Raw genomic sequence first — 144,179 nt, forward strand, 5'->3', positions numbered from 1 at the left:
AAGCTCAAAGCAGCTATCCACCCCTAGAGTGTGCAAAATTGTGCACATTCTAGGGCCAAAGCAAACACTCTCACGATATCTTCGATGTATGACCAAAATCTATCATAAGCCTTGTCAAGGTCAAGTTGAAGGAGAATGAAATCTTGTTTGGAGAAATTTGTATACTCGATGCTGATCATTGCTACTAGAATTTTGTCACAAATTGATCTTCATTTGATGAATCCATGTTGATAAGGTGTGCTCATTTTTGCTAGGATTGGAGAAAGACTTAAGGCTATAACCTTGGCAATAATCTTGTAAGAAACAATCATCATTGAATTAGGAAGTCGGTGCTCTAAGAGAGAGCAATAGACTAATTTGGGAATAGGCTTGATTAGCCAATTTTTTAAAAGTTGGCAACCATCTATCCCTCTAGCAATGCCTTGTTTTCCATATTAGTAATCAAGAATATAAGATTCTCCCAAAACTCTTTGAAAAATCTAGTTGTCAATCCATCCCACCTTGACTACTTTTCCTACCCCATTGCCTTTAAGGGAGCTTGACATGGATCATATGAAATGGGTCCAAGGCTTCCGTGCTAAGCAACAATGACCTCACATCCTTGACCTCTTGCAAGTGGACTTCTAGTTGACCTGTCATTTGGCTAAGGTGGTTAAGCATCAGTCTATTCATATCAGTATGGCCTTGGACTATGCTCCCCCTCTCATCTGTGATTGCCGCTATTGAGTCCCTAATATTTTCGACCTTTAAAGCTCTGAAAGAGAGCTTTATTGTTGACTCAGGTTTGAGGGCAAGCACCTTGGCCAATAGCCCGGTCTTTTTTATTTCTTTGACTTGCAAATCAGTAAGCACAGCCTTGGCCCACCTCCTATGCTCCTTCTCTAAAGTGTTGCATTCTAACATTTTTTTTGAGCTCTTCCACTTCATTATTTTGTTATTAATATCTTGATAGTTATTCACCCTAAGTCCCACTCTTTTTATTTTAGTTTTGATGATATACACTAGCGTGAGCTAACAGGCTTAAGGGACCTGAAGAGTGGGTCCCTTGATTACATGCTCCCCCAAGACAAGGTTTTTCTTCCTCCCTTCTAGATAGCAATCTTGCTCCTTGGACCATCCCTTGCAATTTCACCTTTAGGGAGAAATGTTCTTACATAGTCTGGCCATTATCTCCATTGAGCTCCACAGATGGTGGAAGCTTTTCATGTTGGTGCAAGAAGTAGAACCTATGTAGTTGGGAGGCTATGTTGGCATACTAAAGGCTAGTGTAACTGAGTTAAGCCAAATGAGTTGCTCCATGGGCGAATAGTCCATAAGTTTGTCAATGCCCATTTCTCATAGAGAGTTCTGCATTTCGTTTTTCCCAAAAGTGCCAATAGGCTAGAAGAGTCCGTCTTGTCCTTTTTGGCCTCTACCATTGGAAGGAGGCTATGATGCCCATCTTACTACTACCCCCATATTCACCTTATCTTATTGAAAGGAAGAACCAAAAAATATGTGCATTTTGTGTCTAGTAAAATGAGTGTAAAAATCATTGACTCTTTTTGACAGGTTGAACATATTGGTTTTACCAAGAATTCCTTATTAAGCATTTTTTCATACCTTAATATACTTGATTTTCCATGCAACATAGTGAGTATAACTTAACATCTTATTCCAAAATACTCATAAGGACTAGGTCATGAACTTTGCTACCAATGCTTTGGCAGAGGAACTAAAGCCTTGATCTGTAAAAATGAATTAGTTTGTCTCTCAGATTCTCAAGGAATCTTTCAATTCCAAAGTGAACAAACTGTCGTTGTCGCCATCTAAGCCTTTGCGACGTGGCCCCTCACCATCGCTCCGAATTGATCACCTTAGGTCCTGCCCTGTTCTACACTCCTCTCCTCTCTTCCCTGTGGATGCAATCTCCTCTTTGCATGCATCATCTACCTCAGCCGCCTCTGCGGCCCCCCAATCGCAGTATCTTTTTTCTCACCCATGTGTGCACCTCCAGAGTTGAAAGATGGCAAGCTGAAGCCCACACCCATAGACCCTCCAAGACAACACTCGCCATCAAATCAACCAACTCTCCATCATGATGCACATGCCAGCTCCTCTGGTGGCACAACACACTCCTCTCCCCCCTACATGCGTCTTGCAATGCTCGCAGCCTTTTCCTTCCCTCCCTCGGCCTCGCATGTGCAAGGCGGCGTGCCATCATCCCTCCCTCGCCATCGCTTCTCTGATTTGGAGACTAACGCAAAAAGCAAGCGGATGCCTTGAATTTCCTCGGATGCAGGCCCCCCACCTCGGCCGCACACAACAAACCTACAGCTCCTGCCCTCGCTCCTCTCCCGATCATCTCCATCAACCTACACTCACAGAGCTTGCATATAACCGATTCCATCACTCGGAGCATTCATTGCAGGCCAGTGGAAGATAAAGAAAGAGACAAGCAAGGTCGACTCCTGAGTGTAGACGGGGAAAAAATATACATATATCTCTCTCTCTCTCTCTCCCCCTCCCTCTCCTCCCTCTTCATGCTGATCAGACAGGGTGGCTCTCTCTCCACCGCTCTCTCTGCTCCACGACCTTGCCACGTTTCCTTACTTCCGACCTGCACTCTCTCTCTCTCTCTCTCTCTCTCTCTCTCTCTCTCTCTCTCTCTCTCTCTGATCTCATCAACCGGATGTTGGCCACCTGATCCTGCACTATCGCTACCCATTGGGCCCCTCGCCTCACTCCTCATCAATACCCCCTCCCCTCTTGCCTCATAATGTTGATGCCAGGCATCAAAGGCGATCTACACATTCCCACCATCACCCTATCAGCATTTGACAACACTGTCTCAGGATCTAATCCACCCTCCATGCATCTGTAGCTGCAGAGAAATGCCTCCACATCATCACCTTCGTTGCATCTATGGAGACTTGATGTATCCTTTTTGCATCTCTTCCTTACCAACAAGATCTCTCTCTCTCTCTCTCTCTCTCTCTCTCTCTCTATCTAGCTCACAAGGAGCTTTTGACATGTTACCATATAGAAAAAAATATAAATTTGCTAGATGATTCACTAGTTTGAATACACACAACTAGTAAAAGTGCAAACTAGCAACTGTGAGACACTTTCTAGTTGGTCAATCTAGTAAGTTTATTACTATATGGCAAATGGTACTACCATATAGTAACTAAGTTGCTAGATCTAACTAGAAACTCTTCACACTTGCTAGTTTGACCTTAGTGTGTCAAACTAGTTAATCATCTAGCAAATCCAAATTAATAAGTCACCTAGTAAATCTAAACTAGTTAATGACCTAGAAAATTTAAACTAGGTAGGCATATAGAAAATCTAAACTAGTAGAATGTATGCTAAGTCAAATCTTTAAGTGATTCAGGAAGTGATTTAATCAACTTAACAAGAGAGGTACATGTAACCAAATATGAAAGTTCAATAAGATAATGTCACTTTCAAACACATAGAAGTTTCAAAGATACAAATCTCAATCTTCATTTGCCAACTCCACATCTTTTAGTGACAAAGCTCCTACCTTATCAAAATTGATACAAACTATGCTCTTCACTAAGAGCCAAGTCACTAAATCCTCACACATGGTAAAAGAATTGGTGCCACCCGCCTTCCTCTTGAAGAAGGAATGTGTTTTTTTGAGAGCAGCATAAGTAGGTTTTACAAGATGGTAAATGTCTTCAACCTTCTTAGTACCAAGCCATTTCATTAGAATGGCTTCTTTATCACTTACACATAACTCTCGTGCCTACAAAAAAATAACAAAGAGTATCAGTCATCATCTAGTTAAACTCTATGTGTATTAGTCAAAGTATAGTGCAAGTAGTACACCTAACAAAATACACACCTTTTTTTCTAAAACAAAGCTTTCATCAATAATACTCTCTTCTCTGGATCCACTTGATAGTTCCTAAACATGAAAACAATATAGTTTTAATTCTAGTTACCAAGATTTCATTTATATAGCTTAACTTAACCAATTTACCTTTTTCTTTTTGTTATTGGAAACCTTTGAAGCTTTCTCCTTTTTTTTAAAGAAGCTCTTGAAGCTTACTCGTAGCCTAAAAACACGACACACAACAACTTATAAAAGAAAGTAAAATCCAATACCGATCAAGCTACTCAACACAAATATATTATTAGCATACCTTTCTTTTTCGCACACTTTTTCTAGAGATCAAATCTACGTTTGAATCGCAATATTCACTTGAAGTGTTATCTTTAATTTTCTAAATACCAAACAATCACAATAATCAAGCAATACAAAAAATGTATTTTATGCATCAAACAACATAACTTCAAACTCAAACCTTGTTCTCTACATGGTTATGATCAACACCATGTGAACTCTCATAAGATTTTTTTTCTTCCAAAGCAACCCCAAAGCTCCCATCTGATATAAATCTTTGATACTCCTAAATAAAAAATAATCATAATTTAAGTGAAATATAAATAAATAAATAAATAAATAAATAAATAAATAAATAAATAAATAAATAAATAAATAAATAAATAAATATAGATAGATAGATAGAGAGAGAGAGAGAGAGAGAGAGAGAGAGAGAGAGAGAGTACTTTTGAACATACCTCATAAGCATCATTTTCTTCATCATTATTTTGCCAAGGAATTTCTGGAATATATACTTCTACATCTTCCTAAGTTTTCATAAATAAACCATAAACAAATTTAACTTTAAGAACACACATTTAGAAGCTCAAGATGAATAGTGTGTAGTAACCAATGACTCACATTAGCTGGTGCCTCCTTTTCCATCTTGTTTTCAGTTACCACAATAGTATCCATGTCAGTAAGCTTTGCCAAAGCATTGTCATCGTGAGCATTCTCTACCTATTAAAAATAAAATGTAGATGAAACAAAGCATCAAATAAGCCACTAAGTATTCATGCTAACTATCTTACCATTTTGTTAGGAGAATCATCTTTATCCAAGTCATTGGATTCTCCATGTTGCATCCCAACATCCTTATCATGTAAATCATTATTTATGGCCTATATTTGCATTAAAAATATCTTGTAAGTATAAAACACACAAAAAAAAAAACTTTATTAATGCATTAAATAACCATATCGTAGATCCACTCGAGGAAGACGTTGATTGGTGGGCCTTTCGTTTGGTATACTTGCACTTAGCGGCAAGAGACTTGATACACCATAAATAAATATCCTCCTCCTTCCAAGGATAAGAAGATCCATCTATGACAATGTCTTTGAGTTTGCCTATGTTGTCTCCAATGATGCTCATAACTTGACTCTTTCGTTCAAGATTGTTTCGAAGGTCACCAATAGAGTCAACTTTTGCAAACCATTTTCCCACCTCCCCGTAGTTAGAGTATAACACTCTATATTGATCCGGATGATACTTCAAAAGAAAATTTCTACCATAAAGCTTCCCTGCATCTCTATGTGTGGGAGGTGGAGGTCTAAACACCTGGTCATATATCTCTGGATCATATTTAGCTGCACAAGGTGGATCCCCATGTGTAGTAATGCTAGTAGGATTTCCTAAAATTCTTTTGTTCCCAGCATAATTGGCTCTCCATACAGTCAATTCTTTGAGAGCTTCATCATGAGGTTTCGAAAGCAATGCAGCTAAAAGAGATTGCGGACAACTCATATTTACCCTAACAAAGTCAAACAAGCACACACATACAAAAATAATTAACAATCACCAATAAAAACAAGTTAAATCACTTTAAAAAAAAGAGACTTAAGTCAGTATAGACATATCTAAGTAGTGGGTTACAAAATTAAATATAGACTTGACACATTGTATACATGCTCAAATAGTGGGGTACAAAATTAAATGTAAACTTGACACATTTTAGACATGTTCAAATAGTGAATTACAAAATATAATCATTCATTGGAGCGCCATATAATAGGTACCCAACGATCAAGCTCCCCTAGCTTAGTGATCTTCTTCTTCTTCACTACAACCCAACCTTCGAGCAGAAACACACTTGACACATTGTATACATGCTCAAATACAGGAGTACAAAATTAAATGTAAACTTGACACATTTTAGACATGTTCAAATAGTGAATTACAAAATATAATCATTCATTGGAGCGCCATATAATAGGTACCCAACGATCAAGCTCCCCTAGCTTAGTGATCTTCTTCTTCTTCACTACAACCCAACCTTCGAGCAGAAACAGACAACTATCCCAACTTCTCCATTCATTCTCCTCTATTTGAACTTTCCAAATATTACTTTGATGCATAGGAGGCTTTAGTATAGCAAGCTTTGCCATTTTTTCCTCACAGTTTATTTCCCTAACCACGGCATGCTTCAATTGTTCCACACCTCCATTTTCGATGCATACTTTTACTATATCATGCTCTTGGAGCCATAAAGGAACATTTCCACATTGTCCTTCCTCTAGCAATCTATCCCTTCTCTTTAAGTCTGTCACTTCATAAGCTATGAACTTATGTCCTCGCGATAATGGCATTGGAATAAACTTATGTAGCAAAGATGAGATTGGGCGAGTACAATCCCAAGTGAAGGGCAACGGTATCTTTTAAAGGACACTCATTCCTGTAACTGTATCAATAAGTAATCGTTCTGAATGAGTATCACCTACAATGCATTGCTTATAGTATCTCCCTGCAAAGAAAAGCATGGACTTTTCTTGATGCTGCATAGAGAAAAAAGAAGTTATAGAAGCTTTCCAATGGCCCCTTTCCTCTACTTGTTGATTTATATCATCAACCTTCACCACCACATCAGAGCCAACTTTGTATATTTCCCCTCTGAAGAGAACCTTGTCATACGCCTTTACTTCTGCAATAGGAATGCTTGCTTCAATGTTCCAAAAGCTCCTTAAAAAGGTAGACTCCTCTCTTGTTGGATTCCAATAAACACATCGCTTCTTTGAAATTGCAATGCCCTTGGAAGAAGGCTATCTATACATGACGATCTTTGACCATGTTTCAACATGGTATTCCACAAAGATTTCGCTGCACCAATAGACGAAACAATTGCTAAACCATCCATATGTTGCAGTGAACACTCCTTTGAGTAGTCTTCTATAGCGGAGTTACTGAAAGTTCTGTTGGAATTAGGGCTGCAGAGAAACACACACAGCTTGGAGAAGACGAAGGAAGCTCAAGGCACACAATAGAGAGTATGTTACTTAGTGTGCAATGGAAAGATAGATCGCCCTAGAGTGATGGGCGTATATACAATGCAGGGGGAAAAAAACCTCCTAAAGAGGGAAAAAATGCCCCGGCAGTCCTAGTGTGTTCACACACATCAATACCACATGTATATGGTAACAAATCCCCCCTGGAGTGATGCGATGAACGAGAGCTGGCACATGAGTAAAGGGAAGTGCCATGCCCTGAGGACAGGATCACTCCACAAAGGGGAGTAAGCCCAAAGCTTTGCGGAAAGCTTCAAGCTTCTCACGAGACAATGCCTTTGTGAAAAGATCTGCAAGGTTTTCCTGTGTTGGCACATAAGCCAAGCTGATCTCTCCTGCTGAGAGCCTCTCCCTGACATAGTGGTAATGCACCTCAATGTGCTTTCTGCGAGCATGAAAAAGTGCATTCCTCGCAACTGCCAATGCGCTCTGACTGTCAGTGTAGATAGTGTTGGCAGTGTCCTCTCCAACACCCAAATCATCCATAAGGCGTCTGAGCCATACACACTCAACAGTAGCTGTGAAGACTGCCCTGTACTCAGCCTCACAACTCTAAGTGGCCACAGTAGGTTGCTTCTTGCTCAACCATGATATACATGAACTGCCAAGCATGAAACAAAAACCACTTGTGGACACTCGCGTTTCCAAACAACCAGCCCAATCTGAGTCCGAAAAAGCATGTAAATCTGGCGGCAATGATCCCCCCTTGGGATAAAACAAGCCAAGATGTAAAGTGCCACTAAGGTAGCGGAAAATCCTCTTGATAGCCTGCCAATGCTTAGACCCTGGGCTATGCATAAATCTGCCGACCTGTGAGACTGCAAACTGAATATCCGGCCTCGTGTTGCACACATAAATGAGGCAGCCAACATCATTTTGGTAAAGAGTGACATCAGCAGGATCTCCAGCATAATGTAGACTCAACTTAAAACCTGTTTCCATGGGAGTGGCAATAGCTTTGCAATCCTCAAGTCCAAACTTACATAGAAATGTCTCTATGTAACTTTTCTGACACAGGGCAAAACCACCATCACACTGCTTAAATTGTATAACCAAGTAATGATGCAACAGCCCCAAATATTTCATCTTGAAAGTAGCATTCAAATCAGCCTTAAATTCAGCACTATGTCTCTCATTTGGTCCAGTGATCAACAAATCATCCACATAAAGAACCATGATGAGAAATACATCACCCTCACGATTTACATACAATGTGCTTTCTGTTGGACTGTTACGAAAGCCTCGTTTGACCAAATGAGTCTCAGCTTTCTCATACCAAGCACGAGGAGATTGCTTCAACCCATACAAAGCCTTCTTACATTTGCACACTTTGTCCCCTTGTCCTTTTATGACAAAACCGCTAGGCTAGGTTATATAAACTTCCTCAAATATGTCACCATTCAAGAAAGCAGTAACAATGTCTGATTGATGTACATCCCAACCAAAATGAGCTACCAATGCACATAGAAAACGCACAGTAGTCATACGACAAGTGGGAGCAAAAGTCTCTTCATAATCTATGCCTTTTTGCTTTGCATAACCCTTTGCAACAAGTCGAGCCTTATGGCGATCGATCTCACCATCCGGCTTGCGTTTCAACTTGTAAACCCACTTCGTACCAATGGCCTTTTTGCCAGGAGGCAAATCACATAAAGTCCATGTGTCATTTTCTATAAGTGCATCATATTCTGATTGCATGGCAGCCATCCAATTTTCTGAATTTTGTGCTTCATCAAAAGTCAGAGGCTCCTCAACATCATGTAAGCTAGACACAGCCAAAGCATAACAATCTGATGCATAAGATGCATGGCGAGAGCCTAAACGAGTACGACTAGACAAAGGTGCATCCAATTTACTGTCACGCAAAGTGTGCACCACCCATTTTGGCATACCTCTAGCCTGTTCATTTTCAGCCCTTTCCTCATCAAGTACATCATGTACATCTGCATCAGTAATAGGCTGATCTACGACATTTTCAGAAACCCCCATAGGCTGTACATTTGCCTCATTGGAACTTACATTCGTATTTCCACCACTGAAAAGATGCAACAAAGTGTCATAAATCTCTTGTGAGCTTACCTATTGTCTCTAGTACATAACAGCAAGGGCTGAACAAAATCTTCCACAAACACTACATCCCGTGAAACCAGAATACATTTTGTTTGCGGATGATACAACCTGTAACCTTTGCTTTCAGCACTGTAACCAACAAAAATACATTTGATAGCCTTATCATCCAATTTTTTGCGCTGCACTTGTGGCACCAAAGCATATGCCAAACAGCCAAAAACACGCATGTGCTCAATAGAAGGCTTTCTATCTTGCCATGCTTCATATGGAGTAATAGACTGCAAAGCTTTCGTAGGACACCTGTTAAGTACATAAGTGGCACACATGATGGCCTCAAGCCAAAAAGAATGCGGTAAAGCTTGACTTTTGACCATACATCGTTCATTTTCCGTAAGTGACCTGTTTTTCCTCTCAGCAACACCATTTTGCTAAGGCGTATAAGGCATTGTACATTGGTGTTTTATCCCACGTCTAGCCATAAATGCATTAAATTCATGAGACATATACACCCCCCCTCGATCAAAACGGAGGGTGCCCATAGTCCATTTCGAGACATTTTGAGCCATAGCCAGAAATTGTTTGAAGCACATAAAAACTTCGGACTTCGCTTTAAACGGAAATACCCATGCATGCCTGGAGTAATCATCAATGAAAGTCACGAAGTATAGGTAATTGCCCAAGGACGGAGTTTGCATGGGCCCACAAACATCACTATGCACAAGCTGCAACCTGTATGTGGCCCGAACTGAACTATCCTTTGGAAATTTAGAACGTTGCATCTTACCCAAAATACAGCCTTCACAAACATGTTTGACAGGTGCTTCAAGAGGTGGCAAAGAAGCAACCATATCAGATTTTTGCAAACGCAGCAAACTGGAAAAATTCAGATGACCAAAACGTGCATGCCAAAGTTTTGCATCTGAAATAGCCCTTGAATCTGCAACAGCATTTGTAAAATTTTGTCCACACTTTTCATACAAAGTGAGCTTATACAGCCCACGGCACAAAAGACCAGATGCAATAATTTCATTACCAAAACTGAGATCATGAACTGTACATCTGTCATCCACAAATTTGACTACAAGTCCAAGTCTAGCAAGTGAGGATACAGACAAGAGATTCTTCTTGATCCCAGGTACAGAAAGTGCATCAACAAGTGTGAAGGAACTGCCATTAGCAGCAGCGAGCACAATCTTTCCAACTCCCTGAACTGGATAAGAGGCGTTGTTGGCACAAGTGACTGAATTCCCATGAGGGACAGACTCGAGAGAGGTAAACAATTCACGATGTGAGGTAATGTGCTTTGTAGCACCACTGTCGAAATACCACACATGTGAATCTGCAGCAACTGACAAGCATGCATCATGGACAGCAGGATTGTAAGTGCACTCTGCGCTAAAAACCCATTCTGCATCAGCATCAGCAACACAGTCTCCTTTCACAGAAGACTCAACAATGGCTGCATTTGTAGTGGAACCAGCATTTGGAGTGGAACCACCCTCTTTCTTCTTAGCCTCTTTGGTCTTCAACTTAGGACACGACTTGATCAAGTGATCATTGGCTTTACAATAATGGCAACGCATCTTCTTTTTGCCCTTATCACCAGAATTTTCAGACGAAGTGCTGCCAGTAGAAGCATTAGGAAGATAAGTTTTGCTACTCGCAGCAGAACCATAAGAACTGGCTGCATTACTGTTACCACCCTTTCTTTGAGAAGCAATAAAAGCCCGTTCAAGTGCACACTGCCTAGTCCTGTTTTTTTTGGAAAGTGACTCTTGCAACAACAATATGCATAATGCATCAAACTTGACAACTTCAGGATTTCCTTGGGTCATCAGTCTCCAAGTACTAGCAAATGTCTGGTAGGAATCTGGTAAGGCATCAAGAACAATCTGCACAAGGGAACTGTCTGAAATGACTTCACCTGCAGAAATAAGCTGCTCATTGATATCCTTGACACTAGCAAGGAAAGTGTCCATATCATCTTCCTCATGCATAATCTTCGACTCCAGCTCTTTACGCAGCAAAGCAATTTTAGCCTCATTGCGGCTTGCATAAAGACCTGCTAAAATATCCCAAGCCTGTTTTGCAGATTTTGCTGAACGGATGTGAGGAACAATGGTGCGCTTCACAGACAACGCAATCAATGCATGAGCGTGCACATCCTTAACATCCCAACGAGCTTGTTCTACCGTAGGCAAAACAACTCTAACAGCTACAATCCTTGCAGCAAGTCCTGCAACATCCTCAACATCGCCTACATCCTCAGAACAAGGACGTACATTCATGCCCTGCACAATGTTCCAAACACCCTTTGACACAAGAACATGTTGCATCATATAAGCCCACATAGGGTAGTTGTCCCCACCCAACCTGTCCTCAACAACAAACATCTTGAACAGATCTGTGTTGTTGTTGTCAGCCATGGTAAATGCTGACATGATGTGAAAACTGTCCGAAAATAGGAGAAATGGAGCGGGAGCAACCTGTGCTATATAGCACAAACCGTAGAAGACTATAAGGCACCTGTTAGGCAGAAAACAGCACTGACAGAAATTCTGCACAAAATGACGAAATAGCCTGTGCAGTACTGCCTGTAGTGGAAACGGAGGCCGAAATGAGCCCAAATCAAAATTCTGAGCAAACCAAGCTCTTTGAGCTTTCCCAAAATTTTTGTCGACCTGCGAACGCTAGTCAAAGCTCACTGAAATCGGAGAAAGTGAGCAGGCGTGTGCTGGAGCAACTGGCGAGACTAAGCCCGGGAGGACGTGACCTGCTCTGATACCAATTGTTGGAATTAGGGTTGCAGAGAAACACACACAGCTTGGAGAAGATGAAGGAAGCTCAAGGCACACAATAGAGAGTATGTTACTTAGTGTGCAATGGAAAGATAGATAGCCCTAGAGTGATGGGCGTATTTACAATGCATGGGGGAAAAAAACCTCCTAAAGAGGGAAAAAATGCCCCTGGCGGTCCTAGTGTGTTCACACACATCACTACCACATGTGTATGGTAACAAGTTCCACCCATAGAGGCATGCAAAGATCTTACGAATCTTTGTTTCGGAAGAAGCTCATCACTGTCTGATTGCACAATCTGAAGAACTCTAGTAAAGAACTTTCTCTATAATATTGGACAAATGATGCTTCATCCTGCATATTATTCGTCTTGATGGTGCTATATATCTTTACAAGACGCTCAAAGATATAACACCAGTAACGATCATGTAGACCATGACGCATCACATCATCAAGAAGATCAGCACTTCCAGCAACATGTTCCAAGGGAGAAGAATTTGCTCCAAAGTATTCTTCCGTTCGAATTCTCCAAGATTGTAGAAGTGATTTTACCACTTGAATATCACCAATGGACCATCCATGATCTCTAGAGTAATTGTAGAAACTATGAGCTATATCAATCAATAAATAGCCCAGAACTTGCATCTGTTCATCTATCCCATTGACTGTCCTTAAAATATAAGGAAGACACCACTGAATAAATTTTTGATTCTCCTCAGCCTTAAAAGAGTCATAGTAGACACTTGGAGCATTTGGCCACCTACCATATCGAATTGAGCTAGGCATCACCTTGGTGAGATCTCTCACAGCTGCATCTATCTCCTTCTTTTGAGAAGCATCGGCCTTCTGAATTAGATGTGAAATATACTTAAATATATTTAATGAAATTGTGTGCATCACATCGTACACGCAGTCAAGGGATACATCAAAACCATATAAGTCAGTAAGTCTCCACAGGATGGAGACCCCTGAGAGACCTGCTTTTTTCAAGGCTGCTTCCTTTTCAACTTGTGTACAACATCGCCTGGCTTCCTCCAAAGCAGCTTTCATCTCACCAAATGTTCTATGTGGTGGTGGAAATCTACTTTGATAGTGATTTTCATTATAAACATATCGACCATTCAGTTTTGTACCATCTTTCACTAGAGTTGCTTGTGCCTTGTTACGCCTGCAAAAGTCAGTTCCTCCATTTTTAAACATGCCTATCTTGCACTGTGCATGGTGGTCTCCAGTAACCATCATCACCATGGCGCGTATCGTGCACAACTTTGTATAACCTTTAGGATCCTCAAAAACTTTTTCTACTGGATACTCATATATCACATCCACTCCATGAAGATATAATTTCTCTAGCTCGTCCACTAAAGGAGTTAAGCATGTTGCAAAAACATCGCCGGAGCTCTTTATACTCTTTTTACAACTTTGCGGGATAAACAAGACTGGCAAGACCTCTATGGAGGAGTTGGGACCTGCATGAAGCAACAAAATCTGCACAACACCACAGCTTTTTTGAGTCGTCCGGGACGTCTGAAAACCGTCCCAATGAAGCAACAATGCTACATTGCGGGGATCACCCTGACCACACCACCACACACCTTAGCATTAAAGATGAGTGAAATAATGTCACAAAAATTATACATGTATAACTAACCCTTTGAAATTTCTTGTTGCATTGAATATCTTCCAAGCATTCGAGACAGGTGAATTGATAAGCTCCTTTATCTGCATCCCATCCTCTTCGCAAGGCTTCATGTCGCTTAGAGCTTGGAAAAGTGGTGTAGATCTTTTTGCACACTAGATTAGAGCAAACCACTTGTAGCTCATATAAAACCATTGGATCCCAAAAATCTTTTACTTCTTGGAACTTCGTTCCATTCCAGAAATCAACGATCCTTCTTTGAGCATCGTTTACAATTTCAAGAAGCCATTCTTGCTTATGGCGCCATACATTCAACATCTCATGACAAAATGTATTGCATTTAGTCAAAAGCTTTAATTGAGGTCCAATTGGTATATAGTCGAAAGATAGCATACACTTCCTTGGCTTTTCACAAACGGGGCATTTTTCACAACACTCAAGACAATCTCGCTTTAGCTTTTTAGAGCGAGGTTCTCTAGAGCATAAAGACTTTGGCATTTCTCCAATAAAATTATCTTGCGAACTTGGTTGAAGGAGTTGTGGCGGATGCCGTGCCCCTTGATATCCTGTGCAGACACGATAACATTGGGCAGAAATCATTCCGAGCCCTTTCAGCATTGTCTGTAGTTGGTCCCAACATGCAGGGACTCTAATACCACCAAGGTCTCCTTCCCATGTAGATGGGAGCTGAATTAGCAGTCTCGCTAAACTTTGCTTGGCGCTTGGACAACTGACCCTTGATCCCCCAAAATCACCGAACATCAAGCGAAGCATTTTATCTTGTACACCTATTGGTAATCGATGTTCATCCCATAGAGATTGTAGTTCCACTACTCTCTCAATGAGCTCCATGTACAAAATAGAGAAATCATCTTCTAGAACATCATTGGTGTCCATGGGAGCCTCATTTTGTCTTTGATCATCCACTACTGCCTCATTTTGTCTTTGATCATCCACTACTGCCTCAAATGACATGTGTTCACGGTCACTTGAGTCTTGCACATGATCGTAGGCGACGTTCTCGCTTGATAGCCCATGTTCAGCTAAGACAAACTTATTTTTTAAGCTATCATATTTTTTTAAGAGATCTTGATGATGATAATAGGTTGAAGCATGAACTAGTCGACCGCCTCCGCAATACAGTGAGCAATGGCAAATAGTGTGTCTTTCACCCTTACTAACCCTTTCCACTCTATTAATTGGACCAATAGAGGGAGAAACTTGGGGTTCAAGAAGAGTTGACATAGTCGGAGGTGTAGATAGAGGTGTAACCAGAGCTGACGTGGAAGGGCAGTCTGACTCTAGTTGCACCCTTCTCCTTTTACTTATTGAGGGGTGGACTTTTCCGAGTGCATCTTGTTGACGGTGATGATAAAAAGTCCTCTTTGTTACAGAAGCACACCCATTTGATAAGTGTTTGCAAAGGTAATCGCACGAGCACTTCCAAGATAGACTTTGACTCATGACTAATAAAGAAAATACATTTCAGAAAGAATTCTTAGGTCAATACAGATTTGAGATCATCACTAGGAAGAAAACAAAGCAAGAATAGAAGTTTTGATCCTTTTTTAATGAAAGAAGATGACAATCTTTAATTAAGAACTTTCTTAATCACAAATTATAATCATAGCCTGGAGCATCTTCTACAACCAATGGAGGAAGAACACAACTCCAAATTTTCTTGTTTGGTATAAGGCTGAGTAAAAGCTTTGGCCTAGAGTGATTTTGTAACCAGATACAAGCCCAAGACATGCTTTCAATGATAGCACACCCAATTTTACATGCCACCCTGTAGAATCATCTATAAAGATGGTTACTACACATGTGGGAGGCCCATCTTTGCCAAATAAATAATAGAAGGTCTCTGGCCACTGATCTATGTTGACTCTGTTTTCCATCAAGCCATCAACAACGTTTTTCACGAGGTCGAAGTGAACCTTATAAGCTCTTGCTTTCATAACATTCCAAGGCAATTCTTGATCTTTTGCCATAACGACAATGTGATTACAAATACCTAATAAGTTTGAAGTGGTAATTATTGGAAAATCTCTCTCTCTCTCTCTCTCTCTCTAGATACACATCAAGTCTACACACCCAATAATTAGATCTCTTTTTTATCCTAATTATTCAACAAATATAAGACATTTTAGCGTAGTTACCGACAAAGGCTTCAAATTTAACTTAGAAACGGGAGTACGTGTTTCCCTTATTTTCTATGGCTAAGAAAAATGTTTTGGCAAGCCTACTCTCTCTCTCTCTCTCTCTCTCTCTCTCAATGCATATCATAAAATATATTTCAATAAATCTAGTTTTTCGAGCTTTTCTCAATAAACAATATCACCATGTTTAGGAAAAATGCGTCTCAACTTAATATCGTGCCATTTCTAGTTTCAAATTTAACCTAGAAACGGGAGTCTTGTGCTTATTTTATATGGTTAAAAAAAATGTTTTGGCAAGCCTACTCCCCCCCCCCCCCCCCCCCCCCCCTCTCTCTCTCTCTCTCAATGCATATCATAAAATAGATTTCAATAAATCTAGTTTTTCCGAGCTTTGCTCAATAAACAATATCACCATGTTTTCAATGTGTTGAAGCAGTGTTTAGGAAAAATGTGTCTCAAACTAATGTCGTGCCATTTCTAGTTTCAAAAATGCCAGTTGAGGGCAAGAGGAAAAGGAGAAATTCCACCCCAAAATAGAAAAAAATAGTGTAAAAACCCGAAAAATATCCTAATTTTTAAAAATTTCCTACTCAAGGAAAGGAGTTTTGTATGTTTCGAAAAGTGATTTTTCCTGAACATTGCTGAATGTTCAAAAAGGTGAGTGTTGCAATGAGATCAGCTGAAAATTAAAGGCTACTGTACTTTAATTTAGTTATCAAATAGTTGTGTTAAATTAATTAAAGCTTTAATTTAATTATGAAAGCTTACTTGGGCCTGAGTTGTCGGACTCTCTAGCTGCTGTAGAATGTAGGAGACGCGAATTCGAAAAGAAGCCAGGAATATCCAGCACGCGCGCACCAGCCGTCTGTATAACGCTGAGGCTTACAATGTGTGTAGACACTAATTAAACCCTTGAGCTCATGATGAGACTCTGCATTGGGGCGGCTAATGTAAAGAGCAGCACGCAGCACCGAATCTTGCAGTACTTAAAAGCGCGCGTCTGTAGAGGAAGAGCAACACCTAATTCTGCACGCAGTACTTATACGTGCGCGTCTGTAGAGGAAGAGCAGCACCGCGCGAGCAGAGCTGGAAACATAGCTCCTGCGTGTATGTAGACGAGCAGCGTATCACAGCGGCAACAACATAATGGACGAGCTTGATAGCGCCATGTACCCTTAAGCTATGCAGAGCTTGCGAGGCGGTGCGCGCGATGGCTTAGCTTTCTTGTTTTGGCATTGCGCTGAGCTGGGTTCCTGCCCATAGGGTGGAGATAGAAGCAGGTACACCTTTCATTTTAGTGGGCCCAAATCAATCAATACCAAGGCTAGAAAAATACATTTTTCCTAACCGATTAAAATAAGGGGAAACTTGAAATTCTTTCGGTTTTTTGGTCAAAATTTGAAGCTTTTGCCGGTAATTACACTAAAACTTGAGTAATTTTGCCGGTTTTCTTAAAGCAAAGCTCAAAATCTAATCGGGGTTTTATAATTTCAGTCGGTAAAAATACACTAGACCCTTGTTTTTTTCTAACACTGATCAATACCTTAAACTGTCCAATTGGATTGCTTATGGTTTTTAAGTAAAAAATTGAACCTTTTGTCGGTAATTTAATTTTTGTAAATTTCCACCCCTAGCATTGGGTCTTGCCTTGTTTTTCGAAGTTAGGGAACGCCACCAGATGGTGGTTTTGTCGTAGAAGACTAATAGGAGTATACGACGCGAGTAGCGACAGATGGCATGCCGTGCATGAGGAGATCCCAACAAAGAAAAGCACCCTCTAATAAGTTAAAAACTGAAATTCTCAACAACTATTTCGAGGATTGTCCATGCCATAAGGAAAATAAAGTTGTTTGGCGACATGAAAGCCATTGTAATCATCCATATGACAAAAAACTAATAGCTCCATTGACTATCATGTCAAGCTTCCTTCATAGAGGGAGCGCCACCCCTAGCATTGGATCTTGTAAATTTTCACCCCTAGCATTGGATCTTGCCTTGTTGTTCAAAGACAAATAGAGACCGCCACCAGATGGTGGTTTTGTCGTAGAAGACTAATAGGAGGATGTGTATTTTATAAATGTGTAGATGCGTATTTTATAAATGTGAGTATGAGGGCATTACCTGACATACAAGACTTTGGCATGTTGATCGAGTTGTTTACCTTGCTTGTACTCAAAATTGGAAGCACCCAAATGAGCTTGGGAAGCAAGTGGAGGCCGCATCAGTATTAGACAGTGCAAGACTAATGGCTTTGCCAACAACTCCCAGCCAATCCATGCGTACTTTAGAGGTCAATCAGGCAAAAGCAACATACGATATGTAATTGCAACATGAAGGCCATTCGTTACGGTAATCCTATTCCAATCCGTTTGGCAAACCCTGCTTTGATTCTCTGTTTCTTGGTAGATTGCACAGCCTTAGATATTTCTAGCCGCAGAGATTCTTGCAGTTCTACACAGACATACCATTTACCTACAAAGCTTAAAATTTGAGATACAAATTTAGAGAAATATAGTCTAAAAGCAAGATCTCCAAAAAGATCTTGAGCACAAGGCTAAATTGAAAGAAGAGGAGCAACACATAAGCAGCAGTGACGATACACATTGTTAGAGAAGTGAATACCGCAGTCGAGATACAACAAAAGTCAATGAAGTGATGATGATGGAGATTGTAGTAGACATGATTACAATAGTCATGAATTGTAGTGAAAGAACTCACGATGATATTGTCAGCCTGACTGTTGAAAAACAACATTACCCTTAGCACTACCTTGGTCGATATGTATGACAAATGTGGTAGGGCCAAGAAGCTTTGAGTTGTTTTCAAAAGGTGCAAAGTGAGCGCATCTCTCCACATGCAATCACCACCTATGCTTGCATCTTGAAGACATGTGGCAATGGAAGATGTTGAGATGAGCAAAAGAACTTACAATGATATAGTTTGTCAAGGAGATCCTAGCTCTTCAAAAGGGCATCAATCTAGGGGAACTTGAGCTATAGAATTTCATCATGAGTGATGGATCTTTGCACAATATAATCTCTCATGGTTACGTGATTGAACCACGCTCCTCATGAAGTTGTGTCACACTACAGGCAGACTCATTACGCCATGATAGTATTATAGACATCTCCGTAATCTTTCGTGATGTTTCAATTCCATGATATCATTATCATGCAGAGCTCTCGGTACTGCAAAACTCCTCGCTTATCTTCGTGAGGCTCTGATACCATGTTGAACCACCACGCACAAGAGAGAGGAGAGAGGGATGACACCACATTTGCAAACCGTAAAGGTGTGTTAAGTGGTCACACGAGATGAGTTTATATAGAGGGGAGCAGGGGGCTATATATAGAGATACGATATATAGCACAACATGCACTCCAACCCTTACTCCCTGCTTGAAACATCTTCCAAAACATTAAAGGCGCCCTCTTTGAGTCACTTTATCCCAATCCACTCGTGATAAGTCCTCCTATTGTACACTCTACACTGTCTTATGACCAAACTCCAAAATAAACTAAGTAAAAAATGCACCAAACTTTAGAGGAAGCTTAGCCACCCTTTGTACTCTAACCAAGCCACCATTTCCGTTCTTGAGAAATTCTAAACTAACCTCATGAGACTCTTCATGTGGAACCACATTGGATATACTCGATACATGCTCTCTCTTGACCACCTATTTGCCTACACAAACGATTTTCCATATACTCTCTTTTCTTTGACCGACTTTGAATCCCCACCCTTTCCAATTAATGGCATGCCTTCAATTCTTGTTTTTCTCTTGCTTATCACAATATCCTATTGCCTCCCTCTACTACATAGCCCACCATCCTTGTGAGCGGAAGGTGTTTAGTATCATTGCTTCAATCTACAATATAGAGAGCAAGGGTACAAATATTTGGTCGGCATAGAAATAGATGAAGAGATGTAGACCGAAGCAGTAGGACTTTTCAAGGGTACCTATGGCCTCTCTCTATCTCTATCTCTCTCCAAATATATCTCTACCCTTCTCTCTCTCTCTCTCTCTCCCCCTCTCTCTCTCTAGAGTTTCAAGGAATTTCTAAAGCTATTTTATCATGCATACTCCATATCTCTCTCTCTCTCTCTCTCTCTCTCTCTCTCTCTCTCGGGTTGCAAGGAACTTCTAAAGCTATTCCATCATGCATATTGTTTGATTTTTTCCCTTGAAAATGGGTCTCTCCATTTATCACTTTGCATGTGCATTACTTCCATCCTTCCTCTAATCTCTTTCAATGTATCTAAGTTTTTGATTTGGTGCTCTAATCATTTAGCTATGGCCTGTTTTTGAAAATTTTCCATGTTTGAGCTAGTGTATTTTATTTTAGATTTCATCATGAAGTCCAAAGTGTCAATTTGTTCCCCTCATCTTAATTTCAATCTTTTTTTGTGTGTATTATATGCCACACACACACACACACACACAAAATATAAGGTATTTCTAATAGATTTTTTTTAAAAATTCACTACCTACATATTGCAAGTACATAGTGCAAAGACACTTTAAGGAAAAGAAAATGCTAATTAAGGAAAAAGTAAAGGAGAAGATAAACACAAATGTACAATGTAAAGTAGACCACCACTTTATATGGGCAAAAAAAAGACTTTTGACTCTCCACCTTCGTGTGTTTTTTCATTTCCTAAACTTACCCTTCACTTAGGCACTTAAAATGTTTTGAAAGGCTTTATTATTTTTCTAGATTGGAGAGACCTAATGCCAAAATTAGCACAATATCTCAAAACTTCAACAAGCATCAAGTAGAGATGGAATTTATAAGCCTTAATATGGTTATTTGACATTTAGAGTTTTCAATCTATTGCCTCTTGTAGTAGGGAATACATTCTTCCGTTGAACTAGATATATATGCAATGAGTTTCAAGGAGTGTAGCACCATTTGCAGTACTTGTATCACCTCTAAGCTACACTAATAAGTATTTTCATAATCACACCATAAAAAAGTAAGAGATGGCACCACAATCTCTCCTTTGAAAGTAGACACAGCAAATAGGTCTCGCACAACTTTTCTTGAGAAAATCTCACCATACAATATACCTTCTAAAAAGACAAAAAAACTCTAAGATATGAGAAATGATATAGACAAGTGCCCAAACTTAGGTATTGATTTTTTCAAGGTCATGGAATATGAGAGTTATAATGCAGTTTGATCCTTCTTTGCAATAATGAATTACGAGAAAAAATAAAAACATCACAAAATAGCTTAATAAAACATAGTATACGTACCATAGTACATACATATATTAAAAGAATACGTAATATGATTAGTACTTAGTATAAAGTAATCACTATATTGCGATGTGGAAAGGCATGCTTAGTAAGTGGGTTGGACCTAGAATTTGTTACTTGTAACTAGTGACTACATAATTACTATATAGTAATCGCATTGAATTTAGGATTTGCTACTTCTAACTAGCAAGTAAACATAGTTACTATATAGTAATTGTGTGGAATTGGGTTTTACTACTTCTAACTAGCAAGTCAACATAGTTGCTATATAGTAATTGCATTAGACCAAGGATTTACTACTTCTATGTAGCAACTCCACTTAGTACTATATAGGAAATCTAGAGGTACTTGAAAGTTGCTAGTTCCATCCAGCAATTATAGACCTATCATATAGTAACTTATGAATTTCTAGTTCAATCTAGCAAAAAGCTCCTTACTTCCTACTTAGATTTAGGAAGTACGTGGAACCCAAAACGAATTTCTATATGGTAACATGTCAAAAACTCTCTCTCTCTCTCTCTCTCTCTCTCTCTCTCTGTGTGTGTGTGTGTGTGTGTGTGCGCATCAAGGCACCCGAAGCTTTCCATTTCCCTAGCTCGTACTCTTACCTTCTCGTGTTCCTAACCTACTGAACAATATAATAACGTAGCCCCTAAACACAAAAATATAACACGCATTGGAAACAACAAAAAGACCAGCGACTGTGAGCATCGCCCTCCCTCTCTCATCATGGGTATGTGCCCTCCTTCATTGCGTCGCCATCAGTGTTGCGAACAGGCCTGCGCCCCCCTCCCACCATTGCATGGTTCAGCCCGACGTACACAGTGCACACACAATACACTCTTTCCTCCACTACGATACAAGAAAAAATATGCTGTCCAACACATGGCATCCCATCTCTCGCTAGCTCTCTCTCTCTCTCTCCTCCACTTGTCGTCCCCCTCCCTTTTCCTCCTCAAACCATACAAAGCATCAAGCAAGATTCCATCTAATGAGCCTCATTTGGAAAATTGAGCGGGCCTACTAGGAGTAATTTCTTTTTCCTTAAAACCTAAAACGACAAGTAAGCTACTAAGAGTATGGTCACGCGAGGTTTAGTTATATGTAAGCCTTGACAATTCTGAGTATAAAAGGTACGATAGTTTAGAATGTCATCAGGAGCAGCAGATAGTGAGAGGGAGAGCGAGGCGCAGACCAGAGAGAGACAAAGAGAGAAGGGCTGACCGACAAGAAACCTGCATAGTTTGAAAACTATGCTTTTTTAGGCATAGTAATAACACTAAGCCGATGGAAAGTTGTACACTGTCAGTCTTGGTCGGCTCTTGTAACGAGCAACTAAGCCTCGTGTGACCATAGCCTAATGCCAAAACATGCATTGAGTTGCATTGGCCACTCTAGTGGTAAAACTTAGTAGCTCTTTTTTGGTCTTTTTCTGTGTATTTGTAGAAGCAATAACCCCCTCAAGGCACATGTAGTGCTTGAGGTTGATTGAATATTCTTTTGTGAATCAATATAACATCTGCACTCACAATTGTGAGTATGGAAAAAAAGGGGGGGGGGGGGGGGGGAACTAAAAGGACAATTTTCTGTCATGTAGAGTTACAACTTGGTGTTAAGGAGTTAAGCCTCTTTAAATAATTGTTTTTGTCCTGATTATGTTTGATAAAAAAACCTACTGCTTTGTCCTTTCCGTTTTTTATGATTACAAATTTTTTATATAAAATTTGCTTGAATGATTAAAACTGCATTGTACTTACGAGAAAAAACTTTGAGATAATTAAAAGCTTTGGCAACTTTGCTAAGCATTTCTTTTATTGAAGCGGCTTTGGAAAAGGCACAAAAATAGATGACGAAGAGTTGTCAAGAGTATACAAGACTAGAACGGTCGGCCGCCTTCGGCGGCCTCCCTCTCTGTCTTTCTCTCTCCCTTTTTATCGTGCACAGAGAATTTTTGGACTATAGCCTTGATTTTGTAGTTCTCGACATGTGTAAAGTGCACTCTCTCTTCTGTTATAGAATACATATACATATAGATTGCTTTTGAGAAGTTTTGGTAGGAAAAAGGCTTACATGCACAAAGTTAAAATCATATGTCTCACTAGGGAAGGAACTTTTGGGAGAGATAATGGTGGAGATGATAGTGATCTTTGATTTTGAACGAAAATGGATGGCATGTGATGCTGTTGAAGAATTGTGAGCCTAAAAGGAGTTGTCATGATGGAGAAGAACAGCATCACAATATGATCATACTATATAAGAATTTGACTACTTTGTAAATGCCTTAGGCAATGGTCACGCGAGGCTTAGTTATCAGTTATTTGAATAGATAACTAAGACTCATTCTTGGTCACACGCAAAAAGAAGCATTAAACGACTTACTAAGCTTACCCTTTGTAACTATGCCGAATTTGGCATAGTTGTGAAGTTGAAGGCATAGTTGGGAGGATAAATGAATAACTAAGCATCGCGTGACCATGCAAAAGGCTTAATTTTTCATTAAATGCTTTGTGTGTGCATAGTTGGCATAGTTATCAATAACTGATAACTAAGCCTCGCGTGACCATGCCCTTAGCTACAATGCACTAAAACAGGTGAAATTCTAGATTCATATGGCTAAGAATTGCAAAAAATTTGGCAGAAGAAAATTCTCTCCCTAGTGTTGAATTTGAATATGAACTTGATTGAATAGTAGATATCATAGTGGCCCACCTAGACTTTCAGTGTTTGTCGGTAGCATCGACATGGAAGCAAAAACTAGTGTCAAGGAGCTTTCTCCACGTAAAGCTAAAGTGCTCTAGAAACATATAGAGGGAAAGGATCATGGTTGCTTTCTAACGAGCACCATTGACCTTCAATTTTCACAGATTTTAACCTTTTCATGGTGATGTAGTGTATTTTTTGCAAGGTGGATCACATCCTTACCCTCAGAAAAACAAGAAATGAGACAAGGGATATATAGTTAGGTTCAACTAGGTGACTCATCCCTCACAAGTAGGTTTATAACCATGTAATTACACTATCTCATTCCACTTACATTGGTGTAGCAAAGTATAAGCCGTGTATTACCATGGAACCACCATGTATTACCATGGAACCACCATGTATGGTAGATACTGGAGCAAGATCTTACCCTGCAATCAATATTTGATTACCAGTGACTTCAAGCCAAACGTGAGAGCATCGCCTGCACTAGCCAAACATGACCAAAGTACACTGATTTATTGTGAGTTATATTTGTATTGGTGCTTCCATATCCCACTAATGCCATTTGCAATTATTTTCAAGCAAGTTGCATCTCTTTTTTCAAAAGAAATCAAATGGTTTGCATCAGGTAGTTTGACAGAATTGTGCCCACACCCACATGTCATAGGGGTTGAACCAAAGTAGATGCGCTTAAACCCAGTAGCCTTGATCACTAGGCCATCTCCCCTTGACAAGTTGCGTCACTTTTAGATGCACTTGGAAAATAGTATACGCTCTTAAAAAAGAATGTAGTGATTCTATCAATGTGTCATGTTATTAGAAGGAGATATTACAAGGTAATTTGGATCAAGCTATTAGAAAAATGTTGCTTCATTGTGGGCAATAGACGATCAAGGCTCCCTTGCAATAACCACACACTCACAACTTAGAATGATGGAGCTCAAAGGGTCTTCATGCACTCTTGCAAAGGAACTTGATTTAGTGTAATCCCACCTACAAATTTTGCAATTTAGCTCTAGATTTTAAGTTAGAGGTTAAGAAAACTCTGCAAAATTTGAAGAAAATTAGCGCAAAACCTTCATATAAAGTCAATTTATCTCTTAAATTTTTTCATGTCTAGGTTTTCAAAGCGTTTGGTGAAAAGTTTTGCTCAAGCAACGACAATGAGTGTGATAGTTTCATTGAGTAAGGATGTGGTCACACGGAGCACAATTATTAGTATGATGTTACTGAGGCGACTATGCAAGAATTGACATAATTACAAAATGTCTTGCAACTTGCATATAAGACAAAGACGTGGTGCATGTGTAACAATGTAGAAGGCACAATTATTTTAGAAAGTAACTGATAACTATGCATCGTGTGACCACTTCCTAAGAGAAGGGATTTTTGTGATACCCTAGAGGAGCACAAGCAAAAAGCGTGAGGTTGAATGAGTGGAATTGTAAGATTTTATTGTGGGAGTGGGATGTGGACTTGTGTGTGTAGGATGGGGAGCTTTTTGGGGGGATCATTATTGGTGAGTTGTCAAGAGACCGCTTTGCTTTGTTGCTCTTTCACTGAAAAATGCTTTTTGAGAGCATCATAGGCTAAGGAAGGAACAATGCTTTTTTGTGAGCACGTTGGTGATGGCAACCTTCACATTGGTATTGATGGGTTTTCTTCACTCCCATCAAGCCCATGCCCCAAGACAACTAACATTCTTGTACAAATGGGAATGTTTGGAGCATACTCTCTTCCATAAGGAGGTAGTACTAGCACCTATTTTTTGAGTGCTTTCTTAGACATTTTGAAATAATCCTCTCTCTCTCTCTCTCTCTCTCTCTCTCTCTCTCTCTCGCGCGCGTGGCACGGCCCCATGCCCACCCAAAGGTTGAATTTTTTGATGGGCATTTACCATTTTAGTGGATTTTTTTTTTACCGTTTTTAACAAGCAAATACATGAGCTACATACAAAAATTGCATTGAATTAGACAAAAATATATGAACCTTTGAAATTTGAAGGGCAAGGGTTCTATAAAAAAATCACTCCACCCCTTTTTCCACCCTTCTAAATTGAGGTAAATGGGTTATCTTGGTTCCCTCTTGAATACCAATTCTTGAGTTCAAGGCTTATCGATAGGTAGTTTTTTCAAGTCACTCTAGATTGTTCCAATGGCTTCAAAACTTCTCTTCGCCTCCCCCCCCCCCCCCCCCCCCCCCCCCCCCCCCCCCCCCCCCTCTCCCTCTCTCTCTTTCACTCTCTCTCTCTCTCTCTCTCTCTCACACACACACACACACACACACACACACACACACACATTTTTCTAGCCCTTTTTGTTTACAGGTTTACAAACATTTTTTTCAAATTGATAAATCACCCCGAATTAACTGATCTATCCGAATTTCTCTCAAGTACCAATGGGTGCCCAAACAATTGCAACCCAAGGGCCAACCACTCAAGTAGTGCTTAAAGTCCAACAAAAATTGTTAGGTTGCTCTTCAAAACACGGGTAAGCATAACCATTCAAAGTCTGGTTACTTGCCCCAAAATGAGGGCAAGATTTAAAAATCCCACTAGTATCCATCTGCAAATACCCATCATAATTTCGCATGTAATATACATTTGGTTTGATAAGTGCAAGTGCTAGTATAATCACTCATGAGGGATGGTGAACATAAGAGTCAAAAATGTGCTACCCAAGGGGCCTAGCATAGTTGGAAGAGGGTTGAACTTGCATCACCAAGTTGGTGGATTCAACCCCCACTAAGCGCCCTTGGAGGTATTTCAAGGCAAAGAATGGTCTCGAGTGCCCAGCCTGATGCACGATGTTGGTGGAATAAAAAAGCTAACTTGTCTGCATTTAAAAATAAGAGTCTAAAATGTGCACAAGATTGACGATAGGATAGCTTCCTTACCTCCAAGAGTGTAAAGGCCCTCCCTCTCCACTGCATTTTATTCCGCCAATCATATGGAGACTTACCACACACAAGACACAAGACCTACATTAGGTACTCGTTATTCTTCTTGCTTATGCACACTAGCACTCACATGTACCTATAGACGTTGTCGATACTACATCTGGTCAGTGGTCACAATAGAGGCCCAAGGGATTCACTCAAAATATGTAAGTGTAATATGTGAGCTCACTTGGAGGGGTTTTCATAATTCAAAGAGTTATAGAATTACATGTAAAAGAGGGGTTAAAAAATTAAAGTTTTAGAAAAGGTTATAGGTTTATAAAATAAAAGGTGTCTTTTAATTCATGGTAAAAAGTAAGTGTGTGTGTGTGTGTGTGTGTGTGTAAAGGGGTTTTATGAATACCTCTTGAATGCACGTACTATAGAGGTATTTTTGAAAGGAACTGTTAGGAATAGGGGAGAACTCGGCAATCTAGCAAATAGTAGATGTGTGGCATAAAAGGAAAAATTTGGGACAAGGTTATGTGGATGGCGGAGCCCAAATATGCGTCATAACACACTCATGCGTTGAGAAGATGGGTCTCACAGTGGCTGGGGTGTCAGGTTTTCGGATCAGATTGGCAAACCATCAAAAAGTAAAATGCTTAGGTGTTGTAAAGAGCTTAGAAGTGGAGGCATATGATGCAAAGGCAGTGGTTGATTTTCATGTGATGCCAGCAGGGTTGGGAGCATATCCTATTATACTGGGCAGACCATGGTTACGTGCAGTGGGAGCTGTTCAAGATTGGCGACATGGTACGATTAGCCTCTATGGAAAGACGGGAACCAAGAAGCTTTATAATATGGACACAAGGAAACGATTAGAGGAGCTTTATGAAGATGAGGATGAGTCTAGTGATGAAGACTCTTCCACGGTGACAGATGAGGACAGTGATAGCACTACCAGAAATGATGAGGATGCTGATGTTGCATTTCTTTTGATGGACAAAGAAATCCAGGAGATTGGTTTAGTTGCATTTGCGAATGAGGTTGAAGATGAAAGTGAAGGGCCTTATGAAGTGATTGAAGGGCTGATGCAAACCAAGGTTGAGTTGTCAAAGAAGCAAGAATTGATGACACAAATGATCAGTGGAGACCTCTCAGCTATGAAGAAGGATATATATTTGCACATGCTGGCTAGTTTTCCTGATTTGTTCATTACTTCATATGAAGAGATCAGAGGGTTCAAGGGCAAAGAGATGCATATAGAGCTGAAAGAAGGTGCTAAGCAAGTGCGGCAAAGGCTAAGAAGGATGGGTCAAGAGCAAATGGAAGCCTTGCGGGTAGAGGTGGACAAGTTATTGAAGGCAGGGTTCATAGTTCCAGTGGAGACCACAGAATGGGTGAGTCCAATTGTAGTCAGTCCAAAGAAGGATGGGAAGTGGAGAATTTGTGTCGATTTTAAACCCTTAAACGCAGCCACTAAGAAGAACTCATATCCTCTTCCATTCATCGATCAGATCTTGGATTCAGTGGCAGGTTATGAGAGGTACATTGTGTGTGATGGTTTTTCAGGCTATTTTCAATTGAAGATTTCTCTTAAAGACCGCACAAAGACCACTTTTATTACGCCATGGGGCTGCTATTGCTACACAGTATTGCCATTTGGGTTGTCAAATGGACCTTCCTTCTATCAAGAGAGAGCAAATTGGGTGTTGGAACCATTCATTGGTAGTTGTGTTAAAGCTTTTATGGATGACTTCTGTGTCTATAGCAGTAGGGTTGAACACCATGAGAAGCTGCAGATGGTATTGGCTCGATATGATGAATGTGGAGGACAACTAAATCCAAAGAAATGTCATCTAGCACAGCCAAGGGTGAAGTTATTGGGCCATATGGTGTCAGAAAATGGCATTGAGGCTGATCCAGATAAGGTTAAGTCTATTATTCTTCTTCCATCACCTACGAGTACGAAGCAATTGGCAACTTTTATACACAAAGTGAAGTACATGGCACGGTTTATTCCATTGTCTTCGCAGCTTCTTTATCCATTACAGCAAGTGGCAAAGCATGATCCATTGCAATGGGATGACAAGTGTGAAGAAGTGTTTCAAGAGGTGAAAGAGGTGTTAGGGGGGTTGTCAGCCATGCAGGCTCCTGATTGGGAGAAAGTTTTTTATGTAAATCCATCAGTAGGGGATGATGCCATTGGAGCCATGCTATTGCAAAAGGGGAAGGGCAGCCATTATATGAGGCCAGTGTATTGTGCAAGCCGAGTGAAGTTGGTAGCGGAGAGAAAGTTATCGGAAGTAGAGCTAGTGATGGCCAGTGTAATATTTGCTTGTCGACGATTTCGTCATTACTTGCTACCACGGCCTTTTGTTTTCTTGACGAGTTATGCCTTTTTGCCACAGTTAATTAATGGTACTAACATGTCAAATGTGGTGAAGAAATGGGTAATTGAGCTGCAAGAGTTTGAGTTCTCTTTTCTAGTGGAAGATAGTACAAGGGCTACCCTAGCTGATTTGTTGACCTACAAGGAGAATCCCCTTATTGTTAAGGAAGAGGTGGTGAGAAAGGTAGTTGAAGAAGTGCCACAGATCAGCAATGCACATGTGTTGTTCTTTGATGGTTCATACAGAAAGAGCCACGATGCAACTTCAGGGGGTATAGCACTTTATGATCCAGAGGGGAAGCTAGTATGCAAGAGAGGGTTCAAATTGGATGCGCATAGTAACAATGAGGCTGAATATGTTACATTGGAAGCTGGATTACACATTTGTTTGAAGCATGGGGTTCGAATGTTGAGCATAAAAGGTGATGCCTTGTTAGTGGTGAAGCAAGTGCTGGGTGTGTGGAAGAGCAAGAACACCTCATTGAAGGAAATGTGCTTCAGAATTAAAGGCCTGTTAAAAAAGTTCGAAGCATGGAGCATCAGACACATTGAACGTGCTCTAAATGGAGAGGCACATGAAGCAGCTCAAGGCATGATTGGGGAGCTATTCGTGTTGAGGACCAATTTACCTCTTTATCATGGCCGGGAAAGTTTGGCTCAAGAAGAGGAGTTTTTGCTAACAGGAATCATTCCAAAGGAGATTCAGAAGTCTAAGAAGTATGGCTTTGTGCGTAGAGCATACAGGTACAAATTGATTGGTGATGTCTTATACATGAAAGGGGCTGATCTCGTGTTGAGACGTGTACCTTGGTGGGAGGAGCTTTACAGAGTGTTGGAAGAGAATCATGAAGGCGCATGTGGTGGCCATTTTGCTCTAAAGATCACCTTGCATAAGATTTTGCAAGAGGGGTATGTATGGCCTAGTTTGCACAAGGATGTTCACCATTGGTGTAGGTCTTGCAATAGATGTCAAGCATTTGGGAAGAGAGTGTTGGAGCTAGAGCTACGAAAAACTATTATGGCGTTTGATGTGTTTGAAAAGTGGGGGATTGATCCAATAGGCCCGTTACCTATCACAAGCAGCGGCAAAAGCTATATCTTGACGGCAGTGGACTATCTTTCTAGATGGGCAGAGGCTATAGCAGTAAAACAGATCACTGCAAAGGATGTGGCAAAATTTTTGTATGATGAAATATGTTGCAAGTTTGGGGTGCCATTAGAGCCACTTTCAGATAAGGGGCCAGGACTTAGAGCTAAACTGCTAGACTTCTTATGCACAAAGATGAAGATTAGGCACCAGCATACCACTCCTTATTACCCGCAATGTAATGGCTTAAATGAAAGATTCAATGGTGAGTTGGTACAAATTCTTTCTAAAGTGACAGAGCACCAAGGAAAGAATTGGGATTTGGAATTGCCTAGTGCATTATGGGCTTACCGTACTTTGGTGAAGACAGGTACAGGGTTTACTCCATTTCATTTGGTGTATGGAAAGGAAGCACTATTGCCTGTGGAGGTAGAGTTGCCTGCGGTCATGATGTTAGAGAAGTTGCTTGGGTCGCCTAGTGATGCATTCAAAGAGAGGCTCTTGCAGTTACAAGAGGTCCAGTTGGATAGGATGAGCGCATTGGAGCATTATGGGCAGATGCAGGATAAGGCTTTGGCAAAGATAAATGAAAAGGTTAAAAGTAAGGGTATCAAGAAACATGACTTGGTTTTGCGCTCCAATAGTAAGCTGGAAAACACCTTCCAAAAGAAGTTTCAAATTAAGTGGGAAGGCCCTTTCAAGGTAGTGGAGTGTTTTCCAAATGGCACATATCAGCTGGCTAACCTGGATGGTGTTCTACATAAGTCAAGGGTAAATGGGTTGCGTCTTAAATTGTATCATGCTAGATTGATGATGGTGGAGCAAGATGAGCTGTCTGTGGATCAAGCAGTGTTGGTGAGGGATGAGGAGACCTGTGATGCGGCGAGTCTCATATCTCTCTTTGCTGCTGCTGATCATGAATGATCTAGCAGGCTAGGGGATGGGAAAATTATGTCAGGAGTTTTTTGGAGCAAGGGATTGCGCATATGTACATATACATGCATGGTGCATCAAATAAAGGATTGCCCATTTTCCTTAGCCAGGTGGTTATGTGGGGCCCACATGTGTACAGGTAGGACAATGTGTACATAGTGCATCGATTTTCACTATCACTAGTACCAGTATGTTTTTTCTACAATAAGGAGGAGTTGGTAGCGCGTAAAACTTCTCGAGGAAGCTATCCGTGGGCCGACGACGTGAGGTCAGCAGGTGCGTCAGATGGCATCTAGTGGCGTCAAGAGGGCGAACGAGGTCAATATTTGCACGCGGATGAGGACGGACACAACGTGGGTGTTTTCTGGTGAGAGTTATGCAGAAAGGTCATCATTAGGACCACTTTTTGGGGCCACTTCACGTGGTGGCGAGATGCATTATTGGAAAAAAGCTGAGTGCCAGGTGTGCGAATGATGCAAAAAGGTGACAACTATGCACTGCGAGGTTAGTTTTTGGCCTGTTCGGGGTCCGTTTGAGGTCATCTAAAAGGCCAAGGGTGCCCAACTAATAAAGCTAAGTGTGGGAACTGAAAAACAAGAGAGAAGACCAGAAAAAATGTGGAGAAGAGAGGAGGAACAGCCGCAGGTGTGTTTTTGCTCATTTTGGAGCCTATTTCGGCCGTAAACTGCTCATCCGAGGTCGGATTTGAGCACTTTGACATTGTAGACTCGGGTTTTGGGCCGTTCCGGACGCGATGGCGCTGTCCATTTTGCCAAATTCCTCACTCTTTTCCTGCTGTTTTTCTGTGTAAGTTTCTCCTATGAGCGAAGTTTCTGCTCTAGTTTGTGATTGTATCTGGCTTATTTTACCCATATTGTGTGAGCTATTTGCCCCGTTGGTGTTGGCCCAAGCTCAATTGTATCTAAACATCAGAAATTCTCCTCTTTTGAGCTGAGTTTTTTGGGTGTGTGTGTGTGTGTGTCTGTGTGGAGTGGGCAAGTGGATAGTCTCTCTCCTCTCACTCCAGAGGTGTGTTCCCTGTCTCGGCCAGGTGTGTTGTCTAAGCCGAGTGGTGCCCCATAGTGTGTGTGTGTATCTTCCCAAGAGTGTGTGTCGGGTCGTTATAGAGGCGCTGTGTGTGTTTTCATCCCGCTCACATTCTTTTGGCGCCCCCACGGAGGATCGTCTTCGAGTACCTTCTGCTTCGAGCTTCGAGCTTCGAGCTTCGGGATTACAGGTTGCAGGTTGCAGATTACAGGTTATAGGTTACAGGTACAGGTGATTCACACAGGTACAGGTAGCTGGAGTACAGTGATATACTAGTAGTGATGTCACTTGCAGTTGTTGTGGGTATGCATCACTTGGCGCCTATTTGAGCGCATTGTCTGCTGGATTGTACGTTACTTGTGGAAACTGCCATTGTACGCATTTGTGGAGCCATACTTGGTTGTATTTGGCAGTCCCAGCCATTTCTGAGACTTGGTCTAGAAGATAGTCATTTCTGAGACTTGACTATATGCGCTTTGCATTAGCCTTCGTGTGAGGGTCGATAGCGTGAGGTTTTTATTGAGATGGGGGATTCTCAAATGTGGAGATCCTTTCGGTGATACAGGTAGCTGGAGCACCCTTTTTGTGACCTCGCCATAGGCTATGTACTAGTGAGTCCTACGTGATGCTCGGGTTCTATTGTTGACAGTTTATGCATACATAGACAATCTATATTTTGGGTTCCTACTGCTCTACCTCTGGGGAAACTCTGTCGAAATTTTCCCAAGTTATGATGGCTGGTTTTTTGGTATTTTGAGCCATTTATGCTGTTATGCTGCTAAAATTTTGGCAAAATCAGAGGTTGAGTCAGGTGTGCCTTCTTGGGAGCTTCATGGTTGGCTTTAATGGATGATCAAAATGGCCCTCAGTTCACTCCTTTTCATTTAACTCAAAGAATTCAGATTAATGTTCATGTGTCCAGGAAGATTTTTTTCCAGCAGCGCATAGTCTTTATGTTTGGGCCAAGAAGATTGAGAGAAATCCTGGAATGTCCTTTGCCTGTTGTCATTCCGATGATTAACTATGAAAACTCATTTGATGTGCATGTGTTTGTCCTTATCTAAAGCTGAGCTCCATTGAAGTTTCTGGGGATTGGGTAGTGAAAAGTTTTGGGTTCTTGAACGTGTGTTCGAAGGGGTTCTCAAAGCATCATAATTTGGGTAGCCATGGCTTTCTCTTATCCGGAGTTTCATGGAAGAAGTGATGAAGATGTGGAGGACTTTCTGGAAAAGATGGAGGTTGCCTGCATTAGCAACCAGATTCATGACCCTGCGCAGATGTTACGCCTTCTCCAAATTTTTTTGAAGAGTGATGCACGAGTTTGGTCTAAAGCATTTGAAGAGGAGTTGCGTGTGGATGATCCACCTGTAAGGTTGAGTTGGGACAATCTACGACATGGGTTGGAAGTGGAGTTTGTGAAGATAGAAGATCCTGACAAAGTGTGGCACGAAGTACAGGCTTTGGTGCAAAAGGAAGGTGAGCCAGTAGATGCATACATACGTAAGTTTTCATTGGCATGGGAGCGAATGTGCAAGGATTTAGCACCACAGGTACCCCCGCCTGACATGATGAAGAAGGACAGGTTCTTGGCTGGTCTTTGGGAGAATATACGTTGGAGAGTGGAGCTAAAGAAGCCTAGGACATATGAGGATGCACTAGAGGTAGCAAGGAACATAGAGTGGAAGCTGAGGAAAATGAGCCAGTTAGGGGTGGAGTCTTTGCCAATGAGGTCTGAATTTCAGCCTATAGAGTCTTTACAAGGGCGCATGTCAGGGGTTTATCATGAACCAGTAGTTCCTGTTACTACTCAGGTTATGCCAGCAGTGGTCACTACAGCAGTGCAAGATGATGGGCTAAGGCAAGACATGAGGCAAATGGTAGATTTTATGAAGAATCTCAGCCTAAACATGCTAGGTCAAGTGGGAAATAATCGAGGTCGAGGGAGGTTTGCAAATCAGCCAAGAGGTGAAGAAAGGCCTAGGAATGGTGTTGGACAAAGCAATGGTAGGTTTTGGAGGCAGACGCCCATATGTTATAATTGTGGAGAGTTGGGTCACATCAGCCCGCAATGTGATAAGCCACCAAGGATGGGGGGAGACATGTATCCATTGCCAAGACAGGTGCTAACTAGGTCAAATGATTATGGCATCGAAATTAAGGGAGACGAAGGGACCAGTGGACTGACCCAGGAGGAAAAGGGAAAGACAAAAGTGCTAAGTGTAGTCACCTTGGAGAAGGCATCAAAGCTAGAGGATACATTAGTGATGCCTATTGGGAAGAGGACCACAGAGGATAGGGAAGGAAGAAGTGCCCCAGGTCCTAGTAAGAAGAAAGGAAAGAGCCATGAAGGGGAGGATGTCAAGGCCAAGAGGAAAAGGAGAGCTCGTCGAAAGTTTCATGTTTCAGATTTTCCACTAGGGGATGGGCAATTAAGCTATGACTTGAGGGAGGATCTGACAAGCAGGAAGGCAGATGTTACTTTTGGGCAGCTTATAGAGATGGTGCCTAAGCTAAAGCGAGAGTGGAAGAGGATGGTTAACCCAATGGAGAAAGAGCTAGAGAGAGGTTCAGTAAAGGTGTTGGCAATGGATGAGCTACCAGACATTTGTCCAATAGTAGATGTGTGGCATAAAAGGAAAAATTTGGGACAAGGTTATGTGGATGGCGGAGCCCAAATATGCGTCATAACACACTCATGCGTTGAGAAGATGGGTCTCACAGTGGCTGGGGTGTCAGGTTTTCGGATCAGATTGGCAAACCATCAAAAAGTAAAATGCTTAGGTGTTGTAAAGAGCTTAGAAGTGGAGGCATATGATGCAAAGGCAGTGGTTGATTTTCATGTGATGCCAGCAGGGTTGGGAGCATATCCTATTATACTGGGCAGACCATGGTTACGTGCAGTGGGAGCTGTTCAAGATTGGCGACATGGTACGATTAGCCTCTATGGAAAGACAGGAACGAAGAAGCTTTATAATATGGACACAAGGAAACGATTAGAGGAGCTTTATGAAGATGAGGATGAGTCTAGTGATGAAGACTCTTCCACGGTGACAGATGAGGACAGTGATAGCACTACCAGCAATGATGAGGATGCTGATGTTGCATTTCTTTTGATGGACAAAGAAATCCAGGAGATTGGTTTAGTTGCATTTGCGAATGAGGTTGAAGATGAAAGTGAAGGGCCTTATGAAGTGATTGAAGGGCTGATGCAAACCAAGGTTGAGTTGTCAAAGAAGCAAGAATTGATGACACAAATGATCAGTGGAGACCTCTCAGCTATGAAGAAGGATATATATTTGCACATGCTGGCTAGTTTTCCTGATTTGTTCATTACTTCATATGAAGAGATCAGAGGGTTCAAGGGCAAAGAGATGCATATAGAGCTGAAAGAAGGTGCTAAGCAAGTGCGGCAAAGGCTAAGAAGGATGGGTCAAGAGCAAATGGAAGCCTTGCGGGTAGAGGTGGACAAGTTATTGAAGGCAGGGTTCATAGTTCCAGTGGAGACCACAGAATGGGTGAGTCCAATTGTAGTCAGTCCAAAGAAGGATGGGAAGTGGAGAATTTGTGTCGATTTTAAACCCTTAAACGCAGCCACTAAGAAGAACTCATATCCTCTTCCATTCATCGATCAGATCTTGGATTCAGTGGCAGGTTATGAGAGGTACATTGTGTGTGATGGTTTTTCAGGCTATTTTCAATTGAAGATTTCTCTTAAAGACCGCACAAAGACCACTTTTATTACGCCATAGGGCTGCTATTGCTACACAGTATTGCCATTTGGGTTGTCAAATGGACCTTCCTTCTATCAAGAGAGAGCAAATTGGGTGTTGGAACCATTCATTGGTAGTTGTGTTAAAGCTTTTATGGATGACTTCTGTGTCTATAGCAGTAGGGTTGAACACCATGAGAAGCTGCAGATGGTATTGGCTCGATATGATGAATGTGGAGGACAACTAAATCCAAAGAAATGTCATCTAGCACAGCCAAGGGTGAAGTTATTGGGCCATATGGTGTCAGAAAATGGCATTGAGGCTGATCCAGATAAGGTTAAGTCTATTATTCTTCTTCCATCACCTACGAGTACGAAGCAATTGGCAACTTTTATACACAAAGTGAAGTACATGGCACGGTTTATTCCATTGTCTTCGCAGCTTCTTTATCCATTACAGCAAGTGGCAAAGCATGATCCATTGCAATGGGATGACAAGTGTGAAGAAGTGTTTCAAGAGGTGAAAGAGGTGTTAGGGGGGTTGTCAGCCATGCAGGCTCCTGATTGGGAGAAAGTTTTTTATGTAAATCCATCAGTAGGGGATGATGCCATTGGAGCCATGCTATTGCAAAAGGGGAAGGGCAGCCATTATATGAGGCCAGTGTATTGTGCAAGCCGAGTGAAGTTGGTAGCGGAGAGAAAGTTATCGGAAGTAGAGCTAGTGATGGCCAGTGTAATATTTGCTTGTCGACGATTTCGTCATTACTTGCTACCACGGCCTTTTGTTTTCTTGACGAGTTATGCCTTTTTGCCACAGTTAATTAATGGTACTAACATGTCAAATGTGGTGAAGAAATGGGTAATTGAGCTGCAAGAGTTTGAGTTCTCTTTTCTAGTGGAAGATAGTACAAGGGCTACCCTAGCTGATTTGTTGACCTACAAGGAGAATCCCCTTATTGTTAAGGAAGAGGTGGTGAGAAAGGTAGTTGAAGAAGTGCCACAGATCAGCAATGCACATGTGTTGTTCTTTGATGGTTCATACAGAAAGAGCCACGATGCAACTTCAGGGGGTATAGCACTTTATGATCCAGAGGGGAAGCTAGTATGCAAGAGAGGGTTCAAATTGGATGCGCATAGTAACAATGAGGCTGAATATGTTACATTGGAAGCTGGATTACACATTTGTTTGAAGCATGGGGTTCGAATGTTGAGCATAAAAGGTGATGCCTTGTTAGTGGTGAAGCAAGTGCTGGGTGTGTGGAAGAGCAAGAACACCTCATTGAAGGAAATGTGCTTCAGAATTAAAGGCCTGTTAAAAAAGTTCGAAGCATGGAGCATCAGACACATTGAACGTGCTCTAAATGGAGAGGCACATGAAGCAGCTCAAGGCATGATTGGGGAGCTATTCGTGTTGAGGACCAATTTACCTCTTTATCATGGCCGGGAAAGTTTGGCTCAAGAAGAGGAGTTTTTGCTAACAGGAATCATTCCAAAGGAGATTCAGAAGTCTAAGAAGTATGGCTTTGTGCGTAGAGCATACAGGTACAAATTGATTGGTGATGTCTTATACATGAAAGGGGCTGATCTCGTGTTGAGACGTGTACCTTGGTGGGAGGAGCTTTACAGAGTGTTGGAAGAGAATCATGAAGGCGCATGTGGTGGCCATTTTGCTCCAAATATCACCTTGCATAAGAAACTCAAAAATTGTTGAAGCCAAAATTCCGTGGAGACTACATCAAAGCCAGGCTGCTATGGATGGTGGCTAAAGGAGAGTCGATGCCGCTCTCACTCGTCTATCTCTTGATGTGTCGAGGTTGGGAAAGCCAAGGGTGTCGGGGAATGCCCATTGGAGCAAATTCGTTTTGGAATGGGCATGGGAGGGAAGTGATTGGCAAAGCTACACCATAGGAGAGCCCAAGTGCTCTCTCTCTCTCTCTCTCTCTCTCTCTCTCTCTCTCTCTCTCTCTCTCTCTCTCTCTCTCTCTCTCTCTCTCTCTCTCTCTCTCTCTCTCTATGTCGAAGTTGAGAAAAGAAGGTCGATGTTGCCTTCTATCACTAGACAAAAGCGCTTGCCAATGTCGTAGCTGCCACGAATCCCCAAGAAGAACACAAAAATTGAGTGTCGTTGTCGTCGAAGGGTTTTTGGCTGATGTCGAGGAAAACCCAAGCTTACTCACCCATACTTATATACGCTTGTGTGTGTGCTCACACGCTTTTTGAGAACACACACAATGTTTTTCTCTTCTCCCCAACCAAGATAGCTTTCAAGTTTTCTCTCTTATCGCTTTTGGCCATCAATGCCGGTTGTTCACTCACTTTCTTGCTCTGTCTCTCTCTCTCTCTCTCTCTCTCTCGCTAACAAGTGTGTATAGGCACTCCAAGGGAGAAATTTTAAAAGAAGTCATTTCTTCTTTGTACTCTATCAATTGAATGTGTGTGTGTGTGTGTGTGTGTAGATCAAACACCTTTTCTCCTGCTCTGCTCTTCATTAGCTTCTCCTTGTCTTGCCCTACTCTGCTCACGATGTTGCCAACAGTGCAGTACGCTACCTGCTCATTTTCTGCGAGCGCTACAACAATGCCGGATGTGATTCCCTACAGCGCTATCAAGTGCCTTCAATTTTTGCCAATGGCAGTGTTCTACTACCTATCTTGGCTTCGGCTCCTACTGTGTGTGCACATGCGTGCGTGCATGTGTGTGTGCGTGTGTATGCACGTGTGTGTGCGTGTGTATGCACGTGCAACACACCACACCACGCAATAGCGCTAGCTTCCCGATTTCTACTACTAAATCTTCCTCAAAGTCTACTGCCCACTGACTCCAACCTTGCTCTTTACTAGCTATAGTTGTCAAAATTCCACTTGATTTGCTGCACTCCTGAGCTCCATGCTTGGTGGCCTTGCTCACAATCCTTGTTCTGCTCAGCGCCTTGACGCAATCCTCCTCCTCATGCTTTGCACAATTCTCCTTTTGCAATTGATTCCCCCTTTCAATCTTAATCTGATGAGCCCCCTTGCAGCCGCTATGCAGACTGTGCAGGTTCGACTTTGAATTTGCCTAAAAGCTTCTCCTACATTCAACCTACTCTAAAGATCACTGCTCGATTCTCCAAGCTTCTCAAGATTCCCTCTTGAGAACAAGATGAGCTACGCACGTTGAGGCTCCGATCTTGCCAATCCACACCGATCCGCACCAATCAAGCTCCATATCTACTCAAGGAAGCTCCATCAAGCTTCCATAGCCGCCAAGCTTGTGCCTCCATAGCTGAGCTACACGCTTCCACTTCTCCTTGGGAAGCCATCGCACGCATGCATCGCCGATCCGTGGCTTTGCTACCATATGAAGAGTGCATGTGCACGGATGTGTGTGTGCGCGGTGCAAATGTATGTGGGCAATAAGGGGAGAAGCAGAGAGTAGACCGTTGTGAGGGTGGAGTAGGGCTCAAAATGAGCTACTCGTTATTTTTATATATATGTACACACAATATAGTGAGTAGTGGGAAAGCACCCATAGCCTAGTGATCGGGCAAGGCACATACGCCTTTACCCCAACAATTTTTGAGGGAAAAGAGTGCAAAAATCTAGGGGAAGAAATGTAATTGCTTGTCAAAAATGCAACCCCTTAGACACCATACTCCCTAGAGGAACCAACCTAAACTCTAAAGGTAGAAAAAGAAGATGGATCTATGCTAGAAACCTAAACACAAAGTGGCAGCATAGCTTTAAAAAAAAAAAAAAAACCTAAAGCTAAAGATTCTGGTTATGGAAGTAGCCTTGGCAAGAAGGACAAAGAGGAAGCATCACAAACTAACTAGGCAACCATCTAAGAGGACATTTGCCAAACAAAATCTATCGTTAAATCCATAAGTGATGAGCTTCAGCGCGCTGAAGGAGTTAGAATCAAAAAGAGATCATTAGGTCAAATATGCAGAGGAGCTACATAAAAATATCAAAGTTGATATGCTTAAATGAAGCTATAGACACTTGGTCTCTACTAGCAAATTCTCCTTATCGAAGGTCAACCTGATCAAGAGCTTGATTATCTAGAAGATAATCAACAACCATAAAAGTTTGTACGGACTGCCTTCAAATCTCTCTCAATAGTTCAAAAAGGACAGGTGGTAGAAGTGGCAAAGCTTGTGGATAATATGAAAGCTCTACACCTTCACCAGGTACTCAAGATGAAAAACAACAAAGAATGGAAGATTTGGAAAATGGAACATACCACACCTAATGAAGGTGGCTATGAATCCCAGATGACGTGGCCAAGATGTTCACAAAAGCATTCAAAGAGGGTTCACGTGGGTATAAAATAGAGTGGTTTCGCCACTTTTCTAAACTCCACAAGAGTAAAAAGGCTAGTCACATCAAGCTTGTGAGCTTTGAAAGTACCAAGGGTCTCCATAACATCCATATCCACTACAAGGAGCTACTCTATTCTATACTTTTACTCCTACATTATCCCTTATACATAATGATTGAGTATTTTGAATAGAATTGATGTTAATGTCTCTCTTTGCTTAGTGCATGTGTGTTGAAGTTGCTAATCAAGATTGATTTTGTATTTGAGTGCATAATCCTTGTGGTGCTGCCATTTGGTCTAGGATGTGCATTAAAGTAGGAATAGAGTGGATAGCACTATTGTTTGATCACCTGAGCACACACATTGCCTCCTTGATACATGCAAGGACTAACTACATCATTGCTTGTTGCAATGACTATAGCTCTATGATTTTTTTGAGCATTTGAGCATTTCACAAGTAGGAAAGGATCAACATCAAGCTCCAGTTGAGTAGGTCTAATGGTAGGAGTGTAGAGCTTACAATGATTTACCTTGTATCTCTCAAGACCACCAATATAGTGGTGTGTGTAGATAGCTTCTTTGCACTACATTAGGATTGACTTCTTTATTTGCTAGATTGAAATATTTAGTTGGTTGGGGTGATGGTATAGTATTATGGACACTGACTTCTTATGGCTCCAAAACAATCTGAGACGCAAAAAACAAAACAAAGAGGACTAATCCCATGTTGGGGGTTTAAGGGAAACATTCCAAACCATTTGTAAACTGGTCAGTTGGTGGAGGAGAAGAAGGAGAAGGAACTATGCTTTTGTACCTTGTTCTTGTACCTTGGTCACTCTTATCCTCTATCAAGTGATTCTGTGCATTCTCAGTACGAGAGGGAACAAGGGCAGATAAAAGTTTTGATATCTTACATAGGTACCCCAATGTGTGGGTGGTAGAAATCATATCAGCTTCATCCATGATCTATGTTTGGTTGTATATGTGCTTGGGGCCTTAGCCTCACACCAATGTGGCTTGGAGAGAGTGGCGTAGCCCTCCATAAAATTTCCAGAGTCAATTTTAGTACCAAAATTCTAGCGAGATTTTTCAAACTTATTCCACAAATTACCAATGCACTAACAATAGGAGGTCAAAATGGTAAGCACCAAATGCCAAGAAAGTGGTGGAGCTACCTATGGTGGTAGAGTACCAACTACAAGTGCTCCTGGAAGGCCAAAGTCGAAAGGGTAATTCTTGACATTGTAAGGAGAAGAGGTCCGATCAACCACAGAGACCTACAAGCTCTATAATGAGCTTTATGCCACCAAATGCTAGATTGATGAAGAGAAATATAAATGACACGATGCAAAAATCCTTCAAGGTTGTTTTAAGATTCCATCAGGAAAAGAAGTCATCACACAAATGGGTTGGAGGTGCAAAACAAACAGTAGCTTCAGCACCTATGAGAACGACATTCAAGGAAGGATTTGGAAAGTTGTTTGCTAAAGAGAATGACCAAGAACCTTCTAGTCCCTCTCGCATCGAGGAGTCGCAACAATCACCACATTCAAAGAAACATAAAGAAGAAGTCAACAGATCAAGGACTAACATTGACAAGGTGGGAGTGTCCCAAGAACAACTAGAAAAGTTAAGAACTATAGAGGATCTTGAGAAGAAAGCACCGTAGCTGATCATCTTGAGGAGTCCCATAGTTCCAGAAAATATTTACAAGCAAGCTCAAAACTAAGCAAACTTTTAGCTAACATTATGGGGAAATATCTGTCAGGACACCGGCAAGGCTGGACTAGACAAGGGCAAGGCCGGGCTAGGCAGTGTGGAAAGGGAGTCCAACTAGGGCAAAGGGCCAGGGGCCATGCTATATAGTGGGTGGTTGGGTGGTGGAATCCTAGGTTCTAGTTCCCCTTGTCTAACATTGGTATCAAGAGCTTGGTTCTTTTTTGGGAAAGGCACAGCCGTGGAGGAGGGGAGCCACACAAACTTGCATGAGCAAGTTGCATGTCGGGGTCAAGGAACCGTGCAGCACCTCTCCTGTGAGGAGGACGACGAGCAGGAAATCCGTGGGCAACCCCCCTTGCAAGGAGGAGCCGCCGAGGCGGGACCTGCACCCGGGCCTGCACCAAACCTAACCCTTGCAGGCTTTACAGCATCGCGCCGGGCGGAGGAGTGTTTCTGGACCCAGGGCCGAAGCCCCTTGCGCAACACAGTGACCGCCATAGCCTCTTCTCCTCCCTCGCATGCTAATGTAAGTGGCCATAGCCGCTGAGTGTTTGTCTTTACACATTGCAAGGGTGCCCAACCCCTTGGGGGTTAGTGGAAAAACCTTTTTTTCAATTACAAGGGGCGGTACCCACAGTGGGGTACTCCCCCTTCCCTCGTGTGGGGATTCGGCAAGGCTCGGCAAGGCACGGCATCTTGACACGACCGGCAAAAAATTCGACACACCAATTCTTTGTGTATTACCGGGCAAAAACTCGGAAATTTAATCAAAGCATTCCGACGGGAGTTCAAAGTACCATTTTCTTTCAAAATCAATTAACGGTTGCAAGCATAATTGATTCGGCTACCAAGGAATTAAGGAATTTCCTATACAGCGGACAATTCGGATCGATTTCCACCGGGGTACTATTGATTTTGACGAAATTAGCAAGGCGAATTACACTTTGCAAGTGCTCTCAATCTCAGGTATTTTTCTGACTATTCCTTGCACCGCACTGTGTCGCCATGGATTCAGATATCAATATGACTTTTGATTTTGAGCAAAGTACTCCTGATCCTGCCCATGATGGCCCACGGTCGGATCCTCTCAAGGAGAGTACCCGCGACGCTACGGCAGGTGATGACACTTACGAATTGCTCGATATTCAAGAATTTCGTGCACTTCAGATACGCATGTCAGTCATGGATGAAAATTTTATAGCTTTAAATGCAAATGTTACTAAACTATCCACATTAGTGATTCAATTAATGCAACAGTAGTCCAAGGGTCCTGCTGACACGCACATGCATGAGCACGTTGCTACACAAGGGCAAGGCCCTTCTACTCTAGGGCAAGGCCCAACTGCTGATACTTTGCACACTCTCACTACTAAAGAAGTGGACGAGTTGTTAAAAAACACCAAACCACCGATTTTTAAGGGAGAAGACCGAGACTGCAATAATGCAGTAAATATCTTTCTCAGCAAGTGGGATGGAATTCACGCCTTACGACGTACTCCGGACGAAGTCAGAGATTTGCAAACGAGATTAACTCTGGAAGGCAAGGCCTACAAATGGTGGATGTCTCTCAAGGAGAAGAATATCATACCACAGAGTTGGGAAACTTTTGAAGCTATGTTTAGTAAAGAATTTTTGCCTACAAATGAGGCAGATCGGAATTGGATGGCTTGGGACACGTGTTCCATGTACCAATACCCATCATTGCTTGAATATATATCTCACTATCAGGATGTTATCCTCAAGTTGGAAGGCTTAGATAACTTTCAACAGGTACGGGGGTTTATACGAGGTCTGACACCAGAGCTTAAGAAGTACGTCAAGACCTAGGACCCTAAAACACTTGAGGAAGCCATAGTGAGAGCACATATTCATGATGATCGAGATGAAAAGAAAGCACATAATATTCATGTGCCTACTAATACACATGGTAATATACGCACTCAGTATGGGCAGAATAAAAGGAAATTTATAGCTGCCAATTCAGATGCATCTAAAAAACCCAAGGGGTCCAGGGGTCCTCTCTCTCCTGAGGACTTTGATAAAGCTAAGAAAGAGAAATTATGTTTTCAATGTTTAGGAAGCGGTCATGGCAAAAAGGATTGTCCCAAGGGGAAATCTACTGCTCATGGCAAGGAGAAAGCAGTGCACACGGTGCAACTGCTACCTCTTGAGTCTTCCTCACGATTCTCGACAGTGGAAGTAACACACACAAAGGTGGTACATGAGTGCTGTCTCACAGCTTCCATGTGGCAACAAACCTTTGGACCACATGAGTTAGTACGTATGCACGGATCTCTGCAAGGCCATAAGGTGCACATCTTGGTAGATGACGGTGCTACTCACAATTTCATCAATTATGGATTGGTGAAAAAACTCAAATTGCCTCAAACTCCGAGTACCCATCGCTACAAGGTAGCAATGATGAATGGACATGATACAGAAATCTGGGATACTCAATGTCGAGCTGTTCCGTTGGAAGTACAAGGTTACTCCACATGCTTGGATTTTCACGTTATGAACATGGAAAGGGCAGACATGGTTCTTGGTAGGGAGTGGTTGCATAGCCTAGGACCATCATTGAAGCGTAGCTATGAGCACAACAGCTTGATGTTTGAATCCCATGGCGCACATGTGTTGTTGTTAGGAGAGAAGGATGTACCTTCATCACCATTGATTTGTACCGCTGAGCTTATGCACCTCGTTTTTGAAAATGAAATAGATCAAGTTTTCTTGTGTTACTCACTGTCTCATTTTCTTTCTAACATTGAATCTGTTGAACATTTCTCAACGCCGCATGCTTCTCTCTCATCTCTTCCACCAATGGCTAATTCTAAACAAGCAAACGTTGCTAGTGAGTTACTGAAATTATTAAAGGAACTTAAAGATGTTTTTCCTAATGATTTGCCACCAGGATTATTGTTGATACGATTGGTGCAACATAGCATTGAGGTGGTTGCAGGCTGTAAACCTGTCAGTAAATTGCCCTACCGTATGAGTTATTCTGAAGCTGCTGAGGTGGAACGTCAGCTTGCTGACTACCTTAGCAGAGGGTATATACAACCCAATTCTTCACCATGGGCCTCTCCTATCCTATTAGTGAATTAAAAAAATGGCAGTATGCGCATGTGCGTAGACTACCGTGGCTTAAATGCGGTTAAGAACAAATACCCATTGCCGCGAGTAGATGAGTTGTTTGATAAACTCACTCATGCTCGCATTTTTACGAAAATAGACTTGCGGTCAGGATATCACCAAGTCCGCATTCGACTTGCTGATATACCCAAAACTGCATTCCGAACACGGTTTGGACACTACGAGTTCTTGGTGATGCCCTTTGGGTTAACCAATGCGTCCACAACATTCGTGATAGTTATGGATTGTGTGTTGAAGCCGTACTTGGGCCCATTTGTCATCGTTTTCCTCGATGACATTCTAGTCTACAGTGCTTCTGAAGAAGAATACTTACAACATCTCACGCAGGTGTTCGAGTTGTTACGAACAAACAAATTATATGCCAAGGAATCTAAGTGTGATTTTCTGAAAGAAGAAATTCACTATCTAGGGCATGTTATTTCAGCTAATGGGTTATATATGGATCAATCCAAAGTGGATACCATCCGGAAATGGCCTTCTCCTAAAAATCTGAAAGAGTTACAGATTTTTTTGGGATTTGCAGGTTTTTACCGAAGGTTCGTTAAAAACTATGCTAATATTGTTGTTCCCATGACGGATCAACTAAAAGGCAATGGCCAGGCTTTTCAGGGGGAATCCGCTCAATAGCACAGTTTCGATACGCTCAAGGATGCATTAGCTACAGCTCCCATACTAGCTATTGTAGATCCTTTGAAACCATTCGTTTTGCAAACGGATACCAGTGATCATGCTATTGGAGCAATCCTGTTACAAGACGGACGGCCAATTGCATTTCAAAGCAAGAAGCTTGATGCAGCTCAGTATTAAAAACATGGCGGCATTATCTGTATGGTGCTCAGTTTGAAATTGTGTTTGACCATGAAAGCATCAAATGGTTTACACAACAAACAGATTTGAAGGGTCGAAAAGCAAGGTGGGCCGAGATTCTTCAGGAATATGATGCCAAGCTCAGGTATCGTAAAGGTCGATACAATGTGGTGGCTGATGCTCTAAGTCGTATGCTGGAGATCAATTCTCTCTTGTTCACGGAACTTCGTAGTGAATTTTTGGATTCTCTCAAAGGCAAATATGAGCATGAAAACGCATTTTCCAAAGTGTGGAGCCATGTACAAATAAGGGATCCCTCTCACTCCAATGAATCATGATGGTAGTGTAACATTAACCTCCACACCTAGTTCTCCTCTATCGAGTGATGAACTACAGCGATGGAAGCATTTCACCATCGACAATGGGTACCTACTCCATAAGGGGAGAGTTTGTGTACCGACGGACACAGACATTCGGCGCTAAATTCTTTATGAATGTCATGATAGTCCAAGTGTAGGGAATTTGGGTATTAGAAAAACTTATGCTCTCGTACGATGACAGTTTTGCTGGCCTTGTATACATGGCTTTGTTCAAGATTATGTCTTGCATTGCCAAACATATCAAGTTAACAAAGTAGAGCGCCTGAAAGCAGGAGGACTCTTACATCCTTTGGAGATTCCCAATGGAAAATGGGAAAGCATCTCTATGGACTTTATTGTGGGTTTACCAACCATTGTACGAGGTCATGACTCGGTATGGGTGGTTGTAGACCAGTTGACTAAACTATGTAAGTTTATTCCAACTAAATCAATAGTTAGACACCAGAACTAGCCAAGTTATTTGTGGACAACCTATACAAATTATATGGTTTGCTAAGTAACATTGTTAGTGACAGTGATCCCAAATTTAACAGTCACTTCTGGAGGGCTGTGTTTAAATGATTGGGTACACAACTGAACCTCAGTACAACCGATCATCCAGAAACACATGGTCAGACTGAACGGGTTAACCAGGTGCTAGAGGATATGCTAAGAGCATACATCATCAAAAAATAGTCAGATTGGGAAGAATACTTACTTATGCTCGAGTTTGCTAACAACAGTGCTAAGCATGTCACAATTGGATTTAGTCCTTTTATGCTCATGTATGGGTTTCAACCTAGGTCACCTGTTACGGTGGGGTTGGCAACCGAAAAGCTCCAACAGGTTAAGGATTTTCTCCAAGACCACATGGATATGCTGAAACTCGCTCGTCAGAATGTCCGACAAGTAGAAGATCGGTATAATAAGTATGCTGATGAGAAACGTCGGCAAGTTACCTTCGAGGAAGGGGAGGAAGTATTTTTACGTGTGCCAGAACATTCAGAAAGTCTGAAAACTGGGCCAACACCTAAATTATCTCCCCGATATTGTGGGCCTTTCAAATACTCAAGTGAGTAGGTGATCGTGCCTACAAATTATTGCTACATGCACATTCTCGTATTCATCCGGTGTTTCATGTAGGCGGTTACATGGGGACAACAATGTAATTGACCAACAGATTTTGCTTGATTTCATTGAGCTTCGTACCTTACCGCATGAACCTGAACGTGTTCTCGATTATCATGAGTTGCGTACACGTCATCATGTACGTTAACAAACCTTAATCAAGTGGAAACACCGACTTGAGGAAAGTGCCACTTGGGAAAACATTAGTGTTCTTAAGAAGAAGTTTCTCACTTTTGTTTTCGAGGACAAAAACTCTTCTTAAGGGGGGAGTAATGTCAGGACACTGGCAAGGCCGAACTAAACAAGGGCAAGGCCGGGAAAGGGAGTCCAACTAGGGCAAAGGGCCAGGGGCCATGCTATATAGTGGGTGGTTGGGTGGTGGACTCCTAGGTTCTAGTTCCCCTTGTCTAACAATATCACCTGCTTGAACATGAGTGCATCACTACATGTACTTTGTACCACAAGTGAATTTGAAGAGTCTTTGAAATTTTGTTTGTTTTTATGAATGACATCCTCTCTCTCTCTCTCTCTAAGTTTACACTATTGTTGTAAAGAGAAAACAAAGGCCCCAACATGGCAAACAAAAAAACAAGGCCTATTGTTTCAAAGTACAAATCAAGTATAAAAGGCTTAGCATGCATAGTAAAAAACAATGAGCATTCCAACCATAGTTTAACTTTGAACACATTGTGGATCCCCTTCTATGATCAAGGCATTTGGATTTAGAATAATGGCTTTTTGGGGTTGTTTAGAATGTTATATGTGCCATGTGGTTACCCTAAGTCTATGGAGACACACATACTTATATGCCACAATTTGGTTCACATCCATTGAGCCACAAATGTTTAGGCCCTGCCTCATGGCTATCATCAACCTTGGAGGAAAGCAATTGTATCTACAAAAATCTTGTTCACTTTCTCTCAATCACACATTCTCACTTTCTTATGCCTTGCTACATTGCAACTCACAAATGGATGTAGAATTGATAGATGCAACAGCCAAGCACAAGGTTTAAAAAAAAATGAAGACAAGGGATTTGCAGAGCTCAAGACCAAGCACTAGAAGCAAAGTAGCCACAAATGAGTAATCTCTCTCTCTCTCTCTCTCTCTCTCTCTCTCCCCTTGGTAATAGACTTTTGATGCAACTCACTCTATAAACTCTTAAGGGCTAGTACAGTAAGCTTGAGGCCAAGTCCAATTGTAATTCTAAGATTGTAACTTTCCACCACATCATGAGCTTCCATAAGGAAGGGATAACATACCTAGCTAGGTGTAGTTGCTGAGAAGGGCTTGTCAAGAGGTCAAAAGGGCTTGGAAATACCTTGCACGAGAGGGCAATTCCCACCCCCGACCACAATCGCTAAATAGTATTTGGTGCCACTTCGCAGAAACATGTTCACAGGGCAAAAAGTTGTATTATCTCAAAGTTCTTATGATACTCTCTCTCTTCTCTCTCTCTCTCTCACTCACACTCACACACACACACACACACACACACACACACACAGAGTAATGTAAGTGTTTTCTATGTGAACAAAGTAATTCAAGAACAAAGTAATGTATGCATTGTGTTAAGGCTACTATGTTCTCAGAGTATTTCGAAGTGTGAAGCTCTCAGTCTCATCTCATATATACTAATGGGTAAGGTAAAAAACGTGAAAATCTTTTTCTTTTTCAAACTCACAATAGCGAGTGGCTGTATTGTATTCCCATAATAAATGTACAACGTATTAATTGAGAAGGTAAAAGACCTAGAGATCTAATGGATAAGGTCAATATTTAAGAAGCGAGTATTAGAAAGATGCTACCAATTAGACAGTGGTCACGTGAGACATAGTTTTTTGTAACACATAACTATGCCAACTATTCCTCGACATGCTTAGAAGCAGGCTGCATGGTAGATCCAGTCACTAGCACACGGAGGTTGTTTTAGAGCAGATAACCAATGTGCAATTGAGGAAAGCAATGGATATGTGGGGGGGGGGGGGAGAGAGAGAGAGAGAGAGAGAGAGAGAGAGAGAGAGAGAGAGAGAGAGAGAGATTGATTGATTGATTGATCATATAAGATAAATGGACTCTGTTGGAGTTCGGAGTGCTATCTAGTTGGATAGAAATCTGTGTGCCATGTGGCAGGGGGTAACCCATTAAGTTACTAGTACAAGTTTTGCTCATAGTACATTGTTAATAATTTGTTTTAAAAGGATCTACCATCAATTGTTAAAGAAACCACTCTTTTGTCTCAGAATGACCAACTATAAATTGATTAAGTAGATGCAGGTCATTGAATACATGCAATCATGGTGCTAGGCCACTAACTAAGCTTTGTAGAATCTCAAAGGACTGAAAGGTGTCATAATTAAAGTACTCAAGTTAAGAGTTGAGTCTCACTACATTGTAGTAGGGGAAGCAAGCACACAATTGTACTCTATAGAATCTTCTAAAGAGTAAGAAATTTAATTAAAACATCCATATTAAGTACCGGTCGATAAGAGTCTTAACATGTTTGATCTAAGCTAGATTATTTAGGTTGCCTTTCAACCATTTAAACCTCCTCTAATTGAAATAAAGTTCTACAAGTCTTGAAACTCAGATGTCACATCTCACTACTATAAGTGGTAGTCATACAGCTTGAACAACATGCTAGACACAATTGATGTCATAGAAGTGACAAAATTTGATTATAGGAATTTTTATAATACTATCTATACATTCACAAGATCTACAGTTATTTTCACAAGATCTAAGATACAGTTATTTTCACAAGATCTAAGATACAAGGTGGACAAGACAATTCCCACATTTAATTATTGCCACAAGATTTATATAAAGAAAATTGCCACATTTAATTATTACATCTTCTTCTTGCTAAGAGTGTAAAATTAAGAGTCATTATGTGCTCCCTTTAAGATGTAAATTTCTTTGAAGAGACCTTTTGCAAGACTCTCTGTGAAGGTTGATGAAGGGTGTTAAGTCCTTAAAGGGACTAGCCTTTTGCCAAAATGCACCTACACTCTTTTTCTAGAGCATTCAAAGTAGGTCTTTAAGTTACAATAATTGGCTTGTATACCTTAGCCAAGGTGTAAAAGGGGATTCCTCGCTAATTGGGGCTCGATATAAGGTTAAGAGATTGCATAGAATTAAAAATATGGAAGCCATTGGCACCTTTAGATTCACTGGTACTCAATAACAGAACAAATGGCTTTGTACTTGCAAGATTTTCATCTTAGTTAGCTCAATAAAAGAATAATCACTACCTCTAGATCACTCATTACGAAGATGGCCCTAATTAGTACTCATATTGTCACTGACTTGACTCACGATTAATTCATTCTTTATATGTTTTTGGACGTTTATGTGAAGTTTCATGCTCCTAAGCAATTCAAAAAAGTTTCATCATTTTCATGCCATCTAACATTGTACAATAACTTATCTACTAACATAATATGGCGGAAAGGGGGAGCCCTTTACAGGTGTCACAATCTGCGACCTAAAGGCTAAAGTCCAAAACAAAAACAAGCCCCTTTGCACGCGATAAAGAGGGAGAGAGGGGGAGAGAGAGAGGCCGCCGAAGGCAGCCGGCCATACTAGTGTGGATGTGTTTGTTTGTTTGCTCAGAATAGTCATTCGCTCAAAAATAGTCACTTGCATTATGGTAAGACTCATCATCTTGAAGTAGATGGGGCTTCAATAAATGGGCTATATCAATTACAACATATAGTGGCTTTTCAAAAATTGGTGGCCATCCTTGGACCTTGATTGTCCCTTTTAGTTGGTTCTCTCCTTCTTTAATTTCTAGTTGTTTCTTTCCACCCATGGCATACATTTATTGGATGTGTGACCTGCAGGCACCTAAATCCCTCTTACTGAGTTGAATTTCTATCATTCTCACATGCCATTAATCCTTTTAAGGAGAAGGCAATGGCATAGCCCTTTACATCAATGTGCTTATCTATGTGTAGTGTACGACACATATGTAGGCTCTAGCTCAGTCTGTGGTAATTAGAATGCATTGGAGTTTGTGGCTATTTTAGTGGAGATAGTGGTGGGCACGCTTGGTTCCTCTATTGTTACACTTGTTGAAGTATCGCAGATATGGTAGTTATCTTTGGAGGTGTCTTTGTAGGTTAAGCAAGTTGTGTCATGTGAGCTTCTCTTCTTACAACAACCCTTCGTACTTGTTGTTGAGATTTGTACCTAGGATTTTCTATGTTTCCCTACTCAAGTCTTTGCATTTGGATTTGTAGTTCTTGAGAATCTTAGTGGGGACCTGAGCAGTAAGTGCAATTTCTAATTAAAGTGTGGCCAGATCTTGATTCACCTCATCATATCATATTTAATGTTCATCATCCTTCTTTGATTTTGAGTAGGGTGGACTTTCTTCCAAGGCCTACCTTAGAGATTCATAACGTGCTGCATGTACTTGGAATTGCAGTTGAAAGAACCAAGGTTTTAAACCCCATCTTTTGGTATAGAAAGGCTGAGGAGTTGATCCAAAAGCTTGGTGAATTTTTGTGTAATGATGTAACATTCACAAAGCTCAAAACTAGGTGTGGGGAATATGATTAGCATTTTTTTGTGTGTCAAGTGTGAACTATAGATTTTAAGCCCATTATGTTAAACTTTAGGTCGTTTGGGGGTTCCAAAGTTAAGGATCTAGTAACATCAAGCTTGTGAGCTTTGAGAACAGCAAGGAGATCCATAGCTTTCTTAGCCACTCAAAGGAGATACTCTTATTCTTTTACTCCAACATGCTCCCTTACTATCTTTTTATGGTCGTTCATTTTACAAATTATTGCTCTTGCTAAGTGGCTATGAATGTAGATTTAATGATAAGCTAGTTATGATAGTTTGTCTGCCAATCGATATTGATGTAGTCTTTCAGCATCTTACCACTTGGTTTCATTCTCTTATGCACTTGTGAGTGAGATAATTGAAATTAGTGCTCTAAATTTCCAAGTATCATCTACTACAGAAAAGTCTAACTTGGAACTTTTGGCCTTAACACTTAGTGATTTTCAAGTAGCATAGCTAGCAACAAGACCACTCCCAAAATAAGAAAATAATTAAAGGACTTGATACTTAGCATTGTACCAACACAATGAGACGATGTGACTAGCCAAAGACTATCTCTAGCACACTACCGAGCACCCTGACCATTGTGTCACGAGACACCATGAGCTAAAAAGGTGGGATATGTTAGCTGCTAAGCTAGCACATGCCATTCAAAGCGGGACCACATGCAACCAGAATAGGATTCATAACTATGATTATTATTTTTATGTTTGTATATGTAAGATTTTATTGATTAGATTGGGGCCAATGGCTTGCAACTTGTAGCTTATTTAACCAAGGCACTTAGCTTACCAATTTTATGAGCCATATTGGCTATAGGATCCGATTTTGACTATTGGCAAAGTATAAAGGCCATTTCTTGTAATTTGAGTCCAATTTTCATGAGATAATGAATTGTGCTCATGTTGTGTTTTGTACTTTTGTCTACCTGTCAACTCTCTTTCCTTGTATCTCCCTCATGTGAAGTCTGTTTTCAAATCCAAGAACAACATCATGCTCCCAGGTGAAAGCTCTATGCATCAATGTAAGTCACTTGCCGTATTTCTATGTTTAACGTGTGGCCCTTTGCATGCTGTTTTTAGTCTTAAACTTTATTTCAAGTATTTGTTTGCAATTCTCAGAGTAGCTATGAATAGAGTTTGACATTACGCAATTATAGGGTGTATCCATTGCCAAAATAAACATGTTGAAACTAGCTCTACTTGTCCAAATTTATTTTGTATTTAACATCTATTTGATTGATTTAGGGCCCTAGATCATCCTAGATGGTTTTGTCTATCATCATGGCAAGTTTGATTGCAATCATACACCATTTGCTAGGTGAAATGCATGAGTTAGACTAGCAAGCTTTCAAAGATTTGGATTCTTTTGAGGTCGACATTGATTGTAGCATATTGTGATTGGGTTTTTGAGAGTATTGAAAATCTCTTGTAGCCTCCATGCATTATTCATGTTAGCTACGTCCCTTGGATTGACATTTATGTATGAGGTTCTCAATATTACTACAATATGGTTAGCGGAGTTGAGGAACCCCATCATAATGCAGTCATTTGCATCTCATTATGGCTTTAAAAGCCACATCTCTTATATGGTTTAGCTTCATTGAGTTAGTGACATTGTAATTTTTTATTAAATTGTGAGTTGATCTTTTTCGTTTCCAACATAACTCAAACTCCAACACCTATAGTATGAAATAATGACCTCAATTCATTTGAATGTTAACCCTACCAAGTGGGTCAGTCGATTTTGAGCCCATTTTTCACTAAAATTTTAACACCTAAATTCTCCTAGTTTTCAACCTTTTTTCCTTTTTTTTCCAAATCCACCAATGCTAAATTGTAGCCTCTATATTGCACTGTAGACAAATTATTTCTAATTTATAAGCATGAGGCTTCTAGGTTAAGGTGTATGACCATAGCCCATCAATTTCAGTAATTATGGAGATCAACTCTCAATTCCAATTGTTTCTCAACAACTTTCATATTTTCTAGTAACAAATAGCTTGTAGGTTCCTGCTTCCAACCTTCTCAGCATTAAAGTAAATACTCTAGGCCAAACATACTACTCTACTAGACCTATTACCCTCTTGAACCATTTTTCCATCAGATAAGCATACCAAGATTTATCATTTCAGCATTTTCCTCTCTTTCAAAAATAAGCAAAGGAGAGATAATTTAATGTTCAAAATTATTGAAACACACCATTAAATAACTTGGAGCATTTCTTATCAACCCACAAGTCTTAAGATGCTCCATGGTAGCATTACACTCTCATAGAGCAACCAGGATGTGAATATACACAAAAAAGGGAAAAATCAAGCAACTCCCTTGCTTCCATACATGGCCATTTTGGCAATGTGACTATGGTTATGTATATCCTCTCAAATATAGGCTATTTTATGCCATTTTTGGCCCAAAAATGACCCTTTCTAAAAAATCCCTATTTTTGTAGAAAAATACCTTAGAGCTAAAATTTTATACTAAACTTAATTTTTTCTTGTCACGATTGTTGGAGAAATTTGTGATGGCTATGCATGCTAGTTAGTATTTGGGAGGTTTTTGCCAGCATGGAACACATGTCTGTTACCATGAAACACTTGACATTTGTACATTCTCAAATCAAATAAGGCATTATCTAAAGTGATAAACCACGCTGCAACACCACATCTATCACCATGACTCCCTAGTAAAGGATGTATGAAATAGCAACCACCTTCACACATTGCACACTATGTACATTGTTGCATTTACTCCCATGCATTAAAAGGAATAAAATTTGAGATATATATTTTTATTTCACGTTGTGGCTGTGCCATGGTTTTGTGCCACTTTGTGTGCAAGGTTTAAAATTTGGAGTACATAATACTTTTTTTTTTGCTTGGGCTTTGGTCAGCATTAGGAATCAAGTCCCGGAATTGCCCCACAATGGGCCACAAATTATCAAAATTGGATTTGTTTTAACTGAGTTTAGAGGATTTGCACTACAAGAGGCTATTCATATTAGCGACACTCAAAAAAAATAATTCCCGGCGTCGCTATGAGCGTCGCAAATTTACAAGTAAATTTGCGACGCTCATAGCGACGTCGGCTGGGCTAAAAAAAAATAATAGAGAGCTCCCAAAAACTTAGATCTCAGATCTGAGTTTTTCGGCACCCTCAAGTAAGGAGCAGGTAACGCTCTCCCTCTCTCTCTCTCTCTCTCTTTCTTCTCCACACACACACACACACACACACACACACACACACACACACACACACACACACGAGGAGAGGAAGAAGAGCCAGGTATGCTCCTTCCCTCTCCTCACTCTCATGTTCCCTTCCCCTCTTTCTCTCTCCCTCTCTCTCTCTCTCTCTCTCACACACACACACACACACACACACACATAGTGTTTTTGAGAGAGAGAGAGAGAGAGAGAGAGAGAGAGAGAGAGAGAGAGAGAGAGAGAGAAAGAGTACAAACATAAACAAAAACGCACACACACATACATAAACAAAGAATGCACACACACATTGAGAGAGGAAAAGAGAGAGAGAGCATGCATAAACAAAAAACGCACATATTGAAAGAGGAAAAGACAGAGAGAGAACATGCATAAACAAAAAACGCACACATTGAGAGAGGAAAAGAGAGAGAAAACATGCATAAACAAAAAAACGCACACACATTGAGAGAGAAAGAGAGAGAAACTAATTTAACGTCGTAGGAAACTAATTGAAATTAAAAGACCGAAAGATCTAGCCGACGAGGAGTTGAACTCAAGACCTATTATTCAAGAGGGAAATGGCATAACCAATCTATCATACTTGGCGAAAAGTGATAGAAAGGTTATACCATTTATCTCTTTTTATTGGCACACACATCCACACACGCGCACACACACAAGAAGAAGAGAGTTATAATGTCGTAGGAAACTATCCTAAAAGACGTTAAAGATTATGTTAGATGTAGACTTACGTTAAATTAGATTTAGGTTTATTTAAGTTAAATTAGATTAGATTTAGGTTTATTTTTAGTTAGATTTATGTTTATTTACGCTAGATTTAGATTTACGTTATATTAGATTAGATTTAGGTCTCCATAAACTGCGATGCCTGCATTAAGTGGGTGAAGAAAGCCCTCAATGGAATATAGGGTATTGCTGCCTTCACTCATGGTGGGCTCCGTCGATCCAAAAGTACTGGTGAAATGTCTTCAGAAGATAGGGAAGAAGGTGGATCTTCTGGGCGGCAAGAGTCACTACATCCCCGACAATGACCATCTAGACAACCTCTAGTCATTCAACAACAACTTCAAAGTTAGTAACAAGAGTAAGAACGGTCCAAAGGGCCAATTGCTGTCGTCAGATGTGGATGGAGATGAGGCAGCGTCACCGCCGAAAGTTAACTCTTACATCTTTAGTGATGAGAATGCCAATTCTTGCCGAGTTATGTGAAAAATTATGTGTTAAATCAGTTTTAAGGTTCTTATAATCCCTGTTAGTTTAGTTCTTTGTTTTTAATATAACATAATTTACGTTAGATTTAGATTTATGTTATATTAGATTAGACTTAGGTTTATTTAGGTTTACCCACACACACACACACACACACACACACACACACACACACACACACACACACACACACACACACACAAAAGAAGAAGAGAGTTTTAACGTCGTAGGAAACTATCCCAAAAGACGTTAAAGATTAGGTTAGATGTAGACTTACGTTAAATTAGATTTAGGTTTATTTTTAGTTAGGTTTACGCTTATTTATGTTAGATCGAGTCTACGCAAGAATTACCTACGGTTTAGGGTTTAGAGTTAGATGAACAGTGAAAAGATCTACTGTGAAAAGATGTTAAGATGCTGTGAAGTGCTACAGCTAGAGAAGAGGCAAAGGGGTTTTGTCCACTACATGCAGTATCATGTAGACGTGGGTCTGTAGATTTCCTGTACCCACAAATATAGGTATTGACCAATAAAGACGAGATTATAACCCGGTGGTTTTGATCTCCGTGCACCTCTAGACCGAGGTGTGCGGGGATTGGACATGACTAGAGAATGTGAGGTAGAGAGAGAGAGAGAGAGAGAGAGAGAGAGAGAGAGAGATAAGACGAAGAATGCCAATAGAATATTAAATTTGTTGTCCAGGTTATAAGATTTTTATCCTCATTATGAGTAGTGACGAGGATGTGGGACCGTCCAACCGAAACACCTATCTCTCAACGAGGGTCTTATGTCCTTGTAATCAATGCAAGCATGCTGTGCGACGGACAAGACGTGTTTCTTTGCAGCACGTTCGCGAATTTGGCGAGTTCGATCCATCTATTATAGATCGAGTTGTTGCCAATTATAACTCATCGGACTCTGACGCTGGCCAACAAGCAGCAATCTTGCAACCCAATAGACGTGTTCGCAGGCGCTTTGGTCAAGCAGCATATGTGAGGCCACAAGATGTAGCCTCTGAAAGCTCGGGGGATGATCATGCAGAGCACATTCCCAACGAGGCAATTTTTGAGCCCGAGATTGATGAAATGATCGAGACGATCATGGATTCAGAAAGGCTTATCTATGATGATATGAAAAGTGAAGCCGATACGCCATTGTATAATGAAGCACGTATGTCTAGATTGAAAGCACTCCTGGTTCTTCTCAACATGCAGGCAAAGTTTGGATGGAGTGACACTAGCGTCACATCGCTTTTCAGGTGATCTATTACAATTAATTTACTTTAATAAAACTCTAAATGTATAATGATCTGATAGATTTTTACACGACTGTATCGTATTTTTATGTTGTGTAGATTGCTTAAAGAGCACATACTACCAGCTGACAATGTGATGCCAGATTCCCGAGATGAAGCAAGAAAGATTTTGCGAAACTTGGGGATGGATTACAATTCTATCCACGCTTGTCCTAATGATTGCATTCTTTTCAGAGGGAAATACATAGACATGGAGAAGTGTCCGAAATGTGATTCCGAAAGATATCGAGTAGATCTCCACGGGACAAAATTCCACAAAAGGTTTTGCGACATTTTCCTCTGCTTCCTCGCATCAAGCATTTCTTCTAATGTAAGTCCATGGCCGCCCTAGCATCATGGCATGAGGAGAATAAATCTTCAGATGGTGTGCTACGAATTCCTGCAGATTGCGCAGCCTGGAAACATATAGATGGAACATGGTCGGATTTTGCCAAGGAAGCTCTAAATTTGCGCTTAGGCCTAGCTATGGATGGCGTAAATCCATTTGGTCAAAGATAAACATCTTACAGTGTATGGCCCGTTGTCATCGTCAACTACAACATTCCCCCGTGGTTGACTACGAAGAAGGGGCACCTATGGCTAAGCTTGATTGTGCCAGGGCGATATAAAGTGGAGAATATGGATGTGTATCTTCGTTCACTATTGGAAGAGCTACAAAAATTGTGGATTGGCATAGAGGTGGTGGATATGAGCCGACACACAGGACGACGGAATGCTTTGATCAGAGGCATTCTAATGTGGACCATGCATGACTATCCCGGGCTAACAGAATGCTCAGGTGATCTATTGACACTCCTCACTCAGACACTGTAAATCTTGTTTTTTCCCATAGTTGATCTATTATCATGTGTATACATGCAGGGCTCTATATAGATATATAGATATAGGAAGTTATGTTGAGTTATGCGAGGATGAGAGAGAGATCTCTTAAAGCCACAAATATTGTATTTGAACAATTTTGCTCCGTGTTGTAAACGCTCTGGCTCTCTAAGTACCTTCCATGGTGTATAACGCTCTTTTCTACTCGTGCTCACATCTTTTGATTGAAAATTCTGAGTTTTCGACTTGCCTCTTCTATCACTCAATTCATTGCGTCATTGTATTTATATGCGTCATTACGTCATTGTATTTAATGGTCTTTGCGTCATTGTCTACTCTATTCATTCAATATTAAGTTTAAATATTCATGTGTTTAATGCATGTATGGATGATGAGGAGTTTCTTTCTTCTTTGTCACCGCAGCAGAGACAGTGGTACGTGGAGTGTCATCTCTCTGGCGCATCATCGCGCGTTCCTACTCCATCCGCATCTCCCTCTCTTTCGGAGCATTCGGCGGGCTCCGAAGCTTCGGTGTCGACGAGACGATCTTCACACTCGTCTAGACACCGGCGCTCTAGTGGTGGCTGTGGCGGTTGTTGTGGGGATTCCGTCGCCGATGCCTCCACACCGCCTCGTGTTCGACGAGGCTCTTTACCCTCCCCTTCTTTGCCCGCCCCCACACCAGCCACAGCATCGCCATCTACGCCAGGTTTTGCGCGGCTAACTGTTCCTAGCAGCTACACATCTCTACCTACTCCGCCAGGAGCCACCCCACTCGACACTCCTCGCTTCGGGGCCCAGACGCCGGTGGAGACACCTGACGTCAGTACCCCCATCGACACGCCGCTAGAGACCCCTGCCGGGACACCCAGGTTCACGCGTCACTGGCCAGAGGGCTTGCCTTACTCCGTCGACTTCAGTGGCGGCATCATCATGGATGATGACGGCAAGAAGGTGATCTCGCGTATGCGTGGTCTTTGCTCTCAGCTGTTTAGACACTACATACTAAACAAATGGAGTGAAGTACCAAGTGATTTAAAAGACAGAGTCATCAGCATACTTCATGATGACTTTCTCGTTCCAACACGGGATCAGCGCTTCAATGAAGACCTGATGAAGATTTGAATGCGCGAATACTGCAAACATAAGCGTTCCGAAGTGCAAAAAGCAATCAAGCATGGGTGGAACAGGCCAGATTGGCTAGCCAAAGAAGATTGGGAAAATGCGAAGAAAGCAGTGCGCGAGAATCCCGACAAGTGGAAGCAACAAAAGGATGCAGCCAGAGCGCGAGTAGAGGCAGGGAGCTCGCACCACTTGGGGAGCGGTGGATGGGCATCATTTGAGGCCGATTTTGTAAGTGTTTTCGCATTGCTCTTTATGTTCGATAGTTTAGGGTTTATGAGTTTTTTAATTCTAACATAATGAAATCTTTGTATGTTTTGACAGTGGTCGATGACAGGACGTGATCCCACACCGTACGAGCGCGAGTACGCAGGCAGGAAGGGCTTAAACGCCCTGATGGACATTCTCAGTTCTCGCGACGGCATGGTTAGTATTAGGGTTTACTCTTTTCTATTTTTTGTATTGTTTTATAAATGCCGTTATATGTTTATACTTACTGAAAGCTTTCTTATTGTCTTTTTTTGCAGAATCCGACAGATACGCCGCTTGGACGCGATGAGACGTCTGACTAGACGACGTTAGTTTAGCCATAGCTAGATAGCATTAGTTTAGGGTTTCTCATAGCTTATGTATCATGAGAGGGATTTTATACGTCTTTTTGAACCATGTATATTATTACATTTGTCACGCAGTTTATTTTGCCAATCAATTCTTTATGCCTATGATGTTGTACAATTGTCATTATTACGTTTGCCAATCAATTCGTTTTGCCTATGATGTGTACAATTGCCAATTTTACGCTTGTCAATTTTGCAAACAATGCGTCTTGTGGATGACTATTTTGGGTCTATTATCTACCCTTGCACTTTTTTTAAAAAGTGAATTAAGTACAATATGGTTGATGGGTGACAGGGCATTCAATGCCCTGTCACCAAAAAAAAATTCTCTCGGGCGTCGCTATAACCGTCGATATTTATGGCTCTGTAGCGTCGCTATGAGCGTCACTATAGACTTCTGTGTAAACGTCGTTATAACCGTCGCTATGAGCGTCTCTATATAGCGACGCTTATAGCGATGCATATAGCGACGCTCTTGTAGCGACGCCGGGGTTATAAAAACCCAGTGTATTTCCATCGCTAACAGCGTCACAAGAGCACACAACCTCTTGTAGTGTTGGGAAGGGGAACTGGGGAAGGTTTTGAAGTTTGGAAGCAACGGTATGGTGCATAGAAGTGATGACGTTGTTCTTACCATCAATGGCTTAAGCCCATCTTGTGCCGGTTTCCTAGTTTGTTGCTTTGGCTAGCCATCAATGTGCCCCCCCTCTAGAATCTAATAATAGAATGGTGTGGGGCCACATTTTTTTCCTCAAAGCATTATGCTAAGATAGACCCAACAATGCTATGGTAGCATACATGAGGCACTGTAGACCTTTGAGCACTATAGTATGGTTTGGATTGCTAGGTTAAGAGGCAAAAGTACAAATATTCTTTAACAATATTCTGACATATTGAAAAAATTAGTATTCTTAAATTTTTCTAAGTATTCTTGATGTTATTTGTATTTTCAATCTTCCTTTAAAATCTATTGAAGAAGCTTGGGGTGCCATTTTGCATTTGACTTTAATATCTAGACACAGCTCACACTATTTCTAAAGAACCTTGGAAGAGTAAAGTTTCTTGCTTTCTTAGCAAGCAAAGGTCCTTTAGGCTGAGACTAGTTTAGTGTCTATTTGTGCATGAACATAAAGATTCGGCCACATGAGTGAGAAAATGTTTAAAGGAGAGGAGCATCTAATGATCGATTTCAAAAGACCAAAAAGCCAAGAAGGTACATGCATTATGGGTACCAAAAAGAAAATAGGAGCTTGACTTGAAAATTTGAAATACTCCTAAAGTCAATAGAACTATGAGTGGCTAATTATTTTTACTATGTTCTTTTCATCAAAAATATGAATATAGGACCTATTGACCTTTTGAAAAAGGCCTAGTAATAAAACCAAGAAAAAGGAAAAAAGGTTGGATTTTGAAACTTTATAGACATTAGAATTGTGGACATGATTATAAACTCTTCATCTACAAGATCTACACAAGAACCTCTAGACATCTTTTACATGTTCCACTAAATAAGGGCCTTATTTGCGACCATTTCACTAAATAAAGGGACGAGCCAATGAAGGTTTTCTCAATGTATGTGAGAAAGGAAGCAATCCCTTTTTTTGTTAAAAGAAAAACCATAAGCGCGAGTGAATTATATTAGAGAAGTAAAGGGTTTGGGGGGGGGGGGGGGGGGGGGGGGGACAAAGGCCGCTGTATACAAAAGCCAGGCATACATAACCGGACATCATCATCATACATAATCTAATTAGCCAGCCAGAGTCATTACATAAATCAAAGCTATTTGTTGAAATTTATTACTAAAATGCTCGAGACAATGCCCAAGTTTGTGAAACTATAACCGGGACCTTCATTTTGAACCAAGATATTACCACTGCATTCCAAGTTATGTAGACATTGTGTTGCTAGTTGGCTTTTGTCTTTTGTGTGAAGATATGCATCTCAATTTTGCAAAGCATTTTCATCTACTACTTTTGTAAATTTAATAAAAAATATTTTTCTAAGGTGACTTTTACTTTTTGAACTTTAGGTGATAAAGCTTTTTGAAAATATGTACCAAAAGCCTAACCTTTTTTTCTTTTGCTTTGAACAAGCGCTTGCTTCAAATGAAGGCAACATCAATCATGGCATGCAAAACAATGCTTTAGTCTAAAGCTACTTGTATAATAGCCCATTTAGCTTTACAAATAGTCCATTTAGGTTTATGATTGGCAAAATTTTCGTATAAATTAACCTTCAAGATTCTTTGTTTCAAAAGGCTTATGTATCAATGAGTACTTTGTAAGTGGCAAATTTTTGGCTTTCAAAAAGAAGCCTTGGAGGAGAGTTGAATAACGTATACTTTCAATGTCTTCATTGATGATTGATACTTACCTTAAATGTTATTTCGATTTTAAAATTTAAAATGATTATTTTATTTTATTTTTTATTTCACATCGTGACATGTCTTGACTTTTCTTACATTCTATTATTTTAGAATGATAAAGGGAAGCTTCACCTTGCATAATTCTAATAAATTTTGTACATACATATTTATTTATTTATTTATATTTATATTTATATACACACATATATACACACACACATATATATGTATATATATATATATATTTATTTATTTATTAATGAGTTCTTTTTATTTCACCTTTCATTTCATAGCTTTACATGGCTGGACTTTTCTTGCATTCTATAGCTTACTAGTATGTGATCCGCACGTTGCTACGGTTAATTAGAAATGAAAGGGCGATGGTAATGCGTGTATTAGTCTCTATCCAACCGTGCTATCTTATATCCTCTCTCTAGCGTACACATTGTCCGACCGTACTGGTGGCCTTGCCCATAGGACCCATGTCCTTACATTACCCACCCCTTGGAGAATCGTTTTTGTCCTCGAAAACGAACGTAGGAAAACGTTTCTTAAGTGCGGAGACATTCTTCCATGTAGAACCTTCTTCAAGTCTATCTAGCCATTTTACCAACACTTGTCGTCTGACATGATGTCTGGTGCGAAGCTCATGAGAATCCAAAAATTTTCGGGCTCATGAGGAATGCTTGGCGGTGCGATAAGGTCAACCAGCACACCTGTGTCAATGACATTATCATTCTGTCCTAGCTGTTTTCATAAATGGCAAATATAAAAAATAGGATGAACTCGTGAGTTCTCTGGAAGAGCTAACTTATAGGCCACTTGACCTATACGTTTGAGAATAGTAAAGGGTCCACAATAGCGTGGTGAAATTTTAGCAACTTTTCTCATCTTCAAACTTTCTGAATGCTCCGGAACTTTGAGAAAAACCTTGTCTGCTTCTTCGAAAGTAGCAAGATGTCGATGCTCATCTGCATACTTCTTATATCAATCTTGAGCTTTCTTAACATTCTGTCGAGCAACTCGACGCATGTCAAAATGGTCTTGGAGAAAATCCTTCGCTTGTTGTATCTTCTCCTTAGCCAACCCCACCTTAACAGGTGATCTAGGTTGAAATCCATACAAAAGCATAAATGGACTAAACCCTGTAGTCATATGCTTTGAACTATTATAAGCAAATTCCAATATAGGTAAGTAGTCTTCCCAATCGGTTTGCTTCTTGCTAACGTACGCTCGTAGCATATCCTCTAGCACTTGATTAACTCTTTATGTTTTACCATCCGTTTCTGGATGATCAGCTGTACTTAGATTAAGTTTTGTTTCTAACTTTTTGAACACAACTCTCCAGAAGTGATTATCGAACTTTCAATCTCTGTCACTACTGATACTAGCTGGAAGACCATAGAGTTTATATATGTTCTCTACAAATAGTCGTGATAATTCCGATGTCTTAACCATAGTTTTAGTGGGAATGAATCAACCCATCTTTGTGAGACGGTCTACAATTACCCAAATGGCATCATGGCCACGATTTGCAGAAGGTAGTCCTACTACAAAATCCATAGAGATACTCTCCCACTTACCTTGTGGAATCTCTAAAGGATGTAAAAGACCACCTACCTTGAGGCGATCTGCCTTATTAACTTGGCACTATTGGCAGTTTAGTACGTACTCTTGAACATCATGATGTAAGCCCAACCAACAAAATTATCGTCGAACTAAGGCATACGTCTTACGGATACCTGGATGACCAGCACTTTGACTATCATGACACTCAAATAGGATTTGGCGCTTAGTGTTTGAGTCCTTTGGCACACATACTCTACCTTTGTGGAGTAAGTAGCCATCATCAATGGAAAAATTCTTCCATCGCTTAAGCTCTTCTTGAGTAGGGGTAGAGCTCTGTGTGTTGGAGTTTCTATTTGCGCGTGTAGAGACATGTTGATCTGGCTGTTCAGAGACATGTGAGTGTGAGGGATCCCTTTTTAAAACTTCACTCTACACTTTAGCATATGATTGATCTTGTGCACACTTGTCACGTAATGACTCCAAAAATCCACTCTTTAGTTTCGTGAAAGCAAGTGAATTAATCTGAGGCATCCGACTTAGTGCATCCGCTACTACATTATATTGCCCATCTTGATGCCAGAATAAGAGATCACATGACCGAGATAACGTATCTCTATTTTGAAGAAATCGCACTTGCTTTGCTTAGCATACATCACGTGAGCTTGTAGCTGTTCAAACACTAATCGTAAGTGTTCTATGTGTTCATCTTCAGTCTTACTGTAAATGAGAATGTCATCAAGGAAAACCACAACAAATTTTCCAAGATAGGGACATAAGACACTATCCATGAGTGTCATAAATGTAGCTGGAGCATTGGTTAGACCAAAAGGCATAACCAAAAATTCAAAATGCCCGAATCGTGTTCTAAAGGCAGTTTTGGAGATATCTTGCAGTAGGATACGTACCTGGTCGTATCCTGAACGAAGATCTATCTTTGTATAGTATCTTGCCCCGTGGAGTTGATCAAACAACTCATCCACTCGAGGTAGAGGATACTTCTTCTTGATGCTTATCGCATTTATGCGGGATAATCTATGTACATGCGCATAGTACCATCTTTCTTTTTTACCAATAGAATTGGTGATGCCCAAGGCGAAGTGCTAGGTCTTATGAAACCACGAGCGATATAGTCAGCCAACTGACTCTCAACCTCCTTGGCTTCTTTAGCACTCATACGATAAGGTGGTTTACTCATCGGTTTAGTGCCTGGCAAGACATCTATGCCATGGTGCACATCACGTATAGGGGGTAAACCCGGTGGTAAAACACTTGAGAACACATCACTATACTCCGTGAGTAAGTGAGTCAGATTTTTCCGTGCAAAATGAGAAAGCAAACTAGAGTTATGCTGTGATGGAGAATCTTGTAATTCCTATAATGTTTGTTTTACAATAGTTGCACGTTGCTCTATAGAATTAAAATTGAGAGCACTTTGCTCGTTAGATTTGTTAACACTTCATTTATCAGTAGAATTCATTGCACTTTGCATACCATTAGAATTCATTACACTTTGCATACCATTACTACAATTCATTGCATTTTGCATACCATTACTCGAATTCACCGCACTTTGCTCTTGAGAATTCACAAGACTTGGAGACAAGTAGTAACACAAAAAGACTTCATCTATTAAATTTTCTTTCTGCAAAATAGAAAGCTCGGTTGTACATATAAGAGGTGTAGATGGTATATTTTTCTCACCAAGCAAAAGCACATGTTTACCATTGGCCATAAAAGATAAGGAGTTGTGTTCATAAATAGTGTGCAATGTGTTTCCTAAACCATGCAGCCACTCCCATCCTAAAACTACATCAGCACGGTCCATGTTCATAACTTGGAAGTCAAGGGTCATCGTATGATCTTGAACAATAAGCTCAACCCCTTGAACTACCGTGTCCCATACTTCTTTATCATTCCCAGATATCTACTTCACCACATACTTGTGAGAGCAAGGAGTCTGTGTAAGCTTCAATTTCTTAACTAGCTTATAGTTCAAGAAGTTATGAGTTGCATCATCATCCACTAAAATACGAACACGTTGTCCGTTAAGAGTTCCATGCATGAGAATCAAACCATGGGGGCCAAACTTTGGGCTGCCACATTGAAGCAGGCACACAACACTTGTGCTTTTCTTCCATATGAAGAACCTCTACAAGACAATATTTAGGAGATGAATCTAATGTGAGGCGTTGCACTATGTGCATGGCCTTTTCTTTGCCTTGCAAAAGAGGACAATCTTTCTTGTTATGTTGGTCCAAAAGACATCTAAAACACAAATTGTGTTTCTTTGCACGCTCAAAATCAGCAGTGTTGAGAGACCCACGCGGAGTATCTCGTGATTGCTTAGGCTTCTTAGCCTCTTGTGGGCGTGGAGAGGTAGATTGTCTCTTATTCCTCTTGGAACGTGTGGGAGATCTACCTCGCCATTGGCTCTTAGCCACATTGCTCTTAGCAAAATTATTCTTAGAGTAGGGAACATTTCCTTTCCTCTCTTGGTCATCATCATATCTTTGCGCATGAATAATGGCTTCTTCCAAAGTTTTTGGATGTTGGGTCTTGACATGAAGACGATAGTATTTGTCAAGAACCCTATTAAAACCCCGTATCTTTTGGAATTCATCTAACCTTCTAGTTTTAATATGATTTCCTGATACTTCGAAAGGTACTGTGTGAGAGAGAGGCCAGACATGCGCATGCATCCCATGCTAACCAATTCTTATCTTCTTCATTGGAGTCCAAAAAATCTTTAGAGAAAGAAGCTTGAAACACAACCCAAGACCAAGGACGAGCATCTATTGGAAATGTCATCCACCTTATAGGCCTTGCCTTTAAGAGATAGATTTGTTTCCACAGCAGTCTTTATATCCGGGGTGTGTCTCAATCTATGAATATCACTTCATTTGTGTAAGAACGTATTGACTGCATCCTTGTTGCGATCACGCTCTTCCCCGTGAAACTTAGGAATGGTGATATTCTTAAGTAATGCATTGCTACCTTTTGCATCTTCTGCATCATTTGTCTCTTGGACTCCTTGAGTCATGCGAGCTTGGTTCCCTATTAGTGTCCGCAGCACCCGTGGTGCCCTGATTTTGATCTACGTGCTCAAAATCAAACGTGTGTGTAGGTGGGATATTCTCACTGGCCATGGTAAATACACACTAATGCAAAGAGAGAGAATAAAACGACAACTTGTACCTTGAGAAAGTGAAGTCTTTGTGTTTTTTATGCTCCGCGATTTGCGTTGCATGCGAACCTCGCCTTGCGCGATTTGAGCGCTTCACTTGTCGTTCGTTGTAAGAACAACTTTGATGATTCTTCACAAAAACCCGTCGTTTTTGTGAAGGCTTTTCTTCACTTTGAAGCTACCTCCTTGAGGAAAAAACGAATTTTTGGAGGAAAACTTGCCTTCCTCCAAGAAGTGAAAAGGAAGGGTGAAGCTACTTCCTTGAAGTTTGAAGCTTTCCCTTTCCTTCTAGTTTTCCTTTCAACACAAGTAGACTATCTTTCCTTATTATACACAACAAGGGCCAATAGCTTGATGGTAAAGTGTTGACCTCTTACCCTCATGGGGTGGGTTCAACCCTCCTTCATGCAAAGGTTAATCGGGCCTTCCTACGTGCGCAGCCAACGGTGCCAATGGAACCCTTCAAACCCTCAGTGATGTCGAGTTGTCGATTGAGTTTTCCTTGGTCGGCTCGCTGTCTGTCCTTGCACAGGAAACTATGCTTGCCTTCTTTTTGCTGCACAACGGAGACGTCGTTGTCTGCAGAACATGGGAGAGAAGCAGGGCGGCGCACGCACATGAAAACCGCTTTTAGCCTCCTCCCACAAAAAGCTCGGATACCAATGAAATGGCAGTGGTAATGCGTGTGATAGTCTGCACCCAATCGTGCTATCTTATAGCCTCCCCCTAATGTACACACTGTTCGGCCGTGCCGGTGGCCTTGCCCATAGGACCCATGCCCGTACAAGAAACCAAGATTAATTTTGTGACACTCTCCTCCCTCATCTTTCCCCAAGGTGACAGCATGTGCAAACGTTCTCTATGCATCAATAAGGTAGTGCCAAATATATTCTTGGATGCCCGGTGGCCTTGCCCATAGGACCCATGTCCTTACAAGAAACCAAGCTTAATTTTGTGACACTCTCCTGCCTCATCTTTTCCCAAGGTGGCAACATGTGCAAACATTCTCTATGCATCAATAAGGTAGTGCCAAATATATTCTTGGATGTTTCATTATTAACTAAGATCATCCTCCAAAGTTACGATAAGGCAGCTATAATAACTAACTATCAATAGTGACATCTCATATAGAAAAATGGAGGAGATGACATATAAACCCTTTGAGAAGACAATCCAATAAAAATCCACCCACATCAATGTGTTTATCATTATAACCTTTTTGAGATATAAAGTAATTTTTGGTGCTTTAAGTTGCTATATTGTTCCATTGACTTGGTTATTCCTTGATGTTCATTGGTTGGCAAATGACTTAGAGGTGATACATTTTTTTTCTTGTAGCATAGATTAATTGTTCTAGGATCTATAGATGGAATGTATAACCCTGGTGTACATGGTGTATAATTTATGAGGATTTGCAGACTTGCATATCACATAATATTCCAATCATAATTTCTAAGAGTTTGTTGTTCAAATAGCCAAGAAAGTTGATGCATGAGTTCATTTCTCTCTCTCTCTCTCTCTCTCTCTCTCTCTCAGTAAAAGGGGATCTTCACATACAACATTGTTCATTACAAAGGAATATGTGAACTATATAAAATGCCATTGAAATTTGTCTCCGATAATATTTTGAAGTAATTGGCTCTGCAAATGCCTGCTTACCTAATTCTCTATTCATCTATGTGTTGTGTTAAGTACTGGACATATTTGATGCACCATGTGTGTGTGCATTGTAGGGGGCTTTGTTAATGGCATGGATAGGCTCTCTAGCCTTATTTATCTACCTATATTCATTATTTGAAAAAAAAGGGACATTCTTTCTCTCTTAATCACTTTGTATTAATAAAAATATAAGAGTGTTTGAAAAAGAAAAGAGACATTCTATCTCTCTGAATTACTTTGTATTGATAAAAATAAAAGGATGTTTCCATTATTATTTCATAATTGAAGCTTTAACTTACTCTCAATGCAACCTCAAGCCATTCCTACACTCAAACTTTAGTTTTTCATATCAACATAGCCTACCAACATGCTCACAACTCTCCCCGTTGCTATGCTAGCCCACCCACACTTTCCAAGATTCATTATGATATCATCTAAATCCTTTCAAGATTCTATATCATTGAGAATCCAAAAACTGTGAGGTTAACCACATGCAAAAAATTACATGGAGCTTTGTCTACAAATGTAGCTAGGTGAATATGAGATTGAGAGTGAGATAAAGTAAACATCAATGAGTTTCAACCATTCAACATTCTCACTGACTCTCCACACTCTCTTTCCCTCTCTCTAAGTGTGTGTGTGTGAACTTGGTGATTGCTTCTTTGAGAGTATCCTCGCTGGTACACCATGGTGAATGGAGCCCCCCAATCCTTACCTTAATCGGCATTCTTGTAGGACCGCATGTATCTCGGTGTCAATCTTCTTATGTGTGGCCTCATTGGTTTCCTTATGAGCCGCCATGACGGTTTTGGTCAGAGAAGCTTCCACTTCATGTGCTCTTGATGGAAAGATAGGCACTTCCATCAAGAGAACACTCTACAATTTCTCTCTCTCTCTCTCTCTCTCTCTCTCTCTCTCTCTCCATTTAGCTTACCATGGGAAAAGTTTAATTCTTTAAGAGGAGTAGGGGTGTCAAGGGAGCTTTTTGAGGAATATTTTTATGGAAAATGGATCGGTTGGCAAATTTATTGAAAAAGCTCTCTCCATGAACTTTGTGTTGGATTCCCTAATCTTATGCAAAAAGCTCCCTCCGCCAATTGTGCCGCCACATCAACAGACACAGCTAGAGCATGGCTGTTAGGTGGTTGGACGTCTTATATGAAATTCTAAGAATGTCCTTGCACAGAAGCAACAATGCATATGAAGACAAGTGTATAAGTTTTACATGCAAGAGCATTAAATGACCCCTGATTCTACAAATAAAGTAATAGATTTTTTACCCTCTAATACAATAGAATAAAAATACAAAGATCAAAGTAATTGTTGCTGGATAGAACTTCTCTGATGCACCACTTAGTCCATTGTAGAGGTTAGCCAAAGACAATGCATGTGTGCATGATTCAATTATTAGAGAATGCAATCCAAGCGGAGAAGGGGGGGGAAGGGGGCAGGGATGTACTTAACAATTCGATAGAGAAAAACACACCTCAATTGGCATGTTTCTATAGGTGTGAGTGTTAATTAGACTATACATGATTCATCTGCATTTGTTTTTTTGGTAATTTCTCCAATATCAGTTCTCCACAATTACATGGAGCAAGGTCATGTAACTCTGCTTTATTGCTATTGTGCTAGAGAAACCTACTATTCCGTCATGTTTTACCTTCATCATTAAGGTTAATAGCAGGTCAAGTTAACAGTAGGTCAAACACATGAAAGAGAAGTGATCCAATGGTAGGCAACGTGCAAAGGAAGTTTGTTGCTGTTGTGTTCATGTAAATGAAAAGCAATGTGCTTCTTTTCATGGCATTTGGGAAAATGTGATGGCAGTACGTCACCCACAATTTAGATGTCACATCAGTAGACATTGCTATAGAGTGCCAGACAAATCACGATGTGAGTGTTGGGAACTTGCGAGCGACAAGCTTGACTACCAAGAAAGGACAACGACAGTGAGTGCAAGTTCATGAAAAGAGTATTAGGAAAAGGAACAATCCACTTAATCACAATATCGGTCAAAGCCCACATATCTTTTGCTTTCTCACAGTTCACAAATAGGGTTATAAGAAGAGAGAATAACCACTTATTTACAAGATCAGACTACTTAAGAATCGGCATATTTCTTTGTTCAAAAGAATGTTAAAAAATGATCGAGCGTTTGTAATGCTTTACAAAAAAGTTCAATGGTGACTTCGCAGAACGAGTGGCACAAAGCAAACCCTACATGGCGTGCATTCATATTTATTTCATCTTCCTTTACTAATTTGGCTTGGACCTAAACCACAATATGTTTATTTTGTACATCTCCCATTGCCCATATGTAGTTGTGTGTCACGAACTGTAATAGTTAAATTTATATTGTAATTCATTTTGTCAGAATTCATGATTTGAGAGGGTGGCTTGTGTCTTCTTGTCCTTCTCCTACGCTTTAAGCATATTTTTTTCCAATGCACATGTCACTTTAAATGTTCAAGTAGATTGTGAAATAACAAAAATAACTTCCTCCAAAACCTCTCTCCAACTAGGCACGAAAAGCTTTTTCCTTGCAAACACTATACCAATGAAATGCTTAGAAAAATCTCCCTCCAAAATCTCTTTCCATTCCCATCCCCTTTAAGAGAGGTTTTTCGTTTGGTTTTTGGTTTTTCCAATTTTCCCATGTGGCTAGTTGTACTCAGCTCTCACAGTTCCACATTGTTTCTTCAATGTCCTCAGAATCATCACCATTTGGACATTCTTAGAGTTGTTTTTAAGTAATATAAATTAGGCACTTCTCACTGAGAGAGAGAGAGAGAGAGAGAGAGAGAGAGAGAGAGAGAGAGATAGAGATTTATTGAAGGTAGAAATTATCTTCCTCTCTCTCTCTCTCTATGTATCTATCTATGTGTGCATGTAGTCGATCCATTGTTTCATCCCAAGGAAAATGTTTATCATCTTTTACCAAAAAATGAGGATATTTTAACGTCAGCAATTATGAGGATCAACCTCTCTCTAATCTCTTTGCCTCTCTGCCCTATCTTCCTTTCATTGATTAGCATCCTCTCTCTCTCTCTCTCTCTCTCTCTCGCCCCCCCCACACACACACATACATAGAACCTCTCTCTACTCTCTTCTTCTCGTTGATCAGTGCCCCTTTAATCTCTCTCTCTCTCTCTCTCTCCCCACAAACACACACATACACAGAACCTCTCTCTACTCTCTTCTTCTCATTGATCAGTGCCCCTTTAATCTCTCTCTCTCTCTCTCTCTCTCTCTCTCTCTCTCTCTCTCACTCACACACACACACACACACACATGCACGTACATGTGTTGAAATTGGCCTATCTACCATCCCAAAGGTGATTGACACAAGTAGATGTAGTCCTGCTAAATCTCATAGTGGACTATCCACAAAACTCCTCTCTCTCTCTCTCTCTCTCTCTCTCTCTCTCTCTCTCTCTCTCTCTCTCTCGCTCTCTCTTCCCTCCTCAATGACAATACTTCATGGATGGCCAAGTTTTGCCGCCGGTGGGATGGGGGAAATGGGAACACACCCGGTACACAAGCTAATTGCCTCTCTATAGCCCAGCAGGTACCCAACACCCCAAGCCACACAGAAACACGTACAGATGCACACTATCTGCCAACCTTCACACCATGGACTTGTCTACAAGAAATCACGACTACCCACATTCACACAGGGAGGTGACACACACCTCGACCACACCACAGGCTTCCCACACAATTTCTCTACCTCCCTCTTTGCTCACATACACACAATCCCGGAGCCACCGCTACCACGAGCATACGGCAAAAAACACGATGCAGATAATATTGGCGGCAAACTAAACAAAAAACCATAACCAATTATGTATCCCACAAACTCAGTCAAATACAATTATGGCGAATTCGATAGTCGCCGACTTCATAGCGTGATGCTCTGTGCTGCTAGATGCTCCTTGCAGTTGGTCCTCGACAATTTCTCTTGTTTGGCAAAATGTCAGTTTACTTGTCTGCTTTACCCTTCCCGGTCATATCAGCGCTTCGGCAAGGCCCTCCTCTGTTGCTTCTTTTGCAGATTTGCACCCAGCTTTGCCCTTTGAAACTCTTGGCCACCTGTCTCCTTGATGGCGCAACCCTACAGTCCGCCAATATCACACAGAGGCAGCCCCTCGTTTTTTCCTTGTCATTGGTGGACCTCCTCTGTTGCACCATACGGCCCCTCACTCTCTTGGCCAGCTTGCCTCCTTCCTGCAACTCATGCCCTTCTTGCTTCAACCTGGCTGCCCTTTGTGGCCGTCCTCCCAACTGCAGCACCTAGTCACCAAGTGGCGCAGCCCATGGCCGCCCTCAGCCTCTTCGCCTCTGGTCCCAGCGCTCTCACGATCCCTCCTCTGTACGGGCCTTCTCGTCACCTCATGGCGTCTCTCCTCTGTTGCACCTGGCGGCTCCTTTTTCCTCTGTCTTGCCACCCTCGGCAGCGCGCCCTCATACAGCCCTTGGCGGCCCTCTAGTGTCTGTAGCGTCCACCCCTTGGCTCTCCCTCATCTCAAGCCACCCGGGTTCCCCAAAACAATGCCACCTCTACTGCATGCACCAACAAGTGGCCTCGTTTCGAGTCTTGGTCCATGCACCACCACACAGATGGTGGCCATGCTTTTTCTGGCGCTCGTCATCTGCAGCCTTCTTTTTTTTTCCCCTTGAACTCAAGGCTTTTTTGACTTAGAGTGCACTCCCACGAACAAAGCAAGCGGCGACTGCATGAAGCTCCGCACATACTAAATCATAATCCGATACAAATTTCAATACCTGATGATTGGCAAGATATTTGCTTTACGCTCATAAAAACCTTTGAGATGGCTATCCTCGACCAATATGGTGGGAAGCCATCCTCTCTCTGCTAGAAGCCACATTTGGCACACATCTGGATAGTCGAGTGTCGTGCAGACTTCCCGCACAAAATTCCATATCACAAAACTGATGGTACCTGCATCCAGCACTCCTTGTCCCGCTCACAAGCTGATGATATCAACCTTTGCTCTTGCCGCCTGTGATAGTAGCAGGAAATCCTTGCAGTTTCCTCTAGCAAATGCTCGACCTCGATATACCTGTCCCCTAACACCATCAAAAACTTGCCCAATGTGTCTGCCACTTGCCTGCAAACTGCCATGCATGGACTTCATGCATCTCCATGGGTCGACAGTGTCGGGCTGCACCATCATTTCCCAACCCCTTGTTGAGCATTCATGCTCAACCATAGTATTATTTAGAGAATATATCAGCGCATAAGAAGAAAACTAATAAATATTATTTAGATAAACATTAGATAGATAGAGAGAGATATCATATCAGCTGCATAATCCCCCTGGATCAAATGGAAAGCCTCGAGCTTTCCTAAGTGTGATGCAAACTCCACCGGGATCAGATACATGGCATTGAGCATAGCCATCCATCTATAGTACATGCATAACCAACCATTTTTTTGCACATATATACCCAAAAACAAGCCTCTCGTGCAGCTTGGCATAACTTCGACCTTCAACCTGTATCCATACGCTGGCTTCATATATAAAACAAGCCTGTAAACCAACTTGTGAAGCATCTGCACCATACATCATTAGTCTCTCACCTACTAGAGAGCTCTCCATAGCATACCTCTCATCACGAGAGCTTTGCAAATCATGCAAAACTACCTGTAGTAAAGCAGCTTTTAAAAGCATGTCCATCAACATCATAACACCCACCTTTGGCAACCTATCTTCCACTACCGCTACTTCTTCCATAGCCCAACCTACCTGTGTGCCAAGCCTACCCTCTGTCGGAGATCCTTCAAACTGCATACATTCTATACCTGACTCATCATGCAAGTCTTTGTCTGCCATAGCCTTTGACACTTCGTCTTCAACCACATCATGTGAGAGCAAATCGGATTGCTCGACCACCTTTGCCTGCTCTTCAAGGACTTCGTCTACGATCACATCATCTGCTACGCAAAAGAGAAAGCCATGATCTATTACCTCGGTTTTTGGTAGGTCGACATCACCAAAACGTTCTGGAAGGCACTGCCACTCCTGAATACAATTGGTAGGGCAAGGTTGCCCAACCCCTTGGCTAGCTGCTTCCTGTACAACTTTGACCAATGCTTTGCCAACATCTTCAAACTTTTCTTGTGAGCTCCGATCCATAGCTTTCTTTGACTCTTCATGCATACACTCCTCGACCAATACCGCATCCTTGCTTGCCGGGCTAGCAGACTCTTGTACAGCATCACACCACATTGGAACAAATTGAAACGAATGACCAGAATGGGTTACCAATAGCAAAGCAGCTACCTTTGCGACGCTTGAACTCCCCTTTGGTTTCATGGCATGATCCAACTCCATTGCCGAGCCATATCCATAGTTTTCCGGCTTCGACAAACGCATCTCCAGCCTCTTCTTTGCTTTCTTGCTCTTTGCCTTTGCCAAGCAAACCATTTGTGCATAGTCCTCTGCACCACGCACTCAACCTTCTCTTTGATTTGCGGATGCAAGCATGCTAGAAACTGCTCTTGCTTGAAATGGTCTCCATTTCAAGCACATGTAGTAGCAGCTAGTCTCTCCCAAATAGACTCAAATTTACCCAAAAACAAAGAAAAATCTTCACTTACATCCTTCTTTAGCGTGCTCAATTGTTCACCCAAGTCTGATGGAGAAACCCGATTCTCAAAAGCTTCAACAAACTGTTTGCGAATCTCGCTCAGCCAGACTGACGATCTGCAACCTTGAATCCTTCAAACCAGGCTTTGGCTCGACCGTGTAGAACCAACGGTAGGGCCTTCAAATTTGGATTCATGTCCACAAATCCTCAACTGCAATAGGTATAGCTCCAAATCGGAAAACAATTCGTAGCCTCTTCTTCTCCAGCAAGCACCAAGTCAATATCATGCATCATCTTCACGCTTTAAAGCTTCCCTGAGGGGCAATCAGTAGGTCCTCAGTGGTGGCACCACTGATGGGATGGGGGAAATGGGAACACACCCGATACACAAGCTAACTGCCTCTCTATATCCCAGCAGGTATCCAACACCCCAAGCCGCTCAAAACATGTACACATGCACACTATCTGCCAACCTTCACACCATGGAATCGTCTACAAGCAATCACGACTACCCACATTCACACAATGAGGCGACACACGCCTCGACCACACCTACAGGCTTCCCGCACAATTTCTCTACCTCCCTCTTTGCTCACATACACACAATCCCGGAGCCACCGCTACCACGGGCATACAACAAAAAACACGGTGCAAATAATATTGGCGGCAAACTCAACAAAAAACCATAACCAATTATTTATCCCACAAACTCAATCAAATACAATGATGGCAAATTCGATAGTCGTTGACTTCATAGCGTGATGATCCGTGCTGTTAATGCTCCTTGCACTTGGTCCTCGACAATTTCTCTCGCTTGGCAAAATGTCAGTTTACTTGTCTGCTTTACCCTTCCCAGTCATATCAGCGCTTCGGCAAGGCCTTGCTCCGTTGCTTCTTTTGTAGATTTGCACCCACCTTTGCCCTTTGAAACTCTCGGCCACCTGTTTCCTTGATGACGCAACCCTACAGTCCGCCAATCTCACATAGAGGCAGCCCCTCATTTTTTCCTTGTCAATGGCGGACCTCCTCTATTGCACCGGACGGCCCTTCACTCTCTTGGCCAGCTTTCCTCCTTCCTGCAACTCATGCCCCTCTTGCTTCAACCTGGCGGCCCTTTGTGGCCCCCCTCCCAACTGCATCACCTACTCACCAAGTGGCGCAGCCCATGGCCGCCCTCAGCCTCTCCTTCTTGCCTTCGCCCCGGGTCCCAGTGCTCTCATGAGCCCTCCTCTGTCCGGGCCTTCTCGTCACCTCATGGCGTCTCTCCTCTTTTGCACCTAGTGGCATCCTTTTTCCTCTGTCTTGCCACCCTCGGCAGCGCGCCCTCAAGCGGCCCTCTAGTGTCTGTAGCAGCCACCCCTTGGCTCTCCCTCATCTCAAGCCACCCGGGTTCCCCAAAACAGCGCTACCTCTACTGCATGCACCAACAAGTGGCCTCGTTTCCAGTCTTGGCCATGCTTTTTCTGGCGCTCGTCATCTGCAGCCTTCTTTTTTTTTCCCCTTGAACTCAATGCTTTTTTGACTTAGAGTGCACTCCCACGAACAAAGCAAGCGGCGACCGCGTGAAGCTCCGCACATACTAAATCATAATCCGATACAAATTTCAATACCTGATGATTGGCAAGACATTTGCTTTGCGCTCATAAAAACCTTTGAGATGGCTATCCTCGACCAATATGTTGGGAAGCCATCCTTGCTCTGCTAGAAGCCACATTTGGCATACACATCTGGATAGTCGAGTGTCGTGCAGACTTCCCGCACAAATTTCCATATCACAAACCTGATGGTACCTACATCCAGCACTCCTAGTCCCGCTCACAAGCTGATGATATCAACCTTTGCTCCTGCCGCCTATGATAGCAGGAAACCCTTGCAGTTTCCACTAGCAAATGCTCGACCTCGATATACCTGTCCCCTAACACCATCAAAAACTTGCCCAATGTGTCTGTCACTTGCCTGCAAACCTCCATGCATGGACTTCTTGCATCTCCATGGATGGACATTGTCGGGCTGCACCACCGTAAGCAGACAAGCCCTCCTCCCTTCATAAACATACACTTAATGTTCGAGTTTTCGTTAATGTATGTGTCATGTTCATGCACATGACAACAGGCACTCACTACAGGAATCGATAAAGTGGGAGAAAAGGGATAGCAACACAGGTGCCCAATGTTCAACAATTTTTCAAGCACTTTAAGAAAGGGTTTAGAAGTGTCTCTTTATAGTTGTTTTTAAAATTTTGAAAATACACTTGTTTGATTCAAAAATACACTGGTATAGAGCTACCCATGCAGTTGTGTGGCAAGCTATGATAAGTAAAAGTTTGTTATTATAGTACACCTACTGTGTTCTTGGTAGCCTCGGGGAGAGGACAAATATGTAATCTTCAACGCTCGGCTTGAGCTTGAGGCCGTTTTGTAATTTTTTTGGATTTAAATACATTCAATCACTACTGTGAGTTTGGCCATAAAAATTTATTTGAAAATACACTTGCACAAAGTTCCAAAAGATATCAATATTAGTCTAAAAAAAACCCTTTGAAAAGACAAAGCCAAATTTATCTTTAAAAATTAGATTTTCATTAAACAATAAAATATCCACATTAATTGTCATGTTTTTGTTATGTCCACTTAAGCTGCAACATTTACTTTCCGTAAAGTAGAAAGCCTTTACATTTTCAAAAGTCTTTTTGTTGTGTACTTAAATTGTTACAATTGCTTTGCATAAATTAGAAAATCTTTGATTTTTCATTCTCAAAAGTCTTTTCATTTCCTCTCATTTTGCATATAAAACTTCTTACTCTTATTTTTGCATTTTAGAATAAAAGGTTTTATTGGATTTTGTCTTAAGTGAACCAGTGAGTGACACAAGGAGGGTCTCTCCTTCCTTGAAAAATTTAAGCTGCTTCATATATAGTATAGAAGTTCGATTAGTGCTGAAAAAGTCTCTTCGTCGGCCAAGTTTCCTCCTTGCAAATAAGCCAACCATAAATACTAGCAAAAAATTTTGAAATTTGCATTTTTGAACTCTTTCTCACATATTTCACCGGTTTTTGTTCCCTTTACCATGGTCTGCAATCAGCTAGTCTCGATTTTCAACCGGTTCAAGGCAAAGCTAAGGGAATCATTTCTCGGACACTGATTCCAAATAAACTCAACCTAATGATTTTAACACTTTCTTATTGTTTTAGAAAGCCACTGTGACCCTTTCACTTGTTTATATAAAATAACAAAATGTATCAAGAAAAGCATCGAAATACTCACTTACATTTTACTTGAGGACCTTCAACTTCACGTCCATGTCGCATGGGTAGACTTTTTTCCAAAATCTTGAAGAAATGATGTCTACAACATTGACGATGCCTATTTAGGCTCTCCATCCAGTGCATCATACCATGCTTTTGCTTTACCTTTCATCATCATAGAGGCATAGTCTACAACTTGCTTTCATCATTTAACATCAAAATTTGCCATCCATTCGTACAGATTCTCTGCACTTCAAAAATTAAATCTTTAGCTTTGCGTTTCCATCTTTGCAAGCATCAAAAAACCAATTCTTCTTCGACCAAGGGTCGTTCAAATGACACTCCTCAATGGGGAAATCAGAAGATGGGAAGGGGGAATGGGAAACACACCCATAACACACACAAATGCCTCTCTATATCCCAAGATGCACACTACATCCCAATCCAATAGCAAATGGACATAGAACCACATAATCTCCATCGCCTAATACATGGACATTCAATCCCACATTGTCAGACAATCACAATCCCTCCTTTGTTCACTCATATTTTCACAAACTTTCTCTCCTTTGCACACATTGTACCAACACAAGGGGGAACACACACACACACATGTGGACTTGCACAAAACTGAGAAAAAACCACGAAGAAAACACCAAAGAGGAGGAAAACCAGGTATGAAATCTTGATTCAATACATTTCATGTGTACAACAATAGGGAAGTTCTCCTTTCTTCAAAACTCTCTTTGCTCTCCTCTCTCCGCATGCAGCCTAGAAAAAAAATCCTCTCTTTTCTTCTCTCCGTTCCTTACACAGACAAAAAAATGTTGTTTTTTTTGTCTCATGCATGCATGCACACTCTCTCTATTTTAATGAAAGTCAGCTTGCACTTCAAGGCACGTGGGCATCCCACTTAAAAATATTTTTATAATGTTTGTAGATGGCTGAAAAGGTGCCCCCAAGCACATGTGACCTCCCCACCAGAGGGCACCACTCCAATGGGCAACTATACCAACCATAACATAGCCACCACCATAGAATCCAACTTCAAGGCATGTGGGAATATCCATTTTAAAAAAAAATTATGTTGTCTAAGGTGCCATCAACCACATGTGAATCCCAAAGGGCACCACTTCAATGGGCAGCCATGCCAACCATAACATAACCACCACCATAGAATCCAATGGACGGCACCAACTCAAAACTCATAGCATCCTCGTCTGTGCACACAAGAGGAGAGACCCCACAACATAGCCAAGGGAGGGAGGGAGCCCTTTCTTCCTCTCGTGACACCATTAGTGAAATCCAAATCACATCCCAAAATTTCCATTCCATGCTACATGTGTGAGTTTAAACCCATGCCACATGACAAACGTCCCAAAACTCGGGCTCAAAAAACCTTTAAACACTTTGTACATCATAAAAAAAATTCGATGCAAATTTCCTTGCTTGTAGTTCGGTAACCAAGAATCCAAATTCAAGCCATAAAGAGCGATCTAAAACGTATATCACAAAATTTGTGTTTGAGCATCCACCTTGCATTTTGAGGCTTTCGATCACCTATAGCAGGCTCACAAAAATCAAGAAAACCAAAAAATTTCCATATCCTCTTGTTCACTGTCTAGTTCAAACGCACATATCTTTGTGTACATAGATCTGATTGATGAGACATGTCATATCTCTCAGCAATTACTCCTCTTTGAAATCCTAGAGAAAAGGAGGAAAAAGTTCTAATGTATGCATTCCAAAGTAGCTCAAATCACCACAAAACCAACCCCTAAAAAATCTTTTAATGGCCATGTCTTCTCCGTTTGAACTTCGATTCAAGATATGTTATACACGTCTTGGAGATCATACTTAGCACTTCAAATTCATATCTTCTACCACTACTTGGGCTTTAACCACTCATCATGTGGTAAAAAACTGCAAAATGCTTACCTTTCAATTCCCATAAGAAGCTGATGACTATAGCTCCGTTTGATAAGCAATAAAGATGGGGTGGAAGAGTGCAATGAATGCCACATAAAAGTAATTCAAAACCTAAAATTTGAGTATCTCCAAGCATCCTACCCATATAGCACCAAAAACAAACTTTTTGGCATGAAATACCACATGTAACACACATTTCCTAGTGCATGTGCATCTAGTTGTTGTCCAAATCCATTTGGTTGCTCCTGCTTGCATCCATAGTTGCACTTCCCACCTTTTCTAACATCAAAAACCTTTGGTTGCACCACTATCCCCTAATCTATAGCGAGCCTTTAACATGTGGCATTGATGAATGAAGTTGTTGATGGTCATGATTACACCTGTCGACATCTTGGTAAGTCAAATTGTTTGTCTTTACATTGTTCATACATAAGTTGACCATAGTAGGAGAATCGTAGGATGTCCCAAAAATGATCAAGATTATGATAATTGTCACAAGGGACAAGCATGTGTTTTCTAAAGGAAGTTAAAAGAGCTTTTTGGCGAAGGTATTGTTTGGTTTAAGGCAAACATGTTTGATCACTGTCAAAAGTTATCTCTTGAAAAGGAAGTTACCAATAGGAAATCTCCTTGCCAAATAGAATTCATAGTTAGTGAATAATAAATCCTTTTCAAAGGCTCTATTGGTTAGATAGAGAGCATCCATGGGAAGTGGGAAACTCATAACATTGGATATTTTATTTTCTTAAAAGATAAGATTGTCTTCATTAGACCTTGTTTGAGAAAGAATTATTTGGGTGATGTTTGATAGGCTATCTGAAAGAAACAATGGCCAAAATTAATAAAGGAACCTTGATTGTATATGTAAAAGAATGTGGTAGCAATAAGAGAACAGGAGGAATGGGTGAGTGCAGAATGTGGAAAGTTGGAGATTAACATCAAATTGGAACTATGTATGTGGATGGTGGACATGATTAGTTGGGTAATTTTCACAAGATTTATTGTTAGTTAAGGATGATTCTCTTACCATATCCAGGAGTTTATGGATGGCAACCATGCCTTTTAAACATGGGGGAAAATGCGTCATCTCTAGATCTTATGTTGAGACCTTAGTTTAGTTGTAATAGGATTTAGCTCCCATCGTAACCATTGGGTTATCGACTTGGCTTTTGGTGTAGGACACTTACATCCACAAATGTGAAGGATAGAGACCTCCCTCGCTTCTATTGCTCATATCATTGCTTCTTTAGATTGGAGTAGAGTGTCATCAATGGAGCCTAAGAACAAAGGAAAGCTTAACTATCAAGTCGTCCCCGTCTCTAGGTTGTGGACAAGCACTCAAGAAAGGGATATTCTAACTATTAGGAGGTGCCTTTGATGGGATGGAAAAGATTTCTTGTTTAAATTGTGAAATCATGTTGAACAAGCTTGCTTACCATTCAACCCTCAATATTGAAATGATTTAGTACATGGTGAAGGGACTGTCTCTATAATAAGTAAAGAATCTTCTTGGCTTGCCTCTAATAATATACATGCCAAGAATATGGTTTGCTTCACCCAAATCCTATCAAAGTTGATGATGTGAAAGTGTAGAGATAGAGAGAGAATGCACGAGAGAGAAAGAGAGAGAGAGAGAGAGCTGCTCAAACCAACCAACCATGGAAATGAATTGGATGATTAAACAATGGGGGCTAAGTGCCCCTTATATACTACCTAGGGGACCTTAAGCACCCCCCTCCCCGTGTGTGAATTTTTTGACCCACTATCATGTCAAATAAGTGAAATAAATACCTAAAGAACAAAGCAAATATTAGGGTCACACTTGAGATGTATAAACGTTAACACTCTTTCTGGATTACATAGTGGACATAAGTAAGAATACCAAGTCAATGAAGAAGATATCATGGACACCCCAATAGTGATGTCTACTATCAGATAAACCTCAAATTTGCAATGCCAACCTATCACCAAAAAGAATGCCATTTTGAGCACCGATTGCCTCATATTCACTTGATCAATTTACCATATATGGCCAAGAATCCCCATTCATAAAGTATGAACACATTACTGCCAATATTTCCAAGATAAGAACTTTGGAACACACCCTATTCATAAACTATGAGCACATAATGCCAATATCTCCAAGATAATGAACTTTGGAACATACTGTTCCAATAATCCACACATTAACAATAAGGATTGTGCACAACATCCATAGTGTTTTGAATACATCATGTTGGTTCTTTGCCAAATGCAATGTGCCTTGAGCTCCAACACACGGGCTCAAACACTAATGACTTGAACTCCTACACATGGGTCCACTTCAAGTATTGGGAGCACCACTTACCCCTCTCTACCACTCATGTGCATCTCTATGGCTAAACCGCGTTGCAGCAACCACCACCAAACTAGAAAGATGGAACTTGAAAATGTAGTATGTGCCACATCCATAAACTTCATTGAGTTCTTGGTAGAGTCACTATCACTATTTTCCTCATCAAGCTTGCCTTTGGCTTTTACCTTTTGCAATCTACTATTTTTTCCTTTGGATTCACAATCCCTGGAGAAGTAATCACACTACCCATAGTTATACCAACGGCTTGTGGACTTCTTTTAGTTTCCAAAGTGTCAAGTTTCTCTCCATCTTTTCCAAAAATTCAAACCTAGTCTTGGGAGACTAAGATAGCTTCCTCCCTAATGAGAAAAGAGCTAAAATCATCAAGCTCCAGCTTTTTCTTTGTGATTTGTAAGTGGAATGCGCTTGTTACCATCTTGTACTCATTAGACACCTTTGTAAGTACCAAGATAGCTAACTAAGTCTCATTCAATGTACTTTTCATAGCAAAGATTTTGTCATGCATGACCCTTGCATTCATTAAAAAGGACTACATGGAAGTGGGCTTCAAACTTGATGGAAAATAACTCTCCACAAAGGGTGACTGCTCACATCATAGAGTCTTGATTAAGCATTTATTTAAAATTTCCCTCATAGTTTTCAAAGTCTATATCGTGGGGGTAGAGATTTCCTTTGTGAGCGTTTGAACAAATTCTGATATCATCTTTGCATAATGTGAATACCAATCAAAACAAAATTCTTAATTCTAAAGTCGAGTCCACACATTCTTGCTAGACCACATGGGTCTTATCTCCAAGTGATAAAAAAAAGGTCCCATAAGTCTTTGCATGGAAGCCACGACCTCATAATCACTTTTCAATGAGCATAGTTGCCTCAGGTTAGTTTGTCATTGGTGTTCAAGCACATTGGAAGTTCCATTGTACTCCCAAGACACTTGGTGGAGGGAGCAGGTCCTTAGCACAAGAAGGAAGCATGTAGGACCTTTAAGGGTGTTTAAAAATGCTTCTTATGGATCCCTTTCCAATACCATTTCAAAATTCTTTAACTAAGAAGCGCCCCCCCCCCCCCCCCCCCCCCCCCCCGTGCATGTATCTTTTTAGTGTTGGAATTAGTGTTGCAGGGATGCACACATAGCTTGGAGATGATGAAGAATCTCAAGGCACACAACAGAGATTATATTGATTAGTGCCCAAATGGAAAGATAAGTTAGCCCTAGAATGATGGATGTATATACAATGCACGGGGGAAAAGACCTCCTAGTGAGGGAAAAAATGTCCTGATGGTCCTAAGTGTGTTCACATCACTACCACACATATGGTAAGAAATCCCTTGAGAGTGATGCAATGAATGAGATCTAGCACATAATGTATAGGGAAGTGCCATGCCTTTAGGACATGATCATCCACAAAGGAAAGAAAGCCCAAAGAAAGCTTCAAGCTTCTCACGAGGCAATGCCTTTGCAAACCAATTTGCAAGGTTGTCTTGTGTTGTCACAGGAGCCAAGCTGATCTCTCTTACTAAGAGTATCTCTTTGACATAGTGATAATGCACCTCAATGTGCTTTGTGTAAGCATGCTTTATGTAAGCATGAAAAATTGGGTCCCTTGCAACTACCAATGCACTCTAGCTGTCATTGTAAATGATGTTGGCAGTGTCTTGTCCAACACCCAAACCAACCATAAGGCATCTAAGCCATACACACTCAATTGTTGATGTGAAGACTACCCTGTACTCAGCTTCACGATTAAAAGTGGCCACAATATGTTTCTTCTTGCTCAACCATGTTGTGCATGAACTATCGAGCGCATGAAACAAAAACCACTTGTGGACACTCATGTGTCATAACAACCAACCCAATATGAGTCCAAAGGGCATGCAAATCTGGCGGCAATGATCTCCCCTTGGGATAATACAACCCCAAGGCGTAAAGTTCCACTCAAGTAATGATAGGTCCTCTTAACAAACTACCAATGCTTAGACCTTGGGCTATGCATAAATCTCTGACCTAACTTCAAATTGAATATTGGATCTCATATTGCATACATAAATAAGGCTTCTAACCATAGTCTCTGATAAAGAGTGACATTGGCAAGATCACCAACATCATGAAGACTCGATTTCCATTAGAGTAGCAATAGTTTTGCAGCCTCCAAGTCCAACCTTACATACTAATGTCTCAATATAGCTTGTTTGACACAAGGTAATACCTCCACCACACTACTTAAAGTGTATACCCAAGTAATGATGCAAAAGCAAGTGACATTGGCAAGATCATCAGAATCATGAATATGTAATTCCAAACCTATTTCCATTGCAAAGCAATAGGTTTCCATTCCTCAAGGCCAAACTTATGTGGTAATGTCTTGATGTAGCTTGTTTGACACAGCGGCAATACCTCCATCACACTGCTTAAATTTTATACCCAAGTAATGATGCAAAAGCCCCAAGTATTTCATCTTAAAATTAGCATTCAAATCAGCCTTGAATTCGGCAATGTGTGTTTCATGTAGACCAGTAATCAACAAACATGTATGTATAGAATGATGATGAGAAATACATCACCCTCACGCTTGACATATGAAGTGCTTTTATTTGGAATGTTATGAAAGCCTTGTGTAACATTTAATAGCCTAATAACTTGTGTGTAGTGGAAATGAGCATGAACATAGTGGGCATTACGTTAGAATAGATTCCTAATGAGAATTACAAGAGTGCTTGGGTGGAGAGAGCAACAAAAAGCATAACACCTAGTTAGATAGCATCGACAATACTTTCAAAAGAGAGAGAAATTAAGCTAATGACAACAATTGAGGACCGGATTTGCATGGAGCCGGTCCCCCCTCCAAAAGGCTTTGTATTATGGTTTCTCCCATCAAGAGAGACATTGTACAAAACAATTCTTTGTGTTCCTTCAAGACTAGCTAGTGCAATGAAGATGAAAGCTTCATGCACTAAGCAAAACACTTAGCAAACACAACTTGAATTATCCCCGTTCTCAGACCCAAGACCTCACACACCTTCGAAGATGGTGAGAGCTAGCAGGGTATGAGAGTAGATTGAGAGGAAGAAGGAGTATCTTACGAGAAAGATGTACATCTCCTCACATAATCACTCATATTAGCATAGCTTAGCTTAGTAATTAGCTTGGTAGAGGAGATGAGCATGCATTGAAGCTTGGCTCTTGGTTGGATTTGTATCCACATGCCAAGAGTGTGTTGATGTAGTCTTCTATCTCACAAGCTTGGAGTAGGTGATGAGCTCTCCATTAAAGCTTGGGAAGAGATAGTCTTCTCTTTCTTCACACATGAGATTGTGTGAGTGTGTGTGTGTGATAATCCTTTGCAAAAATCAGCCCCCTCTCTCTCTTGGGCAATCCCTCTTGCTATTTGCTCTTGCTCCAGCCTCATTGGCCCTCCCCAAGTCAAGCCAATGACCATTAAGCAGCATAAGTGATAGCCTTTTGACATGTGTCCCCCTTTCCCCTTTTGTGAGAGCTTTAGGTAATTTAATAATTAAACTAAACTCTCATTGGACCCCTTTGCCTCCTGGCCAATAGGAATCAAGCAAGCCATTGGGCTCCTGAATGCTCATTGGACCCCTTGGGAGACTGCCCAATAGTCTCCTAGGAGACTTAATTCTCATTGGTTCTTTTATTAAGTGTTTTTAAATTAATTAAACTAGATTTACTCTAGCGTAATTCTCATTGGTCCACCTCCAAGGCCATCCAATAGGAATTGGGCACACCTTGTGGGCATCTGGGCTAGGGAGCTGACATGTGTCCCTAATTCCCTTTGTGCAAAGGGAGCCTGTGTGTGTGTGTGGGTGACTTTCTCTCTCATCCCCTACTCCCAAGGCTCGCCCCCTCCTATGTAGGGATTTGAAAAGACTTTTTTGGTCACACACAAAGTATCCAATTTCCCCTAGGGTTGACCTTTGGACACAACCTTTGAATTTTGGAACCTTAGCATTTTGGAAGTCTTAATGGGCTGAACCTTAGGGTCTTTTTAGCCCATTGTTGCACATGGCACTCCCTTTGGATCCCTATTTTCCCTCCTTTCGATCCCTACTGTGGCCGGTCTGCTAGCTTAACCAATATTCTAGCTTTTTCTCCCCTTGCACTTCCCAACATTAAATGATCAGTTTAATATGAGAAAATCATTTAGGAGAATTAGATATTGATTATTATGACATTACCTCTCTCTTGAAATCATAGTCTTCCTCGACTATGGTGTAGAGAAGATAAAGCATATTCATGAGTCCTTTTCTTAGCGGGTAGAGGATCCCTATGTTACCCTACGACATCATTCCACAATGGATGACTAGTCCATTTGGCGCTTGAGAGCATGAGGCTACCGCAAGCATGTCTACACATTAGTCCTATTAGTTTTCCATAATAGAGTGACAAGATCTACTTGGTGTTTGGGAGACATCGTCTCCACAAACTTGATCTAAGCATGCATACTACTTCATTTTTTTGCACAATAAAGAAAAAGAAAGTCTTATAAGACAAAAAATTTGTTCATTTTTAACGTTTTGCACATTTGCTTACTCATTGGGAAGCATTGTAAGCATTGACAAGGTTTAGGTTATCCTTTAATTGTATGCCTTGCATCCATCTAGCATCTTCAAAAGGATAATTCTTAAACTTAATAAGATATCGTCGGATAGTCTTACCGCCTCTTAATACCTTGTCTTCATGTCGGAGGATGGACTCGGGCTGCAGCACCTCCTCTTGGTCCTCGATCTCCGGCGGGTCTTCAATAGTTGGTTCTTGAGGTGGCTCTCCTTTGTAAGGCTTTAATAGGCTCACATGGAAAGCATTGTGTATGAGCCAATGATTGGGCAACTTGAGTTAATAGGCCATCTCATTGATTGGCCATCTCATTGATTGGCCTAAGAATCTGAAAGGGACCATAGTACCTTTTTGCTAGTTTAGCATAGTAGTTTTGGTGGCCCGTAGGATTCTTGCCCGTCATGTGCCTTAATCGAGCCTTGGGAAACTTTAACAAGACCCAATCATTTTCTTTAAAGGCTTTGGCTCTTCTGTGCTTGTCAGCAGCAGCCTGTTGCCTTTGCTATGAGATAGAGATAGCATCCTTAATCTTTTGGAAAGATTCTTGTAGGTCTCGGCTATACTCATTTGCAGCGAAGATCTTCCCATGTACCTTAAGTAGCAAGGGGCCTTTTGATCTTCCCTCAATTACCTCGAAAGGTGCTTTTCCCGTGGAAGTATGTACAGTGTTATTGTAAGCATACTCCACTAAGGGTAAGTACTTCTCCCATTGGGATCTTTGATCTAGTTCCGTTACATAGGCTTTTAGTAGATCGAGAATTGTTAGGTTAGCTATTTCACTTTGGCCATCCGTTTGTGGATGATAGGCCGAAGAGAAGTTTAGCCTTGTCCCTAAATTCTCAAAGAGACCCTTCCAGAAATTACTGGTCATTCTAGGATCTCTATCCGAAACTATGGACATTGGCAAGCCATGGTACTTGAAAATTTGTGAAATGAAAACGGTTGCCATTTGATGGGCTTTGATAGTCTTTTTGACAGGTATAAAATGAGCTTGTTTACTGAACCTGTCTACTATCGTCCATATTCCCGTATTCCCATGGATAGACTTAGGCAATCCAAAGATGAAATCCATGGATATGCTCTCCCATGGTGAATTAGGGATTGGCAAGGGTTGAAGAAATCCAAGTTGCTTCCCTCTATCAAATTTTGTCTTTTGGCATACCACACATTTAGAAACATACTCTTGTATGTTCACTTTCATGGTAGGCCAGTAGAAATATGTTTCAATTCCCTTCAAAGTAGATTGAATCCCTCTATGCCCCGCATAAGGTGGAGCATGAGATTCATACATTACTTTCTCACGTAGTGAGTTAGTAACGCATAGTCTATTGCCATAGAGAAGATAACCATCTTGTAAGGTAAATGGTTCTTCTTTCTTCCCTAATGCAAGGGATGAAATCACATCTCTAAAATCGGGATCAATAGCGTACTCATCTATCATTGAAGATGGATCATTGTGAGTTGCTATGGAAACCGCATTCACTCTCGGCCGTCTTGAGAGTGCATCAGCTACTTGATTATGCTTGCCAGCAATGTGAGCAATATAAAAATGAAATTGCGAAAGAAAATTTGCCCACCTCATTTGTTTGTCGGAGAGCTTGGTCTGCGTCATGAAGTACTGAAGACTTTGGTGATCCATTCGCAGAATGAAAGGTGTCCCCATAAATAGTGCTTCCATGAGTCTAAGGCATGTAGAACTGCAAGGAGTTCCTTTTCATATATGCCTAGAGCTTGCTCAACAGGGTCGAGCCTTCAACTCTCATAGCCTATGGCATGCCCTTCTTGGAGTAAAACAGCTCCAAGGCAATCACCACAAGCATCACATTGGACCTCAAATGGTTTTGAGAGATCCGGTAGTGTAAGCACAGGTTGAGAGATAAGCTTTTAGAAAGTATTGTTCTCCTTAGCAGACCATGTATACCTAATGTTTTTCTTTGTTAGGTCATGTAATGGTCCCGCAATTTGTGAGAAATTTTCTATGAAGCGTCTATAGTATGCACACATACCTATAAATCTTCTTAGTTCATGAAGATTCCTTGGTTTAGGCCATCCTTTTATTACCTCTAACTTAGATGGATCCATTTGGATGCCATCTTGAGAGATAATATGACCTAAATACTAAATCTCTTGCAAGAAAAATTCACTTTTCTTTCGATTAACATAAAGTTTATTCTCTCTTAAAACTTGAAATAATACCTGGAGGTGTTGCTTGTGTTCCTCCAATGAATTAGAGTAGATGATAATATCATCAAAGAACACTCCAGTGAAGGTTCGATGAGGCCCGAACAGCTTCTCCATCAAGCGGTTGAATGTGGCTGGTGCATTGGTCAAGCCAAAAGGCATGACAATGTATTCGTAAAGACCAAATGTGGTGCAAAATGCGGTCTTTACAATGTCTTGATCAACTATCCTTATTTGATGATAGCCACTTTTTAGGTCAATCCTACTGAAGTAGGTCGATCCTTGTAGCTTATCATATAGGTCTTCTACCCGTGGAACGGGAAACCTATTCTTGATAGTGATCCTATTTAGTGCTCTATAGTCGACACACATACGATATGTGCCGTCTTTCTTTTGCACCAATAGCACAGGTGAGCAAAATGGAGATGAGCTTGGCCTAACCATACCCTTCTCAACTAACTCATGCACTTGCCGCATAATCTCCTCTTGTTGAGCTTGAGAAACTCTATAAGGAGGTTTGTTAGGTGGTGAACTTTCTGGAAGAAGTTCGATTGCATGGTCATCATTACCTCGTTTAGGAGGTAGCTCACAAGGGATTTCATCAATAAAAACATCTTGAAACCCCTTGAGAAAATTGGATAACTCTAATTCCTTTTGGTTGCTTTTATTTTCTTTTGCTAAAGCATTAGGTTCATTTTGAGAGTCTTTAACAAAAATCATGTACACGGAAATAGAGCTCTTTATTGACTTGTTGAAAGCTGGTGTATGTACAATGGGGATAGTGTTAACCATTTCCTTAGCATCTATATACATGTCTTTTTCCCTGAACTTAAAGAAGATTCTCCTTTTAGGAAATTTAACATCGACAGCCAGGCGGTCAAACCATGGTGCCCCTAGGATTACATCCTCATGCTTGAGAGAAGAGATAAAGAAGTCCTCTTTGTCCACATAGCCTTGGACATGAAGCCTCAATTTCCCGATTAAGGGAGTGACTGAAGCTTCTTGCCCCTTGAAGGCACTGTCTGCGGGTAGGACATCTCCCATCTCATAAGATTGTATGCCTAGCTTGGTGGCTAACTCTATGGATATAAAATTGTGAGTAGAACCAGGGTCAAAGAGAATAAAAGCATCATGTTCTCTTACCTTTCCCCAAGCATGGCATAGAGGAGATCCTTTGTGGTGAGTTTGGTGATGAAGACTCCTTGTGAGACTACCAAAAGAGGTCTCTCTCCGATTCGGGAAGAAGAAGAGAATCCATATGAAGGGCTCAAGAGTTTACTTCTTGATGATGCATCTCCTTCCCAAAGGAGAACTCAAGAGCCTCCACCGAAGGAACGAGAAAGAAGCGAGTCTCCCGCCACCTCGGCGGAGATGGCTCCAGGAAGACGGCGGGCTAAACGCTCTCCATCACCACCAAAGCGGAGAAGACCATCGTATTCTTCTCCTCACCACAATTCAAAGAGGGATGATAAAAAGCAAGAGAAGAAAAAGGTGAGAAAGAGGACACCCTCTTCTCCATCTTCTTCATCCTCTTCCTCTTATGAAAGTGATGGTGAAGACGACAAAGATCAAGACAAGAAAAAGGCGAGAAAGAGGTCACCCTCTTCTCCACCTTCTTCAAATTCTTCACCTTCTGAAGAAAGTGATGGTGCAACCTTTGAACCATAAAAAAGAAGAGGCCATAGGAAATCCTATGCCGCATGGAAGAGGTCGTCCAAGCTGAAGAAATTCAAAGAGGGAGGGAAGAGCATCTCTTTCCTTACTTATGATGGCACCTTTGGTGCTACGGACAAAGTCTTGGCCTTTATCCAGCAATTCGATGCGGCGTTTGGAGATGAGGGCTTCACGGAGTCCTCTAAGCTACGCCATGTAGCTATGCACTTTCAAAAGTCGGCTAGGCAATGGTGGTCTAGCCTACGAGCCAACGGTGAAGGTCCACGAACATGGAAAGCTTTAAGAGCTTCCATTATGAAGCAGTTTTTGGCCACCGATGCCAAAGACAAAGTACTCACCGAATGGCGAAGCTTAAAGCTCTCTCCCAATGAATCCATCCACAAATATGTAGACACGTTTTGGGACCTACAAGTCAAAGCCACTGTCTTCAAAAAGTTGGATTTTGGAGAGAAAAAGCAACAATTTTGTGCGGGCTTAATCGAAGAAATGGCGGAGTATGTCAACTCCCAAAGGCCACGTACCATATCGGCGGTAATACACCATATTATGGTGGCCTCTCGAATCAATTTCCAAACAGGGGCTAAAGGAAATAATAAGCCCCCGGAAAACAAGGGTTCCAATGAGCGTAAGGGGAAGGACAATGTCCAAAAGTCTCCTAAGGGCAACTCTAACAAAGCTAAAGAGAAGGGAGTTTACAAAGGTAAGAATAAACTCTCTCCTGAAGAGCTTGAGCGTTATCGTAAGGATAACCGGTGTTTCAAGTGCGGCGAACAAGGGCATGCGTACCGCACTTGTCCCCAAAAGAACAACCGCCACGATCCTCCTAGAGCTTCCTCGGTTGAAATCCAATAGGAGTAGAACTCACGGAGCTGCCGTTGCACTTCACTTTGGAGAGATGGATTGCCCATGGCTTGTTGAAGCCTAATAACAAGATAGTTAACAAGCATTGAAGCATCATTAGTAGCTTGCTCATGAGCAAAATCAAAGTTATCAACATTAATTTCACTCTCTTTACTATTGTCAGCCATTCTAACAACCTTTAGGTGTAAACTTTTTAGGTGTAATTTGGCACTTCAAGCCCTAGTTGCTACTCCTCTTTACCCCTTTAGAAAAAGCACTCAAGCTACTGTACGTGCGGCTCGAATACCATTAATTGCAAGGAATAGAAGAGAGGGTCTTTCGACACCAAAACAGCACCGGCTCTTGTCAAGCTTCTAATAGCTCAATAGTGGTTAAGCCATAGGCAAGCCCCGTAGGACTCCACTATTAAGACCATAGCTCTCGACGGTGATGCCCCGTTACCTGCACGAAGGCAGGCGCACTGCAAGGCTGAAAAATCCCTATTCTACTTACTCACAGGCAATTAATAATACCAACCATTTATAGCTAGCTTGAGGACCTCCCTTCTTGAGCAAGAAAAGAGAAACCTTGTGCTCTGATACCAATGTAACATTTAATGGCCTAATAACTTGTGTGTAGCGGAAATGAGCATGAACATAGTGGGCATTTCATTAGAATAGATTCCTAATGAGAATTACAAGAGTGCTTGGGTGGAGAAAGCAACAAAAAGCATAACACCTAGTTAGATAGCATCGACAATACTTTCAACAGAGAGAGAAATTAAGCTAATGACAATAGTTGAGGACCGGATTTGCATGGAGCCGGTCCCCCCTCCAAAAGGCTTTGTATTATGGTTTCTCCCATCAAGAGAGACATTGTACAAAACAATTCTTTGTGTTCCTTCAAGACTAGCTAGTGCAATGAAGATGAAAGCTTCATGCACTAAGCAAAACACTTAGCAAACACAACTTGAATTATCCCCGTTCTCAGACCCAAGACCTCACACACCTTCGAAGATGGTGAGAGCTAGCATGGCATGAGAGTAGATTGAGAGGAAGAAGGAGTATCTTACGAGAAAGATGTACATCTCCTCACATAATCACTCATATTAGCATAGCTTAGCGTAGTAATTAGCTTGGTAGAGGAGATGAGCATGCATTGAAGTTTGGCTCTTGGTTGGATTTGTATCCACATGCCAAGAGTGTGTTGATGTAGGCTTCTATTTCACAAGCTTGGAGTAGGTGATGAGCTCTCCATTAAAGCTTGGGAAGAGATAGTCTTCTCTTTCTTCACACATGAGATTGTGTGAGTGTGTGTGATAATCCTTTGCAAAAATCAGCCCCCTCTCTCTCTTGGGCAAGCCCTCTTGCTATTTGCTCTTGCTCCAACCTCATTGGCCCTCCCCAAGTCAAGCCAATGACCATTAAGCAGCATAAGTGATAGCCTTTTGACATGTGTCCCCCTTTCCCCTTTTGTGAGAGCTTTAGGTAATTTAATAATTAAACTAAACTCTCATTGGACCCCTTTGCCTCCTAGCCAATAGGAATCAGGCAAGCCATTGGGCTCCTGAATGCTCATTGGACCCCTTGGGAGACTGCCCAATAGTCTCCTAGGAGACTTAATTCTCATTGGTTCTTTTATTAAGTGTTTTTAAATTAATTAAACTAGATTTACTCTAGCCTAATTCTCATTGGTCCACCTCCAAGGCCATCCAATAGGAATTGGGCACACCTTGTGGGCATCTAGGCTAGGGAGCTGACATGTGTCCCTAATTCTCTTTGTGTAAAGGGAGCCTGTGTGTGTGTGTGTGTGACTTTCTCTCTTATCCCCTACTCCCAAGGCTCACCCCCTCCTACGTAGGGATTTGAAAATACTTTTTGGTCACACACAAAGCATCCAATTTCCCCCAGGGTTGACCTTTGGACACAACCTTTTTGGAACCTTAGCATTTTGGAAGTCTTAATGGGCTAAACCTTAGGGTCTTTTTAGCCCATTGTTGCACATGGATCTTTTGCAGATGGCCCCCCCTTTGGATCCCTATTTTCCCTCCTTTGGATCCCTATTGTGGCCGGTCTGCTAGCTTAACCAATATTCTAGCTTTTTCTCCCCTGGCACTTCCCCACATCAAATGATCAGTTTAATATGAGAAAATCATTTAGGAGAATTAGATATTGATTATTATGACACCGTGTTTAACCAAACGAGTTTCAGTTTTCTCATACCAAGCATGAGGAGATTGCTTCAACCCATACAAACTTTCTTACATTTGCACAATTTATTTTCTTGACCTTTCTTGACAAAACCGTGAGGCTGCATTACAAAAACCTTCCTCAAATATATCACCATTCAAGAAAGAAGTAGCAATGTCTGATTGATGTACATTCCATCCAAAATGATCTACCAATGCACATAGAAAACAAACAGTAGTCATAGACAAGTGAGAGCAAAGGTTTCTTCATAATCAATGCCTTTCTGTGCTACATAACCTTTTGCAAAAAACAAATCCAACCTTGTAGGAATCAATCTCACCATCCATCTTATGCTTCAACTTGTAAACCCACTTTTTACCAATGTCCTTCTTGCTAGAAGGAAAATCACATAAAGTCTATGTGTGATTTTCTATAAGTGCATCATATTTTGATTGACAGCCATCCAATTTTTTGAAATTTGTGCTTCATCAAAAGAAAGAGGTTCCTCCTCGTCACATAAATTAGAAACAGCCAAAGCATAACAATCTGATGCAGAAGATGCATGGTGAGAATTTCAACAAGTAAGACTAGAGATAGGTGTATGAGATATACTATCACACAAAGTATGCAAAAACCATTTTGGCATACCTCTAGCCTCCTCATATTTAGCCCTTTCCACATCAAGTACATGATGTAAATTTGCATCAATAATAAGCTGGTTTGTAATATTTGAAGAAACCCCATAGGTTGTATATGTGCCTCATCGGAATTTACATTCAAGTTTCCACCATTAAAAGAGGCAACAAAGTGTCATAAATGTCCTATGAGCTTACATTATTGTCTCTGGTACATAATTTAACAAAGGCTAAACAGAATCTTCCACAAACATACTATGTCATGCAACCAAGATACACTTTGTTTGTGAATGGTATAACCTGTAACCTTTGCTTTCAATATTGTAACCAACAAAAATGAATATAACAGCCTTACGATTTCTAGTGCTATGTTTGTGGCATCAAAGCATAAGCTAAACAACTAAAAATGCACATGTAATCAATAGATGGATTTTTATCATGCCATGCTTCATAAAGAGTCATAGATTGCAAGGATTTTGTAGGACACATGTTAAGTACATAAGTAGCACACACGAAAGTCTCAAGCCAAAAGAAATGTGAATCTTGACCATACATCAAGCCATCTTCATAAGCGACTTGCTTTTCTTTCAGCAACACCATTTTTTTGAGGTGTATACAGTATTGTATATTGGTGTTTTATCCTATGATTAGCAAAAATGCATTGAACTCATGAGACATATACTCTCTCCCTCAATCTGAATGGAGGGTGCCCATAGTATATTTCGATACATTTTTTAGCCATGGAAAAAAATTGCTTGAATCACACGAACACTTCAAACTTAGCTTTAAGTGAATACACCCATGCATGTCTGGAGTAATCATCAATGAAAGTGAAGAAGTATAGGTAATTGCCTAAGGATGGAGTTTGCATAGGCCCACAAACATCACCATGCACAAGTTGCAACGTGCATGTAGCCCTTACTAAACCATCCTTTGGAAACTTCAAGTGTTGAGTCTTACCAAAAATACAGCCTTCACAAGCGTGCTTAGAAGGTGATTCAAGAGGTAGAAAAGAAGCAACATATCAAATTTTTGCAAACGCAACAAACTGGCAAAATTGAGATGCCCAAAATGTGCATGCCAAAGTTTTGGATATGAAACATCCTTTGAATCCACAACTACATTTGCAAAATTCTCACCACACTTGTCATACAAAGATAGCTTATACAGCCCACTACACAAAATCCCAGATGCAACTATTCATCATCCAAACTAAGATCTTGAACTGTACATCTTTCATCCAAAAATATGACAATAAGACCAAGTCTAGCAAGTGCGAATACAAACAAAAGATTCTTTTTTATCTTTGGTACATAAAGTGCATCAACAAGTGTGAAAGAACTGCCATTTAAAACAGTTAGTACAATATTTCCAACTCCCTAGACCGAATAAGAGGTATTTTTGGCACAAGTGAGTGTATTCCCTTCAAGGACAAACTCAAGAGAGGTAAACAAGTCACGATGTGAATAAATGTGCTTTGTAGAACCAATATTAAAGTACCACACATGTGAATCTGTAGGCAACTGACAAACCTGCATCATGGACAGAAGGACCATAAGTACACTCTCCACTAAATGCCCACTCTGTATCTACATCAGCATCATAATCTCCTTCCCCAAAGGATTCTATAATAGCTGCACTTGTAGTGGATTCAATCTCTTTCTTCCTGGCCTCTTTTGCCTTCAACTTAGGACACTACTTTATCAAGTGATCATTAACCTTGCAATAATGGCAACGCATCTTCTTCTTGCCCTTTTCACCATAATTTCCAATGAGGTGCTACTAGTAGAAGCATTAGGAATATGTGATTTTCTCCTCATTGAAGAACCATGAGAAGTGGCTACATTTTTGTTACCGCCTTTTCTTTGAGCAACAACAAAATCCTATTCAAATGCATGTTGTTTAGCCATGTTCTTTTTTAAAAGTGACTCTTGCAACAGCAATGTGAATACTCTATCAAAGTTGACATCTTGAGGGGTGCCATGGGTCATAAGTCTCCAAGTACTAGCAAAAGTCTGGTAAGAATCTGGCAATGCATTGAGAACAGCCTGCACAAGTGAATTGTCAAAAATATCTTTGCTTGTTGCATAAATGAATTTCTCATTAATATCCTTGATATATCAACAAGGAAAATGTCCATATCATCTTCCTCTTGCATGATTTTTTGACTCCAGCTCTTTACGTAGAAATGAAATTTTAGCCTCATTGGGACTTGCATAAAGATCAGCCAAAGTATCCCAAGCCTTTTTTTGTAAATTTTGTTGAGTGAATGTGAGGAGTAATAGTGCGCTTCCCAGAAAATGCAATCAATGCATGAGCTTGTGCATCTCTAACATACCAACGAGACTGTTCAACCATAGGCAAATCAACTTTGCTAGCAAAAGACCTGCCAGAACTTGCAACATCCTCAATAGTGCATGTATCCACAGAGGAACAACATACATCAATGCCTTGCACAACATTCCAAATTCCCTTTGACACAAGAACATGTGTCATCATGTTATCACACATTGAATAGCTATCCCCGTCTACTTTATCCTCAGTAGAGAACATCTTGAAAACATATGTCTTGTTGTCAACCATGGAGATTGCCTGCACCTTATGTGAAAACTATCCAAAAAGAGGAAAACAAAGTAGGACTAACACCTGCTATATATCACAACCCAAAGTAGACTATGAGGGACCTATTATGTAGAAAATTGTGCTTACAAAAATTCTACACAAAAGGACAAAATTGCCTATGCAATACTCCTTGTAGTGGAACCGAAGACCAAAAAAATGGTCCATTCGGAATAAAAATTTTGAGCAAAATTGCAGAGTATTAATCAACCTGCTTACACACACCAAAGCCCAAATCAAAGAAAGTGAGCTGGTGTGATGGTGATGATGGTGACTATGTTCAGGAGGACACAACCTTCTCTAATACCAATTGTTGGAATTAGGGTTTTTGGGATGCACACACAGCTCAGAGAAGATGAACAAGCTCAAGGAACACATCAAAGAGGATATTTCTTTGTGCCCAAATATAGAGATAAGTTAGCCATAGAATGATGGGCGTATATACAGCGCACGGGGGGAAAAACCTTCTAGTGAGGGAAAAAATGCCCCAGCATTCCTAAATGTGTTCACATCACTACCACATATATGGTAACATTTAGAATCATATACTATGAAGACCCCCATCACCTTCAGTGTTTCAAAATGAGATACTATGAAGACTTCCACTGCCTGAAACATTTCAAAATGCAATCATGTGATGCTTGTAGCATTTCAAATTGTAGGTCCATACCAAGGCAATTTCCATAGCATTTCAAAATGCTAGCTTCAGAGCTCAAGAAAGTAGGTCTCTTCTCATAAAAAATGCAACCACCGGTTTGATCCTCTTTGTCGTGCAACCATGTCAACATCGACGATGTTGAATTATAGAGATAGATAGAGAAATCATGATATACATATACATACATACATACATATATATATATATATATATATATATATATATATATATATATATATATATATCTGTGTGTGTGTGTGTGTGTGTGTGTGTGCCTCTAGATCTTCCGTCATCTTCTTCTCAACACCGAGATTGCACATGACAATCCCAGATATGCGCTCATCATCTATGGTTCGCCATAGCGTGTCCCGGGCTTTATCAAATCCGTCTAGCCACTCTCCAATGTACACTAGGGACTCTGATACCAACCAACCTTCTGCCATGCTACCCTCCGGACGTGCCTTTTGACGCACATATCCCTTAAGCGTTTTCATGAAACGTTCTAAGAAGAACATCCATCTGGAATGAACTGTGCCAGCTATTTCCACCTCATCAACTATGTGAACAAGAAGATGCACCTGAATGGTTAGCATAGTAGGAGGAAAATGTTTCTCAAACATGCACACAAGCTCCGCAGCATTTAGTTTGGCGAATGGTATGGAGTCTACGTTGATCTCCTTTTGTGAGATCCATTGCACCAGCTTTGCAAGTTTGTAGATTGTGTTACGGACGTCGAGAGATGTTGATGTTGATCTTTGACCAAATGGATTTACGCCATCCATAGTCAGGCCTAAGCGTAAATTTCGAGCTTCCCTGGCAAAATCCGACCATGTTCCATCTATATGTTTCCAGGTTGCGCACTCTGCAGGAATTCGTAGCACAACATCCGAAGATTTATTCTCCTCATGCCATGATGCTACGGCGGCCATGGACTTACATTCGAAGAAATGCTTGATGCGAGGAAGCAGAGGAAAATGTCGCAAAACCTTTTGTGGAATTTTTGTCCCATGGAGATCTACTCGATATCTTTCGGAATCACATTTCGGACACTTCTCCATGTCTATGTATTCCCCTCTGAAAAGAATGCAGTCATTAGGACAAGCGTGGATAGAATTGTAATCCATCCCCAAGTTTCGCAAAATCTTTCTTGCTTCATCTCGAGAATCTGGAATCACATTGTCAGCTGGTAGTATGTGCTCTTTAAGCAATCTACACAACATAAAAATACGATACAGTCGTGTAAAAATCTATCAGATCATTATACATTTAGAGTTTTATTAAAGTAAACTAATTGTAATAGATCACCTGAAAAGCGCTGTGACGCTAGTGTCACTCCATCCAAACTTTGCCTGCTTGTTGAGAAGAACCAGGAGTGCTTTCAATCTAGACATACGTGCTCCATTATACAATGGCGTATCGGCTTCACTTTTCATATCATCATAGATAAGCCTTTCTGAATCCATGATCGTCTCGATCATTTCATCAATCTCGGGCTCAAACATTGCCTCGTTGGGAATGTGCTCTGCATGATCATCCCCCGAGCTGTCAGAGGCTACATCTTGTGGCCTCACATATGCTACTTAACCAAAGCGCCTGCGAACACGTCTATTGGGTTGCAAGATTGTTGCTTGTTGGCCAGCGTCAGAGTCCGACGAGTTATAATTGGCAACAACTCGATCTATAATAGATGGATCGAACTCGCCAAATTCGCGAACGTGCTACAAAGAAACACGTCTTGTCCGTCGCACATCATGCTTGCATTGATTACAAGGACATAAGACCCTCGTTGAGAGATAGGTGTTTCGGTTGGACGGTCCCACATCCTCGTCACTACTCATAATGAGGATAAAAATCTTATAACCTGGACAATAAATTTAATATTCTATTGGCATTCTTCGTCTTATCTCTCTCTCTCTCTCTCTCTCTCTCTCTCTCTCTCTCTCTCTCTCTCTCTCTTTACCTCACATTCTCTAGTCATGTCCAGTCCCCGCACACCTCGGTCTAGAGGTGCACGGAGATCAGAACCACCGGGTTATAATCTCATATTTATTGGTCAATACCTATATTTGTGGGTACAAGAAATCTATAGACCCACGTCTACATGATACTGCATGTAGTGGACAAAACCCCTTTGCCTCTTCTCTAGCTGTAGCACTTCACAGCATCTTAACATCTTTTCACAATAGATCTTTTCACTGTTCGTCTAACTCTAAACCCTAAACCATAAGGAATTCTTGCGTGGACTCGATCTAACGTAAATAAGCGTAAATCTAAATAAACGTAAATCTAACTAAAAATAAACCTAAATCTAATTTAACGTAAGTCTACATCTAACCTAATCTTTAACGTCTTTTGGGATAGTTTCCTACGACGTTAAAACTCTCTTCTTCTTGTGTGTGTGTGTGTGTGGGTAAACCTAAATAAACCTAAGTCTAATCTAATATAACATAAATCTAAATCTAACGTAAATATGTTATATTAAAAACAAAGAACTAAACTAGCAGGGATTATAAGAACCTTAAAACTGATTTAACACATAATTTTTCACATAACTTGGCAAGAGTTGGCATTCTCATCACTAAAGATGTGAGAGTTAACTTCCGGCGGTGACGCTGCCTCATCTCCATCCACATCTGACGACAGCAATTGGCCCTTTGGACCGTTCTTGCTCTTGTTACTAACTTTGAAGTTGCTGTTGAATGACTAGAGGTTGTCTAGATGGTCATTGTCGGGGATGTAGTGACTCTTGCCGCCCTGAAGATCCACCTTCTTCCCTATCTTCTGAAGACATTTCACCAGTACTTTTGGATCGACGGAGCCCACCATGAGTGAAGGCATCAATACCCTATATTCCATTGAGGGCGTTCTTCACCCGCTTCATGCAAGCATCGCAGTCTATGGAGACCTAAATCTAATCTAATATAACGTAAATCTAAATCTAGCGTAAATAAACGTAAATCTAACTAAAAATAAACCTAAATCTAATCTAATTTAACTTAAATAAACGTAAATCTAATTTAACGTAAATCTACATCTAACCTAATCTTTAATGTCTTTTATGATAGTTTCCTACGACGTTATAACTCTCTTCTTCTTGTGTGTGTGCGCATGTGTGGATGTGTGTGCCAATAAAAAGAGATAAATGGTATAACCTTTCTATCACCCATGCCAAGTATGATAGATTGGTTATGCCATTTCCCTCTTGAATAATAGGTCTTGAGTTCAACTCCTCGTCGGCTAGATCTTTAGGTCTTTTAATTTTAATTAGTTTCCTGCGATGTTAAATTAGTTTCTCTCTCTTTCTCTCTCAATGTGTGTGTGTTTTTTTGTTTATGCATGTTTTCTCTCTCTTTTCCTCTCTCAATGTGTGCGTTTTTTGTTTATGCATGCTCTCTCTCTCTCTCTCTCTCTCTTTTCCTCTCTCAATGTGTGTGTGAATTCTTTGTTTATGTATGTGTGTGTGCGTTTTTGTTTATGTTTGTACTCTTTCTCTTTCTCTCTCTCTCTCTCTCTCTCTCTCTCTCAAAAACACTATGTGTGTGTGTGTGTGTGTGTGTGTGAGAGAGAGAGAGAGAGAGAGGGAGAGAGAAAGAGGGGAAGGAAACATGAGAGTGAGGAGAGGGAAGGAGCATACCTGGCTCTCCTTCCTCTCCTCGTGTGTGTGTGTGTGTGTGTGTGTGTGTGTGTGTGTGGAGAAGAAAGAGAGAGAGAGAGAGAGAGAGAGAGAGGGAGAGCGTTACCTGCTCCTTGCTTGAAGGCGTCGAAAAACTCAGATCTAAGATCTGAGTTTTTGGGCGCTCTCTGTTTTTTTTTTTTTAGCACAGCCGACGTCGCTATGAGCGTCGCAAATTTACTTGTAAATTTGCGACGCTCATAGCGACGCCGGGATTTTTTTTTTTTTGAGCGTCGCTGTGTGAGCATCGCTAATATGAATAGCCTCTTGTAGTGCTTTAGACAAGCTTTTAGGTTTATTACATTTTAGCATTCTTTACATATTCCTTCCAAAATCAATGGTATAATATACCTTCCAATATGAGTGGTGAAGTCTATCATTTAAAAAAAAAAAAAGAATAGTGGGGTTTACTTGTTAAGCTATGTTTACATATTCCTTCCAAAATCAATGGTATAATATACCTTCCAATATGAGTGGTGAAGTCTATCATTTAAAAAAAAAAAAGAATAATGGGGTTTACTTGTTAAGCCATAGCTTGGTAGCTATGCTTGAGCCCATAGTAGCAACCATATACTTACTAAGCACTAAAGTATTAAAAAAAGCTCCATTTTTAACAAGTGGAACCTCATTTCTCGAGCCATATCTCGGTATTTATGCCAAGTTTTGAGGGTACTAGCCATATACTTACCTTCAATATCCCAAGATTTCTTCATAGCTTGGTAGCTATGCTTTATACTAACAGTAGCAACCATATACTTACCAATCAAGTGGAACTTTATGTCATGAGCCAAAGGCCAGTTTTTTTCTTGCTGAGAGTATATACTTACCTTCAAAAACTTCAAGTTTTAAGTATTCAATACAGTTCGGCAGTTTTCAGCCCTGTTTTTTTCAAGATACCTTCAAGTCTCCATTGTCCTGGGTACTAGATAACCTTAACACCTTCTCCCCATATGAAATCATGAGGGAAGGTATTATGCCAAAGTCCAAGAGTTGCCATATTTATTAACACAGAAAAGCCAAACATCTCCTTGTCGGTGTCAGATAGAATTGTATCACCAAAACAAGCATAAGCTTTCAGAAAACTCAAGGTTCCATTCACTTCTCATGTAGTCACTAGCCTTAGCTATCGGCCAGAGCAAAAGTGCATTAGCTATATACTTACCCCCCCTTTTTTTAACAAAAGCCAAGCGATTAGTCATCATCTAGAACATTGTAATGTTCGGTTACTGCTAGGCTTGAACAGAGAAGAAAAAGACCAGTGTCGGCTTAAAACAGAGCCCAAAAACACCAATGTTGGCAAAAACAGCGCCTAGCGAAAAAGCCTGTATCGGCTTAAAAATAGAGCCATATTTTTTTAACAAACTTTAGTTAGGTTGGTAAACGGCAGGACCTGCAGCGGCTTAAGCCAAGCCAAGATACCCAATGATGCATATTTTTCTCAAAAAGATCAGTCAGCAAATCCTCCAATCCTTCTACTAAATCCCATTAGTAAAAAAAAATATACATTGCTACCATATCTAAGGGCTACAACAGTTTTTATGAAAAAAACCAGTCTACGCAGAGTATTGCCAAAACAACTTCGTAAAGAAAAAACCCTAATGAATGTTATTCGGTTCTATGTTATGCTATGAGAACTACTGCAAGTAGTATTAACTAACTGTTTTCGAAGCAACAGATAACCAAAAGATTTTTTTCTAAAAAAAGCCTAGAGAAAAACCTGAGTGTTTTGAGCAGCGAGCTCCATAGCTCGGACAATGAAGTAGACGGTATATTGCCTTTAGTCAGAACAACAAAAAAATACATAGGCTAAGTGAGGGGAAAGGTGCGCCCTCACCTTATTTATAGAGTTTTGAGCTGCATTTTCCTGAGCGTGATCGATGAGAGAGGCAAGCCGCCCTGCTGTGTAGCGTCTTCAAGTGATGCACAGAAAGCCTTGCTAGGGGAGATCCATACCTAAGATGCGTAGGCCGCCTACCATTTGCAATGAGAGCTCGACGTTTTACTCACGCCCAATTCTAGGAGAGATTTGTTATGCAAGGGCATAGTCCCATAGGCCATAAGTTGAATGTTATAAGTCAGTATCCCATGAGTGCTTCAGGATTTTGGGGGGGGGGGGGGGGGGGAATATATAGGAGTAGGGAAAAACTAAAGCCTTAATAGTACCATAGTGTGTGTGTGTGTGCGTTTTCTATTTGAAAGCATTAAATGCTCATGCTATTTTTTGTCAAAAGAAGCCTTCAACATGCTTTTAAATTTACCACGTAATCCCCATGTACCTTTGAGAGGAGTCAACCCACATCCTCTTTTGCCCCTTATAAAAGGCTCCAATGCCCTTTTTGAGAAAGGAAACTTGCAACAAAACCCCTTAAAAAGATAAAAAACTCCAAAATTTAACTCAAAAAAATTCTTCAAACTCTTTCAAAACTCCCATTAAGCAATCAACCCTCAAGGGGGAGCACCCACGGCAAGCCTGAGCGCTCTCTTGCCAAAGCCCGAAATCGTGGCCTTTCCACACAGAGCTTCACTAAAAAAAAGGGATTTTTTTTCAAAAATGACCAAAGGGAGATTCCAAGGGAGATCCTGCGAACATCAACATCAAGCTTCAAGCATGACAAGGCCTCAATATCCAAAGGCTTTGTTTCTCAAGCATTTGAATTCAAAGCTTCAATAAACTTCAAGCTCCAAAGCCAAAAGGATTTGCATCTCGAACTCCAAAGGCAACAAGCAAGCTCAAAAGCTTCTAGCTAATAGTGAAGGGTGACTTCACTTCCAAAGGTGAAGAGGTACTTCATAAGAAGCATTGATCAAAGGGAAAAAATCTCTCTTTCCAATTTCAACACTAAAAGTAAACTACATCTTTGCACTAAATAAGGCTCATAGGCAACCTGCAGCAGCAACCATGGCAACAACAGGAAAAGCAACGAACAACAAGAGAAAAACCCAGCTCAAAACCCATGTGCACCCACATGTGTACCATCATTTAAAAAAAACAAAGAAATTAATGCATTAAAGATGAGGCCCTAACTAAGTTCCCAAAAGACAATGATGACCTTGCAATTGTAAGTGTTTAAACATTGCCCCAAACCTTATAGTTTGGAGGTAATACCTACACTATCAATATTTTCTCCATCAAATTCCATCTTTATGAGCCCCATGTAGTTACCCAATGTAGCCCATGTTAAACTCCTTGATTAGAATCCATGCATTCATCGTGTAAGCTTCAGCTTATGAGGGCGTCTATTGGGGTAAGCCTTAGCTTACACTCATAGCGTGAACACTCCCTAAAAAGCCAAGCATGCACCATAAAGTGCATAGTCACATATTTTGGAACCTACAAAGCCTCACACATGCCTCTTTTTCTATATCCACATGAGACAAAATAGATGCTATTAGGCCTAGCCCACATGCTATTTGGCCTTTTTATCACAAGTGGAATGAAGCAAGAAATCTATCTACAATAAGCTCGATATAAAGAGCGCTCTTGTACACATTTCACAATTTGTATGATAAATATGAGAAGCATATATATATGATGTGATTACCCACTTTTTTTGTCTACACATAATTAACTTCTCTTGTGTAATTAAGCATTTTCACTATTACTTTAGCACCATGAATGGTTCTCTCTCCAATTCCCCCTACATCCCAACACATTAAAACATGCTAGCAAATCCTCCAATGCAACCAAACAAACCAACACCACCACAATCGAGGCATACCTCACAACTAGTAAACCCACAACCTGTAGATTGGACAACCGTCAGACAATGGAACATACATGGCTGACATATCCTAATGAAGAGTGGAAAAAGGTTGGGCTGGAGATGTGCAAAAATTTGGTTGAGACTGCTCAAGTCCTCATGGAGCCTCAACCAACAAAGAGAGAATAATACCATGACCATCTATATACCTTAGGACCCCAATGGGGGGAAAGAGAGAGTGAATGAGAACAATGAATTAATATGAGAATCAGAGAGTGAAATGTAGTGCTTGCATATCCGGGATGAGATTTCTATTCGAGATCTTACCATGGAAAATAATTCAAGCCACATTCTAGAGGATGATGGGGAGCTAAGTAATGAATGTTACTATGAAACCCTTGATACTCAAGAGTACGTGGAACTTATTGCAGATGATGAAAATAAGAAGGTCATCAAAGTGATCCCAAAGTTCTTTGATTTTCCAAATCAAAAGCCCAAGAGACAACAACATCACAAGAACAAATGCACAAAAAGGGGGGAAGAAGCAACCCAATGCCATGTATCGATAGAAAAAAGTCTTACTTGAGATTAGTGGGAGAGCCCTTAATTGCATAAAAGATATAGTAACTGGAAAACCCTCAATAGCTTCTCAGTCAAGTAAAGCAAAACCAAGAAAAGGGCAAACAACAAAATCTCCCAAGGACGCATTGAAGAAAGTGGACGCTGCCAGCAAGCCTAGATGGATAAAGGTTGAGTGAAAAAAGAAATATAGTGAGCTGAAATGGACGGTGAAAGAGGTGTGGACAATAGAAATGGAGAGGGACAACAAAAATGACGAAGAGTAAAAAAAGAGGAAATAAGTGTAGCATCTCATTACAAGAAGTACACTATTCACGATCACAAAATCATTGTTGAGTAGCCGATTAGGGAGAAGGTTGAACCAAGAAAATATTATGATGGACCTAAGGATGCCAAAAGAATAGATCTAGTAGAGCCAAGAGAAGAACCCAAACTTTCTTATATTGCTACACATCTAGATGAGGAGGGATTATTGATTCATACTCTCAAGGAGTATAAGGATGTGTTTGCTTGATCTTATAAGGACTTGAAGGGGGTTGATCCTACCATTTGTCAGCATATGATTCCTCTAAAGTCTGATACTAAGCAAAGCAAACAATTCCCTTACACTTACAATGAAACTTTTGCGAAGAAAATAAAAAAGGAGATCGATAACCTAAAGAAAGTTGAACTCATTTACAAAATTGAACACACAGATTGGGTGTCCCCAATTGTGGTGGTACCTAAAAAGAACGGCAAGTTAAGAATGTGCGTCAATCTCAAAAAAGTGAATGCAGCTACCATCTATAACAATTATCCTCTTCCTATTATTGACCATGTCTTGGAAAGAGTAGCAAGGAAGCATGCATTTAGCTTTTCAAATGGATTTTTAGGTTATAACCAATTTTCCATTAAACCAAAAGATCAGCGCAAAACAACCTTTGCTGTTGAGTGGGACATTTTTGCTTATTGAGTGATGCCTTTTGGACTGACAAATGCACCGGCCACCTTCCAAACACTCATGGCTCATGCTTTCAAAGAATACTTGCATATATTTTTTGAAATCTGTATGGATTACCTATGCGTGCACTCAATGTTACACGAAGATCATATAGAGCATATAAAAATAGCATTTTAAAGGGTCACACCCACTAGATTGTCTTCAATCTAGAAAAATATGTTTTCATGGTTAGACATGGCAAAATTTTGGGTCATATTGTATCAACCAATGGAATGTCCACATATATGAATAAAATCAAGTTGATTATGGATGCCATGTCTAAAGACTGTGAGAGAGGCTCAATCATTCATGGGACATTGTGGATACTATACAAAGCAATTCACAAATATGCACTCATGGTTAAGCCTCTCTATGGTTTGATTTAACCTTTGTTTGAATAGAATCTTGTGAGGAATCATTTCAAAAGTTGAAGCAACCATTGGTATCAGCACCAATCCTTAAAGCACCAGATTGGAGCAAGATCTTTCATGTTCATGTGGATGCCTCTTCTTTTGCCATTGGATGTATCGTGTCACAACTTGGCAAAGGGACTATGGAGTTTCCCATATGCTATGCTAGCCACCAATTGAATGATTCTGAAAATAGCAGACAGTCGAGCAAAGGAATCCTTTCTAACTTCTTAGCGGACGACTATATCGTAGGGGTTCGGATGGCATCTTGTGGTTGTGCATTGAAGCCTCTGATATTTCTTTGTATTTAAGAGAAGCAAATGTCACAATGGAATTTATCCATCATGGGAAAATATTGGACCCTACCAAAACCTGAAGAGAATATGAGTTTTCTGGCCTAATATGAAATTTGATGCACACATGCATGTTAAGTATTGAAAAACGTGTAGATACAGAACCTCTAAAGAGTATGCTACACTATTTCAGGTGAACATAGCACCACACTGTATTAAGTATACTGTAGGGTTTTCGAACCAGGTTCCCTTCCCTACAAACATGTCCAAAACTAGGATAAAAGATATCAAAACTAAAGCACAATCATATGATTGATTAGCAACCAGTTGTGCAAGCATTGCAAAGATAATCAACTCAAACTTTGTGCATTAGAAAGTGAATATTTTCCTATCTTGCAAGAAGCACATTAGGGCAAGCGAGAGGTGATTTTTCCGCTAAAAAAGGGGCTAAGGCTATAATGTTTGCCAAAATTTGGTGGCCTACACTCTTCATGGATGTTGAATCATATATGAAGCGATGTGATGAATGCCAAAGAACAAAAATTCCACTCAAATAGGATGAAATGCCTATGAGACCAATGATAGGAGTACACATGTTTGCAAAGTGGGGTCTAGACTTTGTGGATCCCATATCACCACCAGCTTATAGAACTCATGCAGAGTCTATTATAATTGCTACATAATACTTAACCAAGTGGGTTGAGGCCAAATCCACACAAAAGAATGATGCACACCCTACGACACAATTCTTGTATGAAAATGTTTTCATACAATACGGTTTGCCGATTGAGATTGTGAGTGATCAAGGACACATTTTGTTAACGAAGTCATTCAGTATTTACTTGGTGAGTTCATGGTCATCTTGAGCGGACTCGACATGAATGGTCTAACTGTCTAGACGACCTAGAGAAGTTGGATGAAATTAGGTTAAGGTAGTGACTACAATATACGCCAAAAAATGACGTGTGAAAGAGTTTTGTGGCAAGCATGTAAAGTCCCAAGGACTTCACACCTGGAGATTATGTGCTTGTTTACACTCTCAACAAAAAAACTAAGAACTTGAAAAGGTGAGGGATGGGACCATTCATGATTCATTCTATATCATTGAGTGGTACCATTAAGATTTTACTAGATTGGATAGATAGGAAATGCCAAATTGGATCAGTCGGTGCAGGCTTTAAAAACATTACTTTCCATTCACTCAAACAATGCTAGAAAGGGCACATGCAACTAGAAATAGAAAATAAAAGTAGGATCTTGAAATTCAACAGGCACAACAAGAAGCCAAGGAACATGTAGCAAATAGTAAACAAACAAAAGGACAATTTGAGATGCATAAGACTATGCATATTCATCAAATTACAAGCCTTGTGGAAGATAAAGAAAATGTGGACTCATACATTTCCACAAAACTAGGAGCCAACATGCTGGTTGACTCCAATGCACATTTGAATACAATCAATAGGAATTAGTACTAGAAGATGCTAGAGTTGGTCATACAAACTTTGCAAAGAACATTTACAGGATTCAATGGCACTGTCAGTATTGCTACATGCTATGTGGATCCCATTATAGGCCCTTTTTTCCTATAAAAGAAGGCCATTTCTACACACATTACACAATGTGAAGTTGATGCAACAAGGTGGGTGTGAGATGGTGAGAGTGAAGCAAGGCGGGAGCTCTATTAAGGGTATAATCGCTTTGTAACCTACTTCTTGTTTGAATTACTAAATCCATTAAGTGACTGCTTTCCCGTGGATGTAGCCCACATTGTGTGAACCACGTATATTGTGTGTACTCTCTCCCTCTCTCTGTACTCTATAATCTCTTGTGTGTAAAAATTATCTCTCTGCATTAAGTAATCTACTCAATAATCTACTTAGCTACGTCATATTTCCTAACAACTGGTATCAAAGCAAGGGTTGCTCTTAGTTAAATTATCTCAAGGAAAGGATTCCTTGAATTGAGTGGGAGTAATGGACGAGGAAGGGAAGCTCAAGATTGAGAAGTTCAACAAGAAAAACTACCAACATTGGAAGATGCAGATTGAAGACTATCTCTACCAGAAGGACCTCTATTTGCCACTAGGCAATCTTGCAAAGAAGCCCACAACGATGGCAGATGAAGCATGGATTGTCCTTGATCAAAAGGCACTGGGAACAATCCGGTTAAGCTTGGCGTCAATGGTGGTCTTCGACGTTTTGGAGATGAAGACCACGAAGGACTTGATGAAGTCACTTGATGACTTCTACGAGAAACCATCGGCATCTAATAAGGTGTTTCTCATGAAGCACTTATTCAATCTAAAGATGGCAGAGAATGGTTCATTTGTTGCAGAACACCTAAATGACTTTACCACAAACATAAGTCAGCTTCGATCGGTGAAAATAAATTTTGATGACGAAGTGCGAGCTCTCCTTATACTATTGTCTCTATTGGATAGTTGGGACAGCCTTGTGATGGCTGTAAGTAATTCTATTTCTGGCACAAATACTCTTAAGTTTGATGATATTGTGGGTGTTCTCCTAAGCCAGGAAATACGAAGGAGAAGCCCAGGAGAATCATCAAGTGCTGCACTGTCAGTGGAAACAAGAGGAAGGCCTAAGGAGAGGTTCAAAAACCAAAAGGGTCGTGATTGCTCAAGATAGAGCAAGTCACGCACAAAGTCAGTTCTTGAATGTTGGAACTGCGGCAAGAAGGGCCATGCCAAGAAGGATTGCTGGTCAAAGAAGAAGAAGGATTTGGAGTCTCAAGACAATAAGCCAACATCAGAGGCCAATATGGCAGGTAAAGTAGAGCAAGATGCTCTAATTCTCTCATTAGACAATGTGTCTAATTCCTGGATAGTAGATTCCGGGGCTTCATTCCATGAGACACCACACAAGCAACATTTCCAAGATTACACCAAACGTAATTTTGGGTATTATACTTGGGAGATGATGAAGCTTGTGAAATTATCGGCAAAGGTACAGTTTGTGTCAAAACTGCTAACAGATATGAATGGAAGCTTAAATATATTAGGCATGTTCCTTCTCTTCACAAAAATTTGATCTCTACAGGATAATTGAACGATAAAGGTCACAACATTGCATTCGGAAACAAACAGTGGAAGATCTCAAAGTGATCTTTGGTGGTTGCTAAAGGAGAAAAGGTTGGTACACTTTACTTGTGTACTTTTAGCACGCAACCTTCAGCTTGTGCAGCAACTACAGAAGTCGACAGTGAGGTGTGGCACTACCGACTTGGGCATATGAGTGCCAAAGGAATGCAAATCCTTCAAACAAAGAAGCTTCTACCAGGTTTGAGAGAAGTGGACTTAGAGTTCTGTGAAGATTGTGTTTGTGGTAAACAAAAGAGGGTAAAATTCCAAAAATCAAGAAATGAAAGAAAAAATAAAAAACTTGAGTTGGTTTATTCTAATGTTTGGGGTCCTGCAAGTACACCATTCACTTGGTGGCTCATTGTACTATGTAACATTCATAGACGATGCGACAAGGAAAACATGGGTTTATGTAATGAAGAATAAATCCGATGTGTTTTCCATATTTCAAATGTGGAAAGCCTTTGTGGATAATGAAACAGGTACTCACGTTAAATGCCTTAGATCCGACAATGGAGGCGAATATAACATCCAAGCTTTTGTGCTAGCAATAGCATTTGGAGGCAAAGAATAACCCCAAGGACACCTCAACAAAATGGCATTTCCGAAAAGATGAACAAAACAATCATGGAGCGAGCACCAAGCATGCGGCTACATGCAAGCCTACCGCATGAGCTTTGGGTGGAAGCTGTAAAAATATATGTGTACTTAATCAATCGGTCACCCTCAACAACGGCATTGGATGGGGGAGTTCCATATGGACAGGTAAACCGGCGAATTATGCATTTCTCCAAGTGTTTGGGTGTGAGGCTTCCATGCACATAGATAGAAGCCTAAGATGAAATCTAGATGCAAAGTCCAAAAAGTGTTTCTTCATTGGCTATGGAGAAGGTGACTTTGGGTATTGCCTATGGAATACTGAAGATGGTAAAATCTTTAGGAGTAGGAATGTAATTTTTAATGAACAAAATATGTACAAAGATTACTTGGAAAGAAAACAAACAAAAGAAACAGGTGATGAGTACATGGAGCTTGAGGACGGTGAAGACTCAAGGACTGCACACGATGACAATGTGCAACAACGTCAACCAAATGAGGAGCCTCAACCTATTCCCCAAAGATCTACAAGAGCAAGTAGACCTCTAGAAAGGTTCGTTCCTTCCTTCAACCATCTCTTGATCTTAGATTCTGGAGAGCTGGAATCATACAAAGAAGCTATGCAACACGAATCCAAAGAAGAATGGATGAAGAGCATGCAAGTGGAGATGGACTCATTAGATCGCAACCAAACATGGGAGTTGGTTGAGTTGCCTAAAGGTAAGCGGGCACTTCAGAACAAATGGGTGTATAAGCTGAAGGAAGAAGAAGGTGGGAAGAAAAGGTACAAGTCTAGGCTTGTGGTAAAAGGGTTTTCTCAAAAGAAAGATATTGACTTCAATGAAATATTTTCTCATGTTGTAAAATGAACTTAATTAAGCTTGTCTTAAGCCTTGTGGCTGCTCATGATATAAATCTTGAGCAAATGGATGTAAATACTTCATTCCCTCACGGTGACTTAGAGGAGGAAATTTACCTGCTTCAACCAAAGGGTATGAAGTAAAAGGTAAGAAGAAAATGGTTTGCAGATTAAAGAAGAGCTTGTATGGTTTAAAGAAAACATCAAGACAATGGTACTTGAAGTTTGATCGATGGATGTTGAATCATGGATTCACAAGATGCAACTCGGATCATTGTGTCTACACAAAGAATTTGGAAAATGGAAAGTTCATCATCCTAATGTTGTATGTTGATGACATGCTGATTACAAGTGCTAACATGCAGGACATCAAAGACCTAAAAGAGGAGTTGTCTAAATCTTTTTCAATGAAAGATTTATGTGCTACAAAGAGGATACTTGGTATGAAGATATCAAGGGAGAGGACGAAGAAGATAATAAAGCTATCTCAAAAGGATTAAATCAAGAAGGTACTAGAAAGGTTTGCAATGCAAAATGAAAAACGGTGGTAGCGGGATGGAAACACATACAACGCCTCTATAATGACCCGACACACACTCTTGGGATGATACACACACACATTATGGGGCACCACTCGGCTTACACAACCAGCCTGGCCGAGACAGGAAACACACAGACGGAGTGAGAAGAGAGAGATTTCCCACTTGCCCACTCAACACTCACACTTACACACTCACACACACTCTCAATTCAGCTCAAAGGAGGCAAATTGATATTTTTTAGACTCAATGAAGCTCAACCCAACACCAATGGGGCAAATAGTTTACACAGTATTGAGGAAATACACCAGATACAACCACAAAGTTAAGCAGAGGCTTCACTCATCGGAGACGATTACACAGAAAAAAAACAGAAAAAGAGTGAGAAATTTGGCAAAATGGACAGCGCCATCGCGTCTGGAACGGCCCAAAGCCCCAGTCTACAATGTCAAAGTGCTCAAATCTGACCTCGGATGAGCAGTTTACGGCCAAAACAGGCTCCGAAAATCCCAAAAACACACCTGCGGCTGTTCCTCCTCTCTTCTCCACGTTTTTTTCTGGTCTTCTCTCAGTTTTTTCAGTTCCCACACTTAGCTTTATTAGTTGGGCACCCGTGGCCTTTTAGATGACCTCAAACGGACCCCAAACAGGCCAAAAACTGACCTCGCAGTGCATAGTTGTCACCTTTTTGCATCATCCGCACACCTGGCACTCAGTTTTTCCAAATAATGCATCCCGCAACCACGTGAAGTGGCCCCAAAAAGTGGTTCTCATGATGAAATTTTTGCATAAGTATTACAAGAAAACACCCACTTCGTGTCCATACTTCTCCGCGTGCAAGTAATTGTTGGGATTAAAGCCCAAGTGGCCTCTTATGCGGATATGGCCGGCCGCCCGCCTAACTCACTTACCTCTAACTCTTTGTATATACTCACATATACTTTGTGAATACTAGGGAATTGGGAGATAACCCTTCTAACAGTTCTCTGCGTACTGTACTGTGTAAGCTCACTGTGTGTGTGTGTGTGTGTGTGAGAGAGTCGACCCACGCTCCACTCCGCGACTTCAATTGGTATCAGAGCCTTGGTTCAGTGCGGATTTGCGCAATCGCGCGCGCGCGCACTTTTTCGGCAGATTCTGGATCCGAAGTTCGAAAATTCACACTCGACGTTCCGGGAGCGTTTCCCGCAGGTGACCGTCAGGTTTTACCCCCCTTTCGAAGCCGTTTATGCCCTCATAATTTCGTTCTGAGCACTACAGCAGAAGATAGATTTCAGCCGCAAAGAAATCCGTCTTGTGTAGATTGTCAAGCAGGAGGTGGTCGACATCAATATCGGCATCGACATACATCACTTATTAGTCTTCAGAGCATCATCTACAGACCAGGTACACATATATATCATCAGATATATATATTGCAGTCTGCATTGCTACTTCTTGTGCTTGCCAGGTTCCAGGGGAGGTGTGGCCATACGACGGCTTGACACCACTGGCCTGTATTGTAGATTGATGTACAGAGATTGTGGGTCTGCTAGTTGTGAGTCACGCTAGCAGAGAGACCGTCGCAGCGGTCATAGGACAATGATTGGTCTATTATAGGATGTATGCTAGTTCTAGGCAGTTTGCTGAGCCATCTGAGAGGGTCGTGTGTGAGGTTTTTTGAAGCCAAGCACTGGGGGCTGGGTTACCCAGTGTGAGATGGATTAGGTTGCTGGAGTTCCTCTCTACACGCATCCTCTTCGGCGACTTTTATCCCTTAGGATGTATGACTTTGTGTAGACACTGGATTGCATCTTATGTGTCACGCCGTTGAGGCATTGTTCAGGGTTCAGTCTTGAGACAGATACAGGTTCTGTCATCGCCCAGAGAGGAGACAGTGTATGCTTACAGAACAGCATATTACAGAGATTTTTTAGATTTGTCACTGGTCAGCTATTTATGATTGTTTTTTGAGCTATCTTTTGGTTCCCAGAGCTCAGTTTACAGGGGAGACTCTGTAAAAAATTTTCAAAATACTGACAGTTCCTGAGGAGAGGTGTTCAGCTTGTTGATTACAGCTTGTTTACTGTGTACAGAGGCCAGTTTACAGGGGAAACTCTGCCGGATTTTTCTCAGGACTAAGCAGTTTGGCAGATATGGCATCTTCTCAAAGTGAGACTCTTTACAACATAAAGAAGCTGGATGGCACAAACTTTCCATTCTGGAAGAAGCAGATTTGACAGGTTTTGGTGCAGAAAAAACAAGTGAAGCCACTGAAGCTCAAAGGGGAGAGACCAGAAGGTATGGCTGAAGATGAGTGGGAAGAGATTGACGAGTTAGCTTGTTCCACAATCATGCTGACACTGGCAGAAAATGTTTACTTCAACGTAGCAGAAGAGACTACAACGTATGGCGTATGGAAAAAGCTATGTGGTATGTATGACAAACAAAGTGCTGATTCTCAGATTTACTGGCTCAAGAAATTGGTGGATTTGAAGATGAAGGAAGGGACAGCCATGTCAAATCATCTGAATGAATTTCACACAATTTTCAGCCAGTTAACAGCACAAGAGATAGTCTTTCCAGATTCAGTGAAGGCTATGTTTCTCTTAATCACTTTGCCAGACAATTGGGATACTTTTCGTACAGCGTTAAGTAATTCTGTCGCGCCAGAAGGTCTTACAAGTGCAAATGTAGAAGGCAGCTTGCTCACAGAGGAAGTGAACAGGAAGAACATTGACAAAGGCAAAGGCAATAGTTCTTTGGTCGTTCGAAGGAGACAACAGTTTAAAGAGAAGAAGGGTAAGAAGGCACAAAACCGAAGTAAGTCTCGTGATTCGAAGTCAAAGGATGACATAGAATGCTACCATTGTGGCAAGAAGGGTCACATGAAGCGAGACTGTACGAAGTGGAAACAAGAAAAAGGAAAAACAAAGAGTTCTGAGCAAGATGAAAAGAAGAGTTCAGTGAAGATTGAAGAGGTGAATGTCACAGGATCTGGTTCAGACAGTGATTCTGGTATAGCAGCTGGTGACATCTTCCTTACAAGCAATCTTGATTCTGTTTTATTGACTGCAGAGGATGGACATGCTATGAGTGATTGGATTATCGACTTAGGGGCATCTTTACATGTTTCTCCGCACAAAGAGTGGTTTACATCATATGTGGCTACTAAAGATTATGTCAGACTTGGCAATGAGTAGGTTTGTGACATACTTGGAGTGGGAGATGTGCAGTTGAAGTTTGAGAATGGCTCTTCTTTATGGCTCAAGAATGTCAGACATGTTCCAGCAATCCGAAAGAGCTTGATTAGTACAGGGAAGTTGGATGATGCGGGTTATGCGACAGTTTTTGGGAACAGCGCTTGGAAGATCTCCAAAGGTTCGATGACTGTAGCACATGGCAGCAAGTTAGGAACTCTGTACACTTTACATGTTTTAGAGGTTAAAAACCATGTAATTAATGTGATTGAGCAGCCAAGTGTGTCACTGTGGCATCGGAGGTTGGGACATATGTCAAAAAGAGGAATGGAAATACTTTCTCATTATGGTTATTTGTCTGGCTTTTCATTTCAAGATTTTGAGTTTTGTGAGCATTGTGTTTATGGTAAGCAAACACAGGAACCGCACAGATCAAAGAGGAATCGTAGGGACGAACGGTTAGCTCTTGTACACAGTGATCTATGTGGACCAATGCCTAGTTTGTCACTAGGGGGAGCAGCGTACTTTTGTACATTTATAGATGACTATTCTCACAAAGTATGGGTTTACTTCTTGAAGCACAAGGATGAGGTGCTCAAGGTCTTTAAGACATTCTTGCAGCTGGTGGAGAATCAGAGTGGTCAGAAGCTGAAGTGGTGGAGAGTACGTTTCCAAAGCTTTTCAAGACTTTTGTGAAGCAAAAGGGATTAAGCGAGAACTTACTGCACCATATAATCCTTCACAGAATGGGGTTGCAGAACGTATGAATAGGACCATACAAGAGAAGGTCAGAAGCATGTTGTCAAATGCTGAGTTGCCTGATGGATTTTGGGCGGAAGCAGTGGCTACAGCAGTCCATTTGATCAACAGGTCTCCTAGTAGGGTTCTGGATAAGAGTGCAGTGGCCAAGATGCTATGGACAGGCAAGGCACCTTCGTATAAGCATCTCAGAGTCTTTGGTTGTGAAGCTTATAGCCATATTCCTAAGGAGTTCAGAAATAAGTTAGAACCAAAGAGCAAGAAGTGTATATTTCTTGGCTACGGAGAATCGGGCGAGATGGGTTACCGGCTTTGGGATCCTGAGTCCAGAAAGCTTATACGTAGCAATGATGTGCATTTCAATGAAGCCAAGTTTCACGCTAAGCCAGAGAAGACAGAGGAGATCAGAAGAGTTGTCTTCAGGGAAGATGGACCTAGTGCTAGCACATCAAGACAACATGGTCAGGCTCAAGAACAACCTATAGTGGCTAGAGAGGCAGAATCAGTTGTGGTGAGACGTTCTGAGCCTGTCTCCAAACCACTTGATCGTTATGTGCCATCTCTAAATTATGTCATGCTCACAGATTGCGGAGAACCATCTTGTTACAAGGAAGCATTACAAGTGGTTGACTCGAAAAAATGGCAGTTGGCCATGCAGTCAGAGATGACAGCTCTACATAAAAACCAGACATGGAAGTTGGTTAAATTACCACAGGGCAAAAAGGCTCTACCTTGTAAATGGGTTTACAGGTATAAGATCACCGCTCATGATAGTCAGCCAAAGTACAAAGCAAGGCTTGTTGCCAAGGGCTTTAAGCAAGAACGGCATTGACTTTGATGAAGTCTTCTCTCCAATGGTCAAGATGACTACATTGAGATGCTTTCTTGCATTGGTTGCTATATTGGATTTGGTGTTGCACCAAATGGATGTCAAGACAGCGTTCTTGCATGGTGATTTAGATGTGGAAATTTACATGCAGCAGCCAGAAGGGTTTGTTGAGAAAGGCATGGAACATTTGGTATGCCAGTTGTTAAAGAGTCTTTATGGCTTAAAACAATCACCGAGGGCATGGTACCATAAGTTCCACCAGTTTATGCTTTCTCAAGGCTACAAACGTAGTGAGTTCGATCACTGTCTATATACAAAGAAGGCTAAGGATGGCAGTTGGCTGATCCTTATTTTGTATGTGGATGACATGTTGATTGCTGGCAAACACTTGGAAGAAATTTCAGCTTTGAAGTCAAAGATGGCAAAATCGTTTGACATGAAAGACATGGGTGAGGCAAGTCATATACTTGGTATGCGCATTGAGAGAGACATATCAAAGAAGTTGATTTGGTTATCTCAAACAGAGTATATTGACAAGGTTTTGCAACGTTTCAATATGGAGAAGGGAAAGGCATTGAGTGTTCCATTGCCGCCATATGTGAAACTTAGCAAACAAGATTGTCCTGTGTCTGAGGAAGAAAAGGCTGAAATGGATAAGATTCCATATGCGTCTGCAGTGGGTAGTTTGATGTATGCAATGATTGCTACACGTCCGGATATTGCATTTGCAGTGGGAGTGGTTAGCAGATATATGTCAAATCCCGGCAAGAAACATTGGGAGGCAGTGAAAGGTATCATGAGATACTTAAAACATACAAAGAGTATGTGCATATGCTATGGTAGTCAGGATTTGAGTGTCAGAGGATACACTGACTCAGATTATGCAGGAGACTTGGATAAGAGGAGATCTACATCAGACTATGTCTTTACATTGGCTGGAGGTGCCATATCATGGCGATCTCGATTACAAGATTGTGTTACGCAGTCTACTACAGAAGCTGAGTATGTTGCAGCAAATGAGGCATGCAAAGAAGCTATTTGGCTTGGTAGATTGGTTGCAGACTTGGGAATCAAAGTAGATATGCCAGAGTTATATTGTGATAGTCAAAGTGCTATACAATTGGCAAAGAATCCAGTGTTCCATTCGAAGACTAAGCATATTGATGTCAAATATCACTTCATTAGGGAAGTACTTGAAGACAAGCAGATACAACTGCTGAAGATCCACACCAAGGACAATCCTGCTGATCTACTCACAAAGGGACTTCCAAGAGAGGGCTTTGTGCATTGTCGTGAGTTATTGGGCATTGGATAGATGGCAGCCATGTAAATCTTTGTACATTTCTGTTCATAGATTTACAGTTACTTAAAGTGCCACATTGGACTTTAAGTGGGAGGTTGTTGGGATTAAAGCCCAAGTGGCCTCTTATGCGGATATGGCCACCCGCCCGCCTAACTCACTTACCTCTAACTCTTTGTATATACTCACATATACTTTGTGAATACTAGGGAATTGGGAGATAACCCTTCTAACAGTTCTCTGCGTACTGTACTGTGTAAGCTCACTGTGTGTGTGTGAGAGAGAGTCGACCCACGCTCCGCTCCGCGACTTCAGTAATGACCCCATTTGCCTTCCTGACGCCACTAGATGCCATCTGACGCACCTGCTTACCTCATGTCGTCGGCCCGCAGATAGCTTCCTCGAGAAGTTTTACGCACTACGAACTCCTCATTATTGTAGAAAAAACACACTGGTACTAGTAATAGTGAAAATCGATGCACTATGTACATGGTGTCCTACCTGTACACACGTGGGCCCCACGTAACCACCTGGCTATGGAAATTGGGCAATCCTTTATTTGATGCACCATGCATGTATATGTACATATGCACAATCCCTTGCTCCAAAAAACTCCTGACAACGGTTTCTACACCTTTGGCTGGTCACTTTAAACTAACCAAAGATTATGTGTCCAAAGACACAAGAGAAGATAGCCTATATGTCTAAAGTTCTATATGATGTAGCGATAGGTTCTCTTATGTATGCTATGGTCTGGACAAGGCGAGACATTGTAAATGTAGTGGGAGTTGTAAGTAGGTTCATGGACAACCCAGGTAAAGAGCACTGGCAAGCTGTGAAGTGGATACTTAGGTATCTAAAAGGGACAACAACCAATGCTTTGTATTTTGCAGGAACTGATATTTTTCTGGAAGGGTATGCTGATGCAGATATGGTAGGTGACAAAGATACTCTACGGAGCACTACTGACTATGTCTTCACAATTGGAGGCACATCAGTAAGCTAGGCTTCAAAGCTACAGAAAGTGGTCTCACTTTCTACCATGGAAGCAGAGCATGTAGCAATGACAGAGGCAAGAAAAGAAATTCTGTGGCTTCACAGATTCTTTAGAAGAGCTTGGATTCAAACAAGGCAATTGTGTCTTCTACAGTGATAGCCAAAGCACTATCCATCTTGCGAAGAACTCAGCCTTTCATTCAAGGACAAAGCACATTGAGGTGAGATATCACTTCATACGCACTCTTTCGGAAGAGGGACAGCTAAAGCTAGGAAAGGTGCATACAAGTGAAAATCCTGCAGACATGTTTACAAAGGTGCTCAACAAGGAGAAGTTGAGCTTTTGCTCATCTTCAATCGGCATTCAATTATAAGAAGCCAGGATGGAAAGCAATCACAGAGGTCAGTCTCCAAGTGGGAGATTGTTAAGTATAGAGCTTGATTTAACCCTTGTAATTTTCTGTGGTAAAAACGCACATTTGTAAGGCCCCCATTATGAGGAGAAGCCATCAGGCGTACAGAAAAATCACTCGCCAGAAACCAAAATAACTCATTGGAAACCAAACTTTTTACCATAATATTCTTTTTGTCGGAATATTATGGCCGGATGACGGCCGAAAAGTGGTCGGAAAACGATCGATCAGTTGGCTGGTGGCCGATGGCCGAATTCAAAAGCGGATTTTTCTTCTCAAGGGCGGCCACACATAGGCGGACTAGAGGGTCCGATTTGGACTTACCTACACAAGGGCGGCTACACATGGCTGCATCTCATGAGAGAGGCAGGCCTTTTGGCCTATAAAAGGAGGCCATTTCTACACACATTACACATTGTGAAGTTGATGCAACAAGGTGGTGAGAGTGAAGCAAGGCGGGAGCTCTGTTAAGAGTATAATCCCTTTGTAACCTACTTCTTGTTTGAAGTACTAAATCCATTAAGTGGCTACTTTCCCATGGATGTAGCCCACATTGGGTGAACCACGTATATTGTGTGTACTCTCTCTCTCTCTCTCTCTACACTCTATAATCTCTTGTGTGTGAAAATTATCTTGTCTCCATTAAGTAATCTACTCAATTATCTACTTAGCTACGTCATATTTCCTAACACATATTAAGTGCATAAGTGAAGGGTGAGTTTAGGAAATGAAAAGATAGATGAAGGTGGAAAGTCAAAAGAGCCTTTCTGCCCATATAAGAGGTGTTTCTCTTCTTCTTTATTTTCCCTTCAGTGTTTCTTCTATTGAAAGTGTCCTTGCACTCTCTCTCTCTCTCTCTCTCTCTCTCTCTCTCTCTCTCTCTCTCAGACACACAATGTTGTATCTGTCCTTCCAAGCTAATATTGTTGCAAATGTGCATGCTACAGGCTATAGACTAGCGCATCATTTTTGTTGTTGTTGAGGGAATCTTTGAATTGGGAATACCTTTTAATAATTGATAATCAAGTAACATATATCAATTCTACTTCCATGGAGGATACCATGTATTTTTTCAAAAAAAGTCAGCAACAAGACCAAGGAATTGACTAGCAATTTTGTTGTGATAGGGACACAACAGCAAGTACCACTAGTAATACAAAAAATAGTAGCCATAGAGTTTATTCATATCCTTGAAATTGCAAGTGTCAGCGATCCACTCCCTTCAGTACAAGTCATGAATGACCCATCACCTGTTTTGGAAGCACAACCAACTATCACCAAGAGGGTCTCAAAAACTCCCCAGACATTTCAAAACAAAAAAACAAAGGAAATGTGGATACTCAAACAGCAAGGTACTCAAGTAAAGTCAAAGAAATCCAAAGCCCCCTCTACATAGCAAATTTGGATTCCTAAAGGAGTCCAACACATTTAAGGAAGCTTAATGTGGATTCCCAAAAATCAACTACAAGGCTTATCTCCAAAAAAGCGACAACAGTTTTTCTTCCCCCCTTGAGATAAAACTATCCAAGTTTTATAGTCCACTCAAGTAGCAAAAAGTTGACAATGAAAAAGCATAGAGCCAAGAGAGAGAATGCATGAGAGAGAGAGAGAGAGATTCTGTTGAAACAACCAACTAGGCAATGAATTGCATGATGATACAATGGGGGCGCGGTGCATCTTATATATATTTTGGGGTCCATAGGTACCCTCCTTAGGGAATTTCCCTACCCAATATCATGTCAAGTAATTAAAACAAATACCTAGAGAAAAAATAAATACTAGGAACACACTCGGCTATTCACTTGAGATGCTATAACTTTAACACCCTCTCTATAGTTCATAGTTGACATATGTCAATGAATAAGCTACCATGGACACCCCAATAGTTGTACACTCCACTGGATACACCTCGGATTTGCTCCCATCAACCTCTCATAGGAGAAGAATGCCATCTTGAGCACCGGTTTCCTCACAATATTCCATCTTGAGCATCGGCCCAACAACAATGTATTTTGCACACATCCATAGTATTTTGTATATGTCTCATTGGTTCCTTTTTCTAGATGCATGTGCCTTGAAATCCGATCCATGGGTTTGAATGATGATAACTTGAACTCTGACACATTGCTCAAATTCATAAATAGAGAGCTATATTTTCCCTCTTTTCCACTCACAAGCCTCTCTCTGGCTCAAGCATGTTGTGGCAATGCCCACCTGGCCAGAAATCTAGCATCGTGGCCTCAAGTAGATGTTGCCATGTGTGTTGTGCCAATCTCCTTACTACAAACATTGTCTTTACCACCCTCTTCAATCTTGCTATTTCCTTTATCCTCTTCAAAGCTCAAGCACTTGCATTTGGCTTTACATTTCTAAGCCAAACAAAGCCTCTGCTCATAGTTATAATGATGGGTCGGGGACCTTGCGGGTATCAAGACAGCTAACTAAGCACATGTCAATGTATTGTCCATAGCCATTAGTTGTTGATCATTCGTGATGTAGAGGCTTCCATGGAATTAACCCAGAGAGACCTCATGATGGGGGCCAAGACAAGCCCTCTCTTCCAAGGCTCTCCAAAAATAGATTCTAAAGAGGCTCTACATTCAACATCTCAAAACGTAGTTGTAAATCCCTCCAAAGTCACTAGCAAAGAGGGGGGGGGGGGGGGGGAAGGGGGGAAGAATGTGGCAATCATTTAAGCATTTTAAAGCATTGTCCCAAGCTTCCCAAATTGCAAGGAGGTCACCTACCTATTGCTGGTGTTTCAAAATGTGCTGCCCAAAAGTGCCACTAGGTCTTGTTTGCATGTGTGTTTCAAACTACTATCATCGGGCAACCCATCACTAGCAATGGCACTTCAGAATACAATCACAAGGGTGCCCTTTGCACTATGTTTTTGGGGTGCTCGCCAATGCCTTGCTTCACTTACATTTTCAAACATTGTTGATGTTGCCCTTCACTTGCATTTTAGAACACTATGGGTAATGCTAGCAAGCCAATCCTTAAAGCCACCAAGGTGTTGCCTCCTTCCTGAACATTTTGGCGTGCTCTCCCTTTGCAATCAATGAGAAATGTGCTCTAATACCATGGAAAATTCAATTGTGTGGAAACATAGAGCCAAGAGAGAGAATGTGTGAGAGAGAAAGAGAGAGAGATTTTGTTGGACCATCCAATGGGGCAATTGAATTAGATGACAATACAATGTGGGCTAGGTGCTTCTTGTATACTATTTTCGGGTCCTTAAGTACACCCCTCAGTGAATTTTCTTACCCAGAATCATGTCAAATAAGTAAAATAAATACTCTAAAGACAAAATAAATACCATGAACACATTGGGCTATTCACTTGAGATGTTATAATTTTAACACATCCACTTAACTGCTTGCCAAAGCTTAGACCATGGGCTATGCATAAATCTTCTCACTTTCAACTCTGCAAACTAAATATACCTCGTAAGGCATACATAAATGAGGCAACTAACAACTGTCTAGTAGAGGGTAGCATAAACAGGATCTCTAGCATCATGTAGACTCAGCTTTAAACCTGTCTCCGTAGGAGTGGCAATTGGCTTGCAATCATGAAGTCCAGATTTTAATGGCAAAGTTTGCACATACTTTTCTTGAGATAATGCAATAACCTCAGCACACTATTTCAACTGAATGCCCAAATATTGATGCATTTTAGTCCTCCTTGTAGAACGGGACCTATACAGAGCATGAGAAATCCCATGTCCCTCTAAGAGGATAGGAATGGCATCCAAGAACATTAGGGAATACATGCAAATGACAATCTTCAAAAATGCCAATTTCTAACATTTTGGCCAAATTGGGCATTTTTCATCCTCATAGTGGTCATCAAGTTGGGTTATGAGAATTTTCATCTATTTGGAGTAAGTTTGGCATATGATGACCTCACATGTTTATCAAAGAATCAAGGACTTTTACACAAAGTCTACCATGCATAGACAAGCAATGGGATGTGTGGATGTGGTCCTAGATAGAATTCTAAGTATTTTTTATAATCAAGATGCTCAACATTTACACATAGTGGCATCATGATATACTCTTGCCATCATGCTTATGAAGTTTCACCTCATTTTGATCACAAAAACCACTCCAGCCAAGAGAAATCGCAGATATAAGAGCTTTAAAGCCAAAAAATTTCATAATTTGCCTTTTTGTGAACCAAATCACCCCACGTTCACATAGAAGGACTAAAAAAACATGGAGAATCATTGTTATCAACAAAAAGTGTACTTTATAAAGAAAGTTGAAAGTTGCAATTCTTAACTTTTCTCCGTAGAGGAGTGACCTAACATAACCAAAAGGTCCACCATCATCATATACATATGCTCACCAAGTTTGGTGCAATTTGGACACCAAAATTATCTTTGATCATCAAGTTCACAAAAATCATAGCTAGCAGATCTTTTATAGGGATTTTCACTCACTTTCAATGGTCCAAATCACTTGAAATTTCACGCAAAGCATTAGGGACACATGAATATCCAAATTATGGGGTCAAAACTATGTCAAGCATGATGTTAATAATCATTATTCCTTACATTCTTGAAAATGTTTCTTGTCTGCATTCTTCTGAGTGCCTAGACATGTTTTATACAAAAAAGTTAAGTTGAGAAGTTTATTCATTGATCAACCATAGAAAAGACCATCTGTAGCAAAAACACTCTGAAGTTCAAAAACATGGTTTGATAATTACCTAACCATTACAAGAATGTTGTTTGAGACCAATAAGGGTACTCCCAAGAAGAAGTCCAACAAACAAAGGCTAATAGATTTACCAATAGGAAAGGGTAATAATCCAATAGGAATTTTGTTATGGACCAATAAGGGTACTACCAAGAAGAAGTGCAACAAAGAAAGGCTAATAGAATTACCACCATGCCCACTAGAGAAATTAGACTCTATCGGGTAGGCAACAACTTGTTGGCTAGACAAATAACATCTCATAATGAGCTCCACAACTGTGTTTCAAGGAAAATTTAAAGATGCATAGGGTATGAGAGTTGAAGTGCCAATTATTCCAAAAGAGCTAGAAGACTTACCAAAGGTGATAGAAGTAAGAAAATCTTTTGGAGAATAGGTCTCCAAAGCTATTTTGAGCTAGCACCATGTGGGGTGGACTATAGAAGAGCACACAAGATTTTTTCTACCATCAAAAAGGATGGAACAGCACACTACTTGATGCTGATGCTGGAAAAAATAGAAGTGCAAAAAAAAATGTAGTGGTTGAAGCTTTGAAGCTACCGGCAATAAGAGAACATATGCAAACAATAGAGAAATCAAGAGCTGCATCCACATTTGGAGGCTTGACCTAGATAGAGCTAGAGCTTAACAACATCTACATTTTCCCCCAAAAGTTTCACTGTATAATCATGCTTATACAACATGTGATAGGTCCATGTGATAGGACCGTTTTTCCCAAGGGAGTCCACTATATAATCATGTTAATATACCATGTGATAGTTCCATTTTGCAACCATCTTGGCATCAAGATTTTCCATATTAAGTGGTCCTACACCACCATTATGCAAAGAGTGCTTAGGGAAGGGTTCATGTAAGTATGTTGGAGTGTTTTTTCAATCAACCATAAAGGTACTTGTGTATCATTCGTCGCTCGTCCTTGAATCAAATCCTTGATAGGTGTTTCACACCCATCTCTATACAAATGGTCTTTCATGTTAATATGTGTGACTGGTTCAACTTGCTTGAGGTATAAGTAATTATGACTTGAGTTCGGAATTATTTGCAATCATCGCATGAAAGGTCTTCCCAATTGTTAAATTTATTGCCAAAACCCACTATTGCAAAGGTATGTTGATAAGTAAACTCCACAAGAAGAAACGCCACCTTTTTGAAGTACATCTTCTCATTTCAAAACAACAAGTGGTCATCCCAAATTTCTCACAAAGCAAATTCTTAAGGTATTTCTTTTTATTTTTGCAGCACACAATGGAGCATGGCTTCTAACATACCTGCTACACATCACTTTGACTTTGAGCAAGGCTTACCTACTCTCAACTATGCTAATCCTATTTCTAATGTTCACATGGTGGACACAAAGAAGGATCTCAATTATGATGTGTATAATTTGGTCAAAAGGAAGGAGTTTAAAGCATTAAATGCATGCGTTGATGCATTAGATCACCAAATTGCTACTTCATTGACAATGTCCACGTCTCATAAATCTCATAATTCATCTCTTGAGTCAATAAGCCTAGGGGAACCCACCCAAGATGTTGGAACTTCTATTGAGACTAGCATGTCATTGTTGGAACCAAAGGAGGTGTCCAAATTGCTTGAGAGCATGAAGCCCCCAAAATTTTGTTGTGAAGACAAGGATCGCGCAAGGCTACAGTGGATACTAATGCAGAGGTATACATTATTTACATCATATTCCTGATGCATTCAATGCATTCTAGGCGAGTCATGCCCTTGATGGCAAGGCCTACAAGTGGTGGATGATGTAAAAACCACACAACCATCCCAAGGCATTGGCTACTTTCGAGAAATTACTCAAAAAATAGTCCCTTCCAACTAATGAGAAGGATCAAAATTGGTCAAATTGGGATTCTTATTTGAGGATATGGGCTTACTATGGATTATTGTCAATAGGTTGACCAAGATATGTTATTTTTTTCCTACCCAATGTACTGTTAAGATGCCAAATCAACACAACTATTCATGGAACATGTTTACAAGCTTGAGGGTTTGCCTAGTAACATAATAAGTAATCGGGGTCCAAAGTTTAGCTGCTACTTTTGAAGGGATGTTTTTAGAAGACTGGGCACATAACTCAAATTTAAGGACCTCTAATCATCCAAAGATGGATTGTCAGACACAACAAGTCAACCAAGTGATAGAAGATATGTTATGTGCATATGCATGCACAAAGAAAATAGATTGGGAACTGTATCTCCCCATCCTAGAGTTTTTTAACAATAATACAAAACATGTGACTCCCAAGTATAGTCCATTTATGCTTATGTATGGCTTTCAACCTAGGTCACCAAATTTTGGTGGGTTTAGTCATAAAACAACTTCAACATGTCTAGGACTTCCTCTAATACCATATGGATGTTACATATGGCACACCAAAATGTTTGGGAAGCCCAAGACTCCTACCAAAAATATGGAGTTCTACCAAATCTGAGTGAAGGAAAAATTGAGCAAGTTTTATCAAATAGGTTGGACTTATTTATGAATAATAAATGTTTTATTGGTGATGTAAACAACTTTTCAAGAATATTTTGAGGTTTATGTGTTCCACAAAATAAGCCTCCTTCAAAGTCACCAAAAATGCAAATGACTTCTACATATTTTGAATTAGTTTAGTTTTCATATTGTAACAACAATATTGAAAATAGATGGCTATGCCCGTCACATCTCTCTCTCTCTCTCTCTCTCTCTCTCTCTCTCTCTCTCTCTCTCTCTCTCTCTCTCTCTCTCTCTGCAAGATAAATGCGAGTTTCCTTCCTCCTCCTTATCATCTACTCCTTCTCCCCCCCCCCCCGGCCCCAATCACACAAATCAAATGCAAGGTCCATTGTTAGAATGTGAAATAATCTTCTCAGAGCTCCCCTCTGAGGTTGAACATACTGCATGCCCTTTATGAGCAAGGGGTCTTTGGAAAGGTGCTATGGCAGGGCTCAGCTCATAGGGGATGCTTTGTTGTTAGACGAGTGGTAGTGATGATGTTGGCCTACAGAGTGGGGGTCTGCACCAAGTGGGGCACTCGAATGCCCTTCCTCCTCTTCCTTGTTTTGGTTGTGCCTAGCCTCGATATTCTTGGAGAAGGGGGAGAGACGGCCCTCCCTCCTCTCCTACTTCAAGAGGGAATGGTGGTCTATTGATGATGAAATGGTTGTGCTTCATCACTTGGTGCTTGGCCCCTCTTGGCAAATGCCCGCACTCAATATTGCTCTTTGGTTGGCTCTTGCTTCGGATCGAGGGGTGGTCTACATGTGGCAAATGTGGCCCTCCAGGTGTGCCCCATGTGTGGTGGACTCTATGTGGTGGTGATCAACTTGGTCTAGTTTCTTCAATGGTGCTAGTTGTTCTCTATATTCTCTACTACTTTTGATTTGTTGAGGCCGCTTAGTGAGAGGTGACAAATATGGCTTAGTGGTGGTAGTCTCGAAAAAGTTCTTTCTATTGGCGGCTTTAGGTGTGTCTCTTTGATATATAAGGTTGAGGCTCCTTGTAAAACTCAATTGCATAGTTACTCTGTTCTAATGGCATGCTTTGTGCATGAGAGATGTATTGGTTGTTTTTTTGGCCTGCTAAAGGCCTTGATATCCATATGGGTAAAGGTCGTTCAATTCTAATATGAGACATGTGTCCCTCAAAATAGCTTTAAAAATCTTGAAAACAAGGTGAAAGATCACGTAGGCCTGCAGCACAACAAATGAATCGAGAGTGGAAATGTTAAAGGTGGCTACAAGGTAGCATAATGTATGTTGCGGAGTGATCAGACCAATACATGTATTTGGATCCAGCTTCGTAGTTGGAGATTGATGAGCTAGCCCAAATATGGTCTAAGGAAGATCCATAGATAGTTGTAACATATGTTATGAATTGTCTGATGTTATATTTGTTTAGGAAAGAGGAAAGGTGGTTGTAAGAAGTATTAGGAACTTTAGTGTCAATGTTAAAGTCACCCAGGATAATGATTGAAATTTCCATAGCGTGCTGTTCAAGCAATGATTTTAATGCGTCAATTAAGTTTGTTAGTCGTGTTGAAGGTGAATTGTAAAGAGAGACTATTTTGATGATTTTGTTGTTTGTGAGCTTGGTTGTTGTATGCAACATCTCAACTCCTGGACGAGAGATATTTCCATGGTCAAAGTGGATTAGTGTTTCTTGGTGGAGAATGGAGACACCAACTTTTGCATTAAATTCGTGTTGTAGAAGGCCCGGTATTGCATGTGGTATTGTTTTTGTTAGTCTTGTCTCTTGCAAACACAGTACTGTGATTTCATTAGTATTGAATTTGTTGCAATCTTGCTTATGTGTTTATTGAAGGAGACAATGTTTAAAGATTGAATGATGATATGTGTGTTTGAATAAGGTTGTAATGATTTTTGGGTGGAGGTCCATTTAGCTTTTAGTTTTAGGCGATCCAGTTCTTCTAGTACAGTTTGGTCAACTTTGATATGGCAAGGTTGTATTCTTTTGAGTAGGCATAGATTAGTTAGGTCTTGAACACGTGATAATGTTGTGTATGCAAGTCCATGTGCTCTTATGTGTCCAGGATTGAAGGCTAGTGTTTGCAATGTAAGGCCTTGGGAATGATGAATGGTTTGAGCACTAGCTGCTTGCAATGGAAATTGATATCTGGAGATGATGTTCAAGCAGTTTTTGCCGACTTGGAATTCACAAACGACACGTTCTATTGGGGTCCATTCTTTGTTAATCATTGATGAATACAATGTTTGATTTTCATAATGTTTTATCTTTCCAATGATAGGGTTAGAGAAATGAACCTAGATTATTGTTTTTTTGGTTGTTTTTGTAAATTTTTTGTATTCCCCTTCTGCTCCATTAACCCATCCATCAAGAATATCCAAGTTTCTTGCGCATAGCTCGACAACAATGCCTGTTTCTAGGCTTAGTGTGGAATGCAGTCCTCCAGTTAGTTTGGGATTTGTAGGAATGTTAATTTTAGGCGATCCAGTCCTTCTAGTACATTTTGGTCAACTTTGATGTGGCAAGGTTGTATTATTTTGAGTAGGTATAGATTAGTTGGGTCTTGAACACGTGATAATGCTGTGTATGCAAGTCCATGTGCTCTTATGTGTCCAGGATTGAAGGCTAGTGTTTGCAATGTAAGGCCTTGGGAACGATGAATGGTTTGAACACTAGCTGCTTGCAATGGAAATTGATATCTGGAGATGATGTTCAAGCATTTTTTGCCGACTTGGAATTCACGAACGACACGTTCTATTGGGGTCCATTCTTTGTTAATCGTTGATTAATACAATGTCTGATTTTCATAATGTTTTCTCTTTCTAATGATAGGGTTAGAGAAATGAACCCAGATTATTATTTTTTTGGTTGTTTTTGTAAAGTTTTTGTATTCCCCTTCTGCTCCATTAACCAATCTGTCAAGAATATCCAAGTTTCCTGCACATAGCTCGACAACAATGCCTATTTCTAGGCTTAGTGTGGAATGCAATCCTCCAGTTAGTTTCGGATCTGTAGGAATGTTAATTGTTTTGTTGCATGACTTGTTTCTTTTATCAATAGCGAGGAAAGTTTGGGGTGTTTCCTCTATTTGGTTGAAAACAGTAAGATTATGAGTGTTCTTTTCATTGTTGGAGTAAAATAGATGAGAAACTTGATGGCTGATTGGAATAGGTCTATGGTAATTGTTATTAAGATATTCCAAATTTTCAAAAGTATGTTGTGCAACTCGAAGTCTATTAAGGATATCTATGAACATTGGATTGTTTTGTCGCATTGTTAGCTCGAAGCATTGTGGATGAGTGTGCCAATATGATGGGGAAATTTCTTCTAAAAGTGTATGTTTTTTTTGTGAAGATCCAACTATCCTTAACAGGACTTGCCTGACGTAAATCACCGCAAAGAATGACATCCAATCCACCGAATGGTTTATTATGATCATGCTTGATTGCTCGCAAGCCTGAGTCGGCCATGGAGAAGATGCTTGAACCTATCAAGGAGACCTCATCAAAAACTACAATTCGTAAGTCTTTATATAGGAGAGAAAGTGCATCCAACTTTTCAGTAGTCAAGCTTGTTTGTGTAGAAGTAATCAGAGGCAAGTGAAGTGTAGAGTAGATTGGGGTGTCACCAATACTAAAAGCTGCCTTTCCTGTGTATGCCATTAGTAATGATGTTGGAGATTCTGAATGTGATGGGCTTTTATGGTTCTAAAATCTTTGTAATCCTTCTACTAACAATAGTTATGTAAATGTTTTTCCTGTTCTTGCACCTCCAGTGAGAAAGAGGTGTATTTGTTTGTTGGGTTGAATTCGTTTTTTCAACATTATGTCGTCAAATATGTGTTGTTGTTGGTCATTTAATTTCTCAATGCCTGCATGGAAATCATCATTTGTCATGGATTTGTATTTGAAATGTTGCAAGCGGAAAGTGTTTTTAGAGCACACATTAATGTGTAAGTCATTAAGAATGTCTACGTGATGTGATGCATGTGAGTCGTTGTTTATTGTATTAGTTGTGGTTGGGGAGGAAATGTAGTGCATTTCAAATTTTTCTATTAGGCTTCAGTCTTTGTTGAACTTGAGTTCATTTGATTTTATCACTCGTAGGAATTGGTTATATACATCACTCCATGTAGAGGATTTTGTCAAATGTTGGTTTTCATTATTGATCCAAGGAAGATATAGCAAGCATTGTTCCCTATAGTGATCTTTTGGGTTTTTAAAAATGTTATACTTGACGAATCGTATGATCTTAGGTTTACGCAATTCTTTGTATGCTATTCCTTCTTGTTTAATTTTTGATGCATATTCGGCCAAACATAGATAATGGACACTTTGTGGTCTTTCAGCATATTTATCAATAATGTTTTGGAAGAATATGTTTGTGTCAGATGAGTCTAGTTTTTGTAGAGTTGCTTTTCTTTTGAGGACTAATGCACTTTGATCAGCAGAGTTAGTGCTTATGTATACAAAGTCATGAGTTGTAGTATGAAGTGGTAATGATAGTGATATGTAAGATGTTTGTTGCACACTAATTTGTTATGTGTTAAGAATAGTGTTGCTGATCTTACGCAATCGCTCAATTGTTGTTGCATTATTCGCTACACAGATATCAAATTGAGATTTTATTGCTCCTATCAATGTGTTGTCCATTTTTGTCATGTATGATGTGCAATAACTTGCTGCACCATGTGCGTTCAAGACAAATTGAATAACAGTGTTTGCGTCCCATAGTGTTGCAATTGTGGGATTGAAATTGTTTGTATAAATGTCATTCGTATTTCGTTTCAAGAATATTGTTGCTATGGATATCGAGTTGATTATTGCCAAAGTATATTCTTCAAACCTCAAATGCAAGCTTTGTAGCCATTCTTCAAAGGAAATGGTGGTTTCAGTGGATAGTGTATCAAGGCTATTCTTAATGCATTTAAAAGTTGTCTTGATTCTCACTCAATCTTCGTAGTCATTGGTAGTGGGTCTGAGAATGATTGTGAATGGCATGGGGAACCTTGGGAAACCAAAGTGACAACATTTGCCTTTCTTGAGACAAGTTTTTCTATGACATTGTGTTTGTAACTCGTTAAGGTCTGGTGGAAGCTTGGAGCTGTCTATACTTATGTACATGTCCACAAACATCATAATAGCATCATCTGTGTTATGTTCGAATAAAGGAGCTTGTTCAACCCATAAAAGACCATGATCATGCTGACTCCCTCGGCTTTGGAACTCTGTGATGAAGAAATAATCAAGAATTTTTCCACAGATTGTGCTATCGTTGAGCAATATTCTCTTCATGGTTGTGAAATGGTTAAGGTAGAAGCGAGATGTTGTTATTGGATCTGCTCGTACTAAACGTTTATGCAAGGAGCTATTGCTTTCATTTGTATCTTGTTTAAGTGGGACTATTTGTTGCAGGGCATCAAGAAGGCTTTTCCAACGTTTTTCAGTTGAAGAGAATGTCACAAATAAAGTTGGTGGCCCTAGTTGTTAAATCATAGCGAACACCCTTTTTTTTAATTTTTCTTTATAATCCATTGAGGTACGAAGCGCTTTGAAGTCTCTATAGCCTAGTTGTGATGAGACTAGTTTCTCTATGTTTGTGTCCTGACAAACCTCCCCCACAGAAAAGGTTGCTCTCTCAAGTTTCACTTTGCGAAGGTGTATCCAAATGGAGGAAAGTATTTTTTGTGTCATGATTTTCACTGATTTGAAGAATAAAATTTTGATGTTAAGTACAAACCATCTATCTTTGTGCATCAGCTCCCATTTGGCTATTGCTTGGTAATTTTTTTGTATGCGTTGGTGGTATTTTCTAGGCTCTCGAAAGAAGATCGTAGGAAAACTAAGTTCCTCACAAAACTCATCAGCAAATAAACCCAGTGGATTGTTCCCCTCTAATGGTGCAACATGCAAAATTTTATTGTTATAATCAACAACTTGCTCAGTGGTAGTGATGTTGTGTAGGAGAAAATCAGTGTCAATACTTTCCTCATCCTCCATCTCATGTCTGGTTGTGTCTAGGGGAAGTGATGAGTGGGAGATTTCTTGAAAGTGTGCAAACCATTTATCATTTATGTTTATGTTTTCCTTTTTATATAGAGAGCTATTAAGAAGAGCGTGTGTGGCCTTTAGTGTTAGTAATGGTCTAACAAGCCCAGATAAGTAGCAATGTGTGTACTTGAGCTTGCGTTTGAGTCCTATCAAGATTGAAGCCTCATCTTGGATAAAGCGAGGAAGCACTTGCTGTGGTTTTTTGATGTTCGCAAGAACATTGACCACACTCCCTCGCAAACCATATTGGCCATCATAAGTTAGTTCTCGAATCTTTGCAAATGGTATGCGAATAGAGACCAAGCGCGCTTCACTATTTTTAGTTGCATGATTGGCATGAGAGTGTCATTAAAGCCTAATCTATGCAAGCTTTCGAATGGCACCTTGCATTTGTTTGATTTGCACTTGCATGCGCGACAACAAAATAGAGAGCAACATCTTTTTCGCTTTCCACCTCTAGTATGTAAGCACAGCGAAGGAGCAAATTGTGTGACTAATATTAATGACTTTCATTGTGATACTCATTGATGTTTTGCAAGCATTCAACTATGTAGCTCTTTCACCTGATGGCTCTAATTGTGGTCCAAAGAACAATGAAGCTGACAAGTGTATGATAGAATTTGTTAAGTAGTTCTCAAATAGGCATTGTGACATGATAAGCCTAAATGATTCAAAGCTTAAGTTTGTTTGCAATACACTATGGAGCGCCAGAAACAATTGTTGATTAAAAGGATGTGTCTGCATAAATATCATGTTAACATCGTCCTCTTTTCAAATACTCAAATTAAAAGGATTCTGCATGGCTATTGGAAATTTTGTGTGTGTTTCTTTGCTTGTTTCTATGTGCGTGTATCTATGTCTATACAAATATGTATACACATATGGATGTGGATATTTGTATGTGTGTGTGTGTGTGTGTGTGTGTGTGTGTGTGTGCACGCGCGCGCGGGTGTGTGTGTGTGTGTGTGATATATATATATATATATATATAGATAGATAGAGAGAGAGAGAGAGAGAGAGAGAGAGAGAGAGAGAGAGAGAGAGAGAGGGAGGAGAGAAGAGAAAAAGAGAAATATTTTGAGTTCTCAATGTAGGCAGCAAGGAAAGAATACTTACAAGCAGAACCACAATACTTAGGAGCACGACCAAAAGTGTGCAAAAGCACATTACAAAGTAGAGGATGGAAGCATTGCTTTCGTTTGAGGATGTATTTGGAACAAGCAAGCAAAGTTAAGGCAACTAATAATGATAAGTGAAGATTCTTAACACTAATGTTCACCTTCATACGCCACTACATGGCCACTCCTTGGGGATGAGCCTCCACTACACCTACAAGGAGAAGGATCCAGTTGTTACCTGCATCCATAAAAAAAACATTTCATTAGAATTGGTTATGTTTATGTGTTTTGCAGGTGTCAGCACTGGATCCAATTGTTATCCATGTCACACCTGTAGACCAACCTACCCAAAAAGACGGAGTAAAGTGTGTCAGACAAAAAAAAAATATTTTCTATATTTCAAGAGTGAAGCACACTCTCCATCAAACCTAGAGAGTGTTAACCATCTAAGAAAAGTATGAATTGTTATGTTTAAACAACCATAAGTATGATTGCATTACATAGCCATAAGTAAGTTGGATATGATCTAGTTACAATAACTTTTTCTTGAATAAAAAAAACATAAGTAGTAGACCATGAAATGTTATAGAGAAAAGAAGATCATACTGTGATGTAAGTGCACCCATAACATGTGTTCCCATAATGTGTGATTAGATGGTTTATAATGATCAATGCCTAAAAACCCAAAGGCTCCATATTATTGTTAATGAAAGCATAAGATTGATAGAACATAAACCTGGTGTTGTCTAGCAAACTATCTCGATGACCAAAAAAGTCGTGATGACATGGTGCGCCGGAGGGGAGTACTTTGCAAAAAGAGGTGCATTTGTATGAGCGGCACCCTTGAGCAAAAGTCGTTGGTGCGATCATGAGCAAGACATGCTTATGAAAGCAATTTCATTGTGCATTCAATGTCTAACCTCTATTATATTTGTTCCAAAGGCTTTTCAAGATTGTGTGTGCGCGCATGCATGCGCAAAATAAACAATGCTTACTTGCTTGCACTACAAATGTGCATGAGACTACATGTGTGTATGTGTTGTTCTACAAAATTGTAGCATTGTGTGTGTGCACACACACACACACGCACGTGTGCAAAAAAAACAATGCTTACTTGCTTGCACAACAAATGTGCATGAGATTACATGTGTGTATGTGTTTTTCTACACAATCGTAGCATTTTTCTACTCGTATATGACCTCACCTAAAAAAGGATAGTATAGTATGTGTGTGTGTTTGTGTGTGTGTGTATTTGTGTCCATGCTCTCAATTGAGGTAAGCATGCTTGCAATGGACGCACAGTAGTATGCGATCTTTACATTTTGCAGTGTGTCGATTGTATGTGTGTGAGTGAGAGAGAGAGAGAGAGAGCGATAGAGAGAGATGAGCGAGAGAAAGAGAGAGGAGGGATGGTGAGCTACAAAAGAAATTCATGACATATAAGTCTAAGTGTGCTAGCATCAAGTGTGAGAAAGTAGTTTTTCCTTGCCTCATTATATTATAGCATGGGTCACGGCAACCTTCAATCTCATGACACAGAGTAGTGTATCATCCTCATGGTCCATATTAATTGGCATCCATGTTCTTCCAGCTTTCAATAGATGTGCCTTGAGGTCACATGCAAATGGGTTATCTTCATTGTATCGTGAGTTGTGCGAGCATTCAAGATCATTTCTAAGGATAGTATATTACCCACATGGTCTATATTAAAAGGGTATCCATATTCTTCCAACTTTCAATGTACGTGGAGTTTCCACTTTTCCATTCTTCTTGTAATCCTTAAGGATTTTTACTAAAGTAAAGCAAAACTAAAGGAATTGTTAAGGCATTGTTCATATGCTATTGGGTCAAAGACAATGCTTATTAACATTTATATTAGGAAGGGTGCTAAGGGTTTTTAGTCCACAATAATTGTAGATGTAGTCAATTCTTTGAGAGGAAAAAACCTTATATATGCGATATCCAATTATAGGAAAAGAATTAGGGGTATTTTTTACTTAGATAAATCTCTGAAACAACCACAACCAAAGGGAATGTGGCCTTCGACTTCTTATCACAAAGCCAGAGTCAAATAGTTTTAATGTTTGAAAATTTCAATTGAGAGAGAAGATTTTGTGTGTGTGTGTGTGTGTGTGTGTGTGTGTGTGAACCACCACTCTATATTGAAGGGGATCGGAGAGCACCACAGACGGAGAGTGAGAGAGAGAAGGAGACACACGACACACAGATATGGGTGGGGAGACTCAAAGAGTGAGCAGTCTCCTATACACTTATGTTATGTATAAGGTATACAAGTCAGTGGGCGTCCAGACTCTGGGCGGCCGGGCAAGGCACAGGCGCCTATACCCCAACAACCTCCCACTTAAAGGCGATTGTGCCTTTAAGCAAGAGAACCTAGTCTAAAGACTACAAAAGGCAAGAGAAAACCGCTCTCAAGCGATGCCCACTGGCTGGCTGTGATCGTGTGCATCCGGCTGTCCTGCTCCCATGTAAGTCCATACACCACAAGACGTACTGCACACGTACTGCAAGTATGTACGCAATACCTGCATATCTCCCTCATGCACTATGCCATCATCAATCAACAAACGACTGACAACCCCAACTGCAAATGCTCCCACTGCAGCTGCGATATCCAGTCTCAAGATCAGCATCTCATACATGAGACCACCGAATGTCGATGCAATGCTAACGGGCCCTGCTAGCTCTACGGAGCATTCATCAACATATATATCCCTGGAAATAGGCATCTCTGACTGACAAGGCGTGTCAGCCACATGCTTCTCCTGACTGTTCGCAAAAGACGCATCAACCTGTCGTGCAGCCTCAGATCAAACCAGCTGCTCTAGGTGTCTGCTGGAAGATATATCCTGCACAACTATATCCCCATGCTCACTGTCGAGCATAGAAAGAAATGACTACATAATCGCTGACATCTCAGCCTCCTCTGCAATCATCCAATGCAAACATGACCACTCAATTTGCTGTGACTCACTAGAGCTCTCATGCTCTAACTCCTTATGCATAGACTCTTGCAAAACGTCCTTCTGTCATGACTCACTAGAGCAAGACCGCTCTACCTGTCTATCCTGCATAGAAGTATCTCGCACAATTGACTCTCTGCTTTTCTCAGTCACTAGCAAAGCATGCATGTCTGACTCTATCACCTCTCTGTGTGACCGCTCAAGTCGTGCCCCAACTGTATGCACAATGAGCTCACTATTCTGCACTCCATGCAAAGCACCCTGCAACCCATGAGCAAAAGAGACTGTCTGGGTCTCTCGTTCTCTGCATGGCTGTAACAAGTTTGAGACTCGACCATCTCGCACCAGTACTACATGCAATGAGTACCATGTGCCAACTCTAGCACCTCTCGCAATCACTAGCGAACCCAAATGCAACGCAAAATATCGCTCAAGCAGCGATACCCGACATCCACTATAACTGAGCTGACCAACGGAGATCAAACTCATCGTCAAATCTGGAACATGACGCACATCTCTGAGCACGTACAATGCACCGCTCGGTAATGACAATCTCACATCTCCTGAACCAGCAATCTCATGCAGTGACCCATCTGCCAATCGCACACTACCATACACTCTGCTAGAATAGCTATTGAACTAGTCACAATACGGACTGACATGAAAAGTAGCGTCCCTGTCTAGCACCCACTGCAAAAGAAGTGCACTATCCTCAAACGTCAAAAAATCAGGAGTAATACAGGAATCAAATGTGACCTCACTGTCACTAGGGTACTCAGACACTGTATCTGATCTTGCAGAGCTATCAAGTCAACGGAGCCTATAGCATCTACTGCATCCTTGAGACTAGCGTGTCTCATGTGCTGTCTCATACGACGAAAGCATCGCCGTCTAATGTGCCTTGAACGACCACAATGCCAACCCGTAACCCTTCGTCGCATATGTGAATGTCGTTGTCTCACAAGAGTCTCAGATGACTCAGATCTGTCATACATCTCATGCAATCTCTGCCAACATGCTCTGGTAGTCGTCTCATACATAACAAGAGCAAATATAGACTCTGCAAGGTGCAAACATATCATAGATAATGCCATCTCATCTAGCTCCTGCCACTGATTGTCAGACAAGCATGAAGGTCTACCTGCATCACCACTCAATGGTCCATACAACCCTCGTTGTGTCAATGCATCAAGCATACACTCTCTCCATGCTGCAAAGTCTGGCCCATCAAACATGCGCATTTCGGAGAGATCATAATCTGAGCGATCACCTGTCTCTGCCATGAGCACAATGTAGCAAACTAGAAAGCAAAATCAATGTCTCAGCACCTACCAACTGTCCAAGAATATGGCAAAGTCACAATGCAAAATCTTTGAGACAATTTGTGAGCATAAAGCTCCCACAAATGGCAATGATGCAAATCCCAAATGCCAAGTGTACGAGGCTCCTGTAGAGTAAACCAAGCTCCTGTATGGCTATAAAATATGGCTGCAAATCAGCCCCAAAACACCCCAAAATTCAACTCTTAAACAGCTACATAAACAAGTCACAAACGTGTCCCAGATCAGCCTACAACTGAGCCATACATGGACACCTGAAAAGAGGAAACAATGGCTGAAAATTCAGTGCCCAAATAAGCCCTCAAACCTGCCTGTAAACTTGTAAACCTATATAGTTGAAACCTGTTGAAAAACCTCAAGCCATTAGTGCTCGAATCCGGCTACCTAGCTCGTAGCCACACAAGCATACATCACAATATTCACTCCTGTGAGTGTGCCAAGATAAATGTACGTTTGTCAAACCATGAACTAATCACCAAGCCCACACTGTGCGGTATCGATGCATACACACGCACAAATCTCCCACCTGCAAAGAACATCGCATGCAAATGCTGAGTGCAACCCGCAATCTCTACCTAGATCACATAAATGATGTGCATAAAACTCCTGGGAAAATATTGTCAGAGTTTCGACGCACAATGGCTATCAACACAAAATAACGATTGTCCTGCAAGCTCAATACAATGAGCATCAAACTACACTCAAAATACATGCATAAGATCTGCAAACATGTGTCCAAAAAATGCTCACAAAGAGTACCACAGATGACCATACATATCATCCACAACCAACCTCTACACTTGCTCACAAGATCTATTGCTCACCACATAAGCATACATAGAGCATTACCTGCTCAAAGACCATGTATGCAAGCCACAACACTGCAGAAGAACCACTCAACTACAACTGGCAACACTTGTGGGAGTACTAGACTCAACCTGTACCTGGGAGTCAAACCCGATCTTGTAACACCTCATATGTGTCTGCTACCTGCAGTGTGCACGAGTAAGTTGTCTGCAGCAAAGAAAACAACAGAGCCCAAAACTGTTCTGAAAAACAGTCTCTATGTTTTTAATTTCAGACCCACCTGCACTCCGAATCAGAAAACAATTCCTTCTACAAAGTAGTAGAGCTTGAAGCCAGCTCCATTTTGAACCAAAAAGTTTTGGAATCGGAGCTTTGTAGCTCAAGTTATGAGCAAAACAGTAGAATGGTGTCAAACTGTCAAAAACTGAACGACTTTCTTCTGTACTTGTTTGAGCTCATAGAAAGGCTCAAACTCACTTCCCACCTCGATGCGTGAGCTGAATGCATCAATCTCACAATGCTTCCATGTCTATGGAAGCTCCAAGCTCCAATCTGTCGCCGATGTAGTCGTTGCAAAGCTTACCGAGAAGAGGGAAAATGCTGTACATAGTGGGTTGATCTGTAGAGGAACTGTGGACTGATCTGTGAGCACTAGGAAGCTCTTGAGAGCTCTCTTGCAAGCCTTTGTATGGCTGCCTACAAGCCTCCTCTATTTCTTTTCTCAGATCTGTGACCTCTCCGCCATAGCTGACAAGTTCACGCAAAGCTATCCATCTACGCTCTCACACCTGTCGCTCTGATACCAATTGAAGGGGATCGGAGAGCACTACAGACGGAGAGTGAGAGAGAGAAGGAGACACACGACACACAGATATGGGTGGGGAGACTCAAAGAGTGAGCAGCCCCCTATACACTTATGCTGTGTATAAGGTATACAAGTCAGTGGGCGCCCAGACTCTGGGCGGTCGGGCAAGGCACAGGCGCCTATACCCCAACATATATGTGGGTATGTCCATGTAGATGTGTGTGTATGTGTGTGTGTGTGTGTGTGATAGAGAGAGAGAGAGAGGGAGAGAGAAGAGAAATCTTTTGAGTTCTCAATGTAGGCAGTAAGGAAAGAATACTTACAAGCAGAACCACAATACTTAGGAGCACGACCAAAAGTGTGCAAAAGCACGTTACAAAGTAGAGGATGGAAGCATTGCTTTCGTTTGAGGATGTATTTGGAACAAGCAAGCAAAGTTAAGGGCAGCTAATAATGATAGGTGAAGATTCTTAACATTAATGCTCAGCTTCATACGCCACTACATGGCCACTCACATTGATTTTGAAGCGGCCAAAGCATGAGGTTGTTGCCAAGGTATCTCTTGCCTCAGAAACGAACTCAATGTAAATTTCATTGAAGGTTCTATCCAATGCAAGGACTAAATCCACTACTGGACCAATGACTTGCACATCAAGAAGCTTTTTGTCTTTTGTTGCAATACGTGCTTCCAACTTTGGTGTTGTGATTATTGTGGTATTCTTATTGCAAGATCCACAATAAGGTGCTTGCCTAAGTCTATACACTTTTGTGGATTTACAATTCGAACAATGCTTCTCTAGTAGCACACTATTGAAGTTGATGAACTGAAGTGTACCAACAACCTACACAAGGTAACTATGTAAGAAAATAAAACAAGTCGCTTTGTAATATATCACTTTATTCTATATGAGCAAACCTCACGGTTGTAGCCTAAGTTTTCGGTTTGAGCCTAAAACACAGCGGCAAGCTCCTCTGAGACGTGCACTACAAACAGGCACCAGAATTGTAACGCCCAATATTGACAAGGTGTTGGGTTTGCCAAGGAATGCACCAATGTTTCTTGCAACGCACATTACAGGGCCATCAGCAATCATCTCTTGAAGCAATTGTTGGCAGTCATCTTTGCGGGAGTTGACAAAACTTAGCTACAAGAGAATATTCATTATGGAAACCAAATCAAAAAGAGCATGAATGAATCATGGAAGATTTCAAATCTATAATAAAAGATCAGAAAACAGTAATCAATATAGCTGAATTCTTACAAATTCCCTGTCTGATGGGAGAGGAACATCTGCAACCAAGAGGTCACCAATAGAGCCACCAAATCTTGACTGTGAGTTGTGCTTTTGTAAAATAACAAAAGCAAGTGTGCTTAATTGAGATCGTGCACTTGAAGATTGTTGCGCACTTATGTCATCAAGAAATACATGTATCTTGCAATCAAGGGCGAAGGTGAGAGACACCGGGAAAGGTTCTACTACGCTTACAACAGTTGTAGCATCAATGTTCAAGGAATACAATGCTGACCCGCCATCTGCCCTATTTTTGTGCTGGGCTATCAATGTGAACAAAGACACCTAGGTGGAGCTTGTCAATGTAGAGGTCTATGTATGGATCATTGACGACAATCGTAATAGTGTCAGTGAAATCTTCATCAACTAAGTCAACCTTCAAGTCACGATTGTATTTCAATTGGTCAAGACCAACCTTGTAGGTCCCATAGATTCAATATCTTGCCCTCAATACAGAATCGTGGGCTTGAGTCAGAGATATCAACAATCAAGAATTGTGGGAGAACACTTTGAGCAAATGGAATGATGCTAAGATCAATAGGCTTGCTACGTAGTTGAGATGATTCACCCACTTTATATAGGCCAAAATCTTGAACAACAAGCTCAACTTCAATCGGACTTGGATCATTAGAAATGTTAAAAGGTATCTCCTCAAAACAATTTGGGACAATTCTTGCTTGCAGCGACAGCGGAGCCTTAGTAGACAAAGGCTCAATATGAAGAGGTCTTGCCTTGTTTAGTGCATGAGATGGAACAGTTGTTTCAAGATATGGTTCCTTGTTGACATTAATGGGCTCCACTATAGCTTGGTTGCCTACAGAATCCAAAAGATAGCAACATAAGCGAACAGGCTGTACAAGTCAATAAAATGGCTCTCAAAAAAGACACTTTTACAAAAAAGAAGACTCATGTCCAGAGTTCAGCGATTCATTCAAATGAAACAATGCGCGTGCAACAGGCTTGTGAGGCCTATGAAGCTCTTCCTTTGATCTTTTGCAAGGTGGTGATGTTGTGCGTGTTGGGGATGTGTCGATAGATTTAGCACTGGAGATAGCAGTAGATTCTATCAACCTTCAGAGCTCTACAAAACATCAATTATGAGGACCTAATGCCTTCTAGATATAACGAAAATTCGGGAGTGAAAGCTAGAAAGGCAAGCACTTATTTGTGATACAAATTACTCCTTGGATATTAAAGCACCTAGAAGGCAAAGAGGTGCTTGCAATTATAGCAAGGTGGGTAATCATATGAGAGTGGTGAATGTGCTTGTCATATAGGTCTATGTGTGCTTGTGTGTCTTAGAGAGAGAGAGAGAGAGAGAGAGAGAGAGAGAGAGAGAGATGTCATGACACGAGACAAGACGAGAACTCTTATGCTCTAGCGTTATGCAATCAACAAGATAGGAGTTTTTAAGTTTTTAAGAGTGCATGCACCTACAATAGTGGTCTTCAAATGACATAGTACAAGCATATTGTTGCACGTGTTACGCATGCAATGCTATCGCGGTGGAGAGAAGCCACAATGCGAGGATGCAAAATAAATCCTAAGTGTGTTTCAAAATCTCGTTGTGCATCAAATAGTGTATTCAAGGGACAGTGCTCACAGCCTCAACCACTCAAAATATTGCCATTGGAGCCCGTCCCGCTTGTCAGACATGCGATGTCCTCGATCACTATTTTCAAAAGCAGTACATGTGACTTTTTCTAAAAAGTCCCTAAAAGGTAAGTCTTCTCTACTTATTGAGGTAAATCAATTGATTAGAGCAACATTGCTATTGACCTACTGCTAGATTTTGACTATCTTTTGACAATGAAAGTAGCAATTCAAGACTAGAGAAGCATCATGGCACATGAGCATAACAAGCTCCGATTG

General features: G+C 40.8%; 1 pseudogene; it reads right to left on the reverse strand.

Moving 5' to 3' along the window:
- Positions 1 to 2,126: 2,126 nt before the first annotated feature.
- LOC147417740 (uncharacterized) lies at positions 2,127 to 75,172 on the reverse strand (annotated as a pseudogene).
- Positions 75,173 to 144,179: the final 69,007 nt, after the last annotated feature.

This window comes from Adiantum capillus-veneris, chromosome 30 (assembly GCF_014529385.1).
Source record: "Adiantum capillus-veneris isolate H3 chromosome 30, ASM1452938v2, whole genome shotgun sequence".
NCBI lineage: Eukaryota > Viridiplantae > Streptophyta > Polypodiopsida > Polypodiales > Pteridaceae > Adiantum > Adiantum capillus-veneris.